Below are 120,863 nucleotides of genomic sequence, written 5' to 3'. Positions count from 1 at the left end.
ATAAAGCCAGGGGTGCCCAACTCCAGTCCTGGAGGGCCCATATCCAGCAAAGTTTGGTGATTGCTCTGCTAAAACACATCCCTTAAACCTGGCAATTAACAGATGAGTTGACTCAGGTGCGTGTGAGCAGAGGTATAACCAAAATTTGCTGGATACCGGCCCTCCACGACTGGAGTTGGGCACCCCTGTATAAAGGTATCGCTCCACAGGTTGGTTTAGGTTAATGTATGAATGTTCAAATAGAATCTTGAGCATTAAATACATTTCCCAAAGACACTGACAGGAGCTCATCTATTGCAGTTGATTTTGATCGTCCTCTAGTCCTTCATCTGTATGCGCAGGATGCTGCTGGCTGAATATTTTTGGTGGGTGGGCCATTCTCTGTCCAGAAGCACTGCTGTGTCTGATTCACACTTACGAGTACAGCATAAAGTAACAGATGACTAGTATACCTGAGTCACTGGAGAGCTGAGAAACATCCACTATTGTATCAATAGCTGAGCTTTAAAAAATAGGGTGAAATGGGGGCTAAAAAAGTGTGCAGAGCATAGAGCAGTAGAACTCCAAAGTGTCACTTTATGGTAAGTTTTCTTGATGAGCTGTTTGTGTGTATCTTCCAAAATATATACTCAGTTCAGCCGTTCACATTTAGGTTTATTTTATTTACATTTGCTCTGATAATTCAGCAAATTATTGCCCCCATCTTCCTTCCTTAGGCTAAATGAATCCACAACAGAATCATACAAAGACAACCGTTCCTATGCTGATAGAAACTGAATGCACAAGCACCACTGATTCTTTATTTACACCTGCAATGTCACATTGCCTTCTATATCCTCCAAAGATTTCTTTAATAAGGGGATTTAGGCTGTGACTATCTCCTTCTTATGCTTCTGTAGGCAGCATTTTCTGATACGCTACATTTAGCTTAACAGAGTCTCACATACTGTTTTATTAGCAACTGTACAAATAAAAGTAGACTCTGCCAGCACATTTCGACAAGGTAGCACAACTCATCAGAACACCTGGAGCCTACCTGGAATCACTGGGCACAAGGCAGGAACAAACCCTGGAGGGGGCGACACACCCGCTCACATTCATTCACACCTGCGGACACAATTGAGTAGCCAATCCACCTCTCAGCATGTGTTTTTGGACTGCGTAAGGCAGGGGTGTCAAGTCCGGCCCCTGGGCCAAAAGCAGCAGCAGCAGGTAGTGTCACAGATCCATAGACCTGGAGGTTGGGGTTCGATTCCCGCTCTGGGTGTGTTCTCCCTGTGACTGCGTGGGTTTCCTCCGGGTGCTCCGCTTTCCTCCCACAGTCCAAAAACACACTGTGGTAGGTGGACTGGCGACTCAAAAGTGTCCGTAGGTGTGTGTGTGTGTGGCCCTGTGAAGGAATGGCGCCCCCTCCAGGGTGTGTTCCCGCCTTGCGCCCAATAATTCCAGGTAGGCTCTGGACCCACCGCGACCCTGAGCTGGATAAGCGCTTACAGATAATGAATGAATGAATGAATGAATGAATCACTTTTAAGACTACTTCATTAGTGGCCTGCTGGCATTTTTCAATTTTTCCTTTCACCTGACGGTGGCAGTAGTGCACAAATGTATAGCCTATTGCAACACGGTTAATGAACTAAGCTAATCTTAAACGCCATTCATTTCTCTGGGCCTGAGAATTAATTCACAGAATTACTTTTGGTGATGGCTGCAAAAACCCTGAAAGTTGACAGTGAGAACCGGCAAATTCAAGAGAGAATATTCAAGTTAGAATATTTTTTTTCACTGAGAGTCACAGCAAATGTGTGTGTGTCTCATATGCCAAGAGAATATTACAGTAATCAATTTAATATCAAGAGACATTATGGAACCAAGCATGGGCTTTACAGTAAATATACAGGCAACGAGCGAGCAGCATAACGCCCTGGTCTCACAGCAGCAACATTTCGTCAGGGAGCGGGGTGAGCAGGAGAATAAACTGTTTTGTACATTTGTAAGACTACACAATTTCACTTCAAATTCCTCTGGATCAATTTACTTACATTCTGAACTCTAGAGAAATACGACAAATATATAATGAACGGTCAACAGCCCCGTAGCACTGCAGTGTCATGACCCTTACGTGAAACTCCTGCTCTTTCAGCATTTGGATAATGTCCTTTCTCTCATCCCCAAGGGTGGTGTCTTTCTTTAGAATCTGACTCTTTTTTTCTGACGTATTCTTCTCCTCCACCCTCCTCCCCCCATCCACATCATTCTTTATGTTCTGGAATTAATAATAGTGAGATTATGAAAGGGAAATGAGGTAAGGCTGTTGTTCCTGGGTGGAGTGCCTGAGTTTATAAGTTTCGGCTCATTCCCAGCCCCTTTAGAAACAGTCGACTGAGGACAGAGAAAGAGAAGGCAAAAACTGGAGAAAGGAGCGCGGAAAAAGGAGAAGAAAGTGTCATTCTCGGACTCAAAAAAGGCAGCGAGGAGAAGTAAAGCTGACAAGTGTGCTGTGATGGTGGGTGGCTTACACACTACTCCTGGTTTTAAAATGGTCTTCAGAAAGTGTAAAGTGACTGTATAGTCTGCGGTAGGTGTGTATCTTTGTCTAAATTCACGTAGTTATAATATCTTTTTCTGAATAACCGTTTGTAAACAGCTGTCCTGACTAAGGTTGAGTCTATGGAGGGTGGAGGCCACACCCACTCCCCAGACCAGACCACGCCCATACCGTTCTTTCTTACTCCGCGCGGTTGGCGATAACTACAGCAGCTTGCTGAACCCTAACAGATCAATTGTACGGCTCTACTTTTTCTCCATGTAGCCTGATCTAATTTCCTCAGCGCCTACTCACCACTCGTCTTTCCTGCCCCAAAAAATACTTTTAAGGTTTTTTTTTATTACTGTTTGGGAGACTTTTATTTTACTTGCAGCTGAAGGAACATTAGGACCGACTCTACCAGAGCAAGCTCCATCACTTTACACAATGAGCGCCAATGAGGGTCTCTTTTTCTCCGCCTTACAGCCCCCCACGTCGGTAACCACGTATGCGGTGCCCTCCGACCAGCAGCTGGGCACGGATCAGCTGACCAAAGCCCGGCGCGTCCAGCAGCAGGTCCAGCAGAGACTGGCTGAGAAGGCTGCGTCTTTACCGCGGCTCACGGGAACCCACTCCACCTGCTCAGGTAAAAAAGGCCTACTACCTCGGGCGAGGGATAGGGTCTTGTGACGTGTTTTGTTGAGTTTCTAAGTGAAAGCATTCAAAACAAGAGCATGCTTGGATATAATATTTTAATAAAATTCAGCATGGAATTCGTATTTATTTGCTGAATTTTATGGACAAATCAGAAATAAAAATATCACAGCTGTAATGTGATTATATAAACTTTTTATATATTTTAAATGCTTATTCAGCAATTAAATAATACCTATCCATTATATGTATCTACTCCTATAGATTCACACAAGCTACAATTAACTGTAACGAGGCTAATTTGTGATGAAAATGTGTGACTTTCAAAACATGTAATATGAACAAGGGTTCCCAAACCTTTGCACACAACTCTCACCGGACCACATTACATATATAGTATGTCTCCCAGTGATCTGTATTTATTGCCGTTTATTGCAGTGATGAAGCTGTGTGTCTGACGCTTAACATGTGTCCAAACGTTTAATGTGATTTTACACCCTTTAAAGACTACCAATGTGGCACAGTGATATATCAGGTAGTGTCACTGCCACACGGCTCCAGAGCTCATTTCTGAGTTTGGTGTGTTCTCCTTGGGACCGTGAGTGTTTCCTCTACACTAAGTGCTTTGGTTTCCTCCTTCTAGTCTAATAACACACATTGGTATGTTGGTTTAGCCGTGTTGTTTGCTGGTGTTGGTGTGTGATTGACTGGGTGGGTGTCTTATGCCCTACTAATTTACATACGGTATCCAAATATCACTAGAATTAGTTAAAATTACAAACTACTACAGTTCAATTAAATCCTATGAGACCTTCAGAAGGTCTTTCATTTATGAAACACAAAATGAAAGATGGGAATTTTGGAAAATAGTGTAGTTTCTTTCTTACTTTAGCTTATAGCATTAGTCTCAGCACAGACCTGCTGTTGTTTAATTGATAATTATAAAAATAGCTGTATTTACTTATCTGCCATTTATCAGACATTCCTATCCAGAACCTATAAGGTTTGATCGTCCAAAAGATTTATGTATCAATTCAGTGTTATGATTCCTTCTTATCTTTTATTGGTATAGCATGGTGTTTCTGCCCAGGCTGAGAATTGAACCCTGGTTTGCCGTGCAGAAAGTAGTGCTGTTACTTACTACGCTACCCAAACTGATTGATTTTTAATACAGTACAGACTCTCTAATCACATCCTTCTGGAACTTATATCAAACATGAGCCTGAGACAGTTCAAACTGAGTGAGTTTTTACTTTCCCTAAATCTGTAAAACAGCTGTATACTTTAAAACATGACGTAACACGGATTTACAGGGTTTTTTTAATATAAAGAGAAAAGAGGGGTGTGAACTGTAACTGAAACTGTTGATGAATGTGCTAAAGCTCCAACAGGACATTGTGTGCTGAGTCTCTATTTCTCATCGAGTTTGTAATTACATTGCAGTCAAAACACATCCATGCACCTGGGCAGTTTTCAAAGCTCCAGCTTGTGGTAGAGTAATATCAGACGTATTAGATGCTGCTTTGTAAACAGGACACTTTTCCGGTGTCTGTAGGCTATATTATTGCCATTGTGGCATAGTTGGATGTGTGAATATTTGGAGAAAGGTTTCAGACAAACAAAAGAGAATGTGGAAAAGCAAGCGAGAGTCGTTTTAGGGCACAGAGATCTACATGATATGTAATCCTGAATGCCAAGAAGTGCTGTACAGTGTTGGAGAAAAAGCAGGTTTAAGGCAGAATGTGACTTGATTCTACTGCAAGGTAGTGGCCTTGTTTTTACATCTTCATAACAATAAAGTAATTGTTTTCTGAACTAATATAAATCAGCCTGCTTTTACACTGTTTGTTCAAGGCTTTGCTCTCCATAAAGCATGAAACAAAATAGGACAGAACACCTGCGGAACACTCCAAATAACCATGGTCAATGCCAAGCATGTCCTAGAGCTTATAAAACCCCCAGTACAGGGATCAAGTTGGAGTGGTGTGATCAGCCAACATCAGTACATGACCTCACCAAACCTCTCGTGGAATCAAATTCGCCCAGAAATGTTCCAAAATCAGTTGTAAAGTCTCTTTTATAGAGGGTAAGAAACTCTAAAATTTAAAACCCTTCATTTCAGAAGAAAGGTTCTGTGAGCAGATGGACACACGCATTTGGCCGTATTGTGAATTCAGCTCAGGACAATTCAGGTGGCAATTTTGTAATCTGAAACACAAAGGATGTGTTTGGCTAGCATCCTCTTTTCTTAAACTAAGCAATGACTGCAAGAAACAGTAATCACTGTTAAAAAAAAACATGTTTATATGTTCTAGAGTTAATTAGAGGATTGTTATTGCTAAGCTTTTAAATGCATAGTAACGTTTTTTTGTAAACAGTAGAGTCAGATCTTCTGGGGCTGACTTTTAAATGAGGAATCTTAAGGTTGTGGGTGCTGAACATCCTGTGGGAAAATGCCATCTTTTATGGCTTTGCAGTTGTATTGTGGCAATAATATATAGGTCATTAAGCTTCAAAGGGCTTTGCTCAAAAACACCCTTGAAATGACTATTGTATTTATTTGGCTGTGTTATTTATCTGTAAGTTATGCAAATGAACTCAACTAAAAGCTATTTTCTGACCCTTCTCTCAGGCTGTGAAGCACTGTGTATAAAAAATCCACTTGCATAAAGAAGGGAAATGTCAAGAATATCAGAATCATATCAGTTATTTAAAAAATTCCTAGTGTTTTCATCCTTCCCCTGTGAAAAGACAACTCCTTGCTACGCATCTGAAACAATGTGAAACTATTAAGGAATCAAACTGAAGAATTTAGTATTTTCTGAATAGTTTGTTTGATTCAACCACACTTGCTACATGGGTCACTTATTCACAGTGATATGTCACACAGTATTATGCAACTGTGTTTATATTTGAGTGTGTGTGTAGCCTATATAACAGGTATTATTTACCTATTTTCTGGTGATACTTTACCTTTTGTTACATACACACACACACACACATATACACAATGTGCACCTTCTTCTGCAGATATGGAAGACATATCTACTGATTAGTTATTTACATCTGTGTAAGTTGATACGTTTATCAGTGTGGTGTGTAGCTTTTGCAGGGTCTAATAGCCAGAGGAATGATAGGCATTTGAACTTTGTCCCCTCTTTTGTGACCTTTATCTCATCACACCAAGGCCACAGAAGCAGAGAGCAATACTTAAGTCCCTAAGATTCAAGACAGTGATGCAGGTCTGGGCAGTGGCTTCTCAGGAAAAAAACTAAAGCTGGAAAGAGTCTTCTCCATATCTCTGCTGCAATCTAGAACTGATCCCACTGCAGTGAGTGTGTTGTGTCCAACTTAGATAGGATTAAACCTAATGAACCAGTGATGCTCGCTATTAACGCAATAATACACGCGAGGGAGTGCTATAACGTGAGATATTGGCGGCCTAGTGTCAAAGATCAGTACACCAGTGCCAATAGTTATAGTACGAACCTCAAGTGTATTATTGCAAATATAACAGTTCGTTACCGCCGTTTATTATTAGGTTTTAAAATAAAGAAGACCGTGATTTTTTTATATCAACCTTCCGCGAGGTAAAATAGTTTCATTTCGTCGCACATTAGTTTTTGCTCTTTTCGACGAACTCTGCATCTTTAACTTGTGCGATGTTGGACACGTTCAGGATTTGTGAACTTTGTTTTTCTTCAGCAGCTGGTCCGTGTTCACACCAGATTTGTTGGGAAACAAGGCTGCATTATTCAGAGCTGCTCTCTGTTCAAATCAGGATAGAAGCAGAGATTAACTATTGTTTACAGTGAATTCAGATCGGAGTGATATTTGTCATACACTAAACGATGCCGAGTTCTCTCTGTTGAGTTAAAAGTAAGTACTTTGGAGTATCGCTGAAGAGCCGTGCTGGTGAACGAAAGTGTAGAAAATGATGCGCCTCGAGTTGAACACAACCACATAGGCGTAGCCAATTACTTTTTATTCCCAATTTTCTTTTGTTTACACAGCAGAATGCAGATAACGGTCCACTGCGTCATAACCCTCTACTCTGTTCAAAATAATGTGCGCGAAAGGAAAATGAAGATCGCCTTTGAGTGAAAATGTCTTTGCACATAGCGTTGCTAGGTTACATGCATTTTGCGGATTGATACCTGAAGAGCTTCGATTAGAGTACAATTATTAATGTATATTGGCACTGCTGGAACGTCTGTCAGCCAATCACATTGCAGGGTCGGAACTAATTGTGGTATCGTTGCTAGGTTACATGTATTTTGCGGATTGATGCCTGAAGAGCTTCGGTTAGAGTACAATTATTAGTGTATATTGGCACTCCTGGAACGTCTCTCAGCCAATCACATTGCAGGGTCGGAACTAATTGTGGTATAATAGGAAAACATTTGGGTGCAATTTTTATTTGGGTTTCAGATTCAATGCTAGGGTGGATTATATCCCTCTAGCCAATGCCTGTTATTGGGCATTGTAACTTTAAGCACATTTTCAGCTGCTCCATTCAGTAATGTTTGGACCTTTTCTAGTAGATAATTCACAGTGTGTGTGTGCGCACCGCTGAGCATCAGCTTTAGTAATGGGAGCACTACTGGAGAAGCTGAAATCACTGATAATAGTGCAGATGTTTCCAGATAGGTTTACTGAATGATAAAAGGGTGATATCTTGCTCTTTGGCTAGCACACAAATACTGAGCATGCCCAGTTGTTCTCGATTTCTGAACAAGATGGCTTAAGTGAGTTTTGGAACAAGAAGGAAGTGACTTAAGTTGAGTTTGTAAGAGGGGTCATGTAGAGGCAAAGATGTCAGGAACTTCAGTCACAAGACAATGAAGTAACATCTGCTTTTCCATCTATGACAAAGACATTATTAAATATTCAATGACTAATGCCCTAGGAAAACAGGAGCTTCTGTTTACTGTGGTGGATATTTTGCTGCCATTATTTATGTTAACATGTCCTTTTAGCAGGAAGGGTCTCTGCAGATCAGTACAGTACTTTGTTCTGTGATGGTCATGGCTACACAGCACATTCACCAGTGTTAAATCAACACTATTAGTGTTAAACTAACACTGTTAGTGTAATAATTTAACACTCTCAGTGTTAACAGTAATAGTATTGATTTAACACTGGAGAATTTGCTGTGTATTCTTAAAGGGAGTGTTCTCTTCCAGAATGACACTGACCCCATGCACATGCAAAAGAGGGATCACTGTATGGTTTGATGAATATGAAAATAATGTAAATCATATGTTATTTCCCTCAAAGTGACCAGATTTCAAACCAGTCCAACACTTATGGGAGATTTTGGATTGCAATGTTAGACAGCACTGACCACAAACACCACTTGAAGGAATCCTTTTGAAAGAATGGCAATCCATCCTTTTAGTACAGTTTCAGAGTATTTTAGAGTCTATGCCAAGACATATAAAATCACCTCTAGCAGCTTTAATCCTTTATTAGGATACTCCTTTATCCTTTGAATCACAGGAAACCTGAAAATTATTGTTAATCTTTATTATTATTAGTAAAATATACTTTAGTATTAGTGAGATTTTTCCCCACAAAAAGCCTGTCAGGGTTAGTACTTTTAAGTCAGTGGCTCCTCTATTGGTGAGATTCCTGCCACATCACCCTAAGTGTGTTATCAGTGAAGCATGCTGTACTTCTATTTTAGACTGAGGCTTGAGCGTTAAAGTGTGGCGCGAGACAGTGTGAGCTGTCTGAATAAGCATGCTGTGATACAGAAAGACCTAGTATGAGGGTTCACTCACTTGCATTCATCGGACAACTGCTACTTTGAGATGGTAGTGAAAGAAATGCTCCCTGGTTTGTTATTTGGCTGTCTGTACGATTTATGTTTCTGTTTCTGACTTCACCAGTGGAACTGCCAGAGAATTTCTCAAGGCTGCCTCGTTGTGTGTTGCTCTTAATTACTCTCTGGCTCATTTGGATAAGTTTCTTTTGCAACAACAATAAGGAATTCCCAGTTCACATTTAACAACACTCTGTGCCTGATGTTATTGATTTGGGGCTGAGAACATTCAGTCCAACCACTCAGGCATGTGGCCGTCTCTAACTCTAGCAGATGCAGTGAGAACCAGACTTATTTACAAACTGTTGTACTACTGCTGAATGGTACATAATTTTTAGGAATTACTTGTAAATGACCTGAGACTCAACTCTTTGGAACAGTATTTGAAAAACATGAATATTGTCAGCACCAGGCTGAGGGCTAAGCCCGTGCTTCAGGCTATTAATTTGAACAATTGGTCAAAAACTAGTTCAAAAAACAGCTGTAGGATTTTGCTTGCACTCTATCTATCGATCTATCTTTACACTTATGTAGCGCCTTTCTAGACACCCAAGGACGCTTTACAATCCACACTGCTCAGAACGCTCAATCCACACACACTGGCAAGAAGCGGCAGCCAAACGCACACAACGTACTCTCGACCAGGAATGACCGTCCACTGCATATGGATTGGACAGAGTGCCAATCCATATCTGGGCACATACACATTCACTCACACAAACAGACATTCATTCATATTCACACTCATTCACCAGGGCGTTTTATTAGAGAAGCTAATTCACCTACCCTCCATGTTTTTGGACTGTGGGAGGAAACCGGAGACCCCGGAGGAAACCCACGCAGACACAGGGAGAACATGGAAACTCCACCCAGATCCCAGCGCTGAGAGGCGAATCTGCTAGACACTAAGCCGCTGTTCCGCCCAATTTTGCTTGCACTCTTATGAAGTATTAGTATTTTTGCACCAAGGTAACAGCAAATGATATGACCATTATTTTGCCTGTTCTAACATTTAACACCAAAATCTGAAATATGTAAAAGATACTCAAAGGGCTTGCCTATATTTGTTAATGGTTAAGTAATAATATGAATTCAATACTTTAGTACTGATGAGTCTATTAAACATAAACACATTAAATATTACAGGAACGGAAATAATTCCCAGAATTCAGTTGCTCATCTGTTTTTTGCAATGAGTGTTTTAATATAACGTTTTTTGTCTTCCTTGTACTGTTTAAGAAAAATGTTCTGTTTGTATTGATGTTGGTGTTATTCTATTCTGACATTGTTTTTCCCTCTTGTACGTCCATTAAAAAGTTCTCACAGGACTAAAGCAGTTGTTCTTTGACACTGCTCCAGAGAAACCATTTTTAGCATCTCTATTTTAAAAAGTGCATAGTAATTGTGATTGAACTGTTGCAGCATAGTTGTTGTATTGGCTTATCGATAGCAGAGTTTTTGAAATAATCCAGATGTGCCTAAGAATGTGCAAGACTGCTGCACACCCTAGCACTACTTTTTTTTTTTTTTTTTTAGATTAGTGACTCTGGAAGGCTTCCGCTTTAGTGGTTTGGAAATCAGAAGGAGACGAGCAGCTTGCAAGTTTCAGATCAGTGTGCCCTGGTCACGCAAAGGCATTTTAAAGAAGACCAGATGATTCAATTTCACCCAAGAATCCCCCCACCTAACTCTGAACAGACCCATCTCACTCTGAACAGACCCATCTCTTATGCTTTAGCCTCATCTCAGGGATTTAGCTTTTAATAAAATGTAGGATCCACCAGCAGACCTTACCTTCCTAATAAGTCTTGAAGACGAAATGATGCTCCAAGCTTCAGTGCATTTTAGAGATGTCATAAGAGGAATATTTTGAATAAAGCTAAAAATAGTCACTTTGAAAAGGCCCAGTCGCTTTTATGCTCACTGAAACCTTGAAGAATTAATCATTGAGGAGTTATGTCGATTGTACTCCGTCAGTGCAGTAATAGCAGTGTCACATCGAATTATTACAACCCACCCACATTTTCATTATTATGTGCTAATGCTAATCACAAACAATTTGAATATGGAAGTTCATATACTTTACAGGAAGATCCACTTAAAGAATATGAGTTTAAGGATTGACTGCTTAATCCACTCATTGAGATGTAAACACTATTAAGAGTATTTAATTTTCAAATGGTGTACTGAATAAAACAATGTAGTTACCTAGATTTTTAAAATTGTGTATATGGAACCAGGAATAATAATGCTGAAATAGATTAAATGGTATTCAAATATATTAAACACTTCAGGAATATAGTTACCTTTCATGATATTGTGAATAATTCTGATAAGATTCTTTAGAACTGGTTGTTTCTTATCAAACCGATATGAATAAATGTTTCAAATGAATTCATGTGGTTACATTGATCTGGTGAATTTTGTGGAAATCCAATTTTACAAAAATGTCAAGTGAAATATGCAGGAAAGTCCCTGGACTTTGAAAAACATGCACTCTCTCTTTCTCTCTGAGTCAGTGTGTGTGTGTGTGTGTCTCTCTCTGTCTGGCTTTTATAGTTTAACTTCCTCTGCAGAATAGTGTGACCTGTCTTTCAGAGAGCCTGCCCCTTTTTAATAATTCAAAGGAGTCATTCAGTTCTGCGTGAGAAAAGTTTTACTGTCTGAAGTCTGTGGGGGAGAATCTGAGATAAGGCTCTGTTTCAGACTCTTGGCAAGTTGTAAGAGTATTATTTATGTTCAAAAAGAGAACCACAGATAAAGCCATGGTAAAGTTCTCATACTTTTTTTAGACTCAGGACAACATCACCACCAGGCTACAGTCAAACTGGTGACTGGTACCATTCTTTCTCCGTGGAGGGAGGTGTCGTTGAGGAAAAGAAGGTCAACAGTAGATGAACACCTTCATACTCTAAGTGTACAGAATGATGTGTGCCATTATTGAGATCTGTGGGCTCTTCTCTCTTTCCTTCTGATCTCAGAACTACAGACATAAAAAGACATGAAATCTCTACCTGGACTATTCTTAAGGCCTGCCCGTCTTTCTTCTATGTATCTAATACTAGGTACAGCCAACATCAGCCAATCTGTAGAGCAATTAGTCCTGTAACTCCTTCATTTCTTGCTAGTCTGCATTTCTATTTTGATGTACTTATGCATAGTTGACTTCATTCCTTTGGTCCATTTGGTAGCCCTTTATTCCTGCTATGCTTTTTGATCTCTTAGTCAGCTTGAACCTCTCTTGTTTTTGCAGTCAGGGACCTGGATCACGTCCATGCCTTTTGTTTGCTGCCTCTCTAATCCTTCAGCTGAATGCCAGCGTCTTCCAGTATGCACAATGGTTTGTGGCTGGAATCTTTTGCTGCAGTCAACCACTGAAATTGTTGTCTCAAATATAGGAGATTTCAGTAAGATGAGAAATGACAGAGAAGTCACATAGGAAGACAAAATAAAATGTGTGAGAAAGAAAGAAGTAGGTAACGGGTGTTAGGGAAAAAAAAACCTTCTCCCATAAACCCCCATAAATAACTCGAGTAGTCACACAGTAGTCGAGATGATGTCACTGATGTCACCAGTATGGCACAATGCAATTAGTAACTAAATGGGTGTCCTGGAATGGCCTTTTTGTGTTCTCTGGGCTGAATATGATATGATACAGATATGTTCAAGCTTTTATTCTAAAGCCTTCCAAGAATATTAGAGGCTGAACCTGCAGCAAAGTGAAACAAGGGTCCTATTAATACCCTTTGTTTCAGAAGAAAATCTTTGGCTTATTCAGTACATTTACGGGAATTGGGAATTTTTTAATGTTATGTAACACTTACTGGCAGCAATATACCTCCTGACATTTTTAGTATTAAAAAAGGTTTTAAGAGACATTTGCACTTATTCACACAGTGCTCCTGAGTACACACAACCACATTCAAACCAACTCGGCTGAGGAGTCATTGAATTATGCCAAAAATATCCCCCTGATTTTAACACAGCTATTGTCTTGACAGCCTTCTGCTTCAAGCTTAAAAACCCTTCACCCACTCCCTTTGTGGGGGTCTTGGGGTCTGAAGCATGACGTCTGCATTCTTGTTCAGTGTGGACATCTGATTAACTATTCACTGCACCGAGGCTTTCAGGTCCACAGGAGTTGGTGCAAAACCTGATCTGTTTGTTCGACTCTAGGGACTTAATGGAGTAGGCAAACTAGCTCAGGTGTCCATCTGGGTCGTATGTCATTCAGACTCAGCACTGTGCTTTTGTGAAAGAAAAAATATAAACACATAAGTGCAAGTAAAGAAAATGCTCCTCTGATGGTTTCCCATTATGTTCTTGTTGTAGAATATGATGCCTCTTCCACACTGAGACACCATAGTCAGGGCACCGGATTCAGCTCCAAGTCGGCCATGTACAATGGCAGCAGAGTAATAGTAAGTGTCACATTGCACCATTGCTTAATGCTCCTTCACTTTTCATGTATAACTTTGGAATTTATAATTTTTGGAATTATTACAGATAAAAGTACACATGCATCTTGAAGGGCTGTGAGTTACAGTAATTTTTCCATGGTTTGATTGCTGTTTTCCCCTAAGCCAGGGTTCTCCAGGTACTCCTGACTGCCGCATGTGACTGTCACTAAACTGTCCATATTTCCAGCCACACACATCAAAACCTTTTTTTGCAATTATATATTTACATTTAATTTTGTTCACCCACTAGAGGGTTTGTTAAATAATTTCTATTATATATAATGTGTCAGTAGGCTTTTACCAGAGGAACAATCTAATAACCTGATGTGGCACAAATTCTGCAAACTACACCCTAATCTATCATTATACCTCAGACTGATAGTTAGTTAAATCTGACTCTGAAAATCTCCATTTTATCTTTATTTGTTCACTGAATCATTGGCTTAGCCTGTGTCTGGCAGTCAACCCCCTCATTCTCTGTAGCATCCTGACCACAGGCTTCAGCCAAAAGCCTTCATTTAGGCGTGGCCATTTGTTAGCTGTATGGCAAGGTCCACAATCTCTTCACAGTGACACATTCAATGGCTGCACCTTTGCCTCACTCTGTTGTAGTATTTGACGCTCTCTTGCCAGAGCTGAGTTTAGAAGGTGAAGTCCAGTTCCAGTGGGCTGGAGTTGAGCTTAGGGTGCATCTGGAACATTCCCAACTCATGACCTCATGAGTCAAACGTCCAAGAGGAGGCCTCACTAACCCCTGCTGTGATAGCAAAAAAGCAGGGAGATATGCCAGGGAAGACTTAGCGCAAGCCACAGCAGTGACAATAGAGATAAATGTGTTTACTTTGTTAATGACTTGTTCCTTCAATAAAGTAATGATTTAAAAAAAAAAAAAAAAAAAAAACACCTGCTCCCTATAAATATATTCTCCTTGTGTGTTTTATGTCAACACAGATTTTGAAGTTATCCTCTGCACTTTCCTTTTTTTCAGCTAAATGAAAATCAAAGAATATATTAAATATTTTACAATGATTATGTTGTATTATGATCAGTTCAGTGTTTTGACAGATGTATATTATTGTAACAGTCTAGATTTAAAGCCACAGGACACAAAAACTACATTCTTATCAGAACTATAGTGACACAAACAGTATTGGTACAGATCCGGATTCCATCGTTCTCAGAGTACAGTGAGGCCAAATTAAAAAATGTAATTCAGATTTGAAATAAATCCCTACCAGAACCCCTAAACCAATATGATCACCTTATCAAAGAAGAAAGTAGGTTGACTTGTCATTGTGGCATCTTTCAGATTTAATACTGGAGGTCAGACGACTGAGATATAAGTCATTATCAAACTTTTTGCTTGAATGGTTTGTCTGGAAAGGATAAACGTGATTTTTTTTTTTTAAAGTTTGCCTCATCATCCTTTTGTGTTCTCCTTTACCAGAACCCACGGTTGTCTCAGTACAGTGGTGGAGGATACAGCTCCCGCTCGGCTGTGGAGGTGGGCACTCAGCGCAGTAGAATCAGCCATGGCGTACCCATGCCTGCTGTTGTAAGCCGCCCTTATGCCTTCTACGATGACACATATGTTGGTGGACACTACACAGGTCAGACTCATGCTGCTGAGTCTAGAGCGGTCAGCCGGGGGGAGAAGGAAGCATTACTGGGCCTTCAAACTCTGCCCCGACAGCCGCCTTCTGTCGCCCATTGGACGACTCAAGATGGAATGGCTTCCACTGAGCATCACACCTACTATGGCCACAGCACTTTACCCAGCACCTCTAATATAACTCGCACTCTTAGCGGGACCCTGGCACGTGAAGGGGTTAGTAGGGGTTGGAAGGAGGCGGAGCTTGCTCATCAGTATTCTTTCAAAGGCCCTGCTCACCGCACCATTACCCGCATGAACAACCGGCAGCTGCAGAACCAGAGGCTGAACAACAGCACCATGCAGTGGCAGCAGGTGGCTACCAGTGGCAGCAGTGGACTGGCCGGAGGTCACTACCAGAGTACAATGAGGCGAGCAGGATCTGTGCACAGTCTGAAGAGTGTGGGTAGAGGAGTGGACGTCTGCGATGCTGGGGCAGATGGATCGGGAAGCGATGTTCATGGAGGGTGAGGGAATGACTTTGCACTCGTAGTTGCTGTAGTGACGTGGGTAACATTGCAGCCGTCTATGTGGAAAACTAGAGTTATGTTCCCTGTCCAGGTAGCAACACTACTTTATACCAATAAGAGTCCTTGTGCATTGTTCCTAACACCATCATATCACTATACCATAATAAGATTGTGGTATATACCATAATAAGATTGTCATCTTGAGGGGGCGGCATTTTATAGGCACTAATTGTGGCACTGGTAAACAGCTGATAGTCTGGCTTTATTTTGGCACAACATATTTATCTGCAGCTCTATTCCTCTTCTTCCTCCAGAATCCAGAGTCTGGACATGCCAACTGCAGTCAGCTATCTCAGCTCCTCAGATGTTGCGATGCAGATGCTCGGTGCAGCCTATGTCCAGCATCAGTGTTACCATAGCAGTGATGCCAAAGACTTGGTAAACAAATTTTCTTGTACACTTTCAGAGCTCTCTGACATCACTGAATATTAACCAGCAAAGAAACATGTCCATGTCCAAAAATATACAACGATGAAGTTGTTAGGCCTTTGAGATAGATTTCTAAAGACATATTCCACTGTTCCCTGGTGTCCCCCTTAATGAAATATCTGTGACATGCTTTGCTCAAAATGCCAGTAGGATCAAACAACACAGCACTTTCCTTACCCTGTATAAACAGCCATTTGTCCGCTTCCTTTTACGCCATTTAATTTTGTGTTTGCAATCTCACATTAAGACGAACCCAGTGCTATGTAAAGCTGGCTCTTAGTGGCACTGTATATCCATGAGTTAGTGAGTGAGTTAGCGAGCTATGCGCCGCAGCACAGCCGTGGGATTTTAATACAGGCATCGGATGCAGCTTTCTGGACGACAAAATTCTGCCCCATCCCCACAAACCACTGGATTTATCCCATGTTTTCAGCCCACAAATAACTGACTAGGTTGTTTTATTTCAGTTTGTAGGTTGCTAGGACCTCCAAGGTTCTCAATTAGAAATATCTCATCTTTTAAAATATTTTCAGTGAATTTTTGAGTTAATGAAAGAACATTTCCAGTGAGCTCTTTTCATTTTGTCAGCAGACTCACTGAAGTTAGGAACATGGAATGTTTTCCCAGTGTCCATCATCATAATCCACAGGTCCTGGGGAGAAAAGCGTTCTGCCTGAGAGCACATGCTGGCAAAAACAGGGCAAAACCTTTAATTTAGCCTCTGTAGTGTGCACTCAAGTTTGGCAAAAAGTTATTGTGAAACATTATATTACACTGAAAAAACCAGTACAATTTTCTTAGCTTATTGTGGATATTGACTTTATATAAAGAACACTGACTGCTTGTTTTTTTCCAAAAGAGTATGAACGCCCTGTTTAATTGGCCCTAAAGGAGGGCAGTATTTTGTTTTGTGTGATAAATATTGTCATATTATGTGTTGAGTTAAAGCATCCATGTTTCATCTGTGCTTGTCCATAGGTGCGCAATTTAAAAGGCATCCCTGCTCTGGTGCAACTTTTCAGCAGCGAGAACCAGGAGGTACAGCGCTATGCTACAGGCGCCACTCGCAACTTGATCTACGAGAATATGGAAAACAAAACAGCGCTTATTGAAGCTGGTGGCATCAATAAACTTGTCAGTGCTTTAAAAGAACTAGATGATGAACTCCGCAAAAACATCACAGGTACAACATGGGGTACTGAGGCTCGGAATTTCTCTGTATAGCTGCTGTGTTTCTTTTGCACACATTAAAGGCTTTTACTTGTGCGCCCCTTTAAGTGTGTTATCATTTTAAAGATATAGATACAGGTAGAAATAAAGATACAGAGATTTTGTGTCTGAGAGCAGAGGCTTTTGAAGACTCCCAGTCTTATAACACTTATAACCTTTGAAACTACGCTTAGGTGTAGAGTTGGGTCAAGTCCACGAGTTAGAGCAAAGTGTCATTTTTTTTTTATTAAAGCTTAAACTGTTGTCTTAGTCGAGTTCCTAAAAAGTGAAAGATTCTCTTGCGAAAGGAAGAGTAACTGAAGCTTAAGTACAGCGAGTGTTTTAGTCTTGTTGACGTGAGCAGAGTTGGCAGCTAGCACAGGTTAACCTGAGGCAAACAGAGCTGTGAGTGTATCCAGAGAGAGAGAGAGAGAGAGAGAAGAGAGTGGTCAGACTGCTTTCTGGACTAGATCCAGCTCTGATATCCTGTCAGACAGTGGCCATTCCCCCCTTCCATTGGCCTCCTTTGTGCTTTTGTACCCAACCCCCATACGGCACACAATAAACAGTCCTTGAGATTCTTTGGTTCTCTCTTCTGGGTTGTTTTGTCTCTTAGTGATATTTTATGACTCATTTTCTAATGTAATCAGTGTGAAAATCCACTCATTTACCACAGAGATCACACCATTTAGAGCTGGACTTTATAATAAAAGTTAAATGATGTGAATTTTTTAGAAAATTATGTTTGTATTACGGTATGAATATACAGAATTGTATGTTTGTTTTTTGTTTTTTTATTTCCTATTGTATTTTCATGTGTATTTCTATCTTGTGCTCAGGTATTCTGTGGAACTTGTCATCTAAGGACAGTCTGAAGGAGCGCTTGGCAAGGGAGAGTTTAGTGGAGCTGACTGAGAGAGTGTTGGTGCCTCTTTCTGGAGGAGGAGATTCTGGGGTCATTCAGCAGAGCCCTTCAGAGGCAGATATATTCTACAACACTACAGGCTGTCTTAGGTACTGTCTCTCTCTCTCTCTCTCACATACACATTCTCTCACACACACAAGGAAATTTGTGTCTTAGTGCTCTTTTAAAAGATGCTCATGCATATAGTCATAAAAACAAGGATATAAACATGCCCCAATTGTCAAAATTGCATAGATCAGTCCGTGTGTATTATCATATTTAAATTGTGATGCACATTTTACTTGGAAAGCACAGCCATTCCTTATTCTTTGCATACCCAAACTATTTACTGTATACAGAGTGAGGGAACACGATCTTATCCCTCACATTAACTCTTTGTTTTTCTTACCTCCCTCCTGTGTAGAAACCTGAGCTCAGTGAATGGTAGGACCAGACAGCAGATGAGGGAGACTCGTGGACTTGTTGATTCTCTGGTGGGTTATATTCAGAACTCCCTACAGGAGGGCAAAGCTGAAGACAAGGTCAGAGACTAAACACACACTCAAAATTACTACCAAAACAAAACTACAAAACACTATCCATTCTCTCATTTCTACTGTGACAGTGAGTGTAGAAAAATAGACATGGTCATGATGTTATGACTTATTGGTATATATGCAATTGTGCATTAGAATGCCTGTGCTCATACTAACACAGACACTCTAATGCAAACACACAATCCTAAACAAAAGACAAGAACTCAACCTGAAACATTCTCTCAGTAGAATATGTAATATTAAAGACTTTATTTTTTAAAAGCCATTATAGAATGTATAATTGCTCTCTCTCTTTCTCTCTCTCTCTCTCTCTCTTTCTCTCTCTCTCTCACACCCACACACACTTTGATGTAGGGTGTGGAGAACTGCGTATGTGTTTTGAGAAACCTTTCCTACCAGCTGTACACTGAGATCCCACCATCAGTTCAGCTGCGTTTAGAGGGTCCCACACGAGCTCAGGACACCCGCCCCAGTGATGCCATCAGCTGCTTTACTCCACAGGGCAAGAAAGCAAAAGAAGTGAGTCTCTTCACAATCAAAATTGGTGTTTTCAATTACATTTACAATTAATGATTGTAATTCCCATTGTTTAGCCACATCACTATATAAATAAACATTTTGCCAAAGTGCAGTTCTTTTCTTTGTTGACATATCAAAACCGATCAACTCCAGTAGCATTTTTAATGCCACCACATGATGCAACACAGTAACTCTTACATTGTGTGGTGGCACTATAACGCGTTGCGGTCCCCCACTCCTCAACTACTCCTCCCTCTCACACTTCAGCTCCACGGAGACACCAGAACACCAAGGACCGCCTTTAAAAACACTACAAAAACGACACTAAAGTGTGCCGTCTGTCTGCATGGGTGCGTGCTGATGCTTTGGGCGTCTTAGACCGAATAATGTGCTTGGACCCCGTGAATTGCTGGCTATATTCGACTGATTGTTTTTACTTTGCAGCAGAGGAATCAGGAGCTGTTTACATTTACTGAGGTGGCAAGAGTGCCGAAGGGGACAGAGTGGTTGTGGCATCCTCAGATCGTGAGACTATACAACCAGTTACTGCAGACCTGTGATACAAACACAGCCACTCGTGAGGCTGCTGCTGGGGCTTTACAGAACATTACAGCAGGGGAGAGCCGGGTGAGAATCTCTATACTACACAAATTAACTAATCTCCGGATTCCCAGATACTAATTAAAGCTATATCAGTGGTATGCAAATGTTTAGGAAAGGGTGACATGTTCTCTTAACGCTCCAATTAAAGTAAATAAACATATATTATAGTGAAAATAATTCTGCACCGTTTAATGAACAATTACTGCAGATGTTCAGAAAGTAAAACCATAAAAGTAGCAAATGTTAATGGTACACTTTATATTTCATTGTTTCTATATTTCAGTAAGTGACTTTTTGTTTATTTAAAGTTAATGGAATGAGAGCAATGAGAGTAATCTAGAGGAAGCTCTGATTTCAGATCTAAAGTTGCATATTATTTTAGGAAAGACGTATACTGTACATGTCCTCAGTGGATAAGCAGCAGTTTATTTTCTTGTTTACAGTTTCATTTCAAACATGCCTTTTTAGCACAAGCATAGGCCTAAATTATGGTAAATCCAGCCCTGGAAGTGGTGAAAAGGGAATGTTCCACACTTGGCCACAGTGAATGCTTTTAAAGACATTTCACAGATCCCTCTTCCTCTACACTTCACTCTCACTATTATCACTGACTGTCCTTCTCACTTATAGCCACTATGAAAATATTTCTTTTATCATTGCCCTCTCGTTGAATCTGTTTCTCCCATGAACTTCCATCCTCCTTATTCTATCTTCATAGGACAACTCTCATTCTCTCCCCATCTTCTTTTTCTGTCCCACCTTCCTCTACTCCCCGTGTCTATTTCCTTCACTCTCTCCAACTCCCTTTTGCTTTCTTTCCCTGTCTTTCTCCTTAACCGTCTCTTTTTATCCCTCTCTGAATTTATTAATACCCATATAAATATATTCATTTTCGCTTTCTCTCCCTCTATCCGTTCCCCAGTGGGCATCAGTATTGAGTCGTGTTGCTCTAGAGCAGGAGCGGATTTTGCCTGTAGTTCTGGATCATTTGCGGACCCCAACAGATGCCGAGCTGCGGTCACTCACTGGTCTGCTGAGGAACTTGTCTCGCCACACCAAGAACAAGGCAGATATGGGTCAGTATTCTACACAGTATTCAACTGTGTTCTCAGTAGCCTACTCATGTCAGAACATAAAAGTCTGAAGGAAGACATTGTGAAACGTGAAATGGACGATGTATATTGCGTAGATCCAGTTCTATGGTCCTGAGTGACTGATACAAACTGTTAGACGTGCTAACTGCATGAAAGCAAAAACACAATAAAATTATTTAAAAAAAAAAATAAAACATACAACATAAAATAGACATCCCCTTAATGCTTTAATCCAGTTTCTCTTAATCCATGTAACCACAGTTGTTATGCTGGATTTAGTGCAGTTTTGTTTTCATCTAGTTCCTTTGCTTAGTAATGCTTTCTTGTAAGAACCCAGCATCCTTTCAGACTCCTGGTGCTGGATGGTCTCCTCACAGTGAAAGAATGGACCGAAAGATTGCTTTTTTTAGATCACCAGTTGTTAGGAATGTAAAGGAAGTTTTGACTGGAAATGAACTACACAAATGAGTGAACTTTCTTGCAGTGCTGGAAATTGCTAAGTGAAACTATAAATTATTTTAAGAATTTAGCTATGTTCTCTCTGCTTTATTAATGAGTAAATCAAAATAGGATACGTTCAGAATGACATTTTTTTACAGTGGTGAAAGGGTTTCTTGCTATCAGCCTCTGTATCTGCTTCTCACAAACAACAGTGTCCATGAATAAACAGATAATGTCTGAGAACCCAAAAGCATGCTGGCTGTTAGCATTTTTGCAGTGAACAGTCCAGTTAAGCATCTGTTTAACATTCTGGACAGCAGTTTTTGAAGGTTTTGATAAGCAGTTTGTTTGGTTTCTCAGTGTTCTGTAAAGTGCTTATTACAAAACCTCTTAACAGTCAGCCAAAGTCAGTATTTTTTCTCTCAAAACCATATGCTGGATATTTTTATTGTATAAACCAATGGCTTTTTAATCTTACTGAATTAAGTCATTGTTGGAACCCTTTCATTTAGTTCTTTCTTACTGTTGTCCCTCCCTGCCTGCTTCTTCTTTAAAAAAGTTGTGACACACAATGTTGTGCTGTCTGTTCTTTTGATACTGCAATGAATCATTTCTTCTATCTGTTATATCCTCTTTTCATTGTTTTTTTTTTTATCTTTAGCCAACTCTCTCGTCTTATTCTTGCATCATTTCTCCATCTGGGACTCTCCGAAAGTCTCCACCCAAACTCTTGCTTTCTTTCATGTGTTAAGTTTACTTCCTCATTCAGTTTTTTCCTCTATCATTCTTTCAACTGACCTCTTGGTAATTTATATCTTCTTTTCATCTTGTTATCCTTCTCGCCCTGTAGCTACCAAAGTGGTGAATATCCTAGTGACCAAGTTGCCTAGCGACGGGCTTCAGAAAGAACCATCCAGCGATGTGGTGGTCAACATCTGTGGTGTTCTCAACAACCTGGTCATTGCAAGCTCACTGGCTGCAAGAGATATCACTTTCTTTGATGGGCTGCCCAAGCTGGTCGGAATCAAGACGTCACATGACAACAGGTGGATGAACGTATAGAAAAAGAGCCACGCTAAATCACCTAGCTGAATTTATACATAAAACCATGGCAGTTGCATTGCACAAGAAATTAAACTAACAATCTTAAGTTAAATGAAAAATGTTTACACACTTGTGGAAATACTAAATTAATGTTAAAATAATGTGATTTTTTTATATTGTTTAAAAACACTTTAATATAAAAATACAAATAGTATAAGCATGTATGTATTTTTAATAAAAAGCCTCTAAAAGGCTTGTGCTTTTACTCAATAAAAACTTTGTCTGGACCAAGAAGCAATATTACAAAAACAGGATTTCATAGAATCTGGTCTTTATGTGATTAAAAAAGCCTTTTTTTCCTTAAGACTATAGGTCTGCACTGTAATGTTACATGATTGATTCATTATTTATCTAAACTGTCCTCTGTATTGTCATGTGCCAGTGCATCTCATGTTTCTGATTCCTCTTGTACATCAGTCCAGGAAAGCTGAAGGCTGCTAAGGCAGCATCTACAGTACTGGGCAACATGTTTCATTACAGCAAGCTCCACAAAGATTACAAACAGGTGAGAATAAACACAACTAATAACAGAAATAAGTGGAAATAAATTATTATATGTTAGTGTTTTCTAAAATAGGAATAAATATTTTGTACTGTATACTATACATTAAGACACCACAGATTTTCAGAAACAGTTGCACGTGATTTTCATGTCACCTTGCTCAATTTAAGCTTAGGCTAAATGTGTTTGAACCACCTTACAGTACTGGGAATTACATACTATGGATGGATGAAGCATGTTTCAGTACCTGTGGGACCAGCATCTGGTCAATGCCTGCTTTCTCTAGTGCTCTTGTGGCTGAATGCCATCAGATTTTCACCAACATCTAACATAAAGCCTTGAATGAATAGAAGAACACCTTATTTCAGAATCAAATTAGAATCACTTTCAACATCGACTCAAACTAGAATCTCGTCTTTTTTCAGTGTAGGTGTCCACTTTTGTCACATAGTATGGTCCAGTACATACCGTTTTTTTATTGGAGGGTTTCTGAATGCCTGGAGTTAATCTTTGAAAGCTAACCAAACCCCTTACTCCAGTGGAGCTCATACATATGAGATACTTTATCAGAAACATCTGCATCTTCATGTGTGAATTTATGGAGTTAATTAAACACAACTGAACGTTTTGAACGCCAAATCATCTTTGAAATTTATCATGAAACTAAAAGCCCATAGAGCAGTCATTGGCTGATGTATTGATGAATGTTGTCAAAGCTCCATCTCTGCTGCTCAGATAGTTTGCATTCAGCTCTTCCTTTCAGAGAAACTTATCATCCCATTTTTTTTTCTGTTGCACTGTTTACTTGCTCAAATATTTGCCTGGAACCTGTTACTGATTAACATATAGCAACTTTCCCTTTTCAAACGCTCTGTACAAACCAATGAACTGAGTTTACACAAACATTTATAAAACACAGCTCTATGAATTCATCTCTCATTGAAGTGACCCATTGACATTTTTTGTGCTTAATGCAGAACCTCTGGTCAGATTTTATGCTTAAACTGCATGTTTTTCTAAGTGAAAATACATGTATTAATCCTCTACTGAGAACCCACTTAGATTTTAAAGGACAATTTCTGTTAATTTTCTTTAACACTAATGAGTTCAATCTGATTTTAAAAAGATTTAAAGGCTAAGCACCACTTAATGGACCTCCATGAATATTTCACATTATTTTAGTTACTGACAGATATAAGTATGAATTAAAATGAAAATAGCAGCTTAATTTACTTTAAAACTGACAGTTTTATTAAATTGACGGAAAAACCCGAGCTCGCTACGGAAATTCTTGAACGCAACCGTGACGTCACTGGTGGACAACAGCTGAACAACGCCGCGGTAAAACACCGTTATGACCGACAGTTATGACAGTATCTAGCTAAATAACCAACATTATTCATGACAATAGCCTAGCAATAAGCTAAACTCAAATTTAGAGGTACCGTTATTCTTGTAAATGTGATCGAAGTCGAACTCGAATTCATCCGACACTATAAACCTCCGTAATGCAGCTACGTAGCCGAGTATAATCTGAGACACCGAGTTTAGCGAGTCAAGCTAACGTTAACTAACACCAACTAAAACAGGCGAAGTGAGTGTCCTTACCCTGTTTACCTCCATGTTACAGAGCACCTTTCGTTGGTTTCCTTACATGCCCATATTGTTGGAAAATATTGTTGGACCAACGGTCTTTTAAACCTTATTCCTTGAATTAGTAAGAAATAACATGTTTTCTGACTATCAATAAACACAAGTTAGGAACTCAAATTCCACTGTATTTATTTGTTTGACACTTTCATAGAGCTGGTGCTTAGCCTTTAAAGAAAAGAAAAAAACTATTGTTTTGGTATAATTTCTTGAAGGCCTATTTTTAATTGTCATGCATTTTGTATATATTTTCAAACATCAGCTTCTTGCCCATTGACTGACTGATGAAAGCGGGCTTTTACTTTAATTAGAACTGCTCATGGCCACACTATCTTTTTTTTTTTTTTTTAACACAGCTTTTATCACACCCACAACAGCACATTATACACTACTGTTTACTCAGTCTAACACTATAATCCTTCATACACACTACTTGCTCTTTATAAACGGTTTCTTGGTTGTTAATTGTTTCTGATGTCGACCAGAAATGGATGGTTCAAATTTCTGAGACCTGGTTCTTCTCAAGGAAGTTTCCTTCAGTTTTGAGGAATCTTTTATTGGCCATTGTTGTCTTGGTGATGCACACTTTCACCTAGTACCTGGAATTTTGTGTGAAAATGGCAGTTGTAAAATTGCTCTATGAGTAAAACTGAATTAAATTATACATATTTAAAAAGGTGTATTTGGGTTCATTAAAACATTGATTTAAAATTTGTTAACATTTAAATGTTACCCAAAAGGTTAAATTTACAGGTGCTGGGAAAAAAACATAAGTATCTTAAAACATTGTAGTTTTTGGCAGAACATTGAAGTATAAACTATTTCCCCTTTGCACTGACCTGATTTTTAAAGGGTGTGTCCTGACTGATAATGTCCTCGGTCAGATAGGGGCCTTGTGTGGAATGTCACACTGGAACGTGGGGTGTGTTGTCATTATTACACACAATCGCAGCTAAAATAACTGTCAGAACTGAGAGAATCTTCACGGTTCATTAGCAGCCAACACCTTCAGTTGTCTTCAGTCTGTTCATGAGCTGAAAAAAAAGACGCATGCTGTGAGATACTTGCTGATAAAAAGAGTCACATGCCATTCCTGGTCTGTGAATTCACTTGTGGAAATGAATGTCTAACACACCAGTGAGTGGTAGCATTAACCCATTGTGTGCTAAACTTTTAACCCTCTTCTTCCTGTTTGTTTCTGTTTTGCAGAAAGGGTTTACGAGGAGAGATTTCACTGACACAGCTATTTGAGACATCTGATGTTTAGAAGAACGAAGAGGCTCGGAAGCTTAACCTGAACAAACCCAGTCATCCATTTGTGGTCAGAGAAATAAGGGACATCCCAAGGAATTGGTCGAAGTGAAGACCGAGGGACAGACTGAGGGGAGCCGGCTTGAGTGCTTTTAGTTTCTGCCACTTTTTCTAAATTTGATTGCTGTGGATTTCTGGGAGGACTTCAATTTTTTTTTATTATTATGGGAGTGCAACTGGATGGATTTTTTGGATCAGCGCCATCTCATATAAAGAGTGATGAGCCTAGGCTGAAGTAAAAAGACCGTTTTCTCTGTTAACCATCATAAATGCTTTGACTGACTCAAATCAACAGCATCTATCCATCACTGCACTGAAGCATGGCACCTTGCCACAGAAAGTGAAATGAATAGGCCTGCAGGAGGTTGTGTGTAAGTGTGCGTATGTGTGGAAGGACGTACATGCAGGAGACACATAGATAAAATAGAGGTCATCTCATTTTGTGGCTATTTTAAATATTTTCTACAAATGAAAGGAACACGAAGTCATTTGACTACCACAAAGTTGCAAACACTATTTATAGAAGTGATTATCTATTTTACATTTTTTCTATGAAGTTTATCTCACATGAAACAAAGAAACAAACTGCTTTATAGTCCCTGAATACGGTCCATAAAATAGTTTCCCACACGGGTGCCTATTTTTAAAATGGCTAAAGTACATAAGTTGAAGAGTAATATTTGTTTAAAACGACTGATAGTCCCTGTAAAATGCAAAGGCTTCTGTGTTGTCTCCCCACTATTTTTGTATTGAAGCTGATTACCAAGGACATTGATAATTACTTTGAAAAATGGTGTCTTTTTACAATTTAATTCTAATGAAAAAAAAAACAATTTAAAACTCTCAAAGTATACAATCTGAAGATGTACTTTAACATGTATTTTTTAGATTTGTTTCTTACACTCTGGAAGAGGTATACATCCCTATGCTGGGTTTGAGTCTCAGTTGTGCTGTATGCCTTCTATGCCTTTATATAGTAGTATGTGTTTGGGAGAAGACTGGATAGTTTACTCACACGTCTCCCGCATTTGTGGAGTGACGTACCGCCGTATATTCACCTGATCACATGGTCGACATTTTCTTCCAGTTGTACTGAGGTGCTTAGCAATGCTGTGTGACCAGCATTTAAAAAAAGGCACTTCACCCTCTAAGTACATTTAAACTGTTTACAGCTAAACAGAAGATTAACAAAGAAACAGCAACCAATCAAATCTCAAAAGAGTGCAGTGACTCAGAGAGTTAAAACACAGCGTAATCTGCGAAAGGAAACAAAAGAGAAGAACACAAGATGTCTTTTGTAGTTGTGGTCTCCATTAAAGTATTACGTCCTCTGTGTCCCTTAATGTTTCATTCTCATCTTTTGTTTTCGGCTCATGCTTAATGTTCCCTGTGTTCTACATTCCTGATGTTGCTATTCTCCCTTAATTCCTTAGTGCTGTTGTGTCTTGACTCTCTGGGCCACCATACAAAGCATTAATCTGTTATGGAAAGCTCATGTACTTTAATGCTTGATTACTGAGCATTGCTTTTCGTGTAACACCCTGCTGGCTTTTGTGGTTGTTACACATTAATCTAAGACGTTTGAGTCTAAGACATTTACTTTTCTCCTGATTTCAATAACATTGACTACTCTAGCAATTATATCTGTAGCAGGAATGACTGACCAATATGACACATTTTCTAACAGGTTCCTTGTCTTTAAATTACACAGAGATGGTACTTAGGCAGTATATTGCATTCAGTTAAATAAATTTTTTAAAACCCAAATACTGACTTCACTGACTATGGCTATCATTTTGTTTTAAAATGGTATCAAATAAAAACGTCATTCAAGAACACCATTTAATTACTTCAGTTCGGTCAAAAGGTCATAGGCACAAGTTCGTTCATTCATTCATTATCTGTAACCCTTATCCAGTTCAGGGTTGCAGTGGGTCCAGAGCCTAGCTGGAATCATTGGGCGCAAGGCAGGAATACACCCTGGAGGGGGCGCCAGTTCTTCACCGGGCAACACACACACATTCCCACCTACGGAGAATTTTGAGTCGCCAATCCACCTATCAATGTGTGTTTTTGGACTGTGGGAGGAAACCGGAGCACCCAGAGGAAACCCACGCGGACACAGGGAGAACACACCACACTCCTCACTGGCAGTCACCCGGAGCGGGAATCAAACCCACAACCTCCAGGTCCCTGGAGCTGTGTGACTGCAACATTCCCTGCTGCGCCACCGTGCCTAGGCACTAGTTATTACGTATAAATTATGTTAATCGGATCATTCATTTGCATGTGGAAAGGAAAGTGGAGTGACTTCATCTTTTCCGTTTTCATATTTGAGAGACTGGACAAAATGAAGCTTCACTTTGACTGAAAATTAAATGCTTGAAGGGTGGTGTCTGATTATTGCACAGCAACATTTTATGTAATTGGTTATGGCTAAATTTAATTTTACATAATTTTACACTGGAAACTGTTATGAAGCAACTCTAAAAAGCTCTGCTGATGCTCTCTTTCGGAGCATTAGCCTCTAAGATGAGTGCATTGTACCTTATGGTGTTTCTGAAATGCTGTGGGGGTCGTTGGAAAAGTTGACGAGAGACACATTTATCCACTCAGACAGGTCACTGACCACTAGGACTCCCTTCTGCTCTCTCTGCGTGTGATGTGTGTACTTGTGCTATTTCAGACGGCTGGAAGATTTGGGTGTTTTGATTAAACCACAAGAAACCTCAGGAGAGCAGCAGATTTAAAAAAGAATGAGTGAAAAACAGCTCCGTACAAAGCGGTCAGAGTTAAAAAAATGCTGACCTCAGGGTTCGGCCTGACCTTTTCCCTTGTGCTTATTGTTCTATCCATCGGCAGGAGATTGAGAAAGAACGGGAGAGGGAGAGAGAGGAAGCACCTCTACATACCGTTGATTTAAAAATAAAACAGTGGGACACTTTGACGTGTTTGAGTGATAAAACTGAGAAGGAAGGATCAGCCATTTTCTGTGAGATCTTGTCCTAGCTTCTGAACATGAACTTCTCCAGTCAACACCAAAACATCTCTGATGAGCATTTGGTTTGTGTTGAGTGTTTGTTCCAGTGAGAAAGCCCCACAAATACCGCATCTGGAAATATGTGCCCCTGTGTTGCAAAAAGTCTCAGGAAGTTTTGTAATCGTTAAAGAGACAGTAGTAAAAATACCTCAGCTTCTGTGCTGCTACTACATTTTAAATCTCCAGTTCTGGACATGAACATTGCACAAATTGAGGGCTCCTGAGTGGTGGAAATGTCCAAAATGTGGCCCTATCAATGAGGGTTGGGGGGTGCTGCTGCCTTCACAATCTCAGGCTAGGACTCTTAAGAGTGCACGTTTTGCTTTACTGTCTGTGGAGGGATGGCCATTCAATCCCATGATTACATGGCACAGTGCCAGCCATCACAGGCGATGATGCTAAACACGGTCCCAGACAAATCACATGCTTGTTCTCCTCCCAGATTTGGTGGCATTGCGTGTTACTGGGCAATTTAGTAAACAGCTAACAGGGTTTTATTGGTGATGACTAATTACTGGTTGGAAGTTAAGATGTTATTTATAAACATATGACATAGGAACCCTGGCTGTGCCTTTTTAAGACACGAGCTTCCAAGGAAAAAATGCTCAGCCATGTTGTAGACTGCTCATTCTGTGCGTGATACCTCTATTTTTTAGCATGTTAAATGAAGAACACCTCACAGAGATGTTAACAATCTAAAAAATGTGATTTTCACAACAGGGAGTCCCTAAAAGTCTATAAATACAATGAAAAAATGCAGAATGCTTCACTATTAATTAAGCCCTGTTTTAAATGCTGAAATCAACACTAAATGCTGTGTAAATGGTTCCAGATCTTTTTCCCCCTCGCACACAGCTGTAGAGACTACGTGGCTGGAATGTCGTGGAAGGTTACACAATTAAAAATACGCTTTGTAATTGAGATCACATTGCATCTGGATAAACTTTTTGGAGGTCAAAGAACTGAGCTGTGTTTAGCTGGAAAACTGACAGATCCAGACCTTTAGGAAGCTAAACAAACCCCTTTGCCTTTCTTCTGCACTCTTTTCAAAGGCATCCAAATGGAATGGTCCCTGTGACGAAGTAACAGAGGTCAGCAGCAGGACACGTTTAATGCCTGTTTGAAGAAAAATGTAAAAATGCAGGAACATCGACACTTTCAGGAGAGTGACGGGGTTTGATAGATTTATTGTGCAAAATCCACAGATGTAAACCCTTCACTGCGTTATACATTTCTACATCTGCATGTACAGAGATAGATAACATCAAAAACATTTTATAAATATTTGCAACTGATATGAACTTGGTTTTACAAGCGACTAAAAAAAACACAAACAAGCAATGCAAATTTTTACACAATTAGTGTCACAGTAAGCAGCCCCTGCCCCCGGCTGATCTGTATAACACCCACATGTTCACTCCGTGTCAGCTGGGAGGGTGAGGAGATAACCTGAGGTCATTGGTTAATATAACTTTCCCCACCCACTAGGGCACAGTGATACAACCGAAATTCACAAGATGTTTTTAAGGTGTTAAAGGGCCTTAAAACATCAAATTCATTGACGTTGATACACTTCCTTAAACAGTGAAGAAAACACGTTTTTTAAAATTACATGAAGATAAACAAGAGTCAGATCACCTTTAAATTGAATATTCCCTGGAAACAAGCAGAATCATAATGGTGCGCCATAAAAATGTACTGCGCCACCTTATTACACACGGCATCATAAGCACTACACAGTACAGTACAAATATCAAAGGCCACTTTCCATTGTTTAATACACAGTAAAACCAGCCATTACACATTTTTCAATATCAGGAACAAAGCTAAAATTATGATAAACATAAAATTACAGATGCCTCAATAGATAAATATATCAAAATGCATCTGCTTATATGACATTACTTGTCATCAGAAAGTTCAGTATTAGAAGTTGTTTTTCTGCTGCACGTGATACAAGAAATCCCAAAGACATTCAGTGATAGTAAGCCATTCTAAGAGCATCAAAAGGTTTGTTTGATTTACATCTACGTTTCTGTCCCGTCTCCCTTTCTCTGTAATGTGTTTTTGAGAGCTACACTCCATCAGACCCATAGCTGTGAGCTGTCAAACAGTGTGAGGACAGAGGGAAACGACTGCGGATTTTCTCAGACCTTATGAAGAAACTGATATTACACCTAATCTCTTTGTAAAAATGGCACTTAATGGTTTTGACAGGAAATTAACAAAACTAAGGGTGGTCTAAAAGGCAAAATCATTGTGAGGCTTCACTGACCTGTAGCATTGAGAACAGAGGCTCTGTATTTCTACTCTGTGCTCAGAGATGTACTGTGTACATTCTGGAGGAGGGTAGGAGGCCACACCCCCACCCCTTTGATTTCTGGACAGTGCTGTAAAAGTGGATTACACTCTGCAACTGTAGGGGGTAAGTCCAAGGGCAAAAATACTTAATCTTACCTAGTGCTACTTTAAATAAGGAGATTTATCATTTCACTCATGTTTGTGCACGTCCCCTGAAGGCTTACAGATAACAACAGAACTGAAGAGTGCACTGGAAACTGTGGGGGCAGTGCAACACATAACTGAAGCAAAACATGCTCGCTGTTAAAATAAATGAAAAGAATTCTCCATCCACATGTTATGAAGTATTTAATGGTCTCACAGAGCACAGCCATTATTCTGGAGATTATTATCTCCACAGTCAGCATGTTTGTTGTTGTACTCTATTGGATGTATTTCCTAACATCTACGCCAACATAAAATATACAGGCAGTGACAGTTACAATGTTTAAAACAGACATATTCATTTAGATAATTAAAGGGAGTATAAATAATCCTTAAGAGCGGTGATATTTGCACGACACTGGCAGCAGGACGTATAGAGCATGTATAATTCAAAGTACAAGAAAATAAAAGTATTAGAACCAGTGGTGGACAACGTACATAAAGCATGTGCTTGAGTAAAGGTACAGATACACAAGGTAAAATATTACTCCAGTAAAAGTAGAAGTCCTCGTTGTAGATCTCCACTTAAGAGTATTTACCTTCAAATGTACTTAAGTATCAAAAGTAAAAGTACCATGACGTATTATGGCTCTAATATCATATTATAATTTTTGTAACAAAACTCGTGCTTAACACATCGTAGGAGAAAAGACTGTCACTCTTGGTTCCCCAGTCTTTTAATAGAGTGTCATTAATTAGTCTGACACTGAACACAGCAGGAATGGCCAAAGATTAAATACAATGAATGATGATATATTAACTATTACATACACCCAAGGTAATGCCCCTCCAAACCAACAGAGGTCACTGTCTCCAGGGTATTAAGCCCAATTTATTCTTCTGTGTTGCACCTCTCCAGAAATGTGACTCACTGCATATACACAAACCACGACAACTGTGGTTTTTGGTTTGTAATCGAACATAGTACAAGTTGCTCAAGTCAAAAAGTCCAGAAATATTAACTCCTCTAGACTATACTCCCTAAACAGTGCACTTTAAAGAGTGCAGTTAACTTTTACAGCACTGTACTGAAATTGGTAGAGAGGGAAAGGGAAGGGGTGATTTCCTATACTCCTCCAAAGGTTACATAGTGCAGTTTCTGCAGTGCTGAGCCGAGAGTAGTAACAACAGAGGCTCCGTTCTCCCTATTACAGGTCAATGAGGCATCACAATGAGTTTGAAGCTGTAATTTTAAGGTAAAAATATTACATAGTGTTCCTTTAAGCTCTGTTTTGTCCACAGTTGCAGAGTATAGTTTGAGCTATTTCTGCAAGTCTGAAACACCTAGTTTTTTTTTTTTAAACAGAATACGGTTTTGTTTTTTCTGACTTTCTGCCTGATACTCGTTTTTGTCTTTGGACTTGTTAATCTTGCTGTACTTATTTTTGGATTTTGGAATGTTTCTTCTGGGTTTGAGCTCACTTCAATGGCGTAGATTTGCTCTTGACATTGGTGGGGACCTATGAATGTACCACTCAAAAAAAGCTCCTTATGTCCACTTTCTTCTTTTTTGCTCCCATCCTCACTCGCTTTTGACGCCCATCGTGTCACCCACAATGCACCCGAGTCTCGCACTTGCTGCTAATAACCAAACTACAGAGACTCACGTGACAGCAGGGAAAGGCACAGCCAATCACACTGCCCATGTGTGTTACAGGGAGGTAGGACTGGAGCAGAAAACATGATTTAACCCTTTCTGTACCTCTAGGTTAATGAGACGTTGACAGATTTTTGTTTTTATTAATAATTGGTGGGGACAAGTCAATAATCGCTGGATATTGGTGGGGACACATTCTAATTCTATGCCCTTGCTTCACTTATTGTGTTTAATAAACCTCCCTCTGTGAGTGATTTGTGACATCTACAGTAATCTGTGTGTAAACCGTGAATATGAATGAATATAACTATAACAACCAAATACTAAACGGTACAAATAATGTTTTATTAATTCATAACAATTCTAAGCACTGAAAGTGATTACTTAGAGTCTCAAAATCGCATGAAATTTGGCTTTGGTATTATTGGTTTTCACTGATTTTAGTGCGGCTACTCTGTTCGTTCATCTCCTAGCAACGACATTGTTGTGTGTCACACGGAGAGCCGTGCGGAGCAGGGAGTTTTGTTCACACTTTAAGCTTTTAAATCACACATAAACCAAAAGGAACGGCAGCTTTTCGTAATGTAGCGGAGTAAAAAGTAAGATATTTGACTTTGAAATGTAGTGGAGTTAAAAGTAAAATGTCTTCCAAAATGGAAAGACTTCAGTAAAGTACAGGTACAAGAAAAAAGTACTTAAGTACAGTAGCGAATTACATTGGCTTCGTTACTGTCCACCACTGATAAGAACATTGTTATTTGCAGTAAATTAACTGATATTACAGTACGTACCAGAAATTGTAAAACAGACCACACATATTTAGCATCTTAAATTTAGCATTTCTTTGTAAAACATCTGAAGGCTTAAGGCATTTTATGAACTACGTAAAAGAAATAGCTATAAAAGTTTACCTTGTAGCCCTGCGAATGCAACAGAAAGAAAGATTTCACATATTCACAGGTTCTGTAACACAACCATAAAACACAACCATAAAATAGTTCATTTTAGGTCAAATCAGCCCCTTCATGTGCACAAATTAATAAAAGAAACGTCCAGAGTAAAGCCAATCAATAACAAACTGCACTGATCCAATAAGGCACTAACATGGCACATTACATCAAGCATGAACAATACAGTGACTATCTCTTCTCTATTCTCATGCTGCCTTTGCTGCCACCAAGAGGAAGCAATATGCACAGCAACCAACACTTCAAAAGGCACAATCAGTCCTTACCTCCATGGAGTTCTTCTCATAATAAAACAGCTATTATCAGGACATCTATCAGAGATATTGTGCCTGTTTTAAACATGGTTGTCCCCATGTGGTAGATCCACTCTATGGAACATTAACTAATTAATTCAGGGTCTAGAAAGCAAATTTAACTCTTCGTTGTATGTGAACTGCACTTTAAGCAAAAATACTAAAAAACTACTTTCATAAATCTTCACTGCTGTTTGATGGTGGAAAGGACCAATCCTTCCTTAATTAACAGAAAGTTCTTTGGTTTGAGATACCATCACATCACAGGGAGCAGTGAAATTAAGCATGCTAAAATCTCCTGCAAAAAGCACACCCACAAAGCAGCAGTCCCCACTTTCTATCAAGTGCCCAGTGTTTAAAAAAATGTTCTGCTGAGAGAAAAAGCAAAGAAAAGTTGGGAAAATACACTCTTCATAAAGAAGACCACAAGTTAAAATGTAAAACAAGTCAAATATCAGATATGGCAAAGTGGTCCCAACCTCCAGTCCAGCTGTAAATTATGGCTTAAGTCCATTATCTCATTACCCCATCATCTCTGAACATATCAAGTCTCTGTTTATGTGCAGTCCTTTTCTTAGCTTCAGTTAGGAAGATGTGAAATATATCCTTCATTGATTAAACATCTGTTGACCTGCTGTCGAATCTTTCACTCATTTCCCTAAAACGATAAAAGGAAAACATCCACTCAGAGCCACAAACAATGAAAGAGAAAGAAGTGTTACAAATAATTCAAGCTTTAAATAAATAAGTAAATAAATACTCACTGCAGTTCATCCTTTAGCCGGTACAATTTGTCATGAAGCCTTGCATTTTTTACTCGAATGGGGTTATCAGGCACAAACCAGCCAACAAATAACTTACACATCACCACAACATGCTGCAGAGGAGACAGAGGATGCATCAACTGAAAAATCTTACAATTGGGGAATTATCTTTTCAAAGTGAGCATGAATAAATCATTGCTGTCCAATTAAAAACACGCATCTCTATTTCTGTCGATTTTTAGCTTACTACATCATTTGAACACAGCGGCTGTTCTTCAAATTGAACTAATAGAGATGTTCCAAAATGACTTGGACTAAAATACTTTGTCACTGACTTCCATTGAAAGTTAAAAATGTTTTTAAGTTACTATTTTGGGACATATATGTTTTTTAATTGGAAAATGACAAAATGCTATTGGGGAAAAAAATTGTAGAATCCCATATACAGAGTGTTCTTAATTCATTATTAGCAATTATCCATTTATTAATTCATTGTCTGTAACCGCTTATCCAGTTCAGGGTCGCGGTGGGTCCAGAGCCTACCTGGAATCGTTGGGCGCAAGGCGGGAATACACCCTGGAGGGGGCGCCAGTCCTTCACAGGGCAACACACACACACTCACACCTACGGACACTTTTGAGTCACCAATCCACCTACCAACGTGTGTTTTTGGACTGTGGGGAAACCGGAGCACCCGGAGGAAACCCACATGGACACAGGGAGTACACACCAAACTCCTCACAGACAGTCACCCGGAGCGGGAATCTTTTTTTAAAGCAACAGAAATGGACCCAACATAAATTATGTCACACTTCCAGATAAAAAAAAGTGACATACCTCAAACAGGATAACAAAGGCAAAACGGGCAGCTAGTATGAGCCAATACTGTGAGGTGAAGCTTTGGTCATACTCATCACGATGGTCCTTGTAGCTGGAGAATGGAAAAAATGTATATACTGGAGCTAGTCTTAGCCATTTTGTTTTTATTTGACCTTTATTTGACCTACACTATTTGAACACAGTAGCTGCCCTATAAACTGTGTGAACATTTCAGCAGCAATAGACAAATAGTAATGCTTTACATTGTGTTATTTAATTTCTAATTGCATTAGAAGAGAATTATAGTTAAGAATAGTTTTGCCTTTTTCCATACAGCACATTCAAATTACATTTTCTGTTCTTTTCTAAGTATAGGGGCATTAATGTCCACAGTAACGATGTAGATGTATTGTAATGATTGAACTGGGAGTGAGGAGTGAAATGTTACTGAATTTCTCCATTGAAATTAAACACTCACGGTTTAGTCTTTTCATTGTTTAACATATTATTTATAAGTTGTTCAAAGGCATGTTTATGTTTTTATGTGTGCAGGAAAAAAAAAAAAAAAAAAAAAAAACATACCTGCAGTGAGTGACATTGAACCCATCTAAAATCATCTGGTTAGGGGCAAAGTCCTGATGCACTTTTTCATCCGACATATACGCTGTGGTGAGGGTGTAGTCAATGTACCCAGCCATACACCTAATAACAAGAGCTGCATTGTTAAAAAGCAAATGGCTGCTCTCTGTCATCTAGATATGAAGCCAAACTGGCATAATCTTTTAAATGTAAATTCAGCTAAGCACACATTAAGGCTTTATATTGCATATCAGTCCTGGTTAATGCAGGGGATATTGTATATATTACAGCATGTTGTAAAGAATGTCAGTAAATGGCAGAAAAAGCAGTATTAATAGGTCAATAACTGATAACTGACTGTAGATCTGTGGCTGTCCCGTTGGCACATGGTCCGAAGCGGTAGCGATAAACCAGACGTGGAACAAATTCTGATGAAATGCCAATCACTAGTCCATTAGCGATGACAGCCATCACCCCAATAGCTTCTAATATATGAGTCCAGACACCTAAGCAAAAATATATACACAGCAAAATTCATTAGGAATATCTAACACCATTTGAACAACTTTCACTGAAATTATTCAGTAAAATGTACTTTTATAATTAGTAAAATAAGTAAATATACAGAACAGCAAGGATTTTTTTTGCACGCATCACACCAAAATAAAGTTCTCCATGCTAGTCCTGGTGGCCCATTTCTCAGACACCTCTACTCCCAGCAAATCTGATGCAACTAATGAGCTGTCAATCATTTCAGAGGTTGAAGTGGTTGTGTGGAATGAGGAGAAATCTACAACATGCACGACTGAGGACCACCACTATTCTACAGGAAGAATGAATAGTAAACACTGAAGAAAGCATGCTTATGTAGCAGTAAAATCTAACACATTAATCATTTGGCATTCTTAATCAAGTGTTAAAATTATTTGGAGTGAAATCTGTTGTAATTGCATGAGTAATAATTTGCACATACTGACTTATCAGTGACTAGAATTCACAGGATCCAGTGCCGTTCAGTAAGAAAATGTATTTATCCCAAGGCAATATATCAGCAATTTTGTTTATTATTATTCCAATAGAAAAGAATGGCTAGGACCCAGAATGTATAGTTTACTTCTGTTAGCTACAGCGGTGTCTCTGTCTGAGTTATATATAGTGTTGATTTCATAACCTTTACTCTAGATTATATTTGCATACATAAAACTGTGGCTCACCAATATCATTGGTTTTCTTTGGTACCAGGCGGCGTTCTAGACGCAGCATTTTGATGGCGTCGAGTCGAATCTCAAAAATGTTGTTAATCAACGCCAGTAATGGAGCAAGGGGAAAGGCAGCCACAAAGATGGTGGTGAAGCTGAACTGTATCACTGCAGAGAAGAGTGAATGCATTATGAACATTACAGTGAGTTCAGCACAATTAAGGCAGACCAAACAACATAATGGAAATGAAGGTAATCTCCAGGCAAAGAGGCTACAGGAAGAACAATGGGAAGACTGTGGAGTGCAGTTTAAACACACACACCCATTTCCAAGAACTCATTAAACAGGCTGAAGGCATTGACAGTATTCAGATGGTAGTTTTTCAGCCAATCACGAAGATTGCAGAGGTCACATGGCTCAATGTCGGCACCCTCTTCACGACACGCCTTCCTGTAGCAGTTCCCACACTTCCTGAGCTGCTTCTTAAATGCTGTTCTCTTCAGAAAGAGATGCAGCCAACTAGGAAGAAATAAGGGACATTTTAGAAAATACCTGTTATTGAAGTCAATGTGTATTTCCACTGACCAACTCTTCATTAAACCAGCACCAGGTGAAGTACAACTGACAACTATTTTAACAAAATATAAATAATTAAACAACTCAAAACTAGGTCATTTTTATGTGACTGTCAAATATATATAAATATATATATAAATAATAATAATTTATAATATTATAATATATTATATATTATAATATTATATATATATATATATATATATATAAATAAAAGTAATACACTTACGGCCCAGTGAACTCAAAAATGTTGCTGATAGTTTGTTTAAGGATCATAATGACAGCCATTTGGATGAAAAGGTCAGTCAGGCAGCCACTGGGGTGGCACTGGAATAAAACAGACAAATGTCTTCAGGTAGAAACATAACCAGATATACAGCTGATGAATTTATATGTCAGGGACAACAAAAAATGTAATCATGTCAATACATAATTCATCCAGGATACATACTTATGGATATATTATTTTAAACTTTGTGTAATCATTTATATAAATTATACCTCCTCCAGTCTCCATTTCCCTGCTATTCGCACATAATTGCCAGGGTAGCCATTAATCCTAAACAGAAAACATATGATCATTACACATAGTGCTGTCTTTCTCGGACAGACTGGACCATACTGATAGATGCTTAAAATGCACATCATACACAACATGAGGCATCCATATGAAGGGTTTTATTCAGCTGCAATGATTAAGTGTATGTATCTTAAACACATTAATCAAACCTGAATTAAGACTTTAGATTACAGAAATATTTAATAAAATATGCTAAATTAGACAGGGCGGCACGGTGGTGCAGCAGGTAGTGTCGCAGTCACACAACTCCAGGGGCCTAGAGTTTGTGGGTTTGATTCCCGCTCCGGGTGACTGTCTGTGAGGAGTGTGGTGTGTTCTCCCCGTGTCCGCGTGGGTTTCCTCCGGGTGACTGTCTGTGAGGAGTTGGTGTGTTCTCCCCGTGTCCGCGTGGGTTTCATCCGGATGCTCCGGTTTCCTCCCACAGTCCAAAAACACACGATGGTAGGTGGATTGGCGACTCAAAAAGTGTCCGTAGGTGTGTGTGTGTGAGTGAATATGTGTGTGTCTGTGTTGCCCTGTGAAGGACTGGCGCCCCCTCCAGGGTGTGTTCCTGCCTTGCGCCCAATGATTCCATGTAGGCTCTGGACCCACCACGACCCTGAATTGGATAAGCGCTTACAGATAATGAGTGAATGAATGAATGAATAAATTAGACATTGTTCCGTGTTCTCCCCGTGTCCGCATGGGTTTCCTCCGGGTGACTGTCTGTGAGATGTGGATGTGTTCTCCCCGTGTCCGCGTGGGTTTCCTCCAGGTGCTCCGGTTTCCTCCCACAGTCCAAAAACACACGATGGTAGGTGGATTGGCGACTCAAAAAGTGTCCGTAGGTGTGTGTGTGTGAGTGAATATGTGTGTGTCTGTGTTGCCCTGTGAAGAACTGGCGCCCCCTCTAGGGTGTGTTCCCGCCTTGCGCCCAATGATGCCATGTAGGCTCTGGACCCACCCCGACCCTGAGCTGGATAAATGAATGGATGGATGGATGGATGGATAGACATTGTTCCCTAGGCTCTTTCTGAACAAAGTTATGGGATTTAAAATGTTTTCTAATGTGAAGCACATAAAGCAGCATCATGCTAAATATGTAACTACAGACATAGTAACATATTAAGTAAGCCACTCCCACAGTCATCTGCAGACAATGAACTGAAGAGAAACTCCAGAGAAACTCTGGAGTATCAGGTTTTTCAAAATGCACAGCAAGAGACTTTCTGCCAGAAGCGATCTCACAGCAGGATATGTTTCGCTTGATTTAGACTTGGGGCAGCCCCAGTGCAGTGTGTTCCATTCCACACTCTATTGACACATGCTCTCCCCCTTGGGCTTGGGATATCCCTGGGATGAAGTTAGTGTAAAGTAAAGGACAAAAACTGCAGCAGCACATACATATCCTTCAGGTAAACACTGGACCATTTCTGGGGTACCATGAAAAAGGGGCTTATGTTTAGCAGGTTGATGGCACAAACGTATACTTTGGCTTTAACAACAGCGCTTTAAAAATAGTGCTTCACATTAAATGACACAGCGAGTCCTTATTAATAAATCATTTTGTAAAATATACTGTACCTTTTGACAATTTTGTTTATTTGGCATATATATATATATATATATATATATATATATATATATATATATATATATATATATATATATATATATATATATATATATATATATATATATATATATATATATATATATATATTTTTAAAAACAACTGGTACCAAAGTAGCCAGGTACATATGACTACTAAATGTTTTAAAACGTGATAAAGTGAAGAGAGAGGGAAAAAAAAGAAAGAGTAATACATTTTATAATTAATAAGTAATAATGATAGTCTTTACCTTCCCAGAAAAAATGCAACATAGATAAGTGAAGAGAACAGAGTGAAGAACTGGAAGGTGAACATCTTCACAGTGAAACTCCTCTCTGTTGCCGCAAAAGAGCGAACATTTTCTGCGGGGTCAAAAAACCAAACAATCACAACCATGTTAGATTACAAATCATAACAATGTTGAAGAAGACTCAAAGCTTCAAACGAAATAACATCTTATGATGCAAACCAGCTCCCCAACTGCCACAGAACAGATCAAGTTCACAAGCAACATTCCAGTGCTGAATTCAGGACAGGTAGGGTGGTATACAAGTAGGGCGGAATACAAAAGGAGTAATTCCTTCATACTGTGTACGTACCAATTGAACACAACTTGAAGGCCACACATCTGTTCACCTGCAAAGAGACGGAAATGATATTACAAACTAGAATCTACAAAGCCTAATGGGAGATGTGACATTTCAATATTTATAAATGGTTATGCACTACATTTCTAAAACACATCTGATCCAGAGATATCATTCACATTTAGAATCCACATAAAAACAATGATCTGACCACTGATATGTTGAAAGTGTTGCTGACCAAAAAACTCATCATTTGAACACAGGAGATAATGAAGGGACTAATGTAAATTAGTGCCAGATAGTTTGGCCAATAATTTGGCCATTAGATGCCAAATTATTAAGAATATAATCCCTTTACGTTAACCTACATTAAAAGGGTATGTAGGTTAACATTTTGTTAATACAATTTTATTTTACTGTAAACTGGTGATATCCTTTAACATTCATTACTGAACAGTATTGATCAGGCTGGATTTACTTACTTTGGTCATGATCTGTATTGTTAAATAATGCAGTACTGCTCCCAGCATCACTGCTACAACATTGGCATTATCACTCAGGAACTTCCACGAGCAGTCGGACAGGAGCATTGCAGACACAACCCGGCAGATGACCAGAGCATGTGTCAGGCCGATAATTACCACCAACTAAACAGAGTTACCAAACAAAACACACAGATACAGTCAGTACTTAGCACTGCACTATAAAGTATGAAAAAAATAAAATAGGCATGTGTAAAAGCTTACAGGTTACATGATGTAGAGTGACTGAATTATCAGTCTCCATTTATCAGTAGCCCACCCACACACACTTACTCATAACTACTCTTTCACATTTAAATAAACAAAATCAACAAACTGTTCATGTAATGTTACAAATTCAATCTCTTACCACCACTGTGACCAGCAGCGTAACCATAATGCTGTGCAGGTATGAATGAGTAAAATCTTTTGGTTTGCAGCGAGGGTTATTTACAATTTCCAGGATGAGTTCTTCCTGTAAATAAAATGCAGCTCTGATCAGATCCACTGAAATATCTTCTCACAAACCAGATAATTACTGGTATATACCACGATTCAATACCTTACCATCATTACGACTATGTTTATTTTCACAAGTATAGACTACAAATTTACAAAGCAATTCATAGTTGCGGTGGGGCCAGAGCCTACCCAGAATCACTGGGTGTAAGGTGGGAATACACCCTGCAGGGGGCGCCAGTCCTTCGCAGGGTGACAAACACTCACATATTCACTCACACCTAAAGACACTTTTGTGTCGCCAATCCACCTACAAATATGTATTTTTTGTACCGTGGGAGGAAACCCACGTAGACACAGGGAGAACACACCAAACTCCTCACAGACAGTCACCCGGAGCGGGACTCGAACCCACAACCTCCAGGTCCCTGGAGCTGTGAGACTGCGACACCTACCTGCTGCACGACTGTGCCACCCACAAAGCAAAATAATTCTAGAAAATATTCATTTATTTTAAATATGAATATGTTTTTTAATCAGTTAAATAAATTAATAGCATTCTCTACTATTTTCTGAATATATGGGTCCTTTCTCAAGAATCACAGTGCATCCAACAGTAAAGTCAGCAATGTGCTTCATTTCTAAAGTGACAGAAAAAGAAAGGTCTCATTTAAATCAAACTAAATGATACACCACCTCATCTTCATTCCAGTCATAGACGTTCCACTTTGAGACGTGTAGTGCCCGATGCCGCTTCCACAGCTCCAGGAACAGAGTAGCTGTTTCAAACATGTCACAATTTATAATAAACCATTATTTATGGGCTGCATATAGTTGTCCTAAAGTGAGTGGACAAACACAACATGTGGAACATCACTTACCCCAAATAGCCATGAACATCGCAAAGGCCACGGTTCCTTCATTATCAAACAAATGGCTCACCTAAACAAGAGGTTTACTGTATATCAATGGCAAATTGAAGCATAAAGGAATTAATAAAACAGTAACCTAAAAGAGGCTGTGAATTCCAGGAATGAAGAAAAGCCATGCCATTATCACTGTTAAAAATCATGAGGGGTTTACTGCTTTTTTAAAAAACAACAACAAATTACAATATGATACAAACTCCAATTTGCAAAAAAATATATTTTTTTATTTAGAATAATAACAAGAAACTACTCTCCTGCCAAGCTAATTAGTTTGTTGCCATGCAACATAACGAGCAAAAAGTATTCCCTGAACAGTACAATGTTTTTTTTTTAATAACCATTGTTATATTCAGGGAATAATAATTTTTATTATATACGAGCATTAACACAGGATTCAACTAATGTGTGCAGTCAAATATGTGTATATCTAGTATTTCATATTTCACAACCAGAAATGTGTCACTTTAATGCATATCAGGCTTTGTTATTCTCCTACCTTGGCATAGGAACACGTGTCAGACAGTTTCCACACTTGGCACCTCTTGTCACATGTTGGGCACATTGTGACATTGGACTCACAGACTTCTTTTCTGGAAAAAACACACACACACATACCTCAGACCTCAACATTACTTCATGTGATTGCTCCTCATGATCCCAGTAATGCCAAACAATGCAACCAAATATTTAGACTGAAATTAGAACGTTCCTAACTATTACTATTTTGATTTACTTACATGAGGGGATTTGTGTTGAAAAAAGCCAATCCATACAGGAACACAATCACTCCGATAACTGCTGGAGGGATCAGCAGGAGTGTATACCATCCCAGCCAAAGAAAATATAATGCCACTTTTTCACCAAAATATTCCCTAAAGCAAACGGCCAAAAATCAAACATATTATATTTCTATATTTATTTATATTTTCTCATATCAATATTCCTTAAATTATGCATATGAGAGTGAGAACGATAATAAAGTTCACAGTCTGGACCTCACCTTATATCATCTACAGGTTGGTAAATGAGATGTTTTAAAGCCCCCCAGTTTGCCCACTTTTTCTTGAGATTCTTCTGCTGTTTCCTCTTTTAAAGAGTAAATACATTCAAACGTTATATATACTTTAATATGTATAACTACACAAATTATGCATCGAAATGTAAATATGTAGCTTCACAAATAAAACACAAACAAAAGTTCACCTCATGGAGACAGAACAGCGTTTCAAATGCATCTTGCTTCATAAGATCCCTCAGGCCCTCTGGTGGTGTTAACAATAAAAAATAAAAATAAAGACTGCATCTAACATTACAGACACCAGAAGCTGCGTTTTCATGGTAAAGACAGTGGCATGTCAGTATTAGAAATTGCAGGTCTAAGCTGAAACTGCAGAAACTGGAATTTTGGAAAAAGCTTCTACTGCATCATGTACACCAAACATCAGTATATCAACAAACCAGTTAAAGAATTCAAAAACAAATAGTTTGTCCCCATTTGCTGTATTAACAGATTATACTGTTTTTATGAGGAGTTAAATTACATCATAACTGACCAAAATATACCTTCTTCAGAACTGTTTTGTTCACACAGGGCAAAATAGTGAAGATTTTCTAAAATTCCAGCAAATTCCCAACAAGCGAAATAATTATTTGGGGATTTAAGTGAATTGTATTAAGCATTAAGGCCTTTTTTATTCAAGTAGCTGCTTGGAGTCAGTTGAAATTAAGCTCAAGTGAAAGTGGCAATGTCAAGCCACGGTTGGTCTATATAAAAAAATAAGAAATTAAAAAAAATAAAAACCACAACGGTTGACATTTCACTCACCTCCTGTTCCAATAAATGTGTGGTGCAAGATGAAATGTACAACCCGGATTCTGCGGAAATCAACATTGAATTCAATTTGGTAAGGCAGGATCAACATTTTACATTTGAAATTAAACTATAGGAGCAAAGAGCACAGAGGTCTTTACTCACCTGGTGGTATTTGGGATTGAATCTTTCTGTTTACAGACCCAGTTACAAGAATCAGACACTTTCAGCAGATACTTATACTTCTCAAAGATCTCTTCGGGGGCTCGGACACCATAGAACACCTTGTTTTCATGGACGATTTGCTGTTGAGAGAATGCAGAATGAGTTTAAGTCATAAATTAATGCAAAAAAAGCAGGTTTCTTAACCATGTTTGTCTAATTCTTTGCATGTCTTCCTGTTTTTTCCCCCATTCTCATTTCCTAAATAATTTGAATACATCAGAGGCTCTTTACGTTGCATGAATTTTCAAATAGATAATAGAACTAAAGCCTTTTAACATTAAAAGAGGTGGAGGTGGACGTTTCATTTTTGGAGGGATGACGTTATAAATGTACTGTCATTATCAATCATATATAATTAACTTAATCTGTTTATTATTTTAGGAACAATTCAAATAAATCCATTGAAAAAAATATTTATTTAAAATAGAATTTTAGATTGAGTTACTGAGGCTTTATGGTCCTTTAAGGCCAAGTTCATTTGTGGAAAGAAAGAATTCTGAGTGAAACAATCCTAAGGTGACAGTGACTAGAGCTATTTACCTCCATTATCTCAACATGTCTTGAATGTGTCTCCAATGAGCACCCAATATCAGATTTCGTGACTGGAAGAAGTGTTCCATGCACATTTATTATGCAAGAGTCTCACTGCATTTGTTGTCAAACAAAAACCTGCCCAAGCCCTTGCTTGTGTACATGCATAAACCACACTGACTGTTAATTCTAGCCATTACAGACCAGTGAAAGATTAAAAAAAGTTTTTACAGTACAAACAACAGAAAAACCCACCAAAACAAAGAACAATCTCCAAAACAAAGATGGCAAAATTTGCTTAATTCTTTATTCAACCTAATGTTGAATAAAGATGTATACAATACAAAGGACAGCTGCTATGTTTACATAATATGGATATCAGGCCATTTTAGTGGTCATACTACAAATCTCTTCCTTTCATAACATGGTCTATGTACAGTGCACTTAGTCAAACATGATTTACTTATCCATAATAATGGTGGTATTAAGCTTATTAAAGAATAGTAAATAAAATGAATAAAAACAGGTTTATTGAATTATAGAGAAAAACCCAACATGTTCCAAGACCATCTCTAAAAAGCGTTTGATATATCAGATAAAAATGCCTGAACAATGAACCCCTTAGTACTGTCCACTCTTGGTTAGACCACATTAGATGCAAAGTAATACCCACTGTTCCCTGTAATACTCACTGTCACTTTCAGGTTCTTTGCCTTCAGCTCATTAATGTAGGCCTCCTGCTTCTTGAATGTCCGAGTTCCCTCATCTTCAATTATATGAGCAACCAGAATACAGTCGAATGATCTGACAACAGGCTTGTTAGGAGAGCTCTGGAAAAAAAAAGCAAAAGACATATATGCTGGTTATTATAATATTGAAACAAATGTTTATAAATTACTGAACTAAATTAAATACAGTCAGATTCATTACATCATTTTTCACCTGTGGCCATAGAGTATGAACACATGGCTTTGGCTACTGACGTGAAACATAACAAATTAGAGGAAGTGGTAAGTAGAGTCTTATGAGAATCCCATGGTTGGCTGTAAAGACCCCGTGAGGCAAGTATTTACATGCATTTGGTGTTTCACAAAGTTTTGCAAATGTAAACTGTAGCAGAAACATACTGTGACATTTAATCTTCAGTGGACTGCCTTTTATACTTTTCTAATTTTAAATAGCTTTTCTATGTGAACCAGGTCACATTTTTAACAATGCAAAGTGCAGATCACCACCATGTTTGCCACAACAAGTGAGGTGCAAGTACCAACAGAAAAGAGAAACTATGCCTTAAAGACCTCTTTATCAAAAGTTTGAATACAAAAGCTCTAATGAGGTCAGATACTGATGTTAGAGGATTACTCCAAATCATGCCAGTTCAACAGTACTCCATAGGTCCACAGCTGCATGGTCCAAACCTGAGAGGCTTTATACTCCTCTAACACATATTTGGTATTAGGCGTGTTCAAAACTGAACGTGTAGCAATGTTTATGCAGTAGATATACAGTCTGAAGTCCAAATACATTCACAATATGTGGTGTATTTGGAAGGTATTCATTTACACTTATTATTCAGGACATGAACACCAAAGCCAGTTTTTTCTGATAGGCCTCCCCCTCCAATTCTCTGCCAAATTAATCAGTCTCTCTGTATTTTTATTCATTAGAGGCAACTGATGAGTTTGAGTGCAACATCAAAACCAGGAAAAACCCAAGTCCTCTCTAGTAGCTGGTTTCATACCGGTGTTGTTAGTAAGGCCTCTCTGCCGTTGTCGATGCTCTCCTTACTCCTTACCCGCAGCTCCACGTCATCCTGTGGCAAACACCAAAAACAGTCTTAAAACACTGATCTGCTTATGTTTAGCATCTCCATTCCCCCACTTTAGAATAATTTAAGGGTTCATAAATAATGGACCAAAAAACTAAGAAAAATAAATTCTCTTAACCTCAATTTGAAGGTTCCTTCTCCAGAAAAGTTGTTATTATTATAAAATATTTTTTAATTAAAGTGATTTTCAGAATGTTAATTTTTATTTTTATTTGATTAGTTTTAATGTCCACAAAGAGCTTTCTTTTTCTGACCACACTCACACACAGCAGTCAGGAGGAGGTGCTTTCATGCTAATCAGACATTTTTTAATCAGAATGTTTTATGGTGTGCTACATTGCATCCCATTATATTAGATGCCTATAAAAATGCTTCAGTATTATTCCACATGCAAAGTAACAGTTTCTGGTTGGTAAGATAATGTTATACTGCTCTGTGACATTACAGTATATACAGTACCTACAGCACACACACACACACACTATCATACATCAGTGTTCAACACCTTAAGCACACCACAATAATAATATTCTTTGGGCAAAATTATACTTACTCTATGAAAGATTGTCTGCTAAATGCCACATATATAAATACAATGTAGCTGTAGTAAGAAACATGTAAGCCCAGTTGACCACTGCATTATAGTCTTTTTCTATTTGCCAAGGTTTATTGTAGATTTACATTCCTTTGATAATTTTTCTGTAAACGTTTGTAGTCCTACATCCAAAGCGCCTTTGTAGACGTGTGAGATAATTATCTCACTGAGTTAATTACTAGTGCAAATTTCTCCTTCTATCCAAACGAACTAAGAAAACCCTTTAAATCTAATCTTAATTTATACAAGCCTCTAGGTCAACCACAACACTCTCCAAAAACTCAGGCCAATACATTAAGCATGAGGAAAAATGCACGGTTCTTCTTAAAATCAGATAACAGTAAAATAAGAGCTTTATGTAAATAGACAGTGTACCATGTACATATAAGTTATATGACCACAAATTGCTCTCAGCCTCATTAGATAGGCAAATGCTTTGCTAAGCTAACAGAAGGTGAGACTTGTCATTTTGTGACAGTTACTGATACCGACAGACGTTTTGTGTGGGCTGTCTGAACGAACAGGTGTAGCTATTTTAAAATCATTAAAACAGCCACTATGTTGGCACATTACAATGAGGTAAACAGATGTGTAAGAACATGCTAACTTTACCAAATTTGCCATATTGTTTGAGATAATTGGGTGAGAAGGAATTGTATCTGATTCAGAGCCAGTAAAAGAAAGACTGCTCCTACAGGTAGAGGGTAAATACAGGCCCAGACTTGACCCTGGGGTAGGGACTACCCTGAAGCGTTCACTTTAACTTGAAAGCAAGAACTTGAGTTTGAGAGCGACAGAAATGTAAGACACGAAAGTGAGCGAGAAATACACAACATGTCTTTTCATCCATATAAACCCTGACTTCTAAATAATGTTTGGATGGGATTAATTTTACATGAGGAGGTGAGTAACGTAATTATTACCAGAGTTTCTCAATGATTTTAGACTAAATGTGCGGTATTAATGTTCTTTCACCGGCTGTGTTCTCCAACACCGGCAGTGAAGACTATGCTCTTGAATTACCGCCCCAGGTTAAATGACTATCTTATATCCCATTTATTTTGAAGAAGTGGACTTCATAACATATATCCCTAAGTGCTGAGGTGCATTTAGTTGTTATACCTAGTACAAATCAGGTGGTTGTTCAAGTCTGACAGACATTTTATACAGCAAGTAAAACCAGATGTTCCTTCAAGTTAAACATTACAGTCGTTGTCATAAAAACGACATTACATTCTCATGTAAACACATTCCCACCCAAATTAGACATGTATACCATATAGTGGCATATATTTATCACAGAAAGTCGTTTAAACATAACCAGTTTAACCAGTGCTGAATCAGTCCATCCGAATCTCTCTCGCTACTCCCTTCATCCAAAACAAGAGTGATACCAACACAGTCACTATGTAAAAAACAACAACAACAAAACACCTCCAGGCAAGATACAAATTCTCTTGGAGGATTTCCTGTCTTGATAGAAACTGCAGTACATCCGTATGAACAAAAGCATTATTGTTTAAGGCCAAAAACATTTAAATAAAGTTATTCAGAGTAGTTTCACGTAAAATGTTCTAGAAAAATCATTCAGGAGAATCTTGCTGCCTCAAAACTGTTCACAGCTGTCGACAGTAACCAAACATCACAACACAGAAGTTTACAATGTCTCAAAAAGCTCTCAGACACAATGCGTAAAACATGATGCTTTAAACATTATTTTACAAAGGGGTTAGAATTAAACTTTGGTTTAAAAAGCCGTTTTTACAAGTAATTTTTGATGGTCGGTACATGTAGGTTTTTTCTGACAATTACTAGTAATTTGCTTAATGTAATAAGGTATATACATCATTACATAAACTACATTTTTGATACATCCTGAATAAAACCCATCACCATGCCGTGCTAAGCGGTGTCAGACAGGTAAAATTAGCACAAGCGTATTTGCCAGCGAGCCTTGAACCAGACAAACTGATTCATTGATACGTGTAACACCGCACCTGACCACCTGCGAAACATTCTTCACTTTCATGTGTAGAAGAAATCATTCCGTTACAGTTAGAGGAGACACTCGTTAACATTCAGTAAGAATCGAACGCCAACTCTAAGCCGTGTCCTCCAGGGACCCGAAGGCGGTTTTTAAAATGTTACGCCAAATTAAGACGGTCCTCGTTTTCCCGTGAAACTGAAAGACCACAGACGAACGGTCAGGGAGCTGAGTAACCTGCGGTAAATAAGCCAGTGGTCAAAGAGGTATCTCAGCCAGTTAATGTCGAACATCTGTCATTCTTTACAGAAATGTGGGTCATTTATGACGTTAAACTTGAAGAAAATCAACCAAAGCCCAATTCATTTTCATTCCATTACCTTGTGCTCCTTGAAGTACATTGTAAGCTACAGAGGAATTCACTCGGGTCCAAAAACGCGGGATTCACTACAGCACCCTCCTCCACATCACCGGCCAAATCTCAGGCATAAAAACAAAACGATACCAACAGAGTCCTTTAAGTATCCAAACAGTCTTAAAGGTAGTCCACTTCCGCGTCACCCCGCGAGAATTCAGAGAGCGAAGGCATGCAAACAGCTATCTACCTGTTGAACAGGAGCTCTAAAACACTGGAGATTGAATCATTGTACTGAGCCGACACTTTTCAATAGGTAACAGAATCGGTCGAATCGACTCATGTGGTGAATCTTTTTTTTTTTTTTTTTGACTTTTTAGACTAGCCAGTAATGGAGTAGTCTTTGGTCCGAGTGTTCATTTCATGTTAAAATTTAACGTAAAATAAACAACAAATAACACAAATAGGAAATAACTCAACTAAAATACTCTTATGATGGGCATAAGGGCAGAAAATGAGTACCAGCAAGATTTGTCCACGGTTTTATATGTTTGTCCTATATATAATCCATGTATGAATCCACCCAATGCCCAGTTTGAAAGCAGCTGACCTGTGTTCAATTCATGTTGGCCCCACTAATTTGAGGTGGTTGGGAAAAGAGGCCTGAATTACAACACGTAAGTATGAAAACATCTGGATTTAAGCTTAAATGTATTCCAGAATATGTCATCAGGGACTAAATTTTGTCAGAGAAAGTACAAAGAAGAAATCTTTCACTGTGTTTCCCACATATCATAATCCCATAGGGCAGCACGGTGGTGCAGCAGGTAGTGTCGCGGTCACACAGCGCCAGGGACCGGGAGGTTGTGGGTTCGATTCCCGCTCCGGGTGACTGTCTGTGAGGAGTTGGTGTGTTCTCCCTGTGTCTGTGTGGATTTCCTCCGGGTGCTCCGGTTTCCTCCCACAGTCCAAAAACACACGTTGGCAGGTGGATTGGCGAGTCAAAAGTGTGGAGGACTGGCGCCCTCTTCAGGGTGTTTCCCGCCTTGCGCCCAATGATTCCAGATAGGCTCTGGACCCACCGTGACCAGATAATGAATGAATGAATGAATGAATATTCCCGTACAAGAACCAGCATAATACTGACACCTGATTCCATGGAACCCTGGGAGTAAAATGTTTTTGGTGTTTGTGGTGGTGTCCTGTAAATTGTAGCCAAAATATTTTTTTCCATTTTCATCATTTTCAGTCATTTTCATCAATATTTTTGTACTAGCACCAAGGTCCACCCTGTTTTAGAATACAGTTAGGATACAGGTCCCTAAAAAATTAAGAAATCACTGGGTGTAGAGGTCCCACAGCACCAGTCTAGTATTAAGGTATATTTTATGTAGCATAGTAACATTTTCTTCCGTTTTAGTTATTATTATTATTATTATTTTATTTTTAAGAGACCCATTTGGTTCAATATAGCGTCGCGTTAGCCAATAAAGTGGAATTAATTTCGTCCGAAATTAAAATGAGTTAAATTGGATGTATGATTCATAAATCTCGTTCAAAAGATTCGGCTCTTTTAACTGAATCGGACCCTACATCTCTCGGTGCTGAACAAGGCACACAGGCACGTCATCGCCCAGGTCTCTGAAGGTGGGCGAGGTTAAAGAAAATGACCCCATAATTTAAGTTACTCATTTATTAAGTTATTCGTTCATTATCTGTAACATCAAATTCAGGGTCGCGGTGGGTCCAGAGCCTACCCGGAATCACTGGGCACAAGGCTGCTCTAAAATATGTTGGGTCAAATATATTTTACAAGTATTAGCTTAAAAGCTCCAGGGCAAAAGTATGAAGAAGCAAAATCTGGACATCAAATATATTTTGGCTGATCATCTATGTTCCTGTTAAGGGTATAAACGTGTTTAAATGTGTTATTTTTACTTTTATTACCAGACTAGTAAATATGGAAACTAGATCTATATAAGATTTTTTCACTGATATTAGCTCTTAATGTCCTGTTTAGCGTATGATTGGATATACAGTGCTGCTTCTGCACAAGATGTTGAGGGGGTGTCTCATGAAGCATGATAGCTCAGTTCAAGAATACAAGCCAAATGTGAGGATCATCCAGTGGGAAAATCCATTAGCACTCCTCTTCTTGAACAGCTTTAAAAAACCCTTTGGCATACATTCTCTACACTTGAGAAATCTTAGTTTGTGAATTTCTCCATGATGTTACAAAAACTAATCTTCGATAGGGTGTTGAAACTGCAGTATTATTACAGGGCAATAGAGTTACAACAATGAACCTAAGTCCACCTAAAAAAACTTGGTGTTTCCAACTTTAAACAGTACTCGAAGTGCAGAATCCATCTTTCTTCCACACCCATCAGTGATTGTTGTTTTGTCAGTGTTATAAATGGTACAAGTGTTAAATGGTTCAGGTATGTTTTTGGAGGGCTCTAAACATCTACAGATGGCATGCATACCTTTTTTTCCACCTTAGGCACATTTTAAGCCAAGAAAATGTTCCCACACTTTAGGAATTTCAGATGAATTTATTCACAAGAAATGTTTGTATGTAATCAGAGGTTTTTATTTTAAAAAATAACATCAAAATCATTTTACAACCATGTAGCATTTAACACCATGAAAAATGCAAATAATGTGGTTTACTCTCTACTCTGCTACTGACAAAGTTTTTTTTAAATCAACAAATAAGAGAAAGCACAGTGCGTTTTATTCTGGTATGACATAAAATGAACCATAACTCTTATGGACTGAGGAGAGGATCTATATATATCCACACCGAAAGTCAGGAAGAAGCATTTCCACACATCGTTGGCATTACCTCTCTGAATACCAAAAATCTCTAGTCTTCTTCCTCCTCTTCAGCAGCCTTGCGGAAGTTCTTACGATTCACCTTCTTTCCACTGTTGAAGGGAACATTTCTTGGATTTTCTTCTGCTGCTGGCACCATTTTCCTTTTCCTCCCCCCTTCACCCTTGTGACTTAGCGAGACCACCTTTCCCCCTTCTTCCTCCTGGCCAACATCCAGGTGGACCAGGCCAACTGTGTTCTTCTTACCTTGCTCTAACCTTTCACTACACTGGCCTACATCTTTGGAGCCTTGACTGGGCCTGGTGAAGATAATCTTATGCTCAGAGCTACTGCTGTGGTCCTGGTTAAAAGCAGGGGTGAAGGCTTCTTCAGTGGCCTCACGGGACCTTCTGCGTTCCTGAAGCCCTTGTATATACTCAAAAGCCACCTGGCTGTTCTTTTTGTCGCTGGTCTCAGGGACGTCCTCCAGGTTGTAACGGGTCCAGCGTTCAGGATGGGCCAGATAATCTGGGACTTTAGCTGAAGGAGCTTTACTGGTTCTCTCTGATGGCCGTTCGTATTTCGCTTTAGCAGACGGTGGTGGGGAGGGAGGGGCAGGCCGAGCAAACGTGCCGTCAAGGACATTGTCATCGGCTAACTGATTTGAAGTGAGCTTTGCGGCACTATCCAGCTGATCAAAGATGCTCCTGCTGCGGTCTGTGAATCCAGAACTCCCACCAGTCAATCTGAAAACAGGCTTTCCTTGAGGACCAGCTTGACCCTGGGTAGCGTTCTCCTCTTCCCCAGAGGAGGAAGACAAGTCCTCAACCTTTCTGTTAAAGAGCTCTGAAGACTCTTCAGGATCTGAGTCACTCAGAGAAAGGTCATCTGGCACATCAACAGCATCTCTATTGGACAAGCTGTTGAGAGTATCATCCTTGACCTTTAACTCACTCATAGTGTAAAAGTAAGGATGTCAACAGAGGTCACTGCTGAATACTGGGAGTCCCATGTCAACCTGTAAGGGTAGAAGGTCAAGACATAAAAATGATATAAATTACTGTCAACTGCTTAATATATTTTTCTAGCTTCCCCTTCTTTTTAATATCTTACAAATGATTGTGTGCAGAAGAATAATAATAAAATACCTCATTCCACTGGGAGAATTTAAACCAGGCAATACTGGATAGGTCATGATAGAGGAATCAATAGTACCTACCCATACTTAAAGCAGCTTCCATTTAAATTAAGTAGAAAAAACAGATGCTTAGCTTTTGGCAAACAAAAACGAAAACCTAAATCTGTGAACTCAATGTATGAGACATATCATTCAAATTTATCACTTAGGCAAACATAGTAGTTCCTTTCCAATATATTTTCCAAACCTGTGGCCCAATGCTGATGTTTACCTACACTGTAATGCAATCAAATATTAATTAATTCATTATCTGTAACCTCTCATCCAGTTCAGGGTCACGGTGGGTGCAGAGCCTACAGAGGAAACCCACACAGAAACAGGGAGAACACACCAAACTCTTCACAGACAGTCACCCGGAGCGGGACTCGAACTCACAACCTCCAGGTCCCTGGAGCTGTGTGACTGCGACACTACCTGCTGCCACTGTGCCACCCACAATCAAACAGTGTATAATATGTAAATAAGGTATATTACTGGGGTCGAAGACTCACATTCTATGAGTTTCCCAGCTCAGAAATGTCTGTATATTACAGCAAATGTCATCAAATCTCAAAACAGACACAGGGATTTAATGCGGCCCAACAGAAAGAAATGACCGTGTTGAGACTTAAAGACTCAGCAGAACCATTTCTTTCAGTTGGGGTTGATCCATGTGGGAAATAATGCAGAACACTAGGTTCTGAGTTAACAGTAAAAAGAGAAGGACAAATTCAAATTTGCAGGACAGTTAATTGAATATATCCACTTGCCAGCTAGTAAAAAATGTCCACATTGCAAATAGAATGTTAATCTGTTGTGCTGCAGTAATCTCCAGGGCATACTCATCTGATTATGACTCTAGAAGGTACAAGTAAATTTTGAAAGATTACAAATGAGTTTGAGATGTGTACTGCTGGGCAGGCTGAGGTCCCCTACCCTACTAAGAAAGTTATGGAGGTTATGGCTACATCACTAAACTAGCACTATTCATTTACGTATTCATTAGCCTAAACCCATTTGACAGCAGTCAGGAGTAATTTGTGGGTCACAGACTCTTCAACGACGGTGACGTATGTTCATAATGCATGCCGGGTAATGCGGGGAGACCCGGACCAAACACAAACACTGTTAAACTAACGAGGCAGACAGGAATAAGTGTTGACTAGAGAATACAGCATAATATATCATATAACATTAGAGTAGGTTGTATCCGAACATCACCTTTGACACAACATGCAACACGAATAGCAAAAACAATTAGCCTAGCAGCTAGCCATACGTGTACCTAAAAATGTAAACACATCAAGCTGTAACCCAGTACCTAGAATTGCCTCGAACATTGTGTATTTTCATGTCCTTTATTATTCATGTCTTATTAACTACAGGTCTCGTGAACGTTTGAAGAAACCTAGCTACATTCTCTTACCTCAGGCTCTTCTTCTGCGAAGGAAGAGAAGTGTATATACCGCCCCTTACTGAAGAGGACGGGGATTATCAGCTCTGCATTGTTTCTTTTTTTATATATACATTTGTTTCCAGCAGATGGAGACATTGTAGGGTTAGAATTTGCCCAAGAACCGTTCCAGGTGTTTTAATGAGATTATTTCTGAATTACAATATCTGCTTTGGATTGAAGAGTTATATTGAGCAGATGGGATACAAAGAATCAGAGTGAATCTAATAGAAACTTCTTTACTGGATAATCAGAAACCCCCAGTGCCCAGCGAATCGACCACTGCTGAGAATATTCTGGTTTTATTTTTGTGTTTCGTGACAAAACGTTTGTCTATCATATTTTCAGCTCAGGCTAACATTTGTAAGACTAATGCAGAGAAGCTGGACTAATAGAATGGAATTCTCTGGAGCAGCTGCACATGAGCTAATAAGATCACCAAGCTCAATGCCAAAAAGGGTGATTGTATGTTTTATCAAATAAAATAAAATCCAGAATGAAAAGTCAATTTCAATAATGCCCATTGCATTTGATCCATGTACTCTTTGGTCATTATTTTTTCGTTTTAAAAATGTTCTACAGCTTGTAAGGTTAGCCTGTCGCAGAGTTGGTATACATGGAGACATAATCAGGTGCTAAGGGTTTTCATGCTGACAGCAAACACTTAGAGGTAAACACATTAAAGACTGGTTGTAGTAATACAGTGATTAGATTTGTGAGGGTGAGGGTGAACATATTTGAGAGTGTGCACATGCTATAAATATTGGTAGATGGGGCGAAGCACGAGATTGGAAATTGCTGGTGGACGTAGGTAAAAAAATTGCATTAACTACACTAAAGCCAGATATGGTGCTGTACTCTGAAAGTAAATGGATAGTTTATTCCACAGAGTTCCAACAGTCCCATTTGAGGATGCAGTAGACGAAGCATTCGAAAGGAAGAAGCTGAAGCACACTGACTTGGCGGCTGAGGTGCGGGAACGCGGGTGGCAGGCACATGTTAGACCAGTGGAGATGGGTGTTAGGGGATTTGTAGCCAAGTCTGCCACATCCCTGCTTGTGCAGTTCAGCATCAGGGGCCTGGAAGCTGTGAAGGAGTTATCAGAAACAGCTGAAAGGTCTAGTCAGTTGTGAATAAGGAGAACACAGACTAGTTGGGGAAATGCTCTGTAGAGGTGCTGTTGTGGTGGTTGATGTAGCACGTAAAGATCACATGGAACTGGTGGTACTGAGCATGCATTAACGGTGCCAGTGGGGCCTTAGTCCCTAGGGAAGCCAGTGTGGATTTACTGTTGTGATACTTAAGGTTAAGTTAGGACTGTAAAACTAGCTTGGAGAGGGGTAGGTCTGGAACGCCAGACTTCACTGTTGAGCCTTCTGTTGAGGTGTTGTGGGTTTAATTCAGTGAAACACTAATGAGGGGAGGTGCCTACCTGATGACCCCTGTGAAGAGCTAGTGATGCAGTGGGTGGTTTGGGTACTCATATGAATGAGTAACTGTAGATGTTAAGGGTAGTTGGTTGCTGATCGGATCATAAACAGCCACAGAAACCTTAGGGTGTAGGTGTAGGATTGGAACAATAGAAATTATGTGGGTGCCAGCAGGAAGAGAATGTGGTGGGCCTTATGTGAAGCTCTAATGGATTGGCATAGGATATTTTACATCATATCTTGTGTATGATTATAATCTTTAATATCACTGAATTTGTGCAATAATAAATTTGACTAAAATTACCAGGTCATTATGATTATTTTTCATTTCAAATCTCTTTAATGAGGCAAAACACACATTGCTTATTTCATATGTTTACATATATTCTACCATTATTTATAATGACATGTATTATATGACAACAGTGTTAAGCTTCAGTTCCATAACAATGTGACATGTGAAATAGCTGCAGAGATGGCTATAAAAGATAGTCCCCTTCTTGAAATGTGTACAAATGCTTCAGAGTGTGGTTCTAAAGACATCCTGCTAACTAACATCTCTGAAAACAGTAAACGTACAAGAGCAAACGCAAAAAAATATGAGTGCTTTGTATTTACACACCTTGAGTTGCCTTGGTGTTAAACTTTGGTTTGAGAAAAATAAAAAGACAGACAGTTTTTCTGTTTATTATTATTTGTGAATTTATGTTTTGATTTAAAAGGAAAACAAAGATTTGTTTTCATTTTTACATGGATTATTATTACCTAGATTTGAAGTATGAAATGAAAATCAAATAACCATCTGTTTTTCCTTGTTTAATATATGTTTTTAAAATGAAAAAAGAATGGCAAAAAAGTACACTGACCCATTTCTACCAAACTTTTGTTTATTGGTTATCATTTCATCTAGTTTTTTCCCTGAAACCATTTTCGTATCGCACTCGTTTACATATTCTGATCCATTTTAATCTTCCACATGTTTGAAGCTATAGCCCCACTCAGATGAGTTGTTTGACAGGTATTCACGAACATGAGAAACCAGTTTTGGAAGTGCTTTTTTATTCAGTGAAACTCATACGCCCACCTAAATTGGACCAAGGCCCACCCAGGCCCCCAGTATTTGTCTTCCAAAGCATGCCACATTTGGCAATGAGAATACTCTCTTAATTGTGCTTAAAAATTTACATTTATTTCACACAGCAGCGCTGAGAGCAACAGGTCAGTGCTGAAACACTGGGAAACTTACGGCTCTGCATTTAGAGCACCTTGTCTTAGAAACTAAATTTGATTCTCCCTCAACACATCTATGATGACAATAAAATGGACTGAATTTTAAAATCAAAGTAATTCTTTAAACATTAAAATTACATTAATTTCATATAAGAATAGTAACATTCACAAACTATTCTTGGCGTGTCAAACCAATATTAGAGGCCTACACCGAAACATAACAGTAACAGTAAAACAATGCCAGCAAATGTGTCCTACCATAACTATAATATTTAAGTTAAACATATGACCTATAAGTTAAATATGAAAATGAAATGAGGATGAAACTGTGTTTAGGTCTCGTAGACCAATAGGATTCTTTCACTTCAGATCTCATTGTAATTAAGCAACATTTTAAAATTGTAGTAGTTAATGTCATTAAGCAATATTAAAAAAGAGAAAGCTTTACAGTAATACAGTATTTTCAAAATACATGGACAGATTATGCTTTGCCGTTGTTCAGAAAGGATCCCAGGATGTTTATTATTCTGTATAATATACAGTGTACAATGCAGCCAATACAGGAACTGGTTAAAATCTGTTCAATTCCAGAAATAAGAAAGACAGGACTAAGATTAAGTTTTTGGTTTTGAGTGGGGCTTAGAGACAAGTGTAAAGTGGCCCTGCTTGATGGTGACTTTATTGGGATTATAATCAAATACCCTGTAATGCCCAATCTCAAACTGAGCATGTTGACGTAGTGTAACTGACGCCTTGGACCCGCCCCTTTAAGGACAACGTCGCCCCTTATGCTGTAGTTTGATCTCGCCGAGCCGAGGTGGGAAAGTGTGGAGCGGGAGCTGTTTGAAGCGCGGAATGAAGGTTTATTCACGGATTGAGTAACTGTCAAAAAAAAGGGAAATCCCTTTTTGGATTTCAGCCATTACTCGGTGGAATTACTGACTGAAGATGAATAGGATAACCGGAAAAACGAAAGATGCAACTCTTATAGAAATGACCAACACTGCTGATGCTCATGTAGAAGGTAAAAAATTCTGTTACAGGAATAAAAACTCTGAAACTCTGAAACATTGTCCTAAACTAAAGGAAAAGAGGGCGTGTAATAGTAGCGGGTTTGTTTCTTTGTGAATGTGTTTCCTCAGAAAATGTATTCTATCGTTTTTGCCCGTTTCATATTGGAATTTTCCTTTCCACCTTAAATGATGCAGTTACATTCTTAAAGTCTGGGGCTCTGAATGTAACGGCAGCACTGTTTAAGGTGGAACGGAAAATTCAAATAAGAACCTGGTGAAGAAGAAAACACAAACATCAGTGTGTGGAGAGACGAGGTGGGGGATGATGTTTATTCCGAAAAAAACATGCAAAAATCCGTGTTTTCTCGGTATTTTGAAAAACTTCAGTGGTCTTTAATAGCTGGGCAAAGCAGCTGTACTGTAGCTAAAAGCCTGTTACTCAATTGTAAGCAAGTTAAACTAAAAGCATTCCATTTGCTCATACTGTAGCTTTAAACCAAGTCTCTGAAAGCTATTTAGTCTTGGCATCTGTTTATGACTTAAACAGATGTTGCGCTTTTGTTTTGTGTTAATTAATATGTACCATATTTTAAACCAGGTTAAATCCTGTGGTGTTTTTATTTGGGAGTACTTTACATATACGCAGAGCAGCCAACTCATGAGTACATCCTTGTTTGTGGTGTGTTAATGTATGTTGTGCTGATCTGAGTTGATCAGAACAAGTGCTGCTGCAGTTTTTCAACACCCCAGTGTCACTTCTGGACTGAGAATTTCCCACTAATCAAGAATATTTAAGTACTCACACTACTTACTTACATTAACAATTTAGAACATACATTTATTTAGATGATATATACATTGTGTAGTAATCCCTAATACAATACTGTGTTATTCTACTACAATATTATGTGCAAAATTTCAATCTATTTACCAGTGTGCAATATCTCCATGAACGATAATCATGTTCATTAGTTGTAAACAATCTTCAGAGCTTTTGATATTTATATTTTTTTAATTATATTTTATATTCCTTTATTTATGTTATAGTAATGACTAAGCTTTTCTTTGTTGCCTTTATTACTGAGTTCTTTACGGTCCCTTTGCTGCTGTAACACATTGAATGTCCCCACTGTGGGGCTAATAAAGGATTACCTTATCTTATCTTATATTATATTTAGCCAACAATATTCTGTGGGTAGCATCCTGTGATCACTGATCAGGGACTAGAAGATGTCCACACAAATGGGCAGCAACTGATGAACTCCCCTCTGAGAGCTGACATATATAAGATGCACCAGCAAGGCAGATGTGTCTAATAGAGTGGACAGTGAGTGGGCACAGTGTTTAAAAATTACAGCAACACTCCTGTGTCTGTTCCTTTTAGAGCAGTGCAACACAAAATGACCCCAAAACATACCCCAAATAACACAGACACTGTGGTTGTCTTATGGGCTCCTTACCATTGAAAATTTGGAGAAAGGAAATGAAAAGGTAGCAACCACAGTAAAAAACGTAATTTACAATTTAACATCACATCACCATAACCTCTGGGAATCACTATATTAACACTGTCCTTTAAGTCTGTGGAACTGTTTGGCATTTCCCTCATTAAACTTGTTCAAACGCTTGGAGTATTTGAGCTGACTCTTCAGTGAGAATGCCATGCAGTTGAAATCATGTTCTGTTTTGAGCAGTGGGGCACTTTTCTCATCATATGTGCTGTATGAGAGTTCATAGTTGGTTCCCTTTTGAGGTTTTGACCCTCAAACCAATCTGGAACGTTCCTCAACCACCCCTTTCATAATTTAGTTTTTCCACATGGTATAGTTTCTGCCTTGACCAAACGTGTGATTCCAGCAGCCCCTTATCAAGTTCTTCCCAGAACCTAGTAAGTCATGTTGACTGTCACTTCCACTGTCTGCATAAGGGGAATTTTTAGAATGCTTTGGATACTCAGCTCTTGGACAAGCTCAAAAGCAAGGTGTCTTGGATAGGAAGGCTAAAATCTGCAGGGTTCTGACACTTGCCAGATTTTATCTTACACTTTTCTTGCATTTTCATGTTTTTTCCAAAGGCCTCCCTTATAACATTTGTGCATCTTTGAAAAAACACACTTATTATATATTTTAAATGAATGGTTGGCTGACCTTCTATAGGATGATAAGCCGAATATATGTAAATGTGTGGGCTGTCACACGGCTCCAGGGTCCTGGGTTTGTGGGTTCAAGCCCCACTCCGGGTGACTGTCTGTGAGGAGTTTGGTGTGTTCACTGTAAATGTGTCACTGCAAAAATAGCATTACAGAAGGTCCTCGGGTTACGTCAGTCCCGACTTACTATGTTTCATGTTTACGACACATCTCCCATTTACTGTATAAAGCCCTGTTTCGACTTAAGTGGTTTTGAGTCTTAATTGTCGTAAAGCGAATTCGTGTTTGGTGTGCGAGGCTCGGAACCGAGAAGGATAGGTGTTAGGATAGGATAAGTGCTTATAGTATGTTATTTACGTACAGTATGTACATATGTTCCGACTTACACCGAAAATTGGTTTACGACGCGACGTAGGAACGGATCAACGTCGTAAGTCAACGACCCCCTCTATTTCAAAATTGTCTGTTTCTGTACATTGACAGAGGAGTACAGTTTATGCATTTACAAAACATATTTTGTAATATTTTACATATTTTGTGCTCTACACCAACTGTAAAGTCTACCCTATTGACAAATGTTTCTTTTAATGGTATTGATGATGCCATGAGTGAATGTCAGATCCAACTCTTTTTCCCATTAATGAGTGGCAAACTCCTTTATGTAGTGTGCAGCTCAAGTGAGTCAGCAAAAGAGATGTTAGCAGCTATTGTTCCCAAAATGTGACAGACTGAATGAAGTTCATTAAACCAGACACAAGGGAAGGGAGTGTGTATGTGTGGTTAAATGAATGCATGTGTGCATTGTGAAGACCTGTTTGAAATCAGTTTGCAGCCCTCCTCACTGTGCCCATGTGCTTTTGTGGGATGAATAAGGGCTATTTGAAAGTATCCCAGAGACGACGTTCAGCATTTGGGAAATGCCTGCTCAGCAGCGAAGAGGAAGAGTGCTATGTGAGGGGAAAATTTCAGCCAAGTCTCCTTCTCATTGACAAAACTACTGCAGTAATTTAATCTTTAATTAACAAAGCCTAACCAATACATCAGTGATTCAGTTGAATCTTCTGTTGTAGCCTTCAGAAGTCTATTTAATCTGGTCTATTTAATAAGTCTGTGAACTGTACTTTAAAAAAAAAAAAATAAAAAAAAAAAGATACCATTTGTAAAACGTTATTTCTGTACAGCGCTGATTGCTAATCTTCATGTGCGGCACGGTGGCACAGCAGATAGTGTCGCTATCACACAACCTGGAGTTGTGGGTTCGAGTCCCGCTCCGGGTGACTGTCTGTGAGGTGTTTGGGGTGTTCTCCCTGTGTCTGTGTGGGTTTCCTCTGGGTGACTGTCTGTGAGGAGTGTGGGGTGTTCTCCCTGTGTCTGTGTGGGTTTCCTCTGGGTGACTGTCTGTGAGGAGTGTGGGGTGTTCTCCCTGTGTCTGTGTGGGTTTCCTCTGGGTGACTGTCTGTGAGGTGTTTGGGGTGTTCTCCCCATGTCTGTGTAGGTTTCCTCCGGGTGACTGTCTGTGAGGAGTGTGGTGTGATCTCCCTGTGTCTGTGTGGGTTTCCTCCGGGTGACTGTGTGTGAGGTGTTTGGGGTGTTCTCCCAGTCTGTGTAGGTTTCCTCCAGGTGACTGTCTGTGAGGTGTTTGGGGTGTTCTCCCTGTGTCTGTGTGGGTTTCCTCCGGGTGACTGTGTGTGAGGTGTTTGGGGTGTTCTCTCTGTGTCTGTGTAGGTTTCCTCTGGGTGACTGTCTGTGAGGTGTTTGGGGTGTTCTCCCTGTGTCTGTGTAGGTTTCCTCCGGGTGACTGTCTGTGAGGTGTTTGGGGTGTTCTCCCCATGTCTGTGTAGGTTTCCTCCGGGTGACTGTCTGTGAAGTGTTTGTGCTGTTCTCCCTGTGTCTGAGTGGGTTTCCTCCGGGTGACTGTCTGTGAAGTGTTTGGGCTGTTCTCCCTGTGTCTGAGTGGGTTTCCTCCGGGTGACTGTGTTTGGGGTGTTCTCCCCGTGTCTGTGTAGGTTTCCGCCGGGTGCTCCAGTTTCCTCCCATAGTCCAAAAACACACGTTGGTAGGTGGATTGGCAACTCTGAATCTCCCTGGGTGTGAATGTGTGTATCTAGCCACTTATAGCTAATCCTCATGTAACTATTTAGTGTTTATCAGTTTTCATGCTTTGTCATGCATAAGGGCATTTATAAGAGCTCTTAGAGAAAAGACATGAATCTACAGAGTGTAGTCAGAAGAAACAGTAGTCATAAATTTAATTTGTGTAACATGAACTAACAACAAAAGCAACAAAACCAACTAACCTTAACCCTGTGTAACAATTTTTCACCAGTGGCCTGTAGCTTTAAAAAAATGAAATCATCCACCTATTTACTTGTAGTCCTTACTGCTTTCTCTGTGATGTATGGACAGTATCTGTTTTGCAAGGTCTTTGTTCATATAAAAAATGCACGAAAATTCCTGTAGTCAAATATATTTTCCAATCCAATGAACTGCAGTTTGAAGTGGCTTCAACAGTCAGGTTACGTAATTAATGATAGCATAGGTGTCCAGTGAAATAAGCAGAGAGAGAGAGAGAGAGAGAAAGCCTAGTTTACCGGACTGAGACACTTGGATTATAAAGTGGTTATTTTGTTTTAAATAAAATAGTGTATGTTGCATTTAAGATAATTGAATCAGTTAAAGTGTCATTGAATGTTGCTTGTTTAAATTAAGGTGAACATGGACAGGTTGGAGTGACTGTTTGCCAAAATGTAATTCATTCATGTAATTTTATTAAATCTTTAAATTAATTTAGAGAAATATCAGTGTGCTTTTAATTGTCAATTATGTCCCTCTTTAATGAGGAAAATTAACATTGGGTGTTAACGTTATTTATTTTAAAATTATTTAATAAAATCGTACTGTTTAAAAGAAAATGACCTGAGTAACAGATCCTGGTAATAACGCTGAACTGTTTTATTTTTATAGACATGTCAGGCAGTGAACACTGAAGAGTCACTTATTGGTCTATCAGGCGTTTTCTAAAATACTTAAATGAAGTGTCACTTGTTTCCCTTGTTTATCTTGGATTTGACTGTTTCCCTTATCAGTGCAGACCTTATGGACACGCTGTAGAGAGGACAAAACAGTGACGTTCATGAGGTCCTCATATGTTACTGGGAAATCTTCAGTGTGTGGGTGTGGGGATTAAATCAGCTTCTACACTGGTGCTGCCAAATACAGTGTAATCAAGCTTGAACTAAAAAGAATGAATGAATATTAAAGTGATGGTATTTTAAAAATCTACAGTGATAGTACTTTTAAAAACACATTCATTATGGACAATGTAAATTTACACTAATGGTTATGATATAAATGCAAACAAGTCCCAAGTCTCAAACAAGCTTAAACCATCCAGGGGGTGGAGCAAATAAACTAAGGTACTCTACATGAGTCCTGTTTGGCCCAGGTCCCCCAAATGTCCATGGCTAATGCTACATTATTATTACCAACCACTACAACCACTGGCAAAAATGATGGGATCACTACCATTAGAGGATGTTCACTCAAGTATACCTCAATCAAATTAACTTTAATTATTCATTTATTTATTATCTGGAACTGTTTCATCATGTTCAGGATCGTGGTGTGTCCTGGAATCACCTAGCACAAGGCAGGAATACTCGCTTAACAGGGCACAAGGCATAACAAACTCACACAGTCATGCAGTCCCTCACGCACTCGCACCTTTGGCCAATTTTATACAGCCAGTCGACCTATTTGCATTGTTTTTAGATTGAGGGAGGTGACCCAAGGTGGGGTTTGAACCCACCACCTTGAACCCTGAAGCTGTGTGGCAGCGTCTCTCCCTGTTGCGCCAACACACCGACCTTGTTTGAAATTGTGGATTCAATTGTGAGCTTGTTTTATTCCGTCATTAGAAATGGCTTGGGAATGGTGTTACTTTTCAGGATGATAATGTATTTTGCCACAGAGCAAAGGATGTTAAAGCTTCTCTTCCAGGAAAGGGTTATCAGCTCAATCTGCTATGAAACAAAAGGGTTTTATGCCATGTTTGTGATTTGGTTATTTTCTACAGAGTATACACCTCAGTGAATATCACCATTCGGTGTGGAAACACAGCCAAGTGTGGTGAATTCATCAAATTTTGGCAGGGGTTGTAGTAACAAGTATCTCATTGGATGTTGACCCATTTTAATGTTATTTGTTAATGCTATTGTTGTTTGTTTTTCCTTCGGTGAACATAAAAATGATAATTTTTTAAATCGTTTTTAATACAGCACTCTACACCATTTTCGTGGGGCATTTTTTCCAATTCCATTTGTTTGTAAACATTAAAAAAAGAAATTAATAAAACATTGTAAATATAAAAATTATAAAAAGACTACACACCACTCTTATTGGATCCAAAGTAATGAGATGCCAGTCATTACTTGTCTGTAATTAGTGCTGCCCTATGGCACCTTGTATTATGAAGCTAGAAAAATACATTATTTGGTCGTGATGAGGCATAAACAAAGTGAAACCGGTACATTTTAAATTGTAATATTTCTTATGAAAAGCTAGGGCTGTCCAAAATGCCATTTTAGGGCCTCTGAGTTTCGGGGCAATGCCCTATGAAAAGCTTTGCAAACATTTATTGCTATATGTAAAAGTTAATCTTTAAAGTAACACTGTAGCCAAAGGCTTTTAGGTTATAACTTCGGTAGAAAGTATCTATGGTAACAGAGCCCAGGGGTTAAGGTTTCTGTTTGATAGATGGGCAGTTATGTCAAATAACTGGTCTGAAAGTATGTAAGTTAGGTTTTTCCATAGAAAACAAATTGATCTGTAATGAGGAAATGATGTCAAACATATCTTTCACCATGTTTGTTTGTGTTTTTGAATGCTCCTTCTAGATTTAACATTCCACTGCGTTTGCAAAGTGATAGAGAAAACATAAAGAATTCCTGAAGCTTAGAGATAAAGCAATCAGCTTCTTATTTCAAAGGAACTGTGTGGGCAAGTACTGCCTGGGCATTCTTGTAATTCTGCAGTTATGTATGTTCCCAAACAACCTGTACCAATACTGAGAGGTGCATGTTCACCTAAGTGAAGATTGCATAATGAGATTATACAAGTAATAAAACAAACAGTTCTGTGAAAAGCAGAACATGTTGTTGATCACCCTTGCAGACCAGTACAACAGCAAAGAGAGATAGAGATAGAAAGGGAAATATTAGCAACTAACACAATAATTTGGAGGGAAATTCTCTTCCAGAGAGACATAAAAGTAGTCTAAGGCAGATACATGTCTCAGACTTGCACTTAAAAGTGTAATGTACTGACTTCAACTGAGTTAAATTTGGAGATATTGTGATACTTTTGCTGGGTCATTACCAATGCTAATATTAAAACATTTTTTATTGTTGTTTCTGATACTTACATTAAACCAGTATTTGTTTTCTTATAAAAAATTTAAATTACCTGATGGTTCTAAAACCAAAATCTGATAATATCCATTAAATCTGTAGTTCATATTTGTACATGTCAGAAATGATATAAAAACATGATCAAGTCAGCTCAATAAAAGCTGGTTTCAGAATACAAGTATAATTTTTGTCTTTTACACAAATTTATTTTTCACATTACGATATTTCCAGACGGAAAAAATGACCTCTGTAAACATGCTTATTTACTGAAGTTTAAAAAGTTTGTCTGTCCTGGCCATGACCTTGTTTCAGACCTTTTTTTTTTTTTTTTTTGGCAGTCTTCCTGCCTTTGACAAACCCAGCCCCACTGGGGGGGTCATTGTGACTATGTGATAAGAAGTACTCTATTTTTGCCTCTATGACTGAATAATCTTGCAAACAAATATTGCAATGGTGTTTTGGGTTTGTTGTTTTCAAGTTGACACGTTTTGTTAAGTGAAAGATCTGTTTTTAAATGTACCACTTCTTTGACTGACATACTTGAGGGGGTTTTGTGTAATAGCTACTGTACGAGGTGTTCAAACGATTGTCTGAGTACCTTGAGACCATGGCCAGAATGTGAGGAAGACATATCCCAGCATCATTTGTAAATGAGCATTATTGAAATTTCACAGGAAACTACATGACGTAGCTTGGTTTTGAAGGTTGCTAACTGCCTGTAAGGGAACCTTTGGTGGTGATAGGGAATGCATTGGCACTGGATGTGAACCAAACAGAAAGTAACAGATTTCTGAACACAAATTAACATTTTTTCTAAACTGAAAAGTGTAATAGTAACTGTAAAAGTAACTGTAATAGTATTTGAACATTTATAGTTTTGATTTATAGTACAAAATCAAATTATTTAGGAGGTTTTATGTTTATATATATATATATATGCAAAACATAAAAGTCCCACAGCTGGGACGAAAAAAATATGACTCATGCTCATGACTGTGTGTAAAGCTTTGTTTTGACACAGAACTCTGAGTGTGGCACTGACAAACATTGCATGCAAGGATCTCCTTGGGAACAGTTTTGTGAAACCAGGTGTTGCAGGTGTCCTTTTTCCAGCTTTCATCACCTACAGTAGACTAACAGAAATCTACTACCCATGACGAGGCTACAGTGTGGCTGGCTTCTTTTCAAAACCTATGCATTCAAACTGGCTTATGGCCTCCTCCTATTTCACATTTGTCAACGCTTACCAGAATAATAAATATCTTAATTCTGGAAGTTTTGTCAAAATTCCCATAGTCTGCCTTTTTTAACAGTGTTTTTTCATGGTTTTCTGTATTTACAAACTAACACCTAATATGTAATTTCCTTTTTTGTCATTTCCTTTAACCCTCTGCCTCTCATTGTGTCCCTGGTTAAGATGGTTTTGCGGTATTGACAGGCTACAGGAAGACCATTCTGGCAGGTATGGACAGAAACTGCATACATGTGCTGTTTGTCTGTCCAGCATTGACTTCTGCTTAAAGATGATGCCCATGCTTTGGTCTTTGTGTGCTTTAATTGTTCATACCGTTTTACTTTTTCCTTCTAAGTCATTTTCTGTCAGATTTCTTTACTTTTGTAGTTATTGTAACTAGTAAAAACTATTTAGTTGCTTTTTTATAGTGGCAGGACTTCTGTACAGAGGTGAAGCCCTCCACATCTTTAATTCTGAAAGACTCAGCACCCCTCAGTTACTCTTTTTAAACGCAGTCATGTCACTGACCTGTTGCCTATTAACCTCAATAAGTTTTAAAGCATTACTACATTTTATCATCTTTTGTTTCCTTGTCCCAAATTTATTGAAACATGTTGACTGTCAAATTCTGAATGGTCAAAAAGACTATATTTCTCAGTTTCAACATTTAAAATGGTGTGCTTTGTTATAAAAACAGACCTGGACTTAATTTATACAAAATCATTCCAACTCAAATCACAATTAACATATTGATCAGAAAAAAAGGTATTTTCCCTGAATCCCTCAGTCTGAACTCGCCCATCTGTGTTTTGGAAATTCAGACTACACTGGGACACGAAACAGTTTTATAGTTTAAACAACAAACACAGGAATGCATCCAAAACAAACATGCATCCAGACCTAAGGATAAGCATGAGGATGTATGTTATAAATGCAAAAAGATTATTTAAAGAAATCAGCTTAAAAGAACCATTTAATCAACACCAAAACCTTTAAGAATTGATTGAAGTGCAGAAAGATTTGGGGAAAATATCTAATTACAATATTTCTGACAAATATTCTAATTGTGGTTTCTAATATTTATAACATCATATATGGCTATAATTTTAAAAGCTACAAGTTTAGCTTAGTTTATGTTTGACAGTATATAAATGCATTAGCCAATATTATTTTTTAGCTCCCTTGAATTGCTATTGATGTTGGTGACAGTCCAGATCAAGTCCTCAGCTGTTTTTGAACATTTTCTTCCGTTCAGATGTTCCACAATGTGACAAACATTTCCTTTTCCTCTTCAATTATTTCATTGTTCTCATGTCCTTGGTGTTTTTCCAATATCGAAAGTTCTGCTTCCCCGTAAACTCTTTCAGTATCAATGCTAATTGTGTGTGCTGTATACATTCTTCTGTTTAGGCCTGTTTCTGTACTACAAGGCTGCTTCAACAAGTCTCAATGTGAGCTCTATTTTGCAGTTGCTATTTTGCAGTTTGTTGCAGTACATTTAGCAGGTTTTTTTAATACACTGTTTTATATAAACAAGTAATCTGTCAAGGTCTGCCATAAGCCATCTGTATTTCACTCCCACACGACTCATCTGATTAAAAATGAGGGTCCACAGATTGTGTGTGTGTGATTGTGTGGGTCTGTGATGCTTCCTATTGTAGTGTTTTTATTTATGCTTTATATATGAAAAAGTGAGTTATTACTCTCCTCCTATATGTAGGGGTCTGCATTATATATTTTTATTTCCCACAGTCACTGGACCGTGTATGTTAAATCCTAGCTGGGTGTCCATATATGTCTATGCATATTTTATATACTTTCTATTAAAACACAAATGTATTTGATGGAGATGGCAAATGTTGAATTAAATCAACAAAATTCACAAGCTTATAAGCATACTTGATGTGGATTTATTACTTTTGCTCTCTTACCATATAAATTACAGCCATGAAACAAAACAGCCTGGAGAATTTGCCCAGCAATAAACATTTCTCAGTAAACTCATTTCATATAGATAGATAGATAGAGAGAGAGATTTTTTTTTTAATATATGTACATATTTGTGTGTGTGTGTTTATGGAAACCTTCAACGTTTTCCACACCCTACAGGAAGTCCTGTTTAGCATCAGTCTCTCAAATCTTTCCTGTTTGCATTTCAAGTCGTTGGTGATTGGGGGGTTATCGATGAAATGAAGGTGAATTTACATGTGTAGGTGTAGACATCACAGTTAAGTGGTGAATATATGACTAAGAAAGAGAACTGCTGTATGCTGTAGACCTTTTCGCATCACAAGCTATGTTAGTTCCAAGCTCATATTCCTACCACAAAATATTTTATTATCAGTAATATTACAAACTAATATGTAATTATTATATAGGAGAATAATGCAATGTGTGCTGTCATTTGATGCGTAATACTGTTACATTTCTTACATCCCTGTTCTTAAAGTTCAGCGAGCACAGCAAAAATACATTGACCGACATGCTTATTTTTTTTTTAACTGTGGCTGGGAAATGTTTATTTTTGTGTCTCAGGCCCTTCAGGGATTCAAAAAAAGATTTGACCTTTGACCTTCAGAAGCTAGGAAGCTTCCCTCTTTTCCCATTTAGATAAATATCAGTTCAGCCTAATGGTCAGACTTTATTTGGATGGTGTCCTATAAATGATCTACAGATAAAATATTTACAAATATTCTGATGATACTTGGTTGATTATTAATAACATTATGGTTAGGTTTAGGAATAGGTGTGAGTTTTTCTTTGAGCTTAATGATAAATGTAGGTTTAGGGTTAGGGATAGTTCAGTTGCATTTAATAGATATTTGGTTGAATGACACTTGAAAATATACTGACCATCTACAGTGGACCATCCAAATAAAGAGTTACCAGATTGGCATTTTAATCTTTCAGAATCAGAGGATTGTTTCACTGTGTGGGGGTACAGAAACTATTCCATTGTTATGTCCTTTGACTGAATCTGAAAGATGTGATGTTCTGTTCATTGTTCAAAATGTGATACATGGTTTCCACACTAATTAATAATGAAATAATATGACAGACCCCCCGCCCTGCAAAACTGCTGTAGTGTTAAGTGTGTGTGTTCATATGAGTGACGACTCTTCTTACCCTGTCTGTTTATTTTTCTGTAATTCTTTGTAAAGGCAGATTCTGATTGGTTCTGTCCTCCACAGATAATAATGGTCTCCTCTCCAGCTCAGACAGGGGAACACCATTGCCAGGCCATCGAGACGTAAGTGTCCCAATTATTCCCAAACTTCTCTTTGATGAATTACTCCAAATAATTTGAAACAAGTGTACAGTTTTCTATTTACCTTGAGGAAATGCACTTTTAAAAACCCTGGTGAGGCTGTAGGTGCATGTACAGGCAGAAGTCAAATTGAAAGTATCTCATACAACACTGCATATACGTCATATACTTACTTTACAGTCAAAAGGCCATTAAGTACATTCCATAACTATTTCTTTCTTATCAGGAGACATGCTTTACATTTTTAAAATGAATCTGTAGTGATGTATCTCAACACAAACATCAATTTCAGTTTGGACATTTGTTACATGCATTTGCTTCTCATATTCCAAGTACTTCCAAACAGATTCAGAGATGTTGCCAGATGCTTTTTGCTTGATGGGAGTTTACATTCTTCTTTGTGACTTAAAATCACTTTTTGAGTGCATTAGGACATTAATGTGGGGAACTGGAACTTCTGCCAACCCACAACTGTGCATCAGTTGCATCAGTTTTGCTGCATCTTACATAGATAGCAGGCACTTCAGAGTTGTTCTGCTTCATTGTCTGAGTATCTCTAATCACAGTGCTGGACCCGCATTTAACTAAGAGTGTAAAGACAAGGTTAACTGGAGCAGAACTAACACAACATGAATAAATATCTGTACTGATTAAATATGATGAAAACAAGCACAGAGAAAAACAGATGATTAAAAGCCAGAGTTTGTGCTCCTCACTGTTCACTCCTGGGTGCGTTGCTTTTGCAGTAAACAGAGGTTTATTCTCAACAGGCACCTACATCATTCTTAACAGGGCTGTGTAGACGGAGAAAGATGTGTGTTGTGTTGTTTGGGATTTGTGGTATTTTGGCCAAAGGATGTCAAAGATATTTCACCCCAGAGAACTGTGTTAACTGTGAAAGTTAATTATAATATGTCCCCTTTTAATGTATTTTGAAACATGGACAAATGCTTTCTCACTTCTTATTCTTTATGCAGTTGATTTTATTAAGTTTTAACTGCTCAGAAATATCTCCTGAAAAGTTGTATTTAATTGCTATTATGACAGGGACATGTTGTCATTGTCCAAAGAAAAACATGTATGATGAATGGACCTGTAGAGATCCTTCAAAATGACTTAATTAAAATTATATTTTTACACTGACTTCCATTGAAAGTTAAGGATTCTTTTCATTTTACTGTAAAGTTACTATTTTGGAGATACATGCATTTCTTTGGACAGTGATGACTTGAAGTATGGTCTTTAAATTTGGCTTTATCCCTTCTCCTCTTACAAACAAACATGCATGTAGTATTTATTGGAAAATTTAAATATTTTTGTTTTTAGTGAAATTGTATAGAGTTACACATAATTCTAGGGATAACAGTGAACTCTGAAGGTATAATAGTATGATTTATGCCAAAGTGTTTGTGATAAGTGAGGATTCTCAATCCAGCCCCACTTTGGCCTCACCCAGGAATCATTTATGATCTTTCTCATGACCCATATGTGAGACAGCATTTCATTTCCTGTAGTGTTTTCTATAGGTTAAAGATCAGAAGCTGCTACAGCTTCCTGTTGCTAATGGCTCCTTTCGTGAGAGAAAAGGAGTGCAATGGTTTCTTATTCTATACACAGGCAATATACATGCAAAGGGCCTAGTCTTCTAAGTATATTTTATCAAGTAAAGAATCCATTAATATGCATTGGTTTTTGGTTATAGTTAGGCTTAGATCCAATTAAATATATAATCTGTCTCATGTAGTTGTTGTTACAGTATGATATTGGGCATCCCTGCCAAGTGTTGTACATCCATATCTCAAAAAAGCTATCATATTCAGCCCTATTGAAGCTGGATTACCTTAAACTGGAGATCTACTGTTGTTACTGCAGAGATTCATGATTATTCCTGATTCATTTTAATCCGCTATAAATCTGCAGTCTGTACTTTTTTATACAATACAAGTATTAGATAATGAATAATACAAGTATTAGAGCATAACCAATGTCTCCTACAGCTGACAACAAATTTATTTCATTAAAACGTTACATCAGCAGAGGTAACTGTGACAGAATGTGGGGTTATTTCAAACCTCTGAATGTTTTTGTAAATTTATATGCCATAATTATTTCAGTATAGTTTTTTCTTGATATTACAACCAGAAGTTGTAAAAAATCATCTGAATGACCAATTGGAAAAGAGCTAGAGAACTGTAGAAAAAGATGTCACAGAGAGTGTTAGGAAACTATTGGAAGATGGCCAATAAGAAGTACTACTTCATTGTGTTTAACTATATAAAATTATATTACATGATTACATCTGAGGTTATGCAAGTTCTTCATCTAGTATAAATAAATCATCAATCAGATCCCTTAATGAGTACATTATGGAACATCTTATGGTAAAACTAATCCAGGTCAACAGTGTTTTGAACAGAGCTCTGCAGCAAAGTAAGAAATGTATTAGAATGTGACATAAAGCAATTAGGGGCAGCAGATAGTTTCGCAGTCACACAGTTCCAGGAAGTCTGTGAGGAATTTGGTGTGTTCTCCCAGTGTTTGTGTGGGTTTCCTCCCACGGTCCAAAAACACATGTTGGTAGGTGAATTAGCGACTCAAAAGTGTCCATAGGTGTGAGTGAATATGTGAGTGTGTATCGCCCTGTGAAGGATTGTCGCCCCCTACAGGGTGTATTCCTGCCTTGCGCCCAATGATTTCGGGTAGGCTCTGGACTCAGTGACCCTGAACTGGATAAACAGTTACAGTCAATGAATGAATAAAGCAATCAGAATTTAAGTTTATGTCCAAGTTATTCCAGTTTGCCTTGTCTAACAGAATGCTGCTTGAGTTCCTGTGAAGTGCCGTGAGTTGTTTTCTCTGGCTTGAGGGACTTCACACTTTACCCCATCAGACACATGCATACATAAACGGTGATATAAGCTTGGCAGAACAAACCATGATTGCTTAAACTCAAGGGCATGTGGAATGACCTGCTGCTATATGCTTTTTCAGCCTGTTCATTTTAAGTGTTTCATTTATGTGTCATTTAGTAGAATTTATCTGTTAATTTTACAGTTGCTTCAGAATAACAGTGAAAATGAATTGTGAAACTTGTTGAAACCTTTACTACATTTCTGAAGCTTCATGAAGCAATCATTCATATTCTCCATTCATTCTTGACTGATGCTATGGATCAGCCATTATTGTAAATTCTGTAATAAATCGAGGTTTAAAATGGTCAGGCTCATGAGACCTTGAGATGGGCCTAGTTCTGAGGTTTGTTTTGAAAGCACAGCTTGTTTTTGTTGTGAGAAATTAAGTGGAGCAGAGATATTGCCCTAGTTACTCTCATGTGGCAGATGATTTTAACTATTGTGACAGAAGGCCTGGTTGTCCCTGAACTTGTCTGATCATGATTGAGATTTTTCTGTAAACATCATTATCACCTATCTTGCATAGACCCCCCCCCCTTGATGTTGACTTATGATGCCCTATATGTTCTAAAGGTTATGCGCACCTGCTCAACCAAAATGTATTTTCAAATCATGAGTACTAATAGAGAGTTTGCCCCCTCTCCTTTTGTTAAATGGTTAACATACAGTGTAAGAACAGGCAGACACATTTCATTCATTTCATTTACATTTAGGTGACTGACCCTTATGACACTAAATGATTAGCAGAATTGGATTTATTCCCCAGTAAGTCTTAAAGCCTGTCTATGAATTCCCAATGTAAATGTGTCATGAGAATTGTAAAATACAGGGCTTGGTCTGAGCTGTGTAAGAAAACCACAAGTGGCATATTTTTTCGTCTGAATTGCTGGTTGAAGCTCGATGGAGATAAAAATAACTGATGTGGTTGGAGAATGCAGCTGGCTGCTCCTTTGACATTGCTTCTCATTTGTATAACACAGAGGTCAAATTAAAATAATTGACTTTTATGAAAAACTAAACAAATCACATTAATTTCAGTGAAATTTTTGCAGAACTGACTTGAGGACAAATATACTTTATTTCAGAGCCAGGAGGAAATGGCAAGAGGTAACAAACTGTAACTCATTCAGGGGGGTGTCAACTATCAAACTCTTATCTGCAGTGTGAGCGAGGCCAGTTTTCAGAGTCCTGCTAACACAGCAAGCAGCATGAATGCCCTGGATCTGCTCTGTTTAACCTGCCAGCTTAAGAGGGTTTATGAGAGATGCCAGCTCACATTGTTGTATGGAAATTTAAGCTGTAGGCGAGAACGTAAAACTTAGACTGTGCATTTAGATTAGAGTATTATTGAGGTTATTTTTATTTTTCTATATAATTTGAACACAGATTCTGTCAATTGCATTGTGAACATGTCATAAAGAATGGACAAATGCTTTGGCTTTCCCCTGTAACGTTACAAAGTTACAAATTTGGTGATGCATTTAAATCCCAATTTCTTTGGCAGTATTACATTTTTACACAGCAGTACGGTAAGGATTCACGTTATTTATAATTCGACAGAAAATTAGTACGTGGACATATATTATTTCAGTGGTTATACTGTTTTTGACAATTGTAGATGAGAAACCACACCCAATTTCCCATGCTGCATCATTTTTACGCACTGTAATATTGTGTATTCATTCATTCATTCATTCATTGTCTGTAATGACACTTATCTTCCTTGAAATTTGCCTATTCGCATGCAGTCTTTTATTTAATTTTCTCAGAAAGAATCTCTTTTAAAATGTAAATTTTTCACTAATGATTTGCTGTATTAGCCAGAAATTTAATTAATGAAATGTGGTCTCTGTATTTAGCAAGTATATAGATAGACATACATGTATTAATGTGTGTCCCTATTAACCAGTATTAGTATAGACCTCTAACTGGGATAATGAATTATAAAAAGGTTAGTATACTATTTGCAGATTTGTTGAATGATTAATAAAGGTGGAATAGAGTTTTAGACACTTGTACCGCAAATCTTACCCTGTCTGAACACCACCCCTTTCCTCACAAGACGTCCTCTGAGTAATTGCACAAATTGCTCGGTCTCTATGGCCTTGTGTTTGGAGCTGTGCAACTATCAATAAAAACAAATTAATTTCAATAAATCATTCCCATAAACTCTTAATGGAAAAGAGCCAGAATGAAATGTGGTGCTCCCTCACTAATAATCCTGAGAAAGTGGCTCTGTGATAGAATTGATGTGGATTAGCTCTCCTGCATTAACTAATTAAAGGAGACATAAAAAATTGCATTTTCCTTGCCAACTCACGGATACCTACTACCATCCAATACAGAGCCTTTTTTCATTTTTAGAGACTTTATTGGATTTTACATGCTGTCAGGATTTTGGTGTTCTGCCACCACTGATTATATTCAAGTCTCTTCAATAAGTGCCTTTATTCTATTTTAACTGTAATGGCGTTTGGCAATCACTCATCCAGAGTGATTTAAATTTGTTATGACACAGGAATAAGTTAATACAGTATTCAGAGTCTTGCCTAATGATGGTAGTATAGTGTTACCCAACAGGCTCTGCCAACTAATACATATAAGTCCTTATTAAAAAAAATAGATCACAGAATTACAAACTGATCAGTGGGAGCACTTTTTTGGCCTTTTGTTGGTGGGCATACATGTTTATCCCTTTCATCAGTGAAAACATCACACAGCAGGAACTCTATTACACACCTACCTTGTTGGTCCACCTTTTATATGTAAAGTCAGACACACACACACACACACACACACACACACAAAAACACCCGACCTTTGTCTCCTGACAACATAACAATTGCAGCCCCCACCCACATTATGTGTGCATTTGCTTTTGCTTTGAAATGCAATTCAAAGGCTACAAAGAAAGCTTAAATATGCTGCTGGCCATTGAGCAATACAACTATACAACACATATAAAAATCAAGCTATTAACACAAGCATACTAAAAGCATCTCTCTACTTTCCGGCAGGGAAACCACAAAATAGAAAGAAGGAAGTTAGAAACAAGTTGAAATTGATTTGGAGCAGGTATTTATGTCTAAAACAAGGGTTCTTGTAGTGAAAGATAAGTCTGATTCTAGAGGAATTTTCTTGAAAGTCCCAAAATATATATTCTCACATCAAATGCCTTTTGTTTGAGCTGTTTTCTGTATTCAAGCCATGGCACAGGCTTTTTCACAAACAGAAAGGATTAGAACCTGAGCTCCAACATATTTGCCTGCCTACCTGTCCTTCCTGTTCTGTGTGTATGGTGAATAACCCAATATTAATATTTTAATGAACAGTCTCTTCAGAAATACACACGCATTCCCGTTCATTCTGTTTCCTGTGATTTGACACTGTAATGGGTTTGTTTTGTGGCTTTTCCCTCCATGTCATACTTTGATTTTGACAGGAGTGAACTAGGTTTCAGTTGTGTAATAAAAACAGAACAGAAACAGAACAGAAAGTTGCCTGTAAAGGGCACATTGTAATATTCAGGATCCAGAGGAGATTTCATGGTTTACACAGTGATTATATAGCTACATTTATCATCCGCTGTAGACTTGTCATGGTTATGAAACATTGCATTACAGGATGAAAGATCGTCTTGTTTGTGAATTATCCATAGCGTTTAAAAACTGAAGTGGCCAATCAGCTGATTAGAAGCTTTAACAACAGACGTGGCTTGAGATCAACTAAATAAACATCACTCAGCATTTTACTCTAAATATCTCATAGAATCTAGATTTGCTTAATAACATAGAATTGCTAATAATACTGTTACAGTGTCATGTGTCTGCAGTGCAGGGGCTAAGGGCAAGTGTCTAGTTTTCACTTTTCTCTGTCCATGCAATTTTATTTTGGTCTATTTGCATTTATTTGCTTTTCTTTGCAGAGCTAACAGCACTGTTTACGCTCATAGTTCAGTGTGTCTTCAGCCCTTGACTCTAACACTCATTAAAGCTCTTCTTCACTCCACTAAAGCTGCTCTAAGCGTTCCCTTTCCTCTGTTGCCATGGTGATGATATGAGATTTTGACTCAACTTTTCCTTTTTTGGTAGAGACACACCAAAATAAAAGTTCTATGCCAATATTGTTAGTCTATATCTGACTTGTGCAGATAGAGGGTTGTTGCTAGGTAATAGGCTCAGCTAAACAGGTTAAGCAGCTTTAAAAATCATAAAAGCTTCATCTCCTGAAGGACACGGGCCAGCTGGGCCATCTGCCTCATTACTTGTCATTGTGGGACCTCTTACTATTGTCACCTATAAAGTATACGATCCCATTATCACAGTAAAATGTACACTTTGTGTCTGTCACCAAGTGCATAAGGCTTGGTCTAACCAGAAAAATGTAAATATTTAGTCTATTAGAAAATTACTTAACAGTAGTTAGGACTTTAGTCCATAAAATGCCACAATTCTGTTTATAATTCTTGTACATAAATACCTATTTCACTAAACAGTTTGTGGAGGGTTTTAAGTCCGGATGAGTATAGCATGTGTTGTATGTGTGTGTTGTAACGTATTGACCATCAACTCTAAGTCAAGCTACTGTTTGTATTCTCTTAACAGTTCTGCTACTGCTGACTCAAACTACAAAATAATTCTGTTGTAACATCTGAGTTGCTATATGCATTTATCAAATGTTCACCTATGTCTCTGTTGTTTTTTACTCTTTAGAATGATAAGCTGGAGCAGTGCAAGGACTCAGTTTATTTCCGAGATGGTGTGAGACGAATTGATTTTGTTCTGTCCTACGTCGATGACAAGGATGGAGACAAGAAAGCGGTATGTCCCTTGGGTAGTGAGCATACACAAACCAAGTTGATTTATCTCAAAATTTCAGCTGACATGTTCTTTTCACAGTGTCAACACATGACTCACTCTGATGAAATATAGTTTGATTAGGAAATATCATATCTGCTCATATCTGCCCATATTCTTTGTTTAATGTAACTAATTAATTCATTGTCTGTAACCATTTATCAAGTTCAGGGTCGCGGTGGGTCCAGAACCTACCCAGAATCACTGGGCACAAGGCAGGTACACATCCTGGAGGGGGTGTTTAGTGTACAAGTTGGTGTAATAGCTCAACACCATAAAATTATCAGTCTGTTCACTCCCCATTGCAAGCTGCAGTGAATGTTGCTCTGTATACTTTTCTAGCCCCTTTCTCCTTGTTCTTCATTGGTCAGGCCCCACGCAGTACCACCACATAACAGGTATGATTTGTGTGGTGGATCCTTCTCAGTGCTGGTGATGTTTTAATGTGTATTCCATTGGTATGAGTGGATAAGACACAGCAATGAGCTTTTTGTCCACACTGTGTCCACTGACTGTCAGCTTTGTTGGTCCACATTGTAGATGTAAAGTCAGAGACGGTAGCACATGTTGCTGCACAGTTTGTGTTGTACATACTCTAGTCCTTCAACAGTTGTCACTGGACACTGCTCAAAGGACACTTTCTTTTGGTGGTTGGAGTATTCTGAATCTACATACTCTACATACTACACACAATAACACACCACCATCAAATCACTATCATTGCAGTAATCCATGCAAATAATACCTGTTCAGTCTTGTCCCGGACTTTTGAAGAACAGGGTGAAAAGTGGCAAACAAAGAATGCAGAGTAGCAGATGCACTAGTGTCTAACATTTTAGAACTATAAAGTGCTCAGATGTGGTCAGAGGACCTAAACATACAGTTTAATTCTTAAGATTAAAGATGTTTTTCTTGACCATATTTGGTACACAAACAAATGAAGCTAGAAATGTAGGATAGGGGCCCTTTAAATGGTTACCAGAAATACATCCTTATAATGATGTAAGACTGGTTGTTGCTTTACTATGCAAGCAAACATTAGCAGCTTGTAAGTAGAGAATATGAGAATATCCTGTCTGTATGTGGGCTACAGCGATGATGCACTGAGATGTGGTTTGTGGGGTTGAGGATTGAGAAACAGCTAACAGCTTTCATGTGACTAACCATGGCACAGTGGAGATTACAACACTCAAACAGCAGAGCTGTGATTTCTTAGAATGACCTTCAGGTCAGATAGTCTCCTGTGTTCAATTTCAGCATAATTTCATTGTGAAAACCTTGTAATACTAACATTTTCTGTTACAGTGACACTCAGAGCCAGAAACACTTAGTCTGTACCTATAGGTTTCAGATGAAAATAAATATGATTCTGTATGAAATCTCTATATTAATTTATATATGAATACCATTGTATACAGGCAGGGTATGCATGGAACTGATCTACAAGCCAGAACATGCACTTTATGGAAAAAATGCTCTCTCAAAATAATCTGTTGAGAGTGGATTGCAAACAAAAGGTGTGTTGGAAAGCATCTGTTAGAAATGCAACTGTTTTTTGAAGCTTTTAAACTAGCAGTTAATAAATATCTGTGCTTTAAGGACTGGATAGACAGAAACCCAAGCCTTAAACATGTGCTCAATGGCTGGGTACCGGAACAGTAACAATATTTTACATATATTTACTCACTGCTGGAGAGTTAGTGACATAATACTTTTAGAATTTTATAAAGTGTTTTTTGATTCAAACTGTAGTGGTCCAACATGTTCATGCAGAATACTGACCTATAAAACCTTGGCTTAAACACCCTCAGCATGTCAGACTCACAGGATATGACTGTTGTGCACTAGCTCATCTGGTTACTCTTAATTTGAAACGGCCCTGGGTCCAGAGTGTGCTGTGTGAAGTTATTAGATTACCCTGCTCCAGAAATAAACCGCAGATCTTTATTTCTCCCAAGGGTTCTAAACAGTGCACTGTAGTTTAGTCATAATTCATCTTGCCAGCTTTTTCATTAACAGAGAAGACCAGGGGTCTCATTTATATAATGCACCTTGAATTTCAGCCTAATTTTCTCAACATTTGCATACAGATTATTTATTAATTAATTTTTTATTATGGGCTTCAGGGTCATTTTTCCTCACACAGTCCAAAAACACATTGGTAGGTGGATTGGCGACTCAAGTGTCCATAGGTGTGAGTGAATGTGTGAGTGTGTGTCACCCTGCGAAGAACTGGAGCCCCCTCTGGGGTGTGTTCCTGCCTGCTCCGGACCCACCAAATCCCTGAATTGGAAAAGACAATGAATGAATGAATGATGTTGATAAACTACACACTGGTTCTTGTGCCTATATCAGACTGTAAATATTGTCATTGTCTGCAAGCGCTTATCCAGTTCAGGGTCGCGGTGGGTCTGGAGCCTACCCGGAATCACTGGGTGCAAGGCAAGAACACACCCTGGAGGGGGCGCCAGTCCTTCACAGGGCAACACACTCACACAATCACTAACACACTCTCACCTACGGACACTTTTGAGGTGCCAATCTACCTATCAACGTGTTTTTTGGACCGTGGGACGAATCCGGAGCACCCAGAGGAACCCCACATGGAGAACACACCAAACTCCTCACACACAGTCACCCGCAGCAGGGCTTGAACCCAGGTCCCTGGAGCTGTGTGAGCTGCTGCCCGTCATCCATTCAGGCTTATTATTTAAAGTAGTAACTTTTTTCACCACGTTATATATAAGTTTATTTTAACTGTCTGACTTATTATGTGTATTCAAAGAATATAAATCAATGTGATTCTTGTGTCACTTGCAGTTTTAAAGAAAATAAAATTATTTCTTGTCATTGATTATGACTGATTGGTTCAAATCCAGGTGATACCCCAGACCAAGGGTCCCACAGTAGTAGCTAGCATGGGCGTCTGTCAGCTGATGTGTCAGATCTGGATGGTTTGCCTTCAAAAATCGAAACTGTTCAGTGCCATTGCATCAGCAAAAGAAGTTGTGGTCTGGCCTCAGAGTTCTTTGAGGAAGTACATTAGCCTAATTAACCTCCTGAACCTTTTAGGATAATATCTGTCCATTTGAATTTAAATTAGGCATCTGAAAAAGTTTAGCTGGATAGAACACTGACTGGAAATGAGAAGAAACTGTGTAAAATGATTTATCGTAGACTGACTAAGCATCAACAGCTATTTTCCCTGATTTTTGATTAATGTTTCCATAAGTGGCCTTTGGACTGTGCCACTGGAATCAATGCAAGAAGAATAATGTTCTGTTTGTTTCTGTGTTTGTGAATAGGAGAGGAGAAGAGAATACGAGGCAAACCTTTTGAAAGCTGGTTTGGAGTTGGAGACTGAGGATAAATGGGTGAGATTATGAACTCCCAGAGAGATATACCCTGAGGGTCAATGAGCAAGAAGTCCATCTGCCATGCATTACACTTCATTTAATTGGATTTCTGACCTCAAATGCCTAGTATTTTAAGAAAATACAGTTGCACCAATGTATGCCCCTTGAGCCAGTGCTTGGCATTGAGCTTAGTGACCTGTAAAATCATGTGTGGCAGCCTTTAGCATCCCATTTCATTTCATGTATTTCTAAGAAGATTACACCCTCTGTGTGTACACAATTAAATATCTGTGTTCTTATTTGCGGTCTCTGAATTGATTCCTAGTAAGGGGTGTTTACAATCTTTTAACATAGATATATGTATATCATGCAGTCATAGGGTTATGGACATATTGCATATCAGCTGAAACTTTTTCTTCTCCTCATTTTTACATAAAGGAGTCTGATGATCGCAAGACGTACTATCTAAAGATCCATGCCCCCTGGGAGGTCTTAATCACGTATGCAGATGTGCTGAAGATTAAGGTACCATTCAAGGCTAGCGACATCCCCAAAGCTCGGGAGGTTCCTCTGGAGTGGCTGACCCATCCCTTCCGCCTGCCTCCAGAAATCATGAAGCCTGACCCCGATTATTTCACTGCCCCCTTCGACAAGAGCAAGGCTGACTTCTTCCTCATTAATGACAAGGATTCATTTTTCCCCCCGTCCACCCGCAACAGGATCGTAAGTCAGCCACCACAGCACACGTGCAGAGTTTTTAGATTTTGTTTTTCTAGCTGCTTATGAAAGATGGCTTTAAAAATGCCCTACATTTTTTTTCGGAACCTTTTTATAGCAAATTGTATTTTTAAAATTTACCCAGCACAAAGTTATGTGTGCAAACCATAACCAAACTGGTTAAAAAATGGTCTGAACCTGATGAAACCTAGCATTACTTACAAGTGTCTTGTGCCCTTTAAGCACTATTTGAGCTAAGGATATTGATCTATTCCTGCTCCATACGTCAATAATATTGAATGACATTTGCTGTTTCTGATCATTTAAGCTAGAAATGTCTCCAAATACGGAGCTTCTGAATGTAAACAAACAGATAGAACTGTGTTTCCCCACTATTGTAGACATTCCCTTTAAGGCTCCATGAGCAGAGAAAGAAGCGACTCTGCGCTGTTTTGCCATTTTCACCCTTGGGACAGCCTATAGTGCCTCCCTGTGGAAACAAGACAAGAATCAATGCTGGACTGACTTTTTTTTTATATGGAGAACACCGAGTTCTGCTGAAAGGCTTGGAATTCATGGACTTCCAGGTCAGTGAGTCCTCTCCCCACTGATGTGGTGTGAGTGGCCGACTGAGAAATACTGCTTTCACTTGGTTAACTCCCCTCTTAGCAGGTAGATTCCTGCTTTTTTAATCTCTGATGTGTGGCATCTTATTCCGTTTTCCAATTCCACCTTAAAAGCTGCTCTAAATCCAACTTGTAATTTTCTTTTCAGTTCAGGGCACTTACACAGCACTTTTTTACATTTATTTAAATTTTTCAGTGTTAAAATACCATGTCCATTAGCACCATTTAAGGTGGAATGGGAAATTTGTATGAGACGCTAACTACTGCAATGAAGGACAGCCTAAATTCACTGCCACTTTACCTGCCATGGTCCATAGAGTCACGTTTGTACTCTTGTTCTGAACCTGTAGAAGCCTGGTTTTTCTCCCCTTCTGGCCAAGGGATAACGTCAGTTTATATCATCTATGTGCTGGTGAGGAGGGGATAGTTCTCTTGTACCAGTGAACCATGTCCATACGTGCTGGTGTGTAGCTTTTTATGGCTATAATGAGTTCATTGTGAATGTTATAAGCTCTGTTTGCATGGTCACTTTCAGCTTTTGTTCTCAGCTATGAGAAAATAAATATAGCTCGAGCTGTGTTTAAGCAAAAGTGAGGGCGAGGCTGAAGGGAAGGACGTTGCTGACGTTTGGCTCTGAGATGTTAGTGCGACTTCGGGTGGCAATATCTTGGATAGTACACCTTTAAGTATGAACACAAGCCAAGACCAAGTACAATTTCTGTGAAACAAGTGAGAGAGTTCCTATGTGAACAGACAAGTTACTGTGAGATTTGAGTAATGTGTCAGATGTTTTTCAGGCAGTCTTTCACACAGGCGTGTGGATACCACTTGAGAAAACAAAAATCTGCTATTTCATATAGGATGTAGGGAGAAGAAGGTTATAGGAACTAGATAAGTGTAAAGAATGAAGTAAAACTTCTAATGTGAAAAAGGAAAAAAGTGTCATGTAGGAAGAAAAACTAAAGTATGAGTAAATACAGGCCTTAAGGAATTTCAGAGACCTGCACATGAAATATGAGCCTGATAAAATATTTAAGAATAGATGACTGCTGTCGAGTTCACTCTGATTCAGACACATATTTCGAGCTGTAATGTGAAATAGCCATGGAAAGTTCACCTTCTGGACAAATATTGGTGTAATTCGTTTTAACACTGCCTTTTCAGGTGTATTACATACTTACTCGCTGTCCATACTACAAGGAGGATCGAAAAGAGAAAGACAAGACAGGAATTAAGAGACTTCTGAGCAATGGCACCTACACTTCTGCTTACCCACTTCATGATGTAAGAGCTGATTTAGGGCACTTTTTTAGGATGCTTACTTACTGAACTGTCACTGAATGTACCTCATTCTGGTTTCCCTTGCAGTGTCGCTATTGGAAGAAAGCGAATCAAAAACTATGTGAGAGTGAGAGATATCACCTCTACAAGCACTGGGCTCGCTTTCTCTGCTTCTATAAGGAACAGCCACTTAATCTTATTAGGTGGGAAAGATTTTTAACACTATGCCAAATATATCACAGCAAGATATATAAAGTATAATAAATACAGGAAATTTCCTATAAAACATGGAAAACACCACATGAAAACAAACTGAAATGACTAAATATCCAAAAGTGGCTATAATGCTATTAATAAAATAAATCCTAATTAGCGGGATGTCTTGGCAAAAAAGCATGTTCACACTCAGCATTTGTACCTCAAACCCATATTATGCAACCAAGTTAACATGAGGCCAACATGCACTGATAAAGAGGAACAGTGCCAATAAGTGGAATCTCTGGAAAAGTTGCTGAACACCACAAAAATACAGCCTTAAAATGACCACAGAATTGTATAAGCACACTCATCACCCAGTCTTAACAAAAACTCAGGAATATGTAGCAAGGCTGTAACTAATGAGACAAAACTCTGTATGCACTGTATACTTTTATTATGTATGCATAAGGTTGTGTGTTTGTTATATTGTCTGCTATTCATACGTAACTGTTTTCTCTGTATATTATATCAAAGCACAAGTCATGACTGTTCATCTTTCAGTCTACGTACACTTTGGTATATCACAAGGTTGTCAAAATTGCATTTCCTGTTATGCCTTCAACAGGAAGTACTATGGTGAGAAGATAGGCATCTACTTTGCTTGGCTAGGCTTCTACACAGAGATGCTGTTCTTTGCTGCTGTGATGGGAGTCATCTGCTTTGTATATGGTCTGCTCAGCTATGATGATAACATCACTAGGTAAGCATCAACTTGTTTGGTTGTCATATGTCTCGGGGGTTATCCCCTGTGGAAAATAAAACTGTCTATAAACATAGATTATGTAGCAGTCTGTGTCTCAATTTAGGGTGTTGGTGATAAAACAGGGTCACAATTTCTATGAAAATTATAGTCTTTTTTATTTATTATGCAAGTTAATCACTGAACCTGCATATCTTTGAATACCTCTGTATTATTGATGTTAATGATACATTAGTGGTAAATCTAAAAACAAGAAGTGTTTATTTCTCTAGAGCTCAGAATTTCACATCAAACCTCATGAAATTAGGTTGTTTATATCTTAAAAGACTTCATGCTGCTCAACTTTTGAAAAAAAGATCAGGGCTGTTTTGCAGAATCACAAATGATGTTCATGCCCTCTGTTTGTTGTTCAGTAAGGAAATCTGTGACCCCGATATTGGTGGGAAAATTGTGATGTGTCCACTGTGTGATAAGAAGTGCTCCTACTGGAAGCTCAACTCTACATGTCTTTCATCTTGGGTGAGTTACCTCATCTACTGCCTATTCCCCCTTATAGAATAGACCTATATTTAATAATATATTGTAATGACTTTGGATGATGGGTATTGAGATACAGTTAAACTGCAATTAATTAAAAAGGGCACAATTGCAGTATTTGGGCTTGGTTGTGTAGTGAGATCCAGGGGCAACACATGCCAGCAGACATCTTTACGCTGATGGTGAGCCCAAGACAAAAAACACATCTTGCCATATACCAAGCCCAAACACACATAGACACCATAAATAAATAAATAACAAATAAAGATGAAGCCACAGTGCATGCTGGGAGCTCCCCCGGTGAGTCTCAGCACCACCCAATCTCTGGCAACCACTACAGTGTACTAGGGGTAGGCCAATCTTAATTCAGATTAATTTGAATCCCTGCACTATGCAATTGTTTTAATAACCCAAAACAAATTTAAATTTAAATGTAATTCAGTTCTTGATATTGACCATGCCACAAACAGGGGAAGAAAAACTAAAAATTAGAATAGGACACAAAATAGAGGCTCGTTTTTAAGGTTTTTTTTTTAACCAACTCTGTATGTAATAAAATATTAATTTGAATATTCTGAGGGGCACATTCTAATTTAGCATCTGTTTGTTTGTGACGTGTTTTTGTTCTTGGCTCAAATATCAGTTGACCACTATCAAAAATATTGTGGACTAATGTGTAAGATTGGAATTAAGATGCTAGCTTGTGGCTAACATGTTGGGCAGGCAGTAAAGTCTGGTAAGATTATAAAGGTTTGTGGTTAGCTTGTTAGTTGATGCTAAGTTGTGGTTGTGGTGCTGCATTGAACATAGTGACACCATTTTTTTTCTGAAAGTAAGCTGAACTAGAATTAAATATGCTGCTCTATAGTATGTGGGAACTCAAATGAAATGGATAAGACCATACTAACAAATCATTAGTCAAAAGGTCTAGTCATGTTTCCGTTGAGAATAAGAAGGGCCCATTTCTCATGGGGCAGTCAATGTGGATGTTTCTTATCACTTTTATGGTGCTGTATCTTTTCTTAATGGTTCTGTTCCTTCCACAGCAAGCCCATCTATTTGACAATGAAGGAACAGTGTTTTTCGCCATCTTCATGGGAATATGGGGTGAGTTTGTAGCTTCCTGATACAAATAAACAGCTCAATATCGCCACCTAATGGAGAGCCACTTAAAGAGATTATATACCATATTTATTTTAATTAGCTCTGGTCCCAGGTTTTTCTTTCTTTCTTTGTTTTTTCCTCTGATTATTTTGACCTCATAGGGCAGCTGACTGAATCTGTGCAATTGCTTAATTTTTAAAACATAGCATGCCCAGCAGGACTTTTTTTTTATATGATGCATAATGAGTCTCTTGATTATAGGTGTGAAATACACTTTCTCCTAGCAATAAGAATAGCTTTTGCATGAGCAGTTGATTTCCAGATGGTTTTCTCTATTGGCAGTTGGCTTTGTTCAAAACCAAGTAACAATTAAATTAAATAATTATTTCTTTTAAATATATTGCCTCCTTTTTTCTAGATGTCCAAATGTTTGTAGATGCTTGTAAATAGTGAATTCACCCAGGTGTTCAGTTGTGCAGACAGAGCTCATACACTGTTTCTAGACTCTTTGTCCATTCTCTCATCTTCACTGACCGTACAAGAGGTTGACTTTTTATAAGTGCAACAGGTGGACTACAGTTTGTAATGGTAAAACTACAAAGGGCTCTGGTGTCATCAGTGGAGCTGAGAGAATGGACAGTGGAAAAATTTAGAAACAAGAAGGTGGTCTTAATGCTATGGTTAATCTGTGTGTATACTCTGCAAAGAGAAGCATGGAATGAAGTGGGATGCTTTGGAGCTGCTGTGTTTGTGCTGAAGATCACCATGATTATACCAATCATCAACTTGAGGGGTATAAATCTTCAGCAGTGGGTTGTGGTAATGGAACTGATTTCACTGCAGTGATGTAGAATTATCCAACACCTGGGTTAGTATAGAGAATAGAGTGGTGCTTGTGAAACAAAGCTAAACTTTCAGCCTCAGAACCTGACCTCTCTAATAATCTTGTCTCTGAATGCCATCAAATCCAAGTTATAAAGCCACATTGGAACAGTAGAAACTGCTACTGCAGCAAGGGAATTTTGGATGTGTTGTAGTGCATGTTTATTCTTACTCTTGTGCATTCTTTTTCTCTTGCAGTGACTTTGTTCCTGGAATTCTGGAAGCGGAGGCAGGCGAGGCTGGAGTATGAGTGGGATCTGGTGGATTTCGAAGAAGAACAGCAGCAGCTTCAAATCAGACCTGAATTTGAGCTGAAGTGCACCACCAAGCGTCTAAACCGCATCACGAAGGTATGCACTGAGTGTGCCTGCATTTAAAACTCATTTGTTTGAATTAAATAATTTTTACGTTGGTATTTGCTTTATTTTTCCAAAAATTCATTTACTAAATACTAAAATACTAAATGATACTAAAATTCCGATTGATGATAGGAAATGGAGCCATATATGCCCTTCACCAGCAAGTGTGCACGCTTCTTTGTTTCTGGAGCTACAGTCTTGTTCTGGGTAAGTTACTGCACTACACTGGCCTCTGGAAAAAATACTTTTCAAAGAAAGTGATAAATGTCACCATCAGATAAAAGCCACTCCACCAACAGTATTTTTCTTCACTCTTTATTCCTCAGACGTTTATGATTGTGGCCTGTGTGATGGGAGTAATAGCCTATAGATTAGCAGTGTACGCAGCTTTTGCCAGCCTAATGAAGGATAGTCCTACTAGCAATATACAGGTGGTGGGATCTCTGGTCAACCCACAGCTGGCCACATCTGTCACTGCATCCTGCATCAACTTTGTCATCATCCTCCTTCTCAACTTCCTCTATGAGCATGTGGCCATCTGGATCACTGATATGGGTATGATAAAGGTTTATTGTCATTGGAATAGTTAATATAAGTTTAAGTTCGTTGTTGCTTAAAACATGTATATCCCAAAATAGTACCATTACAGGTGCAGGACAAACACCTTAAATGTCAGTGGAAGTGAACACAATAAATATTTAATTTAATTTGGAGTATTTCTATTTGTCCATTCATTATGAAAGTTTTGCACCATGTGAACGACAGCCACTGTGTTCAAGTGATTACTGAACTAAAAATCGACAAAAATGGAGATGCATGTTTTTAATAGGATATCAACGTTTATAGATTACAGTTAAACTATCTTTATAAGGTTTGCATTATATAACAAGAAATGATCCGTTTTCAGGTTTCAACACATCATGTTTCATGATTTTACTGATTAGTACTAGATCTCATTATCAATTAACTAACATACCAGACCGGACCAGACATCCTCTTTTACCCGGACATGTCCTCTTTTTTAGACTTAAATAAACGTCCGGGCGGAATTTCACAAACGTCCGGGATTTTGTTTTTCTAGAGCTTACATAGAACTTAGCTTCTAGAGCTTACATAGAAGCGTTTTGTTCACAAACTAGTCCCGCCCTCCCCTACTCCGATTGGTTCGCTTGAGTGAGAAGGGGGCGTGGTGAAGTAGCCTAAAATCTTCTGATTGGACGGTCTGACTGTAGCGCTACCGTTATTGGTCGATAACCTTCTAACATTTAATTGGTCAGTCTGCACGTCAGTAGTCCTTGTTTACGTCAGGCAAAGCTCATGTACCTAGCCTCATCTCGAGTAGCTATGCCGAAACGTAAATGTAAATTCTCGGATGAATTAAAAAAGAAATTCCCATGTTTTATGTAGCAAATAAAGGTGTAAAGGACCTAAAAGCACACTTAAGTTCAGCAAAGCACACAACGGCAGCGAGGGGCGAGAGCTCATCACCCCCCCCCCCTCTCCCATTGTATCCAATGATTCTGGGATCAGATATTAAGAAAATAGTTGGAGAAAATGAAAGAATGAATTAATAATATAATAAAGATTTGTTTATAATGTCTGTTTCTTTTTCTCCACAGAAATCCCTAAGACACATTTGGAGTATGAGAACAAGCTGACCATGAAAATGTTCATGTTTCAATTTGTGAACTATTATTCCTCCTGCTTCTATGTGGCCTTTTTTAAAGGCAAGTTTGTGGGTTACCCGGGTAACTACACATACATGTTTGGGAGTAAACTGAGAAACGAGGAGGTGAGATTATACTTTTCAAAATAAAACACCAATTATTATGAAGGATTGTTTATATTTCAAAACCCACTAGTGTGATTTTGGAGCAAATTCCCTCAGCAAAGCCCTCAGTGCTGTTGTATTTTCATTCTTAAAGATTTAGTAGATTTTAGTTGTTCTTTTTTCCGTTTGTTATGTTATTTTTAGCCTGACATTTTCTGAGAGGAGTTTTTTGAATGCCCTCAAAAAGCTAGTTAATATAAGGTTGGCTTATCCTGACTTTCCCTGGATCAGACCGTTTCTGGCCTATCCCGGGGTAACATTTTAACTAACACCAGATTAAAGTCTATAAAGGGGATATATTTATGAGAGGATATTGTGTAAGACGTATCAAATTAAATGTCAAAATGTGATCAGTTAATATACAGGGTTCATTTCTCTGAGTGTTTGGCGTGATGATAAAAAATCTAAGTCAGATTGTAGGTAGACGGCTACACTGTGTCAGCCAGGAATGAGCAGCTCTTTAAGATTATGGACCTCTAGTTCCCATTAAAAACAATACATTTCCCCACTCTAATGCCAGGTTGCATTTTCTCCCAGTATTTTGATAATTTTTATTATTAACCTGAGTTTGTGGTCCCAATGCAGTGTGCTCCAGGGGGCTGTTTGATTGAGCTGACCACTCAGCTGGTGATTGTAATGGCAGGGAAGCAACTGGTGGGGAACATCCAGGAGGCCCTTCTACCGTAAGTGTCCTTAAGTCTAGTCTGCGTATAGATTTCCTGACTTATTATGCACAATATGTCGTAATCATGAATGTTAAATACAGGAAGCTAACTATATTGATATGTCTTCAATTTATTTTTACTACTGCTGTGTTCTGTCCTATGTGTTTTGGATGCATAACTCTAACAGCTACACCTATTCTGAGACTACACTAACAGCAGTGTCAAGGATTATTAGAAACGTTGTATTTGCCTTTGTTTTAAGAACTGAATAAGGCGTAATCTCTGATGTTTTGTGGCAGATTACTGAAGAACTGGTGGGTCAGCAGGAAAGGGAGGAATCATCCAGAACGTCATTACAGTCGATGGGAACAGGACCATGATTTACAGAATTTCAGCCAGTTTGGTCTGTTCTATGAATACTTGGAGATGGGTATGTTTTGCTGCTCGTTAAAACCTTGTTTCAAAGATGAAATTATTTGTATAAGAAAGGCATTTTGTTATAAAAATCATTTGACATTTAATTGGTAAAAAATAAAAAATGTTACTTAAAATATAAAATCTACGGTTTTATTTTTACTGATATATTAATTTCAGCAAAACAAAATGTAATTAAGGACTTGATGTAGTAAGTCTTCTGTATTATAGCTCTAAATGTTTATAGTTATCCTGTGTCCTGTTTTTAAACAGTGATCCAGTTTGGCTTCATCACACTCTTTGTGGCTTCATTTCCTCTGGCCCCACTCCTCGCTCTGTTTAACAACATCTTGGAGGTCAGAGTAGACGCATGGAAGTTCACCACACAGTTCCGCCGGCCAGTGGCAGCCAAGGCTCGCAACATAGGAGCCTGGAAGGAGATCCTAAACGTGGTGGCTATCATCTCTGTGGTCACAAATGTGAGTAGCAAAGCCTGAGTCTGTAATGCTGTGCTGTAGTATTAGATGATGTCTCACTCATTAGATCATTGTTTATTTATTTATTTTTAATCACTTATTTTACGAATAGCATGTTTTTTAATGAATTGGTTATTTGTATTGAAATTTTTTATGCTCTACCAACAAATGTGTTTTCTTTTTCATTGTTTTCAATTATGATCTAAACTGTACTGGTTAAATATATAAAGAAAATTAGAAAAAGATGTCTGTAACACCCTCAAAAACTGGGGCAGAGGCGTGTTTACACTTTTGTCACATCGCATCTTCTTTTACTTTGTACATTTTAATCGTGTGACTGTCTGTGAGAAGTGTGGTGTGTTCTCCCTGTGTCTGCGTGGGTTTCCTCCAGGTGCTCCGATTTCCTCCCACAGTCCAAAAACACACGTTGGTAGGTTGATTGGCGACTCAAAAGTGTCCGTAGGTGTGAGTGAATGTGTGTGTTGCCCTGTGAAGGACTGGCGCCCCCTCCAGGGTGTATTCCCGCCTTGCGCCCAGTGATTCCAGGTAGGCTCTGGACCCACTGTGACTCCGAATTGGATAAAAGTTACAGATAATGGATGGATGGATTTTAATCGTTTGAGGACTGAACTTACGAATTCCTAGTCTCCTCTTTATACAGCACCATACATTGTCAATTGAAGACAGATCTGGACTGCAGTCAGACCAGTCAAGTGCACACACTCTACAAAACAACACTTTTGTAAGTCATGCAGAATTAGGTCTGTCATTGTCCTTCTGAAATAGACATTGAGCTTCTGGAGAAAAAAATTGTCTTGATGGCAACACATCTCTTCAAATTACCAACATAAGCCTCTGGATCAATGGTACGGTCACATATTTGCATTTCTTTGCTCTGATTTGTCTGTTCTGGGTATCTGTCTTTGCAGGCCTTCATCATGGCCTTCACCTCTGATATGATTCCTCGGCTGGTGTACCTGTATGCCTACCACCCGGGAGACAAGGCCACTATGGAGGGCTACATTAACAACAGCCTCTCTGTGTATGAAATCGGTGAGATCCAACTACTCAACAAACCAGATCCTGAGGAGAATCCTGCCTGGTTCAATAACAACATCACATTATGCAGGTGTGTGCTCAGGTGTAAATCATACTACAGTACTTTTTAAAGTTAGAGACCACCTCTTGTGTAAGTTATACATATTATAAAGAAGCTGAACACTGTTAATCTGATGTGTAGTCTTCGATGTCTTGTATGTGTCATAGTAGTCCCTTATTTCTCTATATATGGTAATCATTCTTTTAACCTCCAGTTTTGAAGACCCATGAGTTTTCACTTTTTTCCTTTAACCTTCTTTATGTTTATCATATATCTAATCTCAGATATAGCTCTTGAAAATTACCTTTTTTTGACTGAAAATGTAATAACCTCTGTGTGATCCCTGATTGTGCACCGTGCAGTGTGCAATATTCTGATAACAGCCCAGTTTTAATTTCATGTCCACTGTTTTAGATATCGAGACTATCGCTACCCACCAGGCCATGAGAGGCAGTACACGCACACAATGCAGTTCTGGCATATTCTGGCAGCCAAGATGGCCTTCATCATCATAATGGAGGTGAGGACAGTGGGCTACAATTAGTACTTTCAAACTTTTCTGGCTAGAGTTAATTAAAGGCTAAGCACCAGCGATATGAAAGTGTCAAACAAATAAATACAGTGGGATTTGGGTTCCTAACTTGTGTTTATTGATAGTCAGAAAACATGTTATTTCTTACTAATTCAAGGAATAAGGTTTAAAAGACCGTTGGTCCCCACCCCAACGGTGTTCGGAAACTCTAATAGGCGTCCTGCCTGTGACGTAGATGGTGGACAACCATTCTAGACGTTGCACTTAATTTAATGCAAAATGACGAAAAGGTGTGTTGTTTTTGGCTGCAATCATTCAATGTACAGTGGGACATCTGTGCACAAATGGCCCAAAGATCCCAAAATATCCAGAAAATGGACTAAATTTGTCAACTTTAAACGGCACTTTGGAAAGGACCATCCGCTCACTCCGTTATCTGTAGCTCATTTCACTGGCGCTTTTCCAACAATATGGGCATGTAGGAACACCAACGAAAGGTGTTCAAGAGCCTCTGTAACATGGAGGTAAACAGGGTAAGGACACTTACTTCGCCTGTTTTAGTTGGTGTTAGTTAACGTTAGCTTGACTTGCAAAACTCGGTGGCTCAGATTATACTCGGCTATGTAGCTGCATTACGGAGGTTTATAGTGTCGAATGAATTCGAGTTCGACTTCGATCACATTTACAAGAATAACGGTACCTCTAAATTTGAGTTTAGCTTATTGCTAGGCTATTGTCATGAATAATGTTGGTTATTTAGCTAGATACTGTCATAACAGTCTGTCATAACAGTGTTTTACCGCTGCGTTGTTCAGCTGTTGTCCACCAGTGACGTCACGGTTGCGTTCAAGAATTTCCGTAGCGAGCTCGGGTTTTTCCATCAATTTAATAAAATTGTCAGTTTTGAAGCAAATTAAGCTGCTATTTTCATTTTAATTCATACTTATATATGTCAGTAACTAAAATAATGTGAAATATTCATGGAGGTCCATTAAGTGGTGCTTAGCCTTTAAAGGAAAAAAGAAAAAAAATGTAAATATTATATACATTTTTTTCTGAAATACACATTGTTCTTTTGCTGCTCTCAGCACGTGGTCTTCGTGGTGAAGTTCTTTGTGGCCTGGCTGATTCCTGACGTGCCGTCTGAGGTGAAGGCTCGAATAAAGCGGGAACGCTACCTGGTGCAAGAATATTTACACACCTATGAGGTGGAAAAACTGAAGCTGCAGCTGAGCCAGAGCTTCTGTGTAACCACAGAGACATCCTCATTGCTCCCCTCCAGTCCAGACAAGCATGAAGTCCTGTCAGAATGTTTGGAATGACCTTCCAAGCTTTAAGGTACACTCAAAGTACCCCTGTTGGAATACAGAGCCTTTAGGGCCACCCAGTGTACCCCAGTTTGGGAAAGCAAACCAATCGTGAACTGTTACACAATTGTGTTGTACTGCATGAATAAGCAAAGATCTAGCCTGACTTCCCTGGACCCTGTTTAAATGTAGATAATGAACATCTCTGAGGGCCACACAGGATCCTGTGCTTGACTTTCATCCGCAGTGCACTTATCTGACTTCTCTTTACAGCATGCAGTGGTCTGAGCTGGCTTTTCTCTGACAGGAATGTTTTTTTTTTTTGGCAAGTTTTGTTCAGGACTATGACTGAAACAAACAATTCAGTGTTTTGCCACAAAGGCTAACAGCTGGCAGAAGGCTATTATGAATATTATGATCATAACTATGATTATTTAACCCTTTAAAGATATTTAAGCTCTCAATTTTTTTAATCTGTATTTTTGCTGTTTGTTTCTAGTTCTATGTGTGTTTCTGTTTGTCTCAATAATGAACAGGATGGAGGCTGTACATAGGTCTGATTTTTTATTTTCTTTCTTCACCCCATTTGGGGACTCTTTGAATAGAAGGGCTTTGAGCGCGAGTGTAAGGTATTGTCATCCTCATGTTCAGAGAAACAATTCTGCTGCCTCATCAGTAACATTTTATTCTAACTGCAGAATAATCTAGATCTTGATTCCAGATCAGTTTTGTTTGGCTGAAAACATGTCAAGTGGAACCCACTATCAGTCAGAACACTCCTGCTGTAATAGTAACATTGGCAGTATGTGTATAATCATGTCTGTCTTTGTCTCTCATGTGCACTATTTACCTTTTTTTTACCTTTTTTTATTTTTATTTTTTATTTGTCACTGAAATATTTACACTACCAGTCGAAAATTCAGACACGTTCTAATAGAAAGGGCTTTCCACATAGAGCTTTCATCTTTGAGAGATTGGAATGTTGTCAGGACTGCGGGGAAGAGGAGGAGGCAGACGTACATGCAAGGAATTTATTTAACAAAGAACCTAACAAAACAAAGGAGCTGATAACATTAACTACATAAAGTAACCAGGACTAGGGACGGACAGACAGGAAATAGTCGTGAAAAAAGATCATGACACCAGGATAAGGGAAAAGTCCAAATATATATATTTATATATATGTACCCTAGGACACTGGAAATTTGAGGTGTAGAGTACATTTTCATAGACTCATGATAATAGATAAGGGCAGCACCGTGGTGGAGCAGGTTAGTGTCGCAGTCACACAGCTCCAGGGACCTGGAGGTTGTAGGTTCAAGTCCCGCTCGCGTGAATGTCTGTGAGGAGTTGGTGTGTTCTCCCTGTGTCTGCGTGGGTTTCCTCCGGGTGCTCCGGTTTCCCCCCACAGTCCAAAAACACACGTTGGTAGGTGGATTGGTGACTCAAAAGTGTCCGTAGGTGCGAGTGTGTGAGTCTGAGTCGCCCTGTGAAGGACTGGCGCCCCCTCCAGGTTGTGTTCCTGCCTTGCACCCAATGTTTCCGAGTAAGTCTTTGAAAAAATTGAAAGCAAGCCTTTTTAATATAGCACAGGCTGTAATAAAGGCAAATGGGAAATTGTATGGAATAATACGCATTAATTTATCAAAGTTTCAATTGCATATAGGCATAATCTTGTAGAGGAAATGTCTAAGATTGTGGGGAATGCTTGTGTCCAACCTTTGACTGGTAGTGTACATTGATTACACAGTTTACATTGACTACATAGTGTCACCTGATGAATTAAAAACAGAAAGGAATTGTATGAAATTATGTGAAGAATTATATGTGACATGAGTCAGAGCCAGAGTACACAACCTGAATTTGTAGTATCGTAGACAAAGACCTATTTTTTTGTTTTGCACTACATTCAGTTTGAAAATGAGTTAAATGTGAAACAGCCTGGTAAAGTAGTTAATAGAGTAATGAAACATGTGGGTCTTCATCTTATTTATTTATTTATTTTGTAGTAGTCTGGTTCTGAAGAGCGTTTTATAAAAAAAAAAAACACCTGGATTTTATGAAAAGAAGACACTATTCATGTTTTACCTCTCCCAAGTTAAATCAGCTGGTTCCGTGTAGTTTCTTGTTCTATATCACACTTCTCCAACTCTATTCCTTCTGGGTACCAGCTCAGCAGAGTTTAGTGTGTCCCCTCCTCTAACACTGAGCTCATGAAGGGCTGCACTGCTGTGCCCTGCAAGGTTTTGTGTCCAATTTACCATCCACCGAAACCCATATCTTTTTATTCCATGTGGATTCTTTGGCAAACACTAAGATGTCTGTATTTTATGGTTGTGCCATAATGGGATTTTTATTACTTTTCAGTCCAGAGGGTTTATAATCACAAATACCGATTACACTGTTTAGTTTGCCATCTTTCTGTGAGAGACAAACAGTGCCCTTGGTTAAATGACATGCTTTGTCGACATTCTAAGTGAAAATAAATGAACATATCCTCCATATCCATATCCTATTGTGCAGAATTTCTGTTTGTTTGCCAAGTTAACATTGTGTATCATATCCAGTGAATAAACAGTGATTAAATATGCACTGGAATGTATTCTCTGTAGAGGATGTCTATATATTTTCACTTAGGATATCAGTCTGACGTGTACCCAAACATTTGCACAAACCTGTGCTTCTGTGTACATTCAGAGTGTAAGGTAAAGTTTATATCAGTCATAGTAATGTTGATGTATTTTGTTGCACATTTTATCGTTGTATGTTGTTCGTAACATTTAAGCTATGTTTCCTTTTGTATTGTTGTTGAAAATGAATATATGACTTTCCAATTATATGATAAAGCCCCTTTTAAATATGTCAGAAAATTAAAACATGATGCCTTTAAACTTAAATTATCATTGGCAAAAAAAAGAATAAATGTAAACCAGGGACATTATCAGAAATAACTGACTATATAATGCTGTCTGTTTTGTATTAATTTTTGTACAATAGGGACCACAAGACCAACATGTACACTTGCCTTAAAATGTCTGTTTACTCTTGTGTAATTAGGCTTGCTTAATGTATGTCCAAACATTTGTAGAATCCTTAATTGAATTTGTAAATCAATCCACTTTAATGTGTGTCTGTTCCTGACAGATGACATAGAATGGGACTACAGCAGTAATTCTCAGAGTGTCAGAGATGATCCACATTTTGGCTTTATCTCAGTGCCCAACACTATATTATTAAGGGAACATCCTCTACTTCATCCTCTACAAAACCTCATATAACAAAGTATTTCAGTGCATAATAAAATATTTGCTGAATTTGGCATTTTATATATAGAATTGTCACCAGTTCACTTCAGAAAGGGCCTGTTCATTAGTTGCAGGAGATGTGTTGAGAGCAGGGAAACGTTTACATGTGTAGAACTCCTGGACCAGAACCATTGATCAACTGTAAATTTTTGTCCTGAAGAGTAAAGACTGTTAATGCAGCAAGGGGAGGACCCTGCTTTTCAGAATTGTTGTCAACAAACTTCTGGACATTCATTAAAACATATTAATAACGGTGCTATTAGCCATTTTGTAATAAATGTTGTTGCTGTCCAATGGAAAACATGTATTTCCTAAATAGAAACGTACCTTAAATGTATTTTAAACATATTTTAGAGTGTTTCTGTTGGTCCATTCATCAGTATTGATCTGCTCAGGCAGTGTAAAGTCAGTTGCTGTGAACTAATACAGAAAATAAAAATTCAAACAATTAGAAATAGAGTTACTAGTTTTTCTTGGACAGTAGCAGTATGTGATTATTGGCCCTATAATGTTTACAATGTCTATATCTTCCTCTTGCTTGAGTTGCGTGACTCGTTGTGAATTGAACAAGTATGTTTTTCCTACTCCAACTATTATTAATAATATTATTTATCAGATGAAAATGTTATTTTGCATTCCAATGGAAATGTGCCAAAATAAAGTGTACAAATAAAATAAAAATACAATAAAGTGGTGTGTTTTATACGACCGCTAGATGTCGCCATTTGATGACGTTGGAGACAGTCGCACTAACTGTTCTCTGTTCAGCGCTTAGGGCTAAATTCCAAAAGGCTCGCTTTTCCCTCGGTATGGCACTTCACGAGCAATAAAAATAGCGATTTCTACATTTAGTAACAGCACTGAGAGATTAATCTATTTGTATTCAAACCAGCGCCACCCCAATATTTAACACTTAGGACCCTAATGGAATGTAGAGGGCTTCGTTTTATAGTGGAATACACAGGGAGCGGAAAACCGTTTGAGATTTTGCCACTGATAAATATTCTGATAATTTTGAATACTGAAGCCTCATTGGTTGGAATGTTTGCTTGATCACCGTGACCTCATAATAGAGGTTATAATTTGCAACAGTGTTTCACCGTCGAGGAAGACTCTCCTGAAGTGCAGTATTCATACCTTCATTGACTGTACCTATTATAACTAAGTCATTATCTCGTTGTTGTAACTGATATTAAAATATCTATAACAGCATTTTTCTACAGGTTGGCCAAAAGACAAGTTGGCATAAAACAAAAGTCATGTTACATTTTTGAAAGTGTGCTGGGTCCTGACACTTGTAATTTAGTGAAACAACAAAACGCAAAAATAAATAAATAAATAAAAATAAACAAACATATTTATTACTAAAATTAACACATTGCGTGTATTGTTTTAGCACTAATAGTGTTTATTTAACACGGGTGAATTTGTTGTGTATGCTTCAATTAGTTTTTTTTTTAAAACAGTGAAAATAAATTAAACACACCTGCGACCCATTTTTGCATATTTTGACGTACATAGCCAAAAAAAACGAATGCTCTTAAATGACAGCAGAAAGCTGCCATAATAACCTTGTTCTCCGAGAATGTTTTGACTTATCTACAATTAGAAAATCAACATCCAGATTATGTAAGCAGAGGTTTCCAAATATTTGCATAAAACCGCAGCTGCTCGTCCGTTATGAAAGGCTTATGTACCCTACAGTGAAGTGTGGCCCAGTATGGACATAAATCTCGCTCTCTGATGCAGGTGGGGAGAAGCCTGCTGAATAATTCATACATTTTTATGCGTTCACAGAAGCGGGATCTTGAAGACTCACCCTCACTCACACACAAACACACATACACATTTCGGTTACCATAGCACCGCCCCCAGGAGGCTCGCGTGGCCTTTACTATATAAAAGCAACCAATGAGCAATAAGGCTCCCATTGCTGATGTGTTATATCAGAGGTGCTCGATGTCAATGATATAAACAGGTCAGGTTTGAAGCTCATAGGCATTTACAATCCTCTACCATATAAGGACTCTACTAAGAACCTTTCTACTGACTTATATAGAACCATGTTAGCCAAGAGTGCAGGGTTCAGTTCTTTTCTTCCTTTCATACACTCCCTAAGAATAATTCTATATGATGTTTCCTTAGAACCCTGCGACCAGTTAAATAATCATTTGCATGGATCTTAGACGGTCTGGACCAGGAGAGGCTACACTGGAAGGGAGATATTATTTGACTTTGGATACTGGATGACCTTCTACAGCGCATAGATTGCTCTTTAGGGTTTCTTTAAAAACTGGCTCTATATAGAACGAGAAGCCCCAAAAGCACCGTTTGAAAACATAGTTTTCTTGAGGGAAATTATCTTTCTGCATGGCAGGAGACCTGTGTTGTTAAAGAACCGTTTTAATAGTCTACAGTTGGTTCTTGGCTAAGGACAGAAAGCCTGGTAAATTGTTCCATCTAGGATGGGAACCTTTAAAGGACCATGTCCACGCTCTCTATTAGGTCCTGGGTGTCCTGTTCAGCCCCTACAATGTTGAAATCCAGAGAATGTCTCCCCCGGTGAAGCCCCTCCCCACGTAGTAGACAGTGGGAGAGATTGGAGAGTGATGGGGTCCGCCTAGCGGGCAGCGGCACCTCGCGCTGCTGCGCTCAAACGGAAAGCTGGGCGCTGACCTTGGTGCTGAAAAAGCCTATAGAGAAACATCAAGAGCAGCAAAGTCGACTTCAACTCGTCCGCTTTATTTCATCACAGCGCGCGTTTGTCTGTTGCTTTACCCTCGGCATTGGTTCGATTTCATTTCCCCCAGTTATTCTACAGATTAATATTCTGTTTCAGAAGTGAGCTCAGTTTGCCCGCGCGGAGAGATGGGAACGCATCCAGTGAACACGAAGAACGAGTTCGCTGTCATTCTGAAGAGAGGAACACACTACTTCTGATCTCTCTCTCTCTCTCTGTCTCTCTCTCTCTCATTATTCTGCAGGCGGCTTTTCCGTCGTTCCAGCGCATCAAGAGCTGAAGACCTTCGTTGGTTTTGTCTGATTTTGACTGATTTGTCTGGTTTTGGTCTGCGCGCGGTATGAACCACCGACTCAGTGACATGCTCTTGTAACGACAGCATCATCAAACAAAACACAGAAAACACAAAAAAACAAAGCGCAGCGAGGAATTACTGCATCCGAAGATGGATCCTCCGAAGGAACCCGGGTTCACTCCCAGTAAAGAGGGTCTGAAGCAGTTCGCCGGGAAGACCCTCGGACACATGTACAAGTAAGATGAGACAAGGCGTGCATGCAGTGTGAGAGGGGGTTAAAGCTCGTGAAGCACGCTTCTTGTAGCACTCAGTGAGCAAATCTCATAAAAAGGGGTCTAACAAATATAAACTTAACTCTTATTATAAATGTACGCACACAATTGTGTGTGTGTGTGTGTGTGTGTGTGAGAGAGAGAGAGAGAGAGAGAGAGAGAGAAAGACAGAATATTTGTAGTCCATTGACTGGAAACAGAACAGAGAAGACTGAACTGACTGAAGTGTAATGTTGGGAAAATGGAGAAATCAAAATTCCCGGAGTGGCGCCGTCTTAGAGCCCATCCAGAGGGGTCTTTAATAATTCACACACACACACACACACACACACACACACACACACACACACACTAATCAGCATGATCATCATCATCAAAATGCAAGAGAATACCTCTATTCCCGCCGTTTCAGACACATTTGATTGTTGTGGAGATTTTTTTCGATTTAAGCCATTTTTTTCAGCATTTGTACATTTCTAACAAAACGTGTGTCTTTTGCTTTAATTCTTAATTTAATTATTTTAAAATGTGTGGTTTTATAGTACGTCTCCAACACACAGCATCGAATATTAGCACTGAACCCAGACAAACGTCCATCAACGCATTCAGTTGTTCAGAAATCCACTGGCATTCCTCTGGATCAGTGTTTCCATAAATCATTCACTAAACATAAAATATGCAATTGATTGCAATGCGGCGTGAACGACAAAAAAGACAAAAAGTATTTCAGCATCGGAATTTCGTTTTGTAATCTAATTCCGCTATATTTAACCCCCCCCCTCTCTCTGTCTCACACACACACACACGTCTGCACATAGTCTTGGGTTTTCTTCTGCTGCTGTTTAACTCGTTCGCACGAGAAACTCTGCTCATATTGCGCAGAAGTGTCTGAGCTGAAATCTTTTTTTTTCTGGAGTTTTGGCTGAAATATGGTGGAGCTGCTCGAATGCAGATGAGGCTGAAGGTGAGAGAAATGCTGCAATGCGGTAGAACTGAGAACATCAGGCCTCAACGTCTCTCTCTCTCTCTCTCTCTCTTTCTCTCCCTCTCTCTCCCTCTCTCTCTCCCTCTCTCTCCGTACGTGATCTTTGAACAACCTCCCGTGACACTCACATTTACAGAAAACATGAGAAATAAAATTATACAAAGCAGAAGAGCAGTTTGAACCCGTAGCATTTTTCTTCTCGAAAGGTTAGCGGTCTAAGAAGGTCCCCGTTTTCAGTTTGTTCATCTCAGTAACCAGTAACCATTGACCCCAACAATAAGAAAAGCCCTAGACATAATAATAATAACAACAACAATTATAATAATAACAATAAATTAATAATAATAACAATAAATTAATAATAATAACAACAACAATAAGAAGAAGAACTTCTGAAGATATTTTGGTCTGAATGCGTTACTGATTAATGGACCCTTCTGCATCCGACTGATCATTGTTTTAAATGCTTCCAATAAAAATAACATATAAAAACATATTTGTTATTTTCCAAATTTATAAACCGCAAAAAATATTGCACATTCCATAAAACAAATTAAATGTAATAAAAATAAAATCGAAATAATAAAAATACACGTTTGTGTCTAACCTTAATATGTTTAGATTCAGGGTCTACTCTGCTCCAGATATTTCCTTTAATCTTTGCTTTATAAATAAATAAATATGGAATAGTATTAATAACAATAAATAATATCTGTACTATTTTATTGTTAATGTGTAGTATGAATATTTTGAATTATGAATACTCATATACTGTATATGTTAGATTTTTTATTTTTTGAATATTAATCGTCTCGTTGGTCCCGCGTATAGAGTCTTGGAGCGGCGTCAGAACCGAGGGGAGAGCATCGAGCTGACAGAGGATGGTCGTCCCGCCCCGAGCAGAGAGAAGAAACCCCCGCTGTGCGACTGCACGTGCTTCGGGCTCCCGCGCCGCTACATTATCGCCATCATGAGCGGCCTCGGTTTCTGCATCTCCTTCGGAATCCGCTGTAATCTGGGCGTGGCTATCGTCAGCATGGTCAACAACAGCACCATCCACCAGAACGGCAAAATCATCATCACAGAGGTGCGCGAGGCAGGAATTGTTAATGGGGCGGTGACGTCACGAAGGTGTTTCCCTCCCTTGTGCCGACCCAATATTTTAACTGGCACGCTCAGACGCAAGCGCACAAATACACAGCTGCGCAGTCACGCGCAAATTATACTGAAAATATTAATGGGTTTGATTGTCTTGATTCCAATGTGTCCAATGTGTACAGCACACAGCACAGATCAAACATGAGTTACCTGAATTACCAAATGAATGTGGTACAGTTAAATTGAAAGCAACAAAATAATGTTTTTAATTTGTGAATATAAAATGCCTAAATATATATATATATTTTTACAGAAAGCTAAGTTTAACTGGGATCCTGAGACTGTGGGGCTGATTCACGGCTCATTTTTCTGGGGTTACATAGTCACCCAAATCCCCGGTGGCTACATATCATCCAGACTCGCTGCCAACAGGTACAGGACACGATTTACTCTTTATACCCGTATTTACAGAGGTTGTCGCTTTTGCAGTGGTGTAATGTGATTATTTTAGCTGCATGTTTTATCAACCAATTTGCCATTTCAGACAGAATTTGTAGCAAAAATGTGTGCAGTTTTTGACGAACGCAAGATGAACGCCATGACTTATATACACACATAATCCAAAAAAGGAAAAACACCAGAGACACCCTTCATTTATTTATTATCCAGTAAAAATGCCCATTCAATCACTGAGATATTTCTGAATATTAATTAAATAAGCTAAAAGGCCTGTCAATAATTCCAAACCAATGATTTCCAAATATAGAATTAAAGAAAAGGTGAGAGCCAACACAACAGCACCGGAAATGATAACACATAGTTAATAGAAAACAAACAAACAAAATAAATAAATAAATCAATAAAATAAATAAATGTTTCCATTAAATAAAACTGTAGCTGGTGGCGTTTTCAGAGTAACGCACTGACAGCTCCTGAGCCAAGATTTCAGCCTCAGTGGATGTATTCGGATGTCCTTGGATCATTAAAAATACAAACACTTAACAGGAGTAGAAGAGTGTCCCAGAATGTGTGTGGAAAAACCCCCATATAACACTATATTAACATTGTTGTTATTGCAGTTATGTGTCTATGGTGTTTGGTTCCTGGAAATCAATAACATCAGGGAATTAAATAAATAAAAGTTTGTTTGCTACTAACATCATTTGCCTTTACCTAATCTTATTTAAATACAGCTAAGCTTTTTATATATCGATTTTTGATTTTGTATCTTCGTTTATTTAGTCTTGTTCCGTTCGTCTGTAGAGCCTTTAGTCTGTAACACATTCAGCAGCAGCTCGTACTGTTGGGTTTTGTGTGGAATGAAGACAGCAGGTGAATGGAGAATCTCGGCGGTGTGTTGGCGGTGTCTGGGCTCTGGGTCTTAGCCACTTGTTAATGAGCTCCCGCGGGGCGAGTGGCTGGGGATGTCGGGGAGGAGGGAGGAGGGTTAAAGGCCTGTCTCCTGCTCCTTATGTTACACATGGCGCTCTACAGGGCGGGAGACAGGTTATAGTGCCAGTCGCTGGGAAACAAATATAAATTAATAAATAAAAAATCACCGTCGCTTAAAACCATTGAGGAGAACCGATTAACTGAAACATTACTACAAACAAATTTGTCATTACGCAGACCACTGGCTTAGCTATCTTTCACAGTTTTAGGTTTATTCGTGTTAAAGGGTTATTTATATCCTGTGTCCGGAATTCCTATCGTTCTTTAGAACACTACAGTTATGTGCTGTTACCTCAGTGTTCATGACTCACTAAAACGTCATTAACTTATTATATCCAGAACAGTTCATTTACATTTATTAGGCTAGTTTTTGTTCCATATTTAGCTTTACATAATATCAATAAACATTTTTTCAAGTGATTCATTTTGACAATGTTTTCGAAACAGTTTTACGGAAATATGATGACTCTTGGGACGCTGTGCTTCAGAATACTGAGCACTAACGTTCGAATCATGAACCGATTGAATCGATTCTTGCTTTGAGTCCGCAGTATCATTTTTTTGTGGGTATGCCCGTTCTTAGTTAAGTAATTGTAATAAAATTTTAATTACTGTGGTTCACAGTTAAACATCACAAAATTATGAATTATTTCTACAAACCCAATTTATTTTATCTACATTATTTTTAGTTTTTGAAGAACTGCGATGTGCCCTTTAATAGCCAAGGTCACAGGAAATAATGCATAAAAACACAGGATATTACACAGGAGCCTAAACTACTCTCAAAAACATTTAAATAGAAGGACCCTACGTCACTGAAATTTTGGTAACCTCTGTTTGATAAATGTTCTGCAGCTTAGATTAAATAACGTCTTTCTTTCATAGCCGTATATATAATAAATAATTACATAATACAACGTACAAATTAAAACGTCATAAATACGTGGTTTCCTGTGTGCGCTCATGTGCTACATGAAACAAAAACACGTTTTTAGGTTCCACAGTGCTTTTAAATAATACAGAAGGAATATTTATTTTCCCTTTCTATTACCAGAGTAAATGTGGTGACTGGAATCTTATGAGGATACAGCCCATCTTCCTGTACAATGTTTAATTTTGGCATGTATTTGTATTGTTTAGAGTTTTTGGGGCAGCCATAGTTCTCACTTCGACCCTGAACATGTTCATCCCCTCAGCTGCTCGGGTCCATTACGGCTGCGTCATCTTCGTGAGGATATTACAAGGCCTGGTGGAGGTATATCCCCATTCTGTTACATAAACAGTGATATTTCAATAAAAATATTTGGACAGTACTCGTAATTTTCCTTTCGAGTCAATACCAGATAAAACCAATGCTAAACGTCACGTAGAGTTGTTTTGTAACATAAAAAGTTAATTTTACACTGATAATCAGTACAACATGGACCTTAACACGGACTTTAACCTGGGTGCTTTTCAAAGTGGTGTGAATTAAACCATCTGCTGGAATGCTTTTTGTCTGATAAAATACTCTGAGGAATTGTGACGTCATATGTGTCCTACAATACAATAGTACATTAACTGGTGAGAGTATAAAGGCACCGGCACACATAGGGGAACATTTCACTATTGCTTTCCCTGACACAGCTCTGAAAGCTAATGAAGGCTCGCCCATGGTTTAATTCCATCAAGAATCCATCTGCTCACGAAGCATTTCAGCCTGTTAAGGGTTTTATTTATTCAGCTGCCCATGGCCTTGATTCTGATTTATTGCAGCTTGAAATATATTCAGTTTTATAATTTTTGTAACTGTAAATATAGATATTTATACTTAAAGATTTATAGCTAACAGTAATATGTCAACAATAATATGTCTTTATTTGTATAGCACTTGTTTTTCCATAATCTTACTGACTGATTGATTGAATGATTTATTGATTTATAAACAACCCCAACGATTGCTTTTCTATTGTTTGTGGAATGCTACAGCAACATTTTAACAGACATAGTAAACCTGCACCAGCTGAGGTGAAAGTGATCTTAGAGGTTTGCAGTAGCGCATGCCTGAGACTAATAGGATTCTGACTGTGATAATAATCTTATTGTATAACAGGGAGTGACCTACCCGGCATGTCATGGAATCTGGAGTAAGTGGGCACCGCCCTTGGAGAGGAGTCGCTTGGCCACCACTTCCTTCTGTGGTAAGCGTAGACGAATATAGAAATGGTTCTCTCATATGAGACAAAGTATGTAATTTATTAGACATTATTTAGTTTGAGCAGTTTTTAAAAATTATAATAAATTAGATGTACACACGTCTAAAGCTATTTTAAAACGATCAGAACCTGCACCCAAAGGGTTCTGTTGCATCAGTGATGCAAAAATTGTGATTTTTTAAGTGTGGAAGTAGAGAAGAAGAAAAAATCCATCCACTTGTTGTTTCTTGCAATTACTTAATAGCATAATATGCAGGTGTACACTTAGGAAACATGCCTGTTGTTGACAAGTTCACTGGTGTATCTAATGCACAAATAGCTGCTAATGGAGAGGGCTGGAAAGGGCTCCTCTGAACTTATTTACATTTACGTTTACATTTATACTCAATGTTCCAGAGGACTTAATTTGGTACAAATCAAGCGCCTCTTTATTACTAACTGACACTGTAAACAAGGGTCTGTTGAGCATTCACCTCAGTCTCACCTCCGCTGCTATTTATTTCTACTCTTCTTGCTTTAATAGGCTCCTATGCTGGGGCTGTCATTGCCATGCCTTTGGCTGGGATCTTGGTGCAGTACACTGGCTGGTCTTCAGTGTTTTATGTCTATGGTAAGTGTTGTAATCTTAGAAGATGTCTAATCATTTCCTAAGCTATATAAGATATGAACAAGGAATCTTTCTGTATGTTCCAACTACTTTTTAGTATTTGAGAAATTAATAATGTGTTTGCTAAAAGGGGCATACTTAAGATGCACAAGTGATTACAGAGGGCATTCCAGTCTAAAACAGGCCTTAAAGATGTCATTTGCCATTTTATTAACAGAATGCAGTCAGTACTGTGTCCCTCAGGATTCGTGATTTTAGAATAGATCTTAAAACATTAGCAATACCAGTATGTCTGGATAGGAATCTTGACTGGTAATGTAGCCACTGATTTAGAGGCTGTTATCACAAATAAATGTGATAGTTGGCACGGTGGTGCAGCAGGTAGTGTCGCAGTCACACAGCTCCAGGGACCTGGAGGTTGTGGGTTCAAGTCCCGCTCTGGGTGACTGTCTGTGAGGAGTTTGGTGTGTTCTCTCTGTGTCTGCAGAGGTTTCCTCCGGGTGCTCTGGTTTCCTCCCACAGTTCAAAAACACACATTGGTCCATAGGTGTCAGTGTGTGAGTGAATGTGTGAGTGTGTGTCACCCTATGGCGCCCCCTCCAGGGTGTGTTCCTGCCTTGCGCCTTGTGATTCTGGGTAGGACCAACTGCAAATCTGAACTGGATAAGCGGTTACAGACAACGAATGAATGATAAATGTGATATTAAGCTTATTAGCAGTATTGTTAGGTATCTGGCTTCCTTTGATATTAGCAAGCTAGAGGTGTCCTCAAGTGACCACACCAAAGCCAGTGTAGTATTTCGATTTGCATCAGTCAGGGGGGTTTTTCTATACACATATATATATTTTTGCACGGAACATTATCAATTTGGTCTTACTGTACTTTGTAACGTTCAGTTCCAGTGTGTGCAGCAGAGCAGTAATTGTAGAGTGGACTTGGTATCTAACACTCTAACACTATATTGATTTTTCCCCTACAGTTTCCACGAGTCTGTCCTCTGTGCTGACACTGGATGTGCCCATCATAGAAGCGCACTGAAATGATTCTAATGATTTTTTAAATTTGCTTAAATAATATATGTACTGTTTAATACGATATATGGGCATCCAGTCAAATAACATTTGTTGATTTAGTGAAATAAGTAAATAATGTTTACAGAGAACACACTTCTCCATATTTAAATACACAATGTAACAAGAAAGAAACCAACAACAACAGAATAGAACACTATCTGTGGTCTATAAAAAGGTCATAGTACATTTTGCATGTGTTATGTAAAACTCACAACATATTATTTTCCATTAGATTATGGAGACAACGTGTATTTAGACTTTTTATTTTGAATGTTTGCATATGATAGTTTAGTCAGTAGATTTTCACGCTCTTTTTCTGCTCTGACTTCTCTCTCTTCAGGGAGCTTTGGCCTTGTATGGTACATGTTCTGGATCTTAGTGTCCTATGAAAGTCCAGCAGAGCATCCCACCATCACTGATGAAGAACGCTGCTATATCGAGGAGAGCATTGGAGAGAGTGCCAAGCTGCTGGGCCCTGCAGAGGTTAGAGACATTGCAGTGGACAAACAATCAAATCAATGACCCAGAACAAAAGTCTTTGCACCATTCTGAATACTTATAAAGAGATTATTATGAAGTAACTGGGTGAGAACATGCTAATTCTAACATGCTAAATTAGTTACTGTGTGAGCTAGCTAGCAGGTAGCACTTCAGGTCTGTGGTAAACAACTTTTACTGTAATAAAAGGGTTGTTTTTGAAGCAGTGTAGTAACTGACAGATGTTTTGCTGGAGTTTACTTTGTGCAGTGCAGTACCTTCAGTAAAAGTGGCTCAGCTAAAATTCCTTATTAAAAACCTAAGGCTAAGACCTGGTTTGAATGCAACATGTGGCATTTTATAAATATCTCAGTCGTGGTAAAACATAATCACAATACTTCCATTTCTTTATGCACTGTTGGATGAGGAACTGTTTTGTGAGTCTAGAATATTTTTCCTAAACTGATGCCATGAGCTGAAAATAGCTCTACATTTCAGCAGTTTGGTGCATAGTGTTCGTTTTGGCCTGGAGCCAAGTTGATTTCAATACCATTAGATTTCAGGCCAAAAAAGTTTGTGAGTGACGCAGAATCAAAAAGATTTTCGACTTAAAAGTTCCAAGCTTCCCCCAGATTGATCTCTTTGATGAAGAAGTGTAAGCAAATCCTACGGCCTTCTTATTTTGATCTCTTCTCCCCTGAGTGTTCTCTCTCCTCTATATCTCTTCCTCACTCTCAGCCTTCACTCATGCTTAAATTACTGTAATGAGCAAGTCTTCCTCAATCTTACACTAAACCTAAGGGGCTTTGGGATCTTCCACGTTAAGGAAATGATGCTTTCAATGTGTCTCAGACTGGATAACACATGATGCGTTATGTTTTAAATCTGGTTTGATGGCTTCAGTTAAACCAACATGCAGTTTAACAGGGTATAGGCCGATAGTGGACAAAGTACTGAAATCCTGTGCTTGAGTAAAAAGCCTCTTGGTTACTCAGTTAATATTTCTACTTCAGAAATTCCAAATCATTAGTTTGTTAAAGTGTAAAAAGTAGAGCTTCAACAGATTAGAACTGCATCATTGTATAGAAATTTCCAAGTAACAGAAATCTATTAGATTCATTATTTATGAACTTGTTGTTTGATGTCTGGCAGCACGGTGGTGTAGCAGGAAGTGTCGCAGTCACACAGCTCCAGGGTCCTGGAGGTTGTGGGTTCAATTCCCGCTCCGGGTGACTGTCTGTGAGGAGTGCGTGTGTTCTCCCTGTGTCTGTGTGGGTTTCCTCCGGGTGCTCCGGTTTCCTCCCACAGAACAAAAACATTGGTACAACGTTGGTAGGTTGACTGGCGACTCAAAAAAAGTGTCCGTAGGTGTGTGTGTGTCTGTCTTGGCCTGTAAAGGACTGGCGCCCCCTCCAGGGTGTATTCCTGCCTTGTGTGCAATGATTCCAGGTAGGCTCTGGACCCACCGCGACCCTGAACTGGATAAGGGTTACAGACAATGAATGAATGAATGAATGTTTGATGTCTGTTTGAGACATATTGTATAACATTGGAGTCATGTTAGGACTGGTTTAAAAAGCTGCATTAGCTGGTGTGACGTGCTAGCCTTCACCCTCCCAGCTTGTTTGCGTTGTGTGTTTAGCGGACATTATCAAACAGGAGAGATTGGCAGTGCCTACATTGGGGCATCGGTTTGCCTAAATTTGAAATTAGTGGTTCAGTCTGAAACAAGATCCTACATCACATTTTAAACTATCCATCTTTCTCCTATCAGAGTGTAGAGTATCAGTACATTATTGATTTTGAAATGTAGTGAAAGTAGAACATTCAGAAAAATAGCTGAGAGCTATGTAAAAATACATTACATTCACATGAGTCATTACAGCATTCTCTGTGGACATTTTAGAAAGGATTTCTTTTTTGCACTGTGGCTTTATATATGAATGAATCATGAGTCCATTTGTTGTCATTTGTTGTGCATTTTCAAACACTGTAGTCATTTAGTTTCAGCAAATACAGCTGCCATTTAAAACCTGGCTTTTACTGAAATGTCACCTTCTCTCCAGCAACAAGAGGTGTTTTCGTGCCAGAATATATCGACTAGATCTCAACAAAGTTTCCTATCAGAACCAGATTTAGCAGTGAGAGCGACCTGTCTTAATTTAAAATGATTGTGCCTGCTTAAATGTCAAGCTCTTATTTTGACCAGTGGCAGGAGACTCATGTGTTAACCCCTTTTTAAAATCTTTTTGCCTGGGCCTCACAGAAATTCAAGACACCCTGGAGAAAGTTCTTCACCTCCATGCCTGTCTATGCAATCATAGTGGCCAACTTCTGCAGGAGCTGGACCTTCTATCTGCTGCTCATCAGCCAGCCGGCGTACTTCGAGGAGGTGTTCGGATTTGAGATAAGCAAGGCAAGTCTGTTCGGTTTCCTGAGATAATGTTGGTTTGGGCAATCGTGGTCAAAAATATTGTATTTATTATTCTAATTAAAAATGAGTACATATTCTCCACAAACTAAGAAACAGCAGAGTGCTGTTTAATGTAATGCACAGTTACTTTTAATTGTGAATTTTAACCATAGCTTGTGCCTGTGCATTGTTTAAGTTCAGAGAGGCTCATGAGTTTTGAGGACTCATTTGAGCTGAGTTGGTATGTCCAGGTTTGTCAATCTGCTTCCAGTCAAAATGAGTTAACAAAGTTGTGACCTTCATCATCCCCAAAGGTGTTAGCTTGTACAATGAATAATTCATTGGTTCTTTGTCACCTAACCCAGCATTAGCATCTCATGTAATTACTTTCACTTCATCTTCAAGTGTAAGTTTAAAACTTGTATGATAATTATTTTTGTTACACTGATTTGTTATGGATTTGCTGGTCATGCAGCTCTACTGAATGCAGTAATCATTGGATTTGATGTCAACATTGGGCTCATTCCAGTGAATGTTATAATGTGGTTTGATGACCATCCAGATAAAAGGTTTTAGGGAAAATCGATTCAAATACTGGTCTAATGAATTAAGAAAACCAGAGATGTTTGATGACTTTTAAACTTGTTTTCCTACTATAGTGATGTGAGATATCAGAGTCCACCCTTTATTTGCAGGGGAAATATTTAATTAAGCTAATATTTCTGGAGCCAGCTATTTGGGAACGCATAGTCCTTCGCAGGGCGACACACAGTCACACACTCACTGACACCTATGGACACTTTTGAGTCACCAATCCACCTACAAATTGTGTTGGACCATGGGAGGGAACCAGAGCACCCGGAGGAAACCCACGCCGATAAGAGGTAGAAGCCTGGAGCCTGGAGCTGTGCGGTTACCTGCTATGCCACTGTGCCACCCCAATGGGACTCCAGTTGAACAACATTTCAAAACCTTGTAGACCACCAAAACTCTCTTCATCAGCTAAACAATACACAATGCTTTGATATTTAGGAGATTATATGGAAAAATCAGGGTCCACCTTTACGCCAGATCTGATCAAATCATCCTTTCACTGTGAGAAGAGAAGCCAACACTTGTCAACAAGCCATTGCTGGGAAAAGAAGCTAGACCAAAAAAATCTGCCGTTTTTAGAGCAATGGACTTAGAGCCAAGACCTTAAAATGTTGACATGGAGCTTCTAAGACCAAATTTAAAACTGGCTTGAAGTTAAGTAAATGAAGTGTGTTCTTTGACTTTGACACAGTACTGCAGATCAGATTTTTCTGTCAGAATTCAGTACACTGTACTGAAATACATTTATTATCTCTTACAGCTGGAGGTGTAGCTTTGAGTTCTAATGGACAGTACCTTCAAGTTGTTTACTTACTGAATTAGTTACACACCTTCATTCTACAGGTTGGCATGCTGTCAGCTCTTCCGCATTTGGTGATGACCATCATTGTGCCCATTGGAGGGCAAATAGCAGATTTCCTGCGCAGTAAGAACCTTATGTCCACCACCAATGTCAGGAAGATCATGAACTGTGGAGGTGAGTGCCATTTACTGCAAGGTTAGACTATCCTTTTGGGTGCATTGCACTGATCTTGGAATATTTTGGAGTAAATGTGTCATAATTAACATGACATATTGACTCTCATTAGCAACCAAACTGTCAAGCAGAATTTTATATTATAAAATTAGCTTTTAAAAGCATCATGTCAGCTTTGTCAAAATGTGAAAAGTTTATTTGAACTATTATTCTCAGTAAATCAATAAGTAAAGATTTCTGTTGCTTGCAGGCTTTGGGATGGAGGCCACTCTTCTTCTCATAGTGGGATACTCTCACAGTAAAGGAATGGCCATCTCTTTCTTAGTTCTAGCTGTGGGTTTCAGTGGCTTTGCAATATCAGGTGAGTCAGCTTTAAGTATGTTTTTCTACATCTGATGTTGATACAGCTCAGAAACTGCATCTTTCATTTCATAGATGAACTACCCTGGACATGATCGTCTGTTACATTAGTAACAGACATTAGTCTGGACTAATAGGCTGAGGCCTTGCCATTTAAGGGGTAAAATATTGTGTTTAACACTGTGTTCTAGGGAAAAGATTTAATTAACTTAGAAAAAGAACCTAATGTAGAAATGGTTCTTCACACCCACACATTATATTTAAAAAAACATTCGCTTAAATGTTCTTTAGACAAACAAAATTGATTTTGTAGCAGCACAAAAAAGAACCCTATATTTGGACATCGAGTATCGTATGACATCTACTGTGTTTTGTCTCATTCTGTGACTTATAAGAGAAAGACCCAGATTTCTTCCAAAAAGAAAAAAAGAAAATGCTACAACTGGTCTTAGCTAAGGCTTGGTTTCTGTGCAGTATTCTCCCAGCGTTCTAAAGCACTCTCCCTGCAGCTGGAGACGAGTGTTTCTGCTTCTCTCGTTAAATAATTCATCCTCCCTTTCCCCAGAGAGCTGCCTTACTGCCGGCACAGGCAGACACAGCCCACAGAACAGGAGGTGGGGAGCTCCTCAGCTCCACAAGATGGCTGCCACTGGGTCTATTTTTAGTATGATTCTCCAGCAGAATGTCAGAGTTACTGAAAATTCCACACCCTAGAGTGGGAGAAAATGTAGCACGCACAGAAGTGTGCTGCGAATATTGTGCGACTGGTAGTGGTACATCTGATCAATTTATTTCCAATCAGTTCAGAAAGTGACATCATTTTATTTGGGAACCTGATTTATGACACATTAATAACTTAGTGTGGCCGCTTTTAATACTATTTTGAGAAAGCAGAATTACTTATAAATATAAGGTAGTAAAGCAAATATAACATCTACTGTCTTCATTGTTCATTCAGTATCTTACTCATCAGTGTTTCTATTATCAGTTCTACAAATCTTAAACTAAAATAACCCAAAATACGTTTTTGGACAATGGATTTTTATTTACATGCTATTATACGGCATTCCAGCATAAGTCAAGTGTTGTAATATAGTTAGTATTTGACGTTGGATAGAATTTACAATTTTATATTGTATAATGTTTTCCTTAACCAGCATGCCAATTTAGTTAATGCTGACTGATGTAGTCAACTAGTCAGAGATGTATGCTCTATTTAATACAACCAAGCTAGCATTACTATAACTCTTAAAATTGATACCAGTGGAATGTTTTTACCCTTGCAGCTAAAGAGAAGACGCTAAACTTGGAAAAAAATGAATCTAAATAACTACTTTGCTAAGATTTAGCTTGCATTCGTGAGTCATTTCTGTCATTGACCATTCATTTATAATACTGATGATATGAATTTAGATGGCTGCAATATATTTAGTTTTTAAGCAATAATAATAGCTATCAGACTTTCCTGTTTTTACCAGGTAATTACCAAATAAAGCAAAGCAGTTTTACCCTTTCCATGAAAACATGGCTTTCCCAATGTTTCTAGAAAGCTAGAATGAGAGTGTGCAAGCTTTTATATATATATATATATATATATATACTCAAACAAAACCATTTAGAGACCTTAGGAGTGAGCCCTGAGTGAATATAGACATCACAAAGAAAACAGTAATGAATGATGTGCACTAAATTGAGTGAAAACATCTGTCTTATCTTCTCTTCTTCTAAGGTTTCAATGTCAATCACCTGGACATTGCTCCCCGTTATGCTAGTATTCTCATGGGCATCTCAAATGGAGTGGGGACCTTATCAGGCATGGTGTGTCCTCTAATTGTGGGTGCTATGACCAAAAACAAGGTAAGAATGTGGCTTTTGATTTCTGACATTTTATATGGAGTGAGGAATATAGTATGAAAAACGGTGACATCCTGTTTGTTGGCATGATTTGACTGGCATAGTGGCAGACTCCATATTGCTATTTCTCTTTGTTGTGGGACTGATGGTGCTGTTGTTACGTTCAGCACCTTGTTATTATGACAGTAACCCCTTGTTAAAAAATGGCAGTGTCTGATTTGAATGGCAAGGGCAGTTGTCAGCTGTTGATGACGTTGTGATGCAGTTTGCTTGTGAAGAGCTTAATAAGACACTGTGATAGTTTGAGGATGTTTACAGCTTGTACTTTGATCTAGGGCTTGATGGATGTTTTGGCACTATACACCTTGTTTTTAAAAAGCTATACATCTAATGATTGAAGAAAATCAGCTCATATTTGTGATCATCTCATAAAATGTTGGTGGTTTCTTGCCTATGTGAAATTGTCCAGAAGTGTGAGTGTGTGTTCAGGGTGTGTTCCTGCCATGTGTCTAACAGTTGAACAAAAGGAATGGAACAGAAGTTGAATTTAACCCTCTGAAGTTGTTACTGTTTTTAATTAGTGTCAAGGTACTCCAGGTCTCAGCTGTTTTGCACTATGAGTGAAATGAGGTTTTTTTAAATTCACTGCTGTGGCATCCTGTGGTTAACAAATGTGGCGGATAAGGAATGAAATGCATACAGAGGGCCTGCAGCTTGAGTAGCTACTGTTGTCATACATAAGTGAAAATGTATAGTTGTAGTTTGTTAAAGAGTTAAAATTCTTTGAAGCATGGATGGAGCAACATTTATATTCTGACTTCATGATTAAAAGGATCCTGGGATTGTTAGGGTTAATTTTTATACAGTACTAAACATTAGTCTTGGAACATTCAACCCCTTTAACAGCAACCTATAGTAATATAGTAAGAGGTTTTATTTACCCATAAATTAAATATACATGTTCTGTTTATTTTATTACTAGCATTTCAGTAATTTTACAAGTTGTTGTAATATTCATTACTTCATGTTATAGATATTGATATTAGTACTGTAATATACCCATTCACTAATTTCTACGCTTTCTTGATCTTTAAATGGTTAGGTACCATGCACACACACGATGTGCACTTAATTACAGACTGAAATTACAGCAAAACGTAAAGGTATTACAGCTGTAAAATGCAAACTTACTCCTTTCCAGCTTGGTTTCTGCATCTCACATCAACTGACTGTGCATCATACTGACCATTTAAATACATCTAACAGGTCAGAAATTAAATTAAAGCAAATAAATAAGCATTGTATAAAAGTGATACCAAATAATTTCAGCAGAACCACTGCCCTGGTTTGGGAAAGAACTCTAATGTTACAAAACTTGTTGCATGTGCAATAACTACTACAACTAGGAAGTTGGCATGTTATTTTATGGATAACAACAACATGCTACTATTTTATTATGAAGTTAAGAGTCACGTTACTGATCTGTTACCCTCTTTAAAAACGGTGGCACATAGTCCTTTAATCAATTCCAAAACTAGCTTTGGTTTTTGAGAGAACGTTACAACAGATGTTTCTTCAGAAAGAAAAAAAAACACTTTTGAAATGAGGTGAATGGTGAGATATTAGTGGCTTGAAGAACCTGACAGTAGTGTAAATGGAAAGCGTCTTTACTACTTTAATAGAATCTTAATGGTCTTCATTCTCATACAGCTTTTTAATAGTTCTGTAAAACTCAGTAGGGAATATATTTCTTCTGTTGTGTTGCACAAAGATATATTCTTTTTAGAAGCCAGCTATCCACTGAAAGGTCCTTTAGTAGCCAAATGTGATCATTTTATGCCATTGCTCCTATATATTTTTTGCTGTTTGTAGTTGTTGACAAGCTTGGAATTCATTGTGTTTTTTTTAATAAATTGAAAGCTGATTTCTTTTCTCTTCAGACCAGAGAAGAATGGCAGTATGTGTTCCTCATAGCTTCTCTGGTGCACTATGGTGGTGTGGTCTTCTATGGTATCTTTGCTTCGGGAGAGAAGCAGCCATGGGCGGACCCGGAGCTGACGAGCGAAGAAAAGTGTGGCTTTATTGATGAGGATGAGCTGGCCGAAGAGACCGGTGATATCACTCAGAGCTATGGGGCCCTGGGCGGTCCGGCGAAAACGTACGGGGCTACCACACAGATGAACGGAGGATGGCCTGACGGATGGGAGAAAAGAGAAGAATATGTTCAAGAGGGAGCAGAGGAGGGAGGGTATGGATACAGGCAGGGTGGGGATTACTCCTAGACCACACACACTAACTAGCACACTCCAAAATATTACATACACACCCACACACATCAACACTGTAGACTTATTTTGTAGTGTTTGTGAGTTCTAATGAAACAGAGTGCAAAACTACTTATGAAGTTGTATAAAGTAAAATAAAAAACACATTGTCATATGTTTGCACAAATTAAAATAATCAAAAACTAAAATATTAAAATCTTATAGAAGAATATTAAACAATATATATATATACAGAGAGAGTGAATACTTAAATCTACAGAAAGATGTAATACATATCAAATTGGCAGACTGTAAATGTAAATTATCTATGTAATAATGAACAAGAGTGAATTTATTTCAAGTGCAATCATGTGTAATGTTGTGAAGCTGATATTTTCACCTCATCATTCTGTAGGGTTAGTTAAGCTGCTGGTGTTCAGAACCACCATGGCCTCATGAAGGCTTGAATAACAAATCTATATAGAGCCAAAACCAGCCACAGAACCCTGTAAACCTGAAACTTATTTTCAGATTGCACTGCGAGAGCCGTAATGTGTAACTGCACAAAACCATGAGTCTGTTTCTAATCCATGATGTGTTACTCATTCATCGTAGATGTAATGTTTCTGTGAGACTAAAGGGGATTTGGGTCTTTGACACTGTATTTAGGAGCACATCTATTGAACAGTTTTTTTTAGGCGAGAAGGCTTGAGGTGGAAGGTCGAGAGCCAAGCAAACCCAAAAATGATCAGTGTGTTACTGAGTGTCCGAGTCCTTGTTGGATTCCCAAAAATTTGGCTACATTTACATTACAAGCCTCATGCTGAATAATGATTTTTTGCTCCTAACTTTCTAATTAAGGGGTTCACAGACATGTAGGAGACTTTTATGTGAGGAAATCATGCCCTGAAGTGATCCTCATATGCACAACCCTTTTGTTCAGCTTGGGTATTGAAATGAGACAAGGATACAAAGTGTCATTGATGCAGAGCACAAAAGCACCCTCTTATGGAGCAGCCCATAAATGTGAGTATGTGAGAAAAACCATGAGAGTGAGTCAATGAGTGAGTATGTGTGTGTTATTAAGAGCAATTGAAGCCAAATTTTACAGTTACAGGACAAAACAATCACACACACACACACACACACACACACACATATATATGTGTGTAAAATTTGGCTTCAATTGCTCTTAATTAAGGCGGCACGGTAGTGTTGCAGTCACACAGCTCCAGGGACCTGGAGGTTGTGGGTTCGATTCCCGCTCCGGGTGACTGTCTGTGAGGAGTTTGTGTGTTCTCCTAGTGTCCGCGTGGGTTTCCTCTGGGTGCTCCGGTTTCCTCCCACAGTCCAAAAACACACGTTGGTAGGTGGATTGGCGACTCAAAAGTGTCCGTAGGTGTGAGTGAATGTGTGTGTGTGTGTGTGTGTGTGTGTGTGTGTGTTGCCCTGTGAAGGACTGGCGCCCCCTCCAGGGTGTATTCCCGCCTTGCGCCCAATGATTCCAGGTAGGCTCTGGACCCACCGCGACCCTGAACTGGATAAGTGTTACAGATAATGAATGAATGAATGAATGAATGCTCTTAATTACACTCACATACTCACTCATTGACTCATTAAATATATATATATATATTCAATCTAGGACCACATATGAAATACTGAATATGAAATGATCAGATCTGAGTACCACATTAAGATGGAATTCAGATTTGGGTCATCAAAGCCTGGTAATGTGAATGTAGCCTTTGCAGGTATTAATTGAATCTCTTAAGAGCTTTCTTAAGGACTGCAGAAATAAATAAAAGAACTCTTGATTTTGGAAGGGAATTTGTGAAGAATAGCATTAGTAGAAAATGAATAAACATACAAAAAAAAAGCACAAGGTGTCAATCAAAAAGACCCAATTCTTCGGTTCCTTCTGTTTTCAGAAGTTAACACCATGCCATCTTGACGTCCGTGAATGTTAGTTATGCATGGATCAGATCTTTTGTTTTGAAATTGAATTCTTAAAAAAAACAAAAAAAAATGCCTCCATTCCCCTTTATTTATAATTTTATCATTTTCTTTGCACAGTTAACCAAAGGTTATGAGTAGATTTGGGTCTTAGCAGGGTCTGGTGTGGGGGCAGGGAGATCCTGTAAGGAGAACACAGAGCTACCTGCTTTAAGGGCTCTTACAGCCTCAGCAGGCGCTGACCATATTCAATGTACAAAGCAATAAATCCATGGAAACGATCATCAGTTCAATCAATACAAACGAGAAATATGTACGTAACACATAAGCACATTTAACTGTAGTAATTTTTGGTTCACGTTGTGTTTTTGTGATGACAATAAAAAAAAAACAACAAATATAAACTTCTTGTTAAAATATGTATAAATATATATATATAGATATATATATATATAAATAGACTTAGCAAGAGTCCAGTGCAGATCTCTTTGATGTAAAGAGCGTTTGTACTGGGCCCACTCACCAGAAGAGAATGATTCTTAAGTGC

The 120,863-nt window shown here is 38.6% G+C and overlaps 5 protein-coding genes across 8 annotated transcripts in view; 3 read left to right on the top strand and 2 right to left on the bottom strand.

Annotated features, from left to right (window-relative positions):
- Nucleotides 1–2,360: 2,360 nt before the first annotated feature.
- LOC136677344 (plakophilin-3-like) lies at nucleotides 2,361–27,731 on the top strand. 2 transcript variants are annotated; one of them, XM_066654872.1, is made up of 14 exons: nucleotides 2,361–2,506; nucleotides 3,014–3,173; nucleotides 13,341–13,429; nucleotides 14,916–15,586; nucleotides 15,904–16,027; nucleotides 17,057–17,261; nucleotides 18,127–18,301; nucleotides 18,616–18,733; nucleotides 19,103–19,267; nucleotides 19,712–19,894; nucleotides 20,793–20,946; nucleotides 22,256–22,451; nucleotides 22,927–23,014; nucleotides 25,871–27,731. In XM_066654872.1, exons 1-14 carry the CDS (start codon nucleotides 2,504–2,506, stop codon nucleotides 25,910–25,912), a joined length of 2,373 nt encoding a protein of 790 aa, XP_066510969.1. In that variant the 5' UTR covers nucleotides 2,361–2,503; the 3' UTR covers nucleotides 25,913–27,731. The 2 variants fall into 2 exon arrangements, with proteins under 2 accessions (XP_066510969.1, XP_066510968.1); XM_066654871.1 differs by lacking the exon at nucleotides 2,361–2,506 and having other exon boundaries at nucleotides 2,762–3,173.
- A 2,461-nt stretch (nucleotides 27,732–30,192) lies between these two features.
- On the bottom strand, nucleotides 30,193–50,545 carry LOC136677296 (anoctamin-9-like). 2 transcript variants are annotated; one of them, XM_066654799.1, is made up of 24 exons: nucleotides 50,334–50,545; nucleotides 47,288–47,359; nucleotides 46,239–46,376; nucleotides 44,956–45,095; nucleotides 44,806–44,855; nucleotides 44,184–44,242; nucleotides 43,981–44,066; nucleotides 43,718–43,852; nucleotides 43,477–43,570; nucleotides 42,933–42,993; nucleotides 42,748–42,830; nucleotides 41,963–42,067; nucleotides 41,554–41,718; nucleotides 41,084–41,120; nucleotides 40,735–40,846; nucleotides 38,815–38,872; nucleotides 38,543–38,640; nucleotides 38,060–38,256; nucleotides 37,752–37,904; nucleotides 36,896–37,043; nucleotides 36,541–36,660; nucleotides 35,977–36,070; nucleotides 35,140–35,252; nucleotides 30,193–35,033 (listed from the first exon to the last, which is right to left on the bottom strand). In XM_066654799.1, exons 1-24 carry the CDS (start codon nucleotides 50,352–50,354, stop codon nucleotides 34,991–34,993), a joined length of 2,382 nt encoding a protein of 793 aa, XP_066510896.1. In that variant the 5' UTR covers nucleotides 50,355–50,545; the 3' UTR covers nucleotides 30,193–34,990. The 2 variants fall into 2 exon arrangements, with proteins under 2 accessions (XP_066510896.1, XP_066510895.1); XM_066654798.1 differs by lacking the exon at nucleotides 50,334–50,545 and adding an exon at nucleotides 49,967–50,042.
- A 2,339-nt stretch (nucleotides 50,546–52,884) lies between these two features.
- LOC136677133 (U5 small nuclear ribonucleoprotein TSSC4-like) lies at nucleotides 52,885–55,783 on the bottom strand. 2 transcript variants are annotated; one of them, XM_066654557.1, is made up of 2 exons: nucleotides 55,729–55,783; nucleotides 52,885–54,143 (listed from the first exon to the last, which is right to left on the bottom strand). In XM_066654557.1, exon 2 carries the CDS (start codon nucleotides 54,081–54,083, stop codon nucleotides 53,178–53,180), a length of 906 nt encoding a protein of 301 aa, XP_066510654.1. In that variant the 5' UTR covers nucleotides 54,084–54,143; nucleotides 55,729–55,783; the 3' UTR covers nucleotides 52,885–53,177. The 2 variants fall into 2 exon arrangements, with proteins under 2 accessions (XP_066510654.1, XP_066510655.1); XM_066654558.1 differs by lacking the exon at nucleotides 55,729–55,783 and adding an exon at nucleotides 55,624–55,725.
- Nucleotides 55,784–59,276: 3,493 nt separating this feature from the next.
- LOC136676391 (anoctamin-5-like) lies at nucleotides 59,277–99,382 on the top strand. The gene is made up of 20 exons (XM_066653370.1): nucleotides 59,277–59,439; nucleotides 71,411–71,469; nucleotides 79,112–79,219; nucleotides 82,561–82,629; nucleotides 83,050–83,334; nucleotides 85,119–85,238; nucleotides 85,323–85,438; nucleotides 86,059–86,193; nucleotides 86,607–86,712; nucleotides 87,777–87,837; nucleotides 88,915–89,066; nucleotides 89,208–89,282; nucleotides 89,402–89,630; nucleotides 90,695–90,867; nucleotides 91,492–91,589; nucleotides 91,871–92,001; nucleotides 92,259–92,464; nucleotides 93,391–93,590; nucleotides 93,975–94,080; nucleotides 95,181–99,382. Exons 1-20 carry the CDS (start codon nucleotides 59,364–59,366, stop codon nucleotides 95,412–95,414), a joined length of 2,739 nt encoding a protein of 912 aa, XP_066509467.1. The 5' UTR covers nucleotides 59,277–59,363; the 3' UTR covers nucleotides 95,415–99,382.
- Nucleotides 99,383–101,427: 2,045 nt separating this feature from the next.
- Nucleotides 101,428–120,863, top strand: part of LOC136677179 (vesicular glutamate transporter 2.1) — a 19,916-nt gene continuing 480 nt past the window's right edge. The window contains exons 1-12 of the mRNA XM_066654627.1: nucleotides 101,428–101,975; nucleotides 103,828–104,083; nucleotides 104,408–104,526; nucleotides 106,687–106,801; nucleotides 107,639–107,726; nucleotides 108,265–108,351; nucleotides 109,763–109,905; nucleotides 112,166–112,315; nucleotides 113,750–113,882; nucleotides 114,133–114,243; nucleotides 115,972–116,099; nucleotides 118,037–120,863. The exon at nucleotides 118,037–120,863 is cut by the window's right edge and continues 480 nt beyond it. Of these exons, the coding sequence (XP_066510724.1) occupies nucleotides 101,890–101,975; nucleotides 103,828–104,083; nucleotides 104,408–104,526; nucleotides 106,687–106,801; nucleotides 107,639–107,726; nucleotides 108,265–108,351; nucleotides 109,763–109,905; nucleotides 112,166–112,315; nucleotides 113,750–113,882; nucleotides 114,133–114,243; nucleotides 115,972–116,099; nucleotides 118,037–118,378 (1,758 nt within the window). The 5' untranslated portion in view covers nucleotides 101,428–101,889 and the 3' untranslated portion in view covers nucleotides 118,379–120,863. The remainder of the gene's footprint in view (nucleotides 101,976–103,827; nucleotides 104,084–104,407; nucleotides 104,527–106,686; nucleotides 106,802–107,638; nucleotides 107,727–108,264; nucleotides 108,352–109,762; nucleotides 109,906–112,165; nucleotides 112,316–113,749; nucleotides 113,883–114,132; nucleotides 114,244–115,971; nucleotides 116,100–118,036) is intronic.

The sequence above is a fragment of the Hoplias malabaricus genome, chromosome X2 (assembly GCF_029633855.1).
Source record: "Hoplias malabaricus isolate fHopMal1 chromosome X2, fHopMal1.hap1, whole genome shotgun sequence".
In the NCBI taxonomy this organism is placed as follows: Eukaryota; Metazoa; Chordata; class Actinopteri; order Characiformes; family Erythrinidae; genus Hoplias; species Hoplias malabaricus.
The sequence above is the reverse complement of the archived record's forward strand: the minus strand, read 5'-3'. Positions and strand labels throughout refer to the sequence as shown.

Excerpts from the sequence above, each read along its gene's own strand:
- LOC136677133 (XM_066654557.1), bottom strand. The coding sequence starts at position 54,083 with ATGAGTGAGTTAAAGGTCAAGGATGATACTCTCAACAGCTTGTCCAAT.
- LOC136677344 (XM_066654871.1), top strand. The coding sequence starts at position 2,975 with ATGAGCGCCAATGAGGGTCTCTTTTTCTCCGCCTTACAGCCCCCCACG. Across the intron at positions 13,430-14,915 it reads ACAATGGCAGCAGAGTAATA|AACCCACGGTTGTCTCAGTA; the intron begins GTAAGTGTCACA and ends CTCCTTTACCAG. Across the intron at positions 17,262-18,126 it reads ACTCCGCAAAAACATCACAG|GTATTCTGTGGAACTTGTCA; the intron begins GTACAACATGGG and ends TCTTGTGCTCAG.
- LOC136676391 (XM_066653370.1), top strand. The coding sequence starts at position 59,364 with ATGAATAGGATAACCGGAAAAACGAAAGATGCAACTCTTATAGAAATG. Across the intron at positions 89,067-89,207 it reads GTCTAAACCGCATCACGAAG|GAAATGGAGCCATATATGCC; the intron begins GTATGCACTGAG and ends GATTGATGATAG. Across the intron at positions 90,868-91,491 it reads GTAAACTGAGAAACGAGGAG|TGTGCTCCAGGGGGCTGTTT; the intron begins GTGAGATTATAC and ends GTCCCAATGCAG.
- LOC136677296 (XM_066654798.1), bottom strand. The coding sequence starts at position 50,014 with ATGATTTCTTCTACACATGAAAGTGAAGAATGTTTCGCAGGTGGTCAG. Across the intron at positions 37,905-38,059 it reads TAATGAGTTCTTGGAAATGG|TGATACAGTTCAGCTTCACC; the intron begins GTGTGTGTGTTT and ends TCTTCTCTGCAG. Across the intron at positions 36,071-36,540 it reads TTCAATGTCACTCACTGCAG|CTACAAGGACCATCGTGATG; the intron begins GTATGTTTTTTT and ends TCCATTCTCCAG.